The 144,179-nt window shown below is 38.1% G+C and overlaps 1 pseudogene; it reads right to left on the reverse strand.

Annotated features, from left to right (window-relative positions):
* Positions 1-34,128: 34,128 nt before the first annotated feature.
* Positions 34,129-36,551, reverse strand: LOC101542052 (microphthalmia-associated transcription factor-like; annotated as a pseudogene).
* Between the last annotated feature and the right edge of the window lie 107,628 nt (positions 36,552-144,179).

Genomic DNA, 144,179 nt, shown 5'->3' on the forward strand with positions numbered 1-144,179 from the left:
GGATGTACAGCTGGGGTCTCCAGAGCCATTCCAGTAATATCTGTGGCCTCTAACTGCTATGTCTGATCGCTCAAAAGGGCCACGAGATACAAGGGCTAGGACGAAAGTAGGACATGTGCTTTTGTTCCTCCCTCTGAGCCCTGCCCTGCTAATTTACTACACTGAGCATGAAGACATCACCCATGCTCAGCATAGCACTGTAGCATTATCGTCCCATTGTTCATCGATTTGCTTGAGTGGGCACCAGTAACGTGTCCATTGTGACACTTCTTGTTACTGATTTTGGCATATCGAATACGTCACGGGTAGTTTGCCAGGCTCTGCATTGCGGGCGGGATACTCCCAGTAACTTGCTGGGCATAGTAAACACTTAAAAAGTTTTGAATACCATGATTTTGTTAGAATAGCTCCAGTATGAGTAATTGAAGGGAAATAGATTTAGTTGGTTGACATTACTTTTAAGAAAAACCATTTTGGGGCAGTTCTGAAAAGTTGGACTTAAACATCAGTGGCACAGTTTTGCATCCTAATTTGAAACGGTAGCTTATGACAAGCCATGGAGACAGAACACTGAAAAGTTTGCATAGATGGTGTTTCTGCCTGACCTCCCCAAACCCAATGACCTCAGACATAGTTCTCTATTTTATCCTCTTCAAATTTTCAACAGTGTTTTTTCTATTTATTGTCATATTTGTCTTATTGGTATGTCAGATCCTGGTGGACAACTATTTTTTGTCCCCCTGCCTCTCAGTATCAAGGACAACAACGGGCACATATTAGGTTCCAAATAAATATTTGTCAACAGAGCATGAATCCCCTTGAGTGAACATAAGGAGGTGGCAACTGTGGCATATGGGTCAGCCATGTTGTCACAGGTGGCTATTGTAGCTGACCTCTACCCTCGCTCCTTTCTCGCTGAAAGCCCTCCTGCCTTAGTTAAATTTTAGCTCTGTGGAATCATAAGTGTGATTGTTTCAAGGTCACTAATTTCTGAGTACTTGACATTTCTGATACAATTGCCCTTGCACTTTCCTTAATGAAATGACAACACCACAGATCCTTTCTAAAATGAAGTGGAAAATGAAGGTGAATAAATAAATAACTAATGAAGGAATGGCAGTCCAACTAATTACAATCACACTATCAGAAATTTCATGTTCATAGGAAACGTGTGTCATTGTGTCGGGTATTTATTCAGAAACTGGAAAATGGTGACAGGAAATCCTTGTGTCATCCAAAGGAAAAAAAAGTCTCTCTAATAATCAATGAGACATAACCACTATAAATAATTTAAATTCTATCAAGTGAAAACAAAGATTTAACTGAGTTTTGCCAAGCAGGCTTGGGGCACTCAAACATCCCTGTAGCAGATGGGGACTGTCAAAGCTCATAAACATTCAAAATTGCAAAGCACGACTTTCCTATGACAGAAACCAGAAGACTCCATGCAAATCAACTAGCCCAGTCCACCTTATTTAAAGACAGTGTTTGACACTCCAAAGGGGAGATCTCACTGAAACTGCACCTTTAGATATTGCTCAGATTTATGTCAAATGTCACCATTTCCAAAGTGGAGGTTCTTCAACAGAAATCCATGAAAAGTAGTTTTTCTTCTATAGACCATCATACAAAACCTAGACCAAATTCTTTTTAAGCATTCAATATTTCAATAACATACAAAGATAGGATCACTGTATCACTGTACCACTGTCATCCCGTTGTTCATCGATTGACTTGAGCGGGTGCCAGAAATGTTTCTTTTCGTCCCAGCCCTGAGATTTTAATAACCTCTCTTTACTCGTTTTTCCCCAACGATTGGAGGCTTTTTTCAGGGTCAGAGGAATGAGACCTGTTATTGCTACTGTATTTAGCATATCAAATACGCCACGGGGAGCTTGTCAGTCTCTTCTGACAAAGATAGAATAAGATAACAAAACAAAATCCTCCTAATTGAACTGATCAATGCAATCTTAAGAAAATTTGTTGTTTGGGATAGATTTTAGATGCTTGGCACTTTTACTTGGTTTCTCTAAGAATTTTTCTGCTTAGGATGTCAACCCTTAATATTTCTTGAAAGAGAAGCAGAGACATATTTGGAATTAGTAGCTCAAAGTGTATGATATAGCAAGCATACTGAATTTGTTCAGTTTATTTGGGCTTGCTCTTGACAAACACTGATAGAACCACATGGACAGTAACAGCCCAATTATAAAAAAACATAACTACCACCAAATGTTACTCAGATGACTTCAGCTGAAATATGAACAATAACATTACACTTATATGGCAGTTAACATATACATATCACTTTATCACTAAAAATACTTGCATAGATAAGTTCATTTTAAACCTAGGTGAACTACTGAAAGGGGTATTTTATTTAATGATCCCGTTATTAAACGATGAAACTGAATTCATAAAGATTTAGAAGCTCATTGTAGATCACATTCCCAACAAACATAGGTCCCCAATACTACATTAAATCTCTGGGTATTTTCTACATATTATGCCGAACAAATAATAAACTTTAACTTCTGAAACAGCATGATCTTTGAGGAGAAACTGAATAATATCCCTCATTACATATTCAGTCAGTGTATACCTTCTTTTTTAGTCCTGGAAATGCAATGAAGAATGAGAGACTGGATTCCTATATACTATCTAGACAGTCAATTCTATAACCATTGTGTCAAGTGCTTTGATATGTTCCTGTCAGAGCAAAAAAATTTTGGGCCAAACTTCTAATTTTAAAGTAGATGAAAATGAGAAGCAGGTTATTTAAAAAAATAAACAAGGAAAATACAAGGAACAGGACAAACAGAGGCACACAAGCAATTGAATTGGAATCAAGTCATTGAAATAAATCCAGCCATTGGAAAATCATAACAGATGGGACAGTGCAACAAGCAAGATATTGATCGTGGAGGACCTTATACCCCAAAGTTTAGACTTTAGAATGTATTCAAAAGCAATGGAAATATTTTCGAGATGTTTTTAGCAATCTGTGTGCATTGGTTACATATTTTAAAGTTTGTATGCAATTCTACATTCTTCAAAGAGATCTATTTCGAAGGGTCTTGGTCTTTGGGAATGTGCCAGTAAGTGCAACTAGCTGCAAATGTCCAGATGGATCTTAGAAGGAGTGAGAGTCTATTCCAGACCAATAGAAATTTCAGTCTTGAGGCAATACAAAAGCATATGAACACCACTGACCTGAAGGGAAATATGTAAACCCTTTAGGTCCTTTGATAATGTGTGACCTTTCTGATTTGGGATAAGGTTTTATTTTGTTTTCTTTCCTTTTTGACTCTATTTACAACTACGATGAAATAGACTTGGCCATTTAAAATAACTTTAGTTGCTCAAACCTGAGCAAGATCCCTTGGGCCATTTGAAGATGAGCTATTTGCATGCCAAACTGCAAGGCTCAGCATATGGCTGCGAACATTTGCATAAATAAAATCATAAGAAAGCCTTTTCCATGAAGTGTCTTTTATATTTGTCTTACATACACAACATCCAAATGATGTGTTTATTTCATACATGGATTGCTTTTTACACCTTATCCTAAGAGTAATCTTTAATTTTTTTCCTTTTGCAAACAATGTATGTTTCATTTTGAAGACAGAAAGAGGTTAAAACCTATCATTGGATGAATATTTTCTCTTATAGATTATTTTTAAAATGTTAACTCATATCCCAAACACTGAATTGTGGTGGTTAGTGATACAGTTTGCCATTTAACCATAACACATTACTATGACTATGCATTTACATTTGTTTTTTCTTATAGTCTACCTTATGAATAGAAATCTCTTAACCAAACTCAGATTGCCAGACATATAGTCTGTTTTTATTTTTGAAAAAAATGGAAGCAACACTGATTTGCAGTTTAGGATTATTTGTATCTAGAGGTACGATGAGCGCAAAAATCTACAAGCCACCACATTTTTATCAGCCTCAAACTTATTCTACACTAATATTCTCAGAGAAAAAATCTTCTATTTCTTTAACCATCAGACGTAGAAGAGAGCTTACTATCAAAAACAAAGAAATTCTGTTTGTGCCTACTTTTAGGTCACTGACCACAGGGGCAAATCTCTGTTAGTTTGTGTGAATTTCCATGGCTGACATAAACGATCAGTAAAAGCAAAGTAACCTTTAACACTGCCGAAGGTGCTAAACAAATAGACTGAAGAAATGGAGTCACTTCGTTCCCAGCAGAGAACATCTTGCAGTTCAGAGCAGATAAGAGAATTCTCTAAAATATCACGTGGAAATCACAGGTAGAAGCGTAAACAAGCAGCTTGAGTTTATTGTAACCGGATTCCTGGGTCTTGGCTGGAGTCTGCATGATTCTCCTCCTCTAAAGATAATAGGCCAGTAGTCATAATAACACAATGATCCGGAAATACAGGCTTTGACCGATAGTATTAAAATATCAGCCTTAGGGGGCTGGAGCAATAGCACAGCGGGTTGGAAGTTTGCCTTGCATGCAGCCGACCCAGGCTCGATTCCCAACATCCCATATGGTCCCCCTGAGCACCACCAGGGGTAATTCCTCAGTGCAGAGCCAGGAGTGACCCTGTGCATAGATAAGTGTGATCCAAAAAGAAAAAAAATATCAGCCTTAGGATCAAATGCGGCCACCCAGTATAGAGAATCTGGTCTTTGAGGGGCCAGAGCAATATTACAGCAGGTAAGACTTTTGCCTTGCTTGCAGCTGGCGAGGATTCTACCACTCGTTCCAACAGTATCCATGTCCCTTTTTGAATTTTTTTAATTTTAATTTTTTTTTAATATTCAGACACAAAACAGTGTATTTTAATTGATCAGAGCACAAGTCAAGGATTCTTTTACATTTTATATTTAGCCAACTAGTACATGACATTAGATGAGTCTTTACCACAGTTTTTCCTTTAAAGAATGACTGCTATACAAAACAAGGTAAGGCTATAGTACCAAATTGCTTAGAATAAGTTGAAAGAACAACTAACCATGCAAAAAGATCTTTACACATAGATCGTCAACACATAAAAGATGTCCTAAACATAAGATATTAGCAGGTAACATCCTAAAGTTTCTTGTCCCAGTTCTTTGTCAACATCTTCCTTACCTCCTCACTTCTTCCATCTTCTCCCCACAGCATAGTTTTTTATTTTGATTTAATTTTTTCGTATTATACAATGTTTATTATTGAAAAGCAATATTGATGCTATAATATGCAAATTTTCTTTGAACTCAAATATAGCCTTTGAACAAATGATAATACTATTTTATCTCATTGACTAAAACTGGAGCTATAGCACAGTGGGTAGTGCGTTCACCTTGCACGCAGCCAACCCGGGTTTGATTCCTCTGTTCCTCTCAAAGAGCCCGGCAAGCTACCGAAGTATCCTGCCAGCATGGCAGAGCCTGGCAAGCTACCCGTGGCATATTTGATATGCCAAAAACAGTAACAACAAGTCTCACAATGGGGACATTACTGGTGCCCTTTCAAGCAAATCAATGTACAGTGGGACGACAGTGCTCATTGACTAATGCACTGGCTAAGATCTTTACAATGTCAAATAACAGATATATAGAACACAACAGATTTTTAGACCCGTTTTTCAGGTTTCATTGCCTTTAGGCAATTGTTATTTCCTTGCAATGTCTCTTTATATCCCACATATAAAACACCGCTTTGTTTATATCTTTTTTCTTTGTGCTGACTTCACTCAACATAATTCTCTCCCATTCCACTCAAATGGCAGTAAATAGCACAATTTTGTCTTTTTTTTTAATACCCAAGCACTATTTCTTTGTGTCTATATAACGTACTTTGTTTGTCTAGTCATCCGACAGCTATCTTAATGAAAAGAGAAATTCGGACACAGAAAAATTTGCACTGGGAGAATGCCATGACAACACGAAAATGGACGTTGGGTGAAAGGTCTGCTAGGTCAAGAAGGAGCACCAAAGACTCTTCAAACCAGGAGCTAGGAAAGAAGCACGGAGATGTTTCTTTATAAAGGCTCAGAGGAGGACAAACACTGCAGACACCTCACTCTAGAGATTCTGAGTTTGAATAAATAAATATTTGTTATTTAAGGCTCCTACTACCCTGTAACCTTGGCCGAGTAAATTCTCTAGTGTTCTTCTACACCATTACCTCCATCCACAGTTCATTTCTTTTCATCTCTGGGTTTTAGTCTATTGTGTGAGATGCACCAGGCATTGTTCATTCGTGCTTCATTGGAAGGCATTTGTGTTGCAACTAATTTTCAGCAATTTCAAATAATGTTGCTGTAAATATTTGAGCACATATTTTTAGGTGCACATGATTTTTCATTTCACTGAAATAACAAGGAGAGATTTTCTGGACCATATGATAAATGTGTTTAAGAATGTAATAAATTACTAAATTCTGGACTGTAGAAACTGTTCAATTTTTAAAACCTGCCAGCAATGTATGGATATTTGGCCGGTGCTGCACGTTAAGCAAAGTTTTGGCATTTTCAGGTTATTTCATTTTATTATTGTTGATTTTTACTGTCAATATAGATGTGGAGGGGCGTTCTTTGTAGCTTAGGTTTGCTTCATTATGAACATGAGCGATCTTGAACATATTTTCATGTGCCTCTTTCAATTCCTATAATTCTCTTGAAGGATTTGTTTAAATTTCATGCTTATGTATTTTATGAGTTACTTAAAGAAAGGATGTTACCCTCTCAACTACCTGTAAAGCCTAACTTTTCTTCTTCTAAAGGAGTTACTTTAATATTCCTCATTACTGATTAATTTGTACTTAGTTTTTTCAGCTTTTGTAACCTATAAGAATGTTTTGTTTTGCCTTTGTTTCTGCAAGCTTTTATATTTGATATAAGCATCCGCACTGAAAATGAAATTTTATTATCTATCAGAACTTTACATATAAGTTTTCCATTTTGTTCTGGCTTGCACTGTTTCCTAAGAGAAATTGCTAGTAGACCTGACCTTTGTTATTATTATATGTAATAAGTCTATTTCTGTTTCTTTGAAGATCTGTTTCTCTTGTGTTAAGCAGGTTTTGTATGTTTTGTTACAATTGCCACAATGTTCCTGTGTTTTGTTTATTGGGATTCTTATTGATTTCTAAAAATATCTCTAATTATTTATCCAGTTGTTTGCTGGGTCTGACAAGTCATATGAAAGTTATGTATTCTTTGTTTAAACTCTTTCTTTGAGCTTCTGGATTTTGTCAGGTAAGAACAGAAAAGTTTTTAGTCCACAATCATCCTTCTCATGATGATAACCTGTCATTTTATAACATGCAATTCAATAGTCTAGGTTTTAAAGCAAGTTTTTCACCCTGAATGTTGAGAATATCAACTCTTACATGCTAAGCATAGAATCTGCATTTTGCCTTGTTTTTTTTGCAGGAGATTCTTTCTATGACCTTAGTTGTTGGCCCTCATGAATGAATACAATGATGTTTAGAGATCCCTGAACCGATCTCTGTACTTCATTCACTGCCTGCAAGATTTTCCTTGCCTTTATTCTGTCCTTGGAAATCTAATTCCTTGGTCTCCAGGACATTTCAATCATCTTTTTTTTTCAATACAGAGTACTCACTTGGTTTTGCCTGCACTATTCCCTGTCCTGTTACCTGGAAACTTTGAAGGCACTAAGAAAGACAATCTTACAAGTTAGCAAAACTTTCTTATTGTTCTCTTCAATATCAATAAACTTCACTAACAGCTGTCTGCTATGTGGCAAAGATTCTTTTCATACGCCATTTCCCTAGGCTCCAATTTTGTTTGCAACTGGAGGATAAATCCAGCCTCTTTCTCCTTAGAAGTAGACAACCTGATGCTCATAAATACTTTGCAGTGTCCTCAAGACTGAAGTACGGAAACTAAGATGCTTTAACAATAAATAGTATTCACAATTTCTGTGAAATGAAGCCACACACAAAACTGGGTTTCTTTTTCTAATTTTTTTTATTTTATAAAGTAATTCACAATATTTCATTAGAGTTGGGTTCCTTTTCTTAAAAAAACTTTTGTTACTGTCAAGGAAATTTCGTGAGCAAAAATATTTTATTCAGTAGGTCTATAAAAACATTCTTCCTGTCAAACATCTGTTTGGATTTTAGGAGAATCTTTAGGTCCCCAGGCTGAAAATTAAAATTGAGATTATGTGGTCATTTGCAATTCAAATACAATTAATATTACATAAAGGGACAAACTTTGAAATAATTTAAATAGAATGAATTAAATGCATTTTATGAGGGAAGACCACCAAAACTATAGAAAAAAAGTAGCTCCAATGGAACACAAACATTGTGTTGCCTGTAAAGCACTAAAGTGTGTGTCAAATTTCTTTTATGAGGACTTCCAAACAATTTAGTTTGTAGGATCAAAAGATTTCATTTATGAGTTGTTAGAAAAGAATTAGAACCACAAAACTTTTTCTGGTACTTTATTTCCACTTTTGATCAATAGTTTTCATATAAGATGCTAAATTAAATTTGTTTTGTAGATGATTATGGAGTGTACAACTTTTTCTTAGGAATTTGACTCATTTGTTTAAAAAAAAATTCAAGACAGATAAGTAAAGCAAAGATCTGGAGGGTTATGGGGAAAGATAGTGTGATCTAAATAAAAAACATTCCTAAGGTATCTTGCTCTTTTATTAAAAGGACCCGTGTCCAGGTCTGAAACATAATAGAGCATCATGTCAACTTTTTTCTTCTTAGACATCACCTCTTTGATCGCCTTTAAAAAGTCAAGATATACCAAATTCCTCATTGCTATTAACATAGTTTTGTAAGAACTAAAAGTGAAACTAACTCTTAGTTGAGTGAGTTTTGAGTTGACCTAGATGCAGTGATGTAAATTGGGTGGATAATTCAAAAATAGGCAACAGAACACAGTCATACTCAGTATCAAGTCAGTTTATCTGAATCTAGTTGAGTGCTCTAATGAAAATCTAGCAAGTATAGTGAATATAAAGTATATGGCATATATGAATTTATATAATATCTGTAAGTGTGTTGCTATACCTTTTATAGTGAAGAACTTTGTTAATTTAAATATGTGTAATTATCTACAAAGCCAGAAATCAGTTTAAAAGTTATAATGTTGTACCTTATAACCTATAATTGAGAATCCACCTGAATTTAAGAATTATAGAATCGCAAAAGCTATATAAGAAACTTTCTGATAGTTAGTCTTAATAATGCTATTTATGATAGCCTAGATTGACAAATGGAATGTTTGTCCTCAAAGGTATTTAATAGTATCTTTAAAGGAATTTAATAGAAATACCTCAAAGGCATTTCATGTCAACCGATAAACTGTATTAATAGTGTGCCACTTACACAGACATACAAAAAAGGCAGACCTAGGAATATTTATTCCCTTCCTCAGAAACATAGAAAACACATATTGCTAGCATGTCTGTGCAATGCGGTGACCAAATTATGCATTTATGTCTTACATTTTTTGCTTCAACATAGCACCGTAGCACTGTCGTTGTTCATTGATTTGCCCGAGTGGGCACCAGTAACGTCTCCATTATGAGACTTGTTACTGTTTTTGTTTTGGCATGTAGAATATGCCACGGGTAGCTTGCGAGGCTCTGCTGTGTGGGCTGGATACTTCGGTAGCTTGCCGGGCTCTCCAAAAGAGACTGAGAATCTAACCTGGGTTGGCCACGTGGCAAGGCAAACGCCCTACCTGCTGTGCTATTACTCCATCCGGTTCAACAGAGATTACTTAATTTAATCATGCCCAATCCAAGAAAATTTAGGTTATTTTAAAATATGTATACCATCTTTCTAAGTGTAGCTTTATTTACTCATCTAAACATATATTCGAGGTCAGAATTGCCAACCTTTCAAGATCTTGAATACACCTCACACAGAGCTTAAATTTCTCTGTGTTTGTGTAGTGTGTGTATTACATATACATAAGGTATATATGTTAAAAATTTTAAATCTAATGAATATATAACTTTTAAGGAAAAATTATATAGTATGACCCCAAGACAAAAAGCTGTTTAGTTCAAATGACTTAAGATCTTTTATGGCTATAAATTACAATCGCGGTAAATTGGCAGTTCTTAAACCAGGGCCTACCATGAGTTGGTATACATAATTACATGTTTATATAGTACAGTTTAACAAGGATATTCTGGCAAAGTTATGTAAAACATAAACAAAATAAATAAGTAAAACTCTAAGTAACCGGAGTAATTAATTCAGTATTTAAACCCATGTTGACCACAAATGATGCAGAAATATTCATAAAGAGTAACCCAGCTTAATAATGGCATGTCTGTGCCTTTTAGTCCTATATGGATAATAGTATTTGAAACTGAGTGCAAGTTTATTAATCCATTCCACTCATTAAATTTATGAGGTTGCATGGCAGCATTGACTATCATTAAATAGCAATAGTATGTGCTCTTTTATATAAACTATATGGCAAATATAAATTTATATAATACATGTCACTGTGTTGCTGTACATTTTATAGTGCTAGAGAATTCACAAAACAGCATTGCATAAATTTTCTCATTCAGCTGCTTTAACAAGACCATAAGCATCGAGTCAATTATTATTAGGCCCATTTTTGATTTGAGAGGTTGTGTCTGGTTCAGATTGCTGGGCTCCTGAGTGGCAGAAGTAGTTAGAAGCTGATCCTCTGAGCTTACAATTAATTTAAAAAATTGAGATTTAACTAATGAAATGGATGCTTTTGTTACAGGGTTGGTACTAGCCATACTTAATGACAATAAAAAAAGAAGAGAGTGCTTTTCCAGGGGGCTCAATAAAGACCCTGTAACAAAGAAATTGTTTGTACATTGATGTGTCATGATGTGCATCCTGATGCAATTTGGAAACTAGCATAAATTAAAAAATAAAGAAGTTTCTCTTGGTTGTAATTTGTAAGAAAATGTTTTTCTTTTTACAACAGAATTTATTGTACCTCTGCCCACCAAGGTGCCATAAAATCTCTAGCACTATCCTTTTCCTTCTAATCCATCATCTCTTACCCCCCACCTCAATCTTAGTAAGTTAAATTGTTCAGTCAATATCTAAGGGTTTGTTATAATTCACTACTGTTCCTAATCTTGTCTTGTGTTTTTTTTAAATAAACCACCGATAAATGAGATCACCAGCATTTGTCCACCTGACTCTGATTTATTTTTATAAATACTCTCTAGCTTCATGCTAGTGAAAGCAAAATTCAAAGACTTCACCTGAGAAACACATGTTTTTCCTGTGGAACTCAAACATTGCTTTTAATTTTTGGTGTAAAAAAGCAAAACTATCAATGAACAGGTTTGGAAAACATCAACATTTTTTAAATGATGTCACTGTATAATTTTATACTGTGATGCTTTGGTGGCTGAAAGGGCAAAAATAATTTGGTTTAAACAATTAGTTATATGGGCCTTGTTCCCTTTGCTTACTTTTGCCATTTGAAGTTGTCTGTTTTATGAACAGAGAGCCCCAGACACCTGCTAAGACACAACCTTCAGCACTAGCTCTTTGCCAAAAACATGCAAATGGAAGGGGAGAAATCTAATATGCAATTCATCAAAAATGCAGGTGTCAAGAGATTTCACTCAAGGAGCACATAAGGAGACACTGTCACTTCTCAATATGTAAAAGGAAAATGTCATGAAGACGCCTGGACCAAACCGCCATGGAGAATCTGTCCTCTCGCTTCCTGGGGGAAAATGTAGACTTTGAGCTGGGGACGAAAGGAGGAGACACCCAATTTTTAATTATGAGTCTTGAGAAAAGAATAAAGACCACTTTCTCAGAAGTTGTCCACACAGGTAAGTAGGAGAGACTTTGGAATATTTAAAATTAAAACTTGAAGTTCCGTTATGTGTCCTTGAGAGGTTTGAATAAGGGCATTCAATGCAGAGATTTAGTAAACCCTGTAAATATGCTACTTCTGGGAGGGGATGGGGGTGACGGGAAGAAAGAGAGACAAAAACGAAACCCAGAAGAAAGATCAGATCAGAAGCCAAAGAAATTAAGAAAGGGGGGATTTTCAAAGAGGTTATGAGAATAAAGCAATGTTTCCCAAAGGACGAGGCAGGTGTGCCACCGATTGAAGATGATTTTAAGTGGCATTAAGAATGATTCTACTGCTGTTACATTATGGTATTTGCTAAAATATGATTAGACATCTACTAAATATGCATTAAAACATAGCAAGCCCATTTAAACTTGCAGGTTTGAGGATTAGTAGGTCAAATCAAAATGTGCTTAAGTTGAATAAAATTCATTTGAGAAACATGGTAAGAAAAGAATGATCTTGATGTTCTGTGTCTTCACGCAAGATAATAGTACTCCAAGGTGTCAGATTTTGGCAAATCTGGATCAGAGGATAATACCTTTAATAAGGTATTGAATCTTCATATACTTGGAAGCTCTCCCTGAGGGCTTATAGGACACCCTCTTGTGACTTAATTTACCATTCTGAGTCATGCTTTTAACTTACTGACAGTACCGGTACAACTCTTTCCTATAGTCTAGATTTTGTACTCTATTCTGACCCCTCACCAAATATTCAGCTTCACAATGGGAACTCCCAGAGGGCAGCTCTTCCATCCTTGCCTGAAGTCGTTCCTCTTAGAAGACACCTAAGAAGCAAAAGAACAGATAACTCCCTTACCCCTGTGAATCTCTAAACTTTATATCAACATAAACCCTGCTCATGTGGTGAATGTACTCTCCTTAAAGACACATTTGCTTTGCATTAAAAGAATAGTAGATTTGAGTTCCAGTAGACTTAAAATCTGATACAGGAAAGTCTAACGGGAGATTAAGAAACAATTTGTAATTATTTACAAACTTCTTCTGAAGTTTCCCTTTCTGTATTGAATACTCATGTGATTTAAGAATTTTTTTACAAGACAAAATTTTTTCCGTGAGTATTTTTCAGCAAGCATTATTATCCCACTACATTTTGCTTGGTGAGCGGAGATAGGCAGGACTCAAGCCACTGGGAATAAGTCATTTATCTTATCGAAAGGCAGGTCAGAAAGAAACAGGGGACTCAATTGTCAAAGAAAAGGAGGGAAAGTGTCTGTTGGTATCTTCCAGAAAGAAAATAATTTCCGCTTCTTAGAAGTCTGTTGGGCTGGATTGATAGCACAGTGGGTAAGACGTTTTCCTTGCATGCGTCTGACCCGAGTTTGATTCCTCTGCCCCTCTCAGAGAGCCTGGCAAGCTACTGAGAGTATCCTGCCTTCACGGCAGAGCCTGGCAAGCTACCCGTGGCATATTTGATATGCTAAAAACAGTAACAATAAGTCTCACAAAGGAGACATTACTAGTGCCTGCACGAGCAAATCGATGAACAACGGAACAACCGTGCTACAGTGCTACAGAAGTCTCTTGGAAGCCATCACCTATTTATCACTAAATTTGTTTGAACTCAGATATGTGAGCTGGCACTGATGTGACACTTTGGCTTCCAACCTGAGGATTAGTTGGCCCATAGAACAGAATAAAACTAGACTCAAGGCAAACAATCTCTGAAGCTCTTGACTGAACTGACCAAGACTGGATCTAAAGACTTTTGGTGACACATGAATTCTATTTATGTGACAAATATAGTTCTGATATTTATCTATCTATAACACATATTTTTGCATATAATACATATATAATGTATTGAGAGAATAAGTTATATTGGGTATAACTGTTAAAATATAACCATTTACTTTATTTATGAAAATGAAATAATTGAAATAGTATTAAAGTTTATGGTATTTACTTATAGCAACCTTCCATCATGAAAGTTTATGGTACTTTCTTATAGCAACCTACGACCATGAAAATTAAATGATTATCCATTATTTTTATTATGTTATCTCTATTCCCATCTTTATTTACATACACCCCTGGTCTGACTGGTTTGTAAATGGGTTTGTCAGCTATGGCCAAGGGTTTGTCATTGTTTAATGCTATTTTGCTCTGCTATCTCTATAATCCACAGAGGAGTAAAATCATTTTGTATCTGTCTTTCTATCTCTCACTCATTTTTCTCACAATAATATCCTCCAATTCTATGCATTTTGAAGCAAACTCTGTGCTTTCAAATTTTCACAAAGGCATATATTTCATTGTACATATATGCCATGGTTTCTTTATCCATTTGCCTATATATCTGGGTTGTTTCCTTAGTCTAATTATTGTACTGTAAATTATAATGAACTTAGGCATGTATTTATCTTTTTGAATTAGCATTTTTGTGTTCAAGGATAGATATCAAGAACTGGTATCACTGGATTTTATGGGAGTTTTATTTTCAATTTTGGGGGACACGATCATAGTGTTTTCTACACAGGATTAACTAAGATGACATCTTGTCAAACTGGAGATAGAAATTGCTTTTGACCCTATCCCTTCCAACACTGGTTGTTTACAGTCTATTTAATACATGCCGTTATCACTGGTGTGGGATGATTTCTCAATAAATAATATCTCATCCAACCAACAAACTACTAAAATTTAGTTGAAATCATAAAACTCCTTGATAGCTAAAGTAATTCCAAAGGAAAAAATATGGGATGTGTTGTTTTTCCTGAATTTAAGTTAGATCATAAAGCTAGAGCAATTAGAGCCAATGAGATAGTACAGTGGATAAGTTGCTTGCCTTGAACTGAGTTTGATACTTGATCCCATGTGTATGCCATGTATATTCCCACTTACTCACCATTAGTGATCCCCGAGCACAGATTCAACAATAAATTCTGAGCACCACTGGGCATACAAAAAAAAGTCAATAGCATGAAAAATTTCATGGTACTAGAATAAAGGTAGACTATCACACCAAAGGAACATATTTGAGACTCCAGAAATAAGCTCTCAAACTTTATGGACAGTTGATTGATGACAAAGGAGTTGAGTGCATCCAGTGGAAAAAAATCTATTCAGCAGATGGTGCTGTGAAACATGAATAGATATGTGCAGAAAGAGAGAGAGAGATAGAAAGAAAGAAGAAAGCAAGCAAGAAAGCAAGCAAGAAAGCAAACAAGAAGGAAGGAAGGAAGGAAGGAAGGAAGGAAGGAAGGAAGGAAGGAAGGAAGGAAGGAAGGAAGGAAGGAAGGAAGGAAGGAAGGAAGGAAGGAAGGAAGGAAGGAAGGAAGGAAGGAAGGAAGGAAGGAAGGAAGGAAGAGAAAAAAAGACATTCAAATCATGTCTAGCTTCTCCCACAAAAGATAATTCAAACTGGATTAAAGACCTCAGGACCAGACCAGAACCCATTGAATACATAGAGAAAAACAGGAAAAACTCTCTATAATACGGCAAACCATTTTCTTTGTTGAGATCATTGATAAAATTTTAGAAAGAAGAAAATTGATAGTATAATTTACATGGGATAGCGCAACAGGTAGGGTGTTTGCCTTGCATGCAGCCAACCAGGGTTTGATTCCTTTATCCCTCTCAGAGAGCCCAGTAAGCTACCAAAGTATCCTGCCCACATGGCAGAGCCTGGCAAGCTACCCATGGTGTATTCGATATGCCAAAAACAGTCACAACAAGTCTCACAATGGAGATGTTACTGGTGCTATTTGAACAAATCGATAAACAACAGGAAGACAATGCTATAGTGCAGTACTACCATTGTTTTTATAGTATTTAAAAAAATTCTTTTCTATATCAAAAGCCAATACTGCTAAGATCTATAATACTGCTGCTACTACTTCTACTATTACTACTGCTACTACTGTTACTATGACTACTATTGGCATTTGCTGCAGACCTGAAAATCTACTGATTAACGTTTTACAGGCATCACATTTAATCTTTCAAACAACCTTTTGAAGTACATCTATTAAATTTATTCTCATTTTATACATGAGAAAACTGAGGATCCATTTGTTTGAACCAATGTTTGATTTCAGATGCAACATCATAGAGTAATCGGACATCTGTATATTCTGCCTGCTTTGCTAACAGAAGTTATGTGATTGTCATCTATTTGAGAGTATGTGTCTATCCTTCCAACATGAATCATTATCTACTTTTATTTTTTTGCGGCTGCCTTTCTACTATAATCATCATCAGAATTTCAGGACAAAAATATTTGTCAATCCGGTTTGCTTTTTCCACTCTGCCTAGACAAGCATCTAGCATCACAAAAGCCTAGTAGATATTGATAAAATAATTGCAAAATAAACATGTAGGAAATTGAGGAAATGTGTCTATCTTTTTGTATTGCTCCGATGGTTAATACAGATGGGAGGGATTAAATTCTAGTTGATTGGAAGTAAAAGAGCAGAGTGATAGCCCGGTCAGATTCTGGTGTGAACCATTTCTGGTTCACAGAGGCTATTTTGTAGTCTTTGCTAACATAGTGGAGAGCAGACAGAAAGAGTAAAGTCCAATCTCTTGAGTTAAGGGTGTTATTTCCATCATAAGTGTTTTGCCTCATGACCAAAGATTACATATGTATCTCCAAAACCCATCATGTCGGGGATCTGTTTCACTGATCTTAGAATTTAAGAGTACAAGCCAGTGACACTCACTGGGCACCTTTGGGCGATGTGAAGAACTGCATTTTGTGCCTGTCACCCTCACTCAAACTCATATGCTGAAATTTGTCAAAATGTATTGACTTACATTTAATTCTTTTTTAAAATATTTTTTTGAATTTTATTGAGTCACCATGAGATAGAGCATTACAAAGCTGTTCATGATGGGGTTTCAGTCATACCCAATTCATGTCCCAACACACATTCCTCCACCAGTAGAATTTCCTAGCTCCAATGTCCCCAGCTTCTTTTCCCCCCACCCCAAACCACGCCCCACCCCAGCTGGTTGCCATGGCAGGCACCTCTCTTCTCTCTCTATCTCTTTCTTTCTCATTTAAGGCATTTGGGTTTGCAATACAGACGCTGAAAGGCCATCACATATATCCCATAACCTACTTTCAACACTCAGTTCTTGTCCAGAGTGATCACTTCCAACTAATGTTGTCATAATGGACCCTCCTTTATCTGAACTGTCCTCCATGCCCCCCCCATATCTTTGTGGTAATTTCCAACCATTGACCAGTCTTCCTGTTCCATTTTTTCTGGCCTTGGATATTAATTTCATACATTTTTTTATCCCACAAATAAATGCAGTCATTTTATGTGTGTCCCTCTCCTTTTGACTCATTTCACTCAGCATGATACTTTCCAAGTCCATCCATTTACAGGCAGATTTCATGACCTCATGAAATCAAAAAAATGTGGTTAGGCAAGGGCATTTTCATTTATATTCAGTGCCTCACTTAGGTAATTCCTATGTTTAATAAACATACATAGTCATAGAGTGAATTTTGAAAATAAATATAATATCTCCTGAGAGTAGTATGTTCAAGTGGTTTAGTACATTCTCTGTAAATTTATAATCAGCTCTTTCTCTGCTGAGTCTTCCAGGTCAATGCTATCAAATTATTAGTTCTTTTTTTATTAAAATTTTTATTTTTTTATTAATGGGTCACTGTGAGGGTGCAGTTACAGAGTTTCATGCCTGTGTTACAGTCATACAATACTTGAGTACCCATCCCTCCACCAGTGCCCATTCTCCTCCATTGATGGGTCCCTCCCTCCCCCCCATACTATCCACCCACCCGCTGCCACCCCCCCTTACAGGGAATTCCTTAGTGTTCTCTCTCCTTTTGGGTGTTATGGTTTTAATGGAGATAATGGGTAGCTATCCTATTCAATCTATAGTCTGCTTTCAACCCGCCTCTCCTATCCTGAGTGGATCCTCCACTGCACTTTTGTTGGTGTTCCCTTCTCTGTCTGATATGCCCTCTCCCCCAGCATGTGAAGTCAGCTTCCAACCTGTGGAGCAGGCCTCCTGGTACTATTGCTACTATTCTATATTATATTCCACAAATGAGTGCGATTTTTCTGTGTCTGTCTCTTTCTTTCTGACTCATTTCACTTAGCATGATACTTTCCATGTTGATTCACTTATATGCAAAGTTCATGACTTCATCATTTCTGACAGCTGCATAGTATTCCATTGGGTAAATGTACCAAAGTTTCTTTAACCAGTCATCTGTTCTTGGGCATTCGGTTTTTTTCCAGATTCTGGCTATTGTAAACAGTGCTGCAATGAACATACAGGTTCAGATGTCATTTTGACTATACTTTTTTGCATCTCCGGGATATATTCCCAAAAGTGGTATTACTGGGTCAAATGGGAGCTCTATTTCTAATTTTTTGAGAAGCAACCATATTGTTTTCCAAAAGGGCTGAACCAGTCGGCATTCCCACCAGCAGTGTAGGAGGGTTCCTTTCTCCCCACATCCTGGCCAACAGCAGTTGTTTTTGTTCTTTTGGATGTGAGCCATATCTGTGGTGTGAGGTGATATCTCATAGTTGTTTTGATCTGCATTTCCCTGATTAGTGATAAGGAGCATTTTTTCATGTGCCTTTTAGCCATTCGTATTTCTTCTTTGGGAAAGTCTCTGTTAATTTCTTTGCCCTATTTTTTTATGGGGTTGGGTGTTTTCTTTTTGTAGAGGTCGACCAGTGCCTTGTATACCCTTGATATCAACCCTTTATCAGATGGGTATTGGGTAAATATCCTTTCCCATTCTGTAGATTGCCTTTGTATTCTGGTTACTGTATCTTTTTACAATTGTGCCCCAGAAGATACCTAGGAATCTTCTGGTAAGATTCCTAAGAAGTACCTAGGAATCAGCCAAACTAAGGAAGTAAAGGATCTCTACAAGGAAAAATACAAAACGCTACTCAAGAAAATAAAAGATGACACATAAAATATTCCCTGCTCATGGATAGGAAGACTTAACATTGTCAAAATGGCAATACTCCCCAAAACACTATACAGATTCAATGCGATCCCTATAAGGATACCCATGAAATTCTTCAAAGAAATTGATCATACACTCCTGAAATTCATAATGGAGCAATAAATGACCACGAATAGCTAAAGCAATTCTTGGGAAAAAGGACGGTGGGAGGCATCACCCTCCCCAACTTCCAACTTTACTACAAAGCGGTAACAATTAAAACAGCATGGTACTGGAACAAAAGCAGAGCTGCCGATCAATGGAACAGGGTGGAATATCCCTACATTCAACCCTAAATATATGATCATCTAATCTTTGATAAGGGAGCAAGAAATGTGAAGTGGAGCAAGGAAAGCCTCTTCAACAAATGGTGCTGGCATAACTGGACAACCACATGCAAAAAAATGGGCTTAGACAATGACCTAACACCATGCACAAAAGTCAGATCAAAATGGATTAAAGACCTCAACATCAGACCACAATCTGTAAGGTACATTGAAGACAATGTCAGAAATACACTCCACGATATTGAAGCCAAAGGTATCTTCAAAGATGACATGGAACTAAGCAATCAAGTAGAAACAGAAATAAACAAATGGGACTATATTAAATTATTAGTTCTTAACATGATTATAACTCTACACTTGCCTGTTTAAATGCCAAAAGAATCCTCTCTCTAAGATGAAGGACAGAGTGTATATGTCTATGTCCACTTCCCAGAAGCCAGATACAGATATATACGAAACAATAGAAAGAATCAAGAACATGATGTGACTTACTAACTGCCATATAGACAGTAGTTGGTCAGTGGTCCCAAGAGGCTGGTATCATTGTTTTACTTCGGGCAGCTTCTCCAGTCCCATCAAGAGTTGACAAAAATTACCCTGTGAACCAAATACAAGAAGGCCTGTCATAAGCAAAGGTAGAGCCGTTATCTGAGAATCAAACCTGAGCAGTAGTAGCAAGTAATAGAGTCAAAATTTTCCCCAGATTCATATCAAACTGTAACTTCAGGCCCAATGCTTTCACCTAACATCCTCCAGCAAAATGAAAAAAAAAATTTAATCGAGGTGATGGAAGGAAACACCCATCTCCATTTCTGCAGCCTGGGAGGGTGCTGCTGCTGCCCTGTCTCATCCTTAGTGTGCTAGGAACTCAGTGTTACACCTCTCTTCCCTGGTCAGCTAAATGAAAGAGAAACTTCCCAACATGTGCGCCTGCACTGCCTGTGTGTATTTTTATTGATTTTAAGTAACATTAGATTTGTTTTCCTTTCTCCTTTATCTTTGTTCTTGTTATTTTCCTTCCTCCCATTACTGATTTACTTCTTTCTGCCTTTTGTTAGTTATAATAATGAAGCATCCAGGAGCTGGGGCAATAGCACAGCAGGGAGGGCATTTGCCTTGCATGCGGCTGACCTGGGTTTGATTCTCAGCATTTCGAGAAACACCAGGAATAATTCTTGAGTGCAGAGCCAGGAATAACCCCTGAGTATCGCTGGGTGAGACTGAAAAGGCAAAAAAAGAAAAATGAAGCATCCATTATAATCATATTGATTTATTATTGGTTTATAATACTATGTAAACTTAGAAAGTACAGTTTGACAGCTCTACATGTACAATAGCTTTTCTGAATCCACACTAAAATGTCATTCCATCCATGCTAAGATTGACATTGTCCAACCTTTTCTTCCAACCTTCCCCTCTACTAAGCATAATAATTTTCATCTGTCACTGTCACTATCATCCCATTGCTCATCGATTTGGTCGAGCGGGCACCAGTAATGTCTCTCATTGTGAGACTTACTGTTACTGTTTTTGGCATATCCAATACGCCACGGTAGCTTGCCAGGCTCTCCGAGAGGGGCAGAGGAATCGAACATGGGTCGGCCACGTGAAAGGTGAATGCCCTACTGCTGTGCTATTGCTCCAGCCCAATTTTCATCTAAAAATATTTTTTTCTGCTATTTGTGCATTGTTTTCTTTCTCTATCCTTCCTTCCCACCATCATTCCTTCCTCCCTTCTTTCCTTTCTCCCTTTATTCCCTTTGCCTCCCCTCCTTTCTTCTTTTCAACCTTCTTCTTTCCTTCTTGCCCTTCTGCCCTCCTTCCTTCTTTCCTTCTTTCCTTCCTTCCTTCCTTTCTTCCTTCCTTCCTTCCTTCCTTCCTTCCTAATCATTACTATATTTTCTTTTTTAGAACAATAATATGCACTTAGTGAAACAAAGTTTTGATATATATTAATATTCAGCACATTGGTTATAAAAGCTATATCCACCTTGATCTCTCATTTATAGATCCAGAAACATGATTCCAAGTCCGTACCAGACAAATATTTGTATTCTTGATTTCTGATGCTTATTAATTTTCCCAAATATTTTGGGAAGCAGGAAGTATCACACCTGGTTGGGGCTCAGGACTTAATATAGTATGTTTGGGGGACTCTATGTGTTGCCTGAGATTGAACCTGAATTAGCTGCAAGCAAGACAAATGCTTTGGACCCTGTCTTATCTCTCCAGTCCCACCCTTGCCTTTTAATAAAATAGAAAAATGCTTATTTTATAAGCTATTTTTAGATAATATACTTATCACATAAATGTAAACATTTATTTAAAAGCCAATTATTTGTCTCACAACCCTAAATGAAACATATTTCTAGATGTCATTTCTAGATGTCATTTCTAGATGTCTCCCCCAAAAAATACAATTTCTCCAATGGAAACATGTTCTTGTTAAAAATAGGTGGTACACATGTTTCTGCTAAATTTTTAGCACATCAAAATCGTTCTTTGTTTCTGATGACAAAGAAGTAGAGGTTCTTAGGGACTGTATGTTTGAAAAAATGCTGCCAAAGCCTGTTCTCATTAACACTCACTCTAGCTCCTGCTAAATTCTATAGGAGTTAAAATGTGAAAATTGAATAAAAGGATATTTCTGTAGTGCATTCTTATAAATAGTAAAAGTGCCAAAGAATAAATAGTAGCTGTGCTATTTTTGATTTCTTTAAATATATTGGAGAAATTTGTTATTCCCTCATCACCATGGCATCTGGCTGCATTCAAAGTGCTTAATGAAAAATAGGAGTCCATGTGTTATATTAACAGAAGAATTCTGTACAAGCATGTACTGTGCAAGAGATAAACCAATTACTTTCAGAACGTGCTATGTCAAAGAGATTAATTCTGGCACAGGCATACTTGTTGGCAATGGCTATAATACAAGGATTGTATATTTTCCTCAAAATTGCTAGCATTATACTACATGAATTAATAGCATTTTGTAAAGGCCAACTACTTTGAGGAAATTAATAAACATCAGAAATCAAGAATGCAAATATTTATCTGGTCTATTTTAAGACTCATGGAATTAACATGCATTTATCTATTAGATGACATCTCTGTTTTATTGTTGTAATTGATTAGAAATTGTAAGCAGTTCATATGGTTCCCCCTAAATGAATGTTTATGTTTTTGTTTCTTTTAGGCCCACACTCAGTATTCCTGGCAGTGCAAGGGGGATCATAAGGGGGTGCCAAGGATTAAGCCTGGGTCAGCCATGTGCAAGGCAATTGCTCTAATTGCTATAGTACAAATCATTCCCTAAATGAATACTTAGCATTGAATAATATAATTTTGGATCAATTGTCTGAATCAATGTTTCTCGACCTTTCCCCAACCATACCTCTCTCCTACCGTGTTCCATTCCCACAGTTACCCTGTACTAACAGTTGGTTCTTCCACTTACATGATTTTTTAACTTGTGGTTCCCCTAAGTTTTCTGTGTATTTTTTTGTTTATAACAAACTAAGCTAGAAGCACTTATAAAAGATATTTTAAAATATCCCTCCATATCTAGTAAATAACTAATGTGAATTGCAAATAAGGCATATGGAATTCTCACTCGTGGAGCATATCATCTTTCTGGTAATAGAGTCCTAAACAATGATACACGAAATAAATACACGTTGTATTGTTGAAAGGCTAATAATGAGAAATACCATATTAGTGGAAACATTGTTCTAAGAAAATGACCCATAAATTGAGAAGTACAAAATGAGTTCTCCAGATGAAGGGGCAGGTCAAATGCTACTCCAATAGGACGAGGCAGATGCCCATGAAAGACCCACAATATAAAGGAACACAAGGTAGTTGAAGAATCAAAAGGTGGAACACTAGCTATACTACAGAGACTAAGGTGGAGAATGAAACCTACAGTGCTGAGAGACCAATTTCAGTTATACAATTTAAAGAGCTATTCAAAGAGCAAAGAGAAATCATTGGTAGATATCAGAAGAGATATGCTACAAAGACAACTTGTGTTTTTAGAAACTTTGGCTATTTGGAAGATAAAAAGGAAAAAATGCAGGATGTGAATGGACTCAGAGGAACCTAGTTAGAAGAGACCTTGTTGATTTAGGCCTTTATGTTAAGTTTGTGAAAACATAATAAAGATGGAAAGAAAGTCAATTGGGCCATAGAGAGAGTACAAGTTATTAGGACTTGATTTGCCCCTGGCTGACCAGATCACTAGCACTGCATGCACCACCAGGAGTGATCCCTGAGTGCAATGCCAGGATTAAACTGCAAGCATGACTGGATGTGGCTCAAAAAAACAAAAGAAAGAGAAGGAAGGAAGGGAGGAAGGAAGGAAGGAAGGAAGGAAGGAAGGAAGGAAGGAAGGAAGGAAGGAAGGAAGGAAGGAAGGAAGGAAGGAAGGAAGGAAGGAAGGAAGGAAGGGAGGGAGGGAGGGAGGGAGGGAGGGAGGGAGGGAGGGAGGGAGGGAGGAAGGAAGGAAGGAAGGAAAAAACAAAAGAGAAAAGAAAATATAAAAGATAGAAAGAAGATAAAGATGGTTAATAATGATTGGTGTATAGGTAAACATCAAAGTTAAACAGCTTTCATATTAACAAGAATTCTAATAGATGGTATAATTAGGTGGATATCCCTGGGTAAAAATTAAGTTTGCATTGAAAAGTGACAGATTTTATTTTGAAGATGTTTGAGTCTCTTTTGAAATGCTTAAGACATAAACTGTTAGATTTCAAAGATGATGGAAAAGACATTACCTAGAGAGAGGGCAAAACTAAAAGAGATTAAAGTTAAATTGGAATTCCCACCTTTGAAGAAGAGTACTAGAGATGGAGACAACAATGGCAATGTACAAGGAGTTATCAGAGATGTAAATGAAAATCAGAAATTTGGTTGTCCAGAGAGACAAAGCAAGAAATTGTTTTAAAGAACAACAAATGCATTTTAATGTGTTTGAGATTGTATTTTGAGTACTTAAGAGTACAATGAAAGGATACCTTTTAGATTGATGTTATTGGTGACAATATGATGGTGCATTTTTAAGTGGAAAAGTCAACAGAAAAGTTATTGGAGTAGAATTAGTGAACATCAAAAAGAAATAACTCCTAAGAGTTTAAATCTCTACCCAGTCTCACTCAGTATGTAAAGAACAGTGCAGAGTGGGACTCGGTAGAGATTTAACATGAAATTAAAGGATGTGTTTGCTTTCTTGCTGGTTAAGATGACAGAAGGAAAATTAACAGACACAGGAAAGCTCAAGATGTCACAGAAACGAAGACTCAGAAGATATAATGTAACACTAAGTGCAGGACTTCTAAGATGACTTCTGAGATGACAGAGATGACATAGACAAGAGCTTGAACAAAACGAAGGAACTGAACTGAAATAGAAGGTATAGCACTTCCTTTCTAGCAGGTTTATTGGAACTGGACACTTTCTCCTGTCTTGTTTATACTTTATGAAACTACAGCAATCAGTTCAGTTACTAAAAATAAATAAGGAAGGGATGGCTAGGGTCTTTACTGTACAGTAGAAAATTGAAAAAAAACATGATAAATGAAATTTAAAGTCAAATTAGGAAAAAATTAGAGGGACTTGAATAATACTGAAGTTATTTTATGTTTTTTTTTTCTTTTTGCGTCACACCCGGAGATGCTCAGGGCTTACTCCTGGCTTTGCACTCAGGAATTACTCCTGGTGGTGCTCAGGGGACCATATGGGATGCTGGGAATTGAACCTAGGTCAGCTGCTTGCAAGTCAAATGCCCTACCCACTATGCTACTGCTCCAGCCCCCTGAAGTTATTTTAAATAATATCAGTGAATATAAACCTAGAGATACTATTTTCATAGGATTTGAATGCTTTTACTACTAAGTATTGTGCATCCCAACAGAGAGCATTGCTTCATGGATGACAAATAATCTCTCTTATCGTCTATATCCCTGAACAGCCAACTTTGTGCACTAAAATCTATAAACTTAGACACTATCCAATTATAACCCCACACTTTATTAAACCTACGGTATGGCAAAATGCTTAAGGTAGTGATGGAGAGATTGGGTGGCTTGAACATAAAGTTTCAAACATGGTTTGAAAATTATTCACCTCTACGGAGACAGTAGAGGGTATTGTATTTCTTTCTAATTAATTCTTCTCCCTTTATTCTTCAACCAGACACAGCATGTGCCTTATGCATATTCTGAAAGACATGCTCTTCGTGTTGCAGGATGAACTGGATAAGCATCCACTGAGGCTGCTGCAAAATGGAGTTAAACATTAAGACTATGAATTGAAGACTGTTAATCACCTTTCCAAGTAGACTTTTAGATGTTCTCTACACCTGTGCATTTCTAAACTTCCACAAATTCTAAGTTTTCAAAATGTCATTTCCTATTGCATACATAATTTAAGTTCAGAATTAAACCCTCCTGGCACAAATAACGGTATTTTATTTATTTGGATGGCAGCGCGTATTAAAAATGTTGGACAGGCTTAGGAAATCTGTGAGGTGAAGACTGTTTGATTTTTTTCCTTTCTTGCAGATAAAACATAAAGTTTCTTTTAAAGTAACGCCAACCAAAAGGAGGCACCATCTGTAAAACTTTAAAATCAGGTCTTCATCAGGTATTCATCTTCACAGTTTTAAAAGTGTAAAGGCAATGCAGATGGGGGATTCTGTGGGACAGGTTCACTGAAGGCAATCTGGCCTGATAAATCGTGGAAAGGCAAGTGAATAGGCAAGAAGTGGGTGGACTTCTCTCCCAAGATTATCCAGAAATGCAAACATTTTGAAACTCTTTTTTTACCATATGAATTGATGTGTCCATACTGGACCTAACCAAAAAAATCAACCTAGCTACAATAATTCAGTGTAAAGGAGTGACTCAACAAAACAGGTTAACGCAGGTCTAAAATAGTTTTGCCCTTGATCACTGAAAGACTTAACTTACTAACCATCAGTGGAATCAATTGTTTATGTCTACAAACATAGCCTTTGCTTAAAATTCTAAAATATAATTCAATTTACTTGAAAAAAGGGTGAGCAGCCCATATTAGACATAATTAAGAAGTGACTTTCAAAATGAGCAAAGTGAGTAAAATTATTAGGAGTAGGAGGTGGAAAAGAGAAATAAGAAATTAATTTTAATTGGAAATCCAATATGTAATTTTAATTTTACTCCCCTTTCCTCTCCTCTCCTCTTACCATTTCTCATATCTTTTTTCCCCACTTATCATTTGTCATACCATATTTTTCTTTCCCGAATACATGGGAATTAAAAGGAATATACAACAGAAGCCAGAAATCAAAGAAAACTAAGTGCTCAGAGAAGGAAAAATATTATAGCCATGTTCTGGATCTCTCTCCCAACATAAGAAGAAAGGCATCGTTATCTTCAGGGTATTTTCTTATTTTTCTTTTGTTTGAGGGGGTGGTTTTGTGTCACACCCAGAGATGCTTATGGGTTTGCACTTAAGAATTGCTCCTGGCGGTGCTCAGGAGCCTATAGGGGATGTTGGGAATAGAAACTGCGTTGGCAGTGTGCAAAGCAAATGCTATCCTTCGGTCTCAGAGCATTTTTTGAGCTTGGTGTTCCCCATTACTGACTGCTTGCCCTTCATCTACCAATTCCACCATCTGGACTGATCCAAACCTTTATCGCTCCCCAGAAACTGCTAAGCTCCCGTGGAACTACAGCATAGTTCATACTCACAACTTCTCATCTCCACATTGGGTATAAATGACTTCAGAATTTTGGAGAGTTATGATAGAACCAGATATGATTTTTGTTCCTGGTGATCCTCTACACAGAAGTTTAACAGCATTTTCATCTTTCCTGCATCAGTTGTTAAAATTCCATACATAATTTTTTTGCTTTTTTTTTTGGTGGGGGGTCCTACCTGGTGACGTACAGGGTTTACTCCTGGCTTTGCCCTCAGGAAATACCCCTAGCGGTGCTCAGAGAACCATATGGGATGCTGGGAATTGAATCCGGGTTGGCTACTTGCAAGGCAAAAGCCCTACCCGCTGTGCTATAACTCCAGCCCCCAAATTCCATGTTCTTGACAGATAATCCCTGTTGGACACAATTAAAACATCAAGCCTGCCAATGTTTTCTTCTTTCCTATTCCACTTTATTTTTTTCTTACTGATGTATACTGGATGGATCATACATATAACTTAATTTCTTTTATTTTATCCACTTTCTCTCTACTCTGACAATTTCAACTGAAACCTAGGAGATGGAATTTTTGTTTATCTCCATACCTGGGTTAATAAGGCTGGAGCATATTGGCATTCGGCATTTATTAATTGAATTATGCATTTACCTTAGTCACAATAACAGAGTCATAATAGAAGTATCCTTTCTTTGTCTTTATTTTTTGGAGAGAAGAGCTAATACAATGATCAGTTTAGAGCGATTGTATGAGAGAGTTAGAATGTGTTTGGAGGCTGCAGACGATGAACTTGAACTTGCTATTATAACTGAGCTTTGGACACTGAGTTTCAGCTTTCTCCCCTATAAAATGGGAATTGAGCTAGTTGGAAATGATCACTCTATCCAAGAACTTAGTATTGAAAGTCAGTAAGGGATATGCATGGTAACCTTTCAACATCTGTATACCAAACTGTGGTGTCTAAAATGAAAGAGAGAAAAGGAAAGAGAGACAGAGACAGAGAGAGAGGCAGAGAAGAGAGAGGTGCCTGCCAACGAAGCAGCTGAGGAGGCAAAGGGTGGCTTGAAGGGGTGAGAGGAAAACTGCAGACACTGGTGCTAGAAAATTACGCTGGTGGGCAGATGGGTGTTGGAACATTGTATGACTGAAACACAATCATGAACAATTTTGTAATGCTCTACCTCATGGTAATTCATAAAAAAATAAAATTTTAAAAATGAGAATTGAGACAATACTATTTATTCAGTGTTATTAAAGACAATAAATAAGTAATCCAAAAGGAGAAGGAGGCTCTCATTCATTGCTGGTGGGAATGCTGACTGGCCTAGCCTTTTTGGAAAAATATACGGACATTCCTCAAAACACTAGAAATTGAGATCCCATTTAACCCATTAATACCACTTCTAGGAGTATACCCTGGGGGCCCAAAACACACAGCAGAAACATCTGCATTTCTATGTTCACTGCAGCACTATTTTGAATAACCAGAACCTGGAAACAATCCAGTGCCTAAGAACAGACAACTGGATAAAGAAGCTGTGGTACATCTACAAAATGGAATACTATGCTACAACTGTCAGGAAAAATGAAATCATAAAAAATGCTTATAAATGGGTGGACATGGAGAGTGTCATGCTAAGTGAAATGAATCAAAAGGAGAGAAACAGATATAGAATGCCTACACTCATTTGTGGAATATGGAAAAAAAACAGTATGAGACTAATATCATGGCTGTGGTTGGACGCCGAAAGTCTTTGGCCATGGGAGCTCTGCACGCCACATGTTCAAAAGAGCCTCATGTATGAAGGAACCGGCAGAGGAACCCAGATGTGTGGGACCCGGGGCTGATATCTCCAAGCCTACTCGTATTGGGACTGGGTCTCTTCCACCCAGATCCCCCATTCTCCTGTAGCTAGGCAGTCACACCCAGAAACTGACCCCCAGTGCTGTGTAATCCCATCAATGGCCAACATCCAGAGACTATAAAACCAAGCTTCTGGAAGTACAACATCTTATAGCCTAGTTCTCCCTCTCAGAGAACCTGGTAAGCTACCAAGAGTTTTCTGCCCTCATGGGAGAGCCTGACAAACTCCTCATGGTGCATTCATATGCAAAAACAAGTAACAATGATGGGTCACATTCCCCTGATCTTGAAAAAGCCTCCAATGTGGCACCATTGGGAAGGACAAGTAAAGAGAGGCTTCTAAAATCTCAGGGTTAGGACGAATGGAGCTGTTACTGAGACCACTCAAGAAAATCTACGATCAACAGGATGATGATGATGATGATGATACTAATATTAAATGTCAGTAAAACAGGGGCCAAGAGAGAGGACTGGTTAATGGCTAGGAGCTTGTCACAAGTGTGTGGGGGGTAAAAGGCAGTTAGGATAGGGAAGGGACCAGTATGACAATAACAGAAATGATCACTCTACACAATAACTGCCTTGAAAGTAGGTAAAGGCATATACATGAAGACCATTCAGTTTCTGTATTGCAAACTGTAAGGCCCAAAAAGAGAAAGAGAGAATAGAGACAGAGACAGAGACAAGTGTCTGCCATAGAGCCACAAAGACAGATAGAGGGAGGAGGGAGAAAAACTAGGGGAATTGATGATAGGAAATGTGCACTGGTTGAAGGGATGGGTATTGGAACATTATAAAACTGAAACACAATCATGAACAACCTGGTAACTGTGTATCTCACTGTGATTTAATACATTTTTTAAATAATAGTGTCATATAAAATAGAAAAATGTATGGAAATAATATTTACTATTGTTTAATAAGAAAATCTGTTTAGTATATCTGAAGTTGAATAGATTAGAGCCTGAAAATTATATTAAGATATATCTACTTCTTGGGCCGCCAATATGTGATCCCGGGGACTGCATGTGTGTGCGTCCTCTCCGCAGCTGCACGGGTGTGACTCCAGACGCCAGCTAAATTTTTCATCATGGGCAGCTCCTCCCAGAATGTCTCCAGACTGAGAACTAAGCCGCGGCCCCGTGCCCGCCCAGGAGGGGAAAGGTATTTCTCTCTCTCTCTCACCTCTTCCTTGCCGGGGGTGAAGGGCGTGGTGACCACCATATTATGACAACCACAGATGGGGTTTACAAGCTTGCAATGATCCAATATCTGGAAGAAATCTCCCTGGACTTAGTTGTTAAAGTACAGAAATCCAAAACCACGCTGCCGCTACTGTGGCTGTGTGACCTTATATCTCTTCACAACAGGTCTGACTCTAGTGGGGTACTCCTAACAATAATAGTGAGGTTTGTGTTGAAATATTGAATGTAACCAAAGTAAATAGAAAGTAAAGTGAAATTTATCAGTTACAAGGTGGGTGGAGGGTGTGGGGGGGGGAGGGATGGGAGGTGTACTGTTTTGTTTTGTTTTTTTGGTGGTGGGATATGGGCACTGGTGAAAGGATGGTTGTTTCAGCATTGTATAACTGAGACTTAAGCCTGAAAGCATTGTAATTTTCCACACGGTGATTCAATAAAATAAAATTATTTAAAAAAGATATATCTAATCCTTGTATAAAATCTATGCTATTAATTTAGTGGACACTTAAAAGAATTAACTTTGGGGCTAGAAAAATAGTACAGAGGATAAGGCACTTAGCTTATATGCTACTATCCCATGTTCAATTTTTAGCATGATATATGGCTCCCAAACCCTGCCAGGAGTAATCACTAAGTGCAGGGCCAGGAGTAAACCCTGAACACAGCTGGGTACCCTTAGCACCCTGTCCCCAAATTTTTACTTACTCTTGCAAGTCAGTATATAGTCTTTGAGTCTGTAGGTTGGAAGACTTAGTCGGTCATTGGAGATGAATTATATAATAGCATCTATCTTTTCTACATAATGTTATGATAAACTAAAATAATTATAACCTTACATGCAGCATGCATTTTTCATATCATATAACCTATTCTTTAGCAAATGCAGTTAACTTTAAATTTTTGAGAAGGAAATCATTCTTTGGTATGTTTATTGTCACTTGAGAAAAATTGGTGTGGTAAGCTTATTGTCTGGAGAGAAAATTGCTATTTGATTTGACAAAATAGCCTACTTTTCATACCATTGGTATAGCACTTCATTTCAGAAATGTGGTATTTTAATATTGTAGGCGCATGAAAAGAAGGCAATTTCAGTCACCACTTAAGTATCCTGAGTTCAAAAGGACATTTAAGAACTCTTTAAGGAACAAAAGACTCGGAAATAAGGGAGGAATGGCTGGAGTTTTTTAACTTTCTATTTGAAGTCTTTCTGACTTCACTTCTCACTTGATTTCAATTCATTGCACCGTATCAATTCTGAAACCAAATTTAAAAAAAATGATGATAGAATAAGCTGCAACAGGCTGAGAAGCTGTTAAGCATCGAAACCTACCTACTACACACAAGGAAAAGTTAAGTGCCTTTTGCTTTCATTAGTATAATTATTCTAAATGCAAGAGTGGCCCTCAAACCTAACAGAAATAAAACATGCCTACTAAAAACCTTTACCTCCTGGGAGTTCAGTATAGCCTTATGTGTTTCTTAGAATTCGTTTCCTTGTTTTTGTTCCTGATATCCTTTCAGAAAGCTGAGAGGGACTTCTGTCTTCTAATATTTTTCTTAATGGATAGGAAAAAAATTTAAAAAGTCATTGCATTAGCATGGTGTGGATAAGTTACCAATCTAATTCAGTCTCCTCATAAAAGAAAATAGGGACATGAAAGATCTTTCATTGCATGCAGCATACCTGGGTAGATTCCCGAGCACCCAAATGGTCCCCTGAGCACACCAGAAGTGATCCTTGAGGTCAAGTACAGGAGTAAACACTCAGCAAAAGTGCACTGCCCCCAAAAACTATAAAAAGGAAAAGAAGGAAAGAAAGGGGGAGAAAAGAAAAGGAAGGAAAGGAAAGGAAGGAGAGGAAGGATGGGAAGGAAGGAAGGAAGGAAGGAAGGAAGGAAGGAAGGAAGGAAGGAAGGAAGGAAGGAAGGAAGGAAGGAAGGAAGGAAGGAAGGAAGGAAGGAAGGAAGAAGAAAATGAGTCATAGACACTTTATTCCTAGAAAAGCAAAGATTAAATTAAAAGTAAATTCTTCTTCAAATCTATGATTTCCCCCCCAAATAATTTTTAGCATATCTATAAAAGAAAGGACAAGTAGCAGAATTAGGGCAACTGACAAAGTTGCTTATTCCTTATTTGGTAACTAGGTATTTTGTTCCTATCCTTTTGAGGGAGAGGCACAGCCAGTGGTTGTCTCAGCACAGTGTCAGGTGTGAATTCCCTGAGGGAGCAAAAGAGCACACAACCTGGAGCTGGAACCATAGGCAAAGGATGGGCTCAAGTTCTACATGCCAACTCGTTACCCCTTTTGTATTATTTGGTGTTGTACAGGAAGCATTTAAATCATTGACTTTACATTCAATGAGTGTTAATTAACACATATTTGTCAAGCACTTAGGCCTGAGTGAGAAGATTGGATGTATTTATGATGTCTATTAGAACAGAACATAAATCGTTTGTATAACTGTGCATTAGCATGTCTGACACTGAATAGTCTAGATAACTCCTGCAACTTTTCTCGCCTATATAAAGGAAACGACAACAATAGCCACTCAGTGTTGTAAGCACAATACCCGGGATTTAACTGATGCTGGTAAGTGGTGGATGTAATGATTAAAATCTTTTGTATCCCATCATGAAGATGGCTAAGTGAGAACAGCAATATTTTTATCCATTTTTAATAAATTGAGTAGGACAGTCACTGATTGCCATTCCATATTCCCTCTGTCCCTTTTTTCCTTTTTGGTCTTTTCTCTTTCTCATATTGCCAGTTTCTTTTCCATATTTTGGAATTAGATCATATGGCACTCATAGAGGAAGCCTCCTTTTCACTACCCCATGAGGTGTGACCTTGTGAATTTCTGTATTTCCAACACATGAGAAGAAGCTGCAACTTTCATTCATAGAGAGAAATACATGAGTCATTATATGGCTTTTCATTTTGCCTGCTCTCTATAGTGTTCATTGATAACTATCATAGCCTATCCAAGAACTACGTTCAGCATCCTGCTGATGACAGATGGACAAAAAAGGAGCAAACACACAAGCTTATATGAGTTCCTGCCACTAAAATTTGTATGACATTTTACTTTTATGCAATACAAAAAGTAAAATCAAAGTTAAATCGTCATGGTAACTGTTTATTCAACGACATCCACTGTCACTGTATCACTGTCACCCGTTGTTCATCGATTTGCTTGAGCAGGTGCCAGTGAGGTCTCCATTCAAAGTGTAGCCCATCGGCGTATTGGGGGATCTTTCAGGATTGGGGAATGAGGACCATCGTTGTTATTGTTTTTGGAAAAAAAGCCAGGGTAGATCCTACATTTATGAACCTCAGTCTGTCTCCTTTCCATATCAATTGTACCTAAGCAAGGGATAATTTTACATTCTCTAACCAGACTATCCTCAAAGAAAGTGTAGTATATTTTTTCTCTGAATGAATATAGTATTTCTTTAAATAGTTTGTAGTACAAAGACTAAATGATGCTAGGTACTCTATCTTTACCAATGAGTGAATACATTTATAAATTAGGAAAGGATAAAATTGCAAGAATTTCTTTTCTTCTCCCTCTCTTTCTCTTTCATCTATTTCCCCTCTCTCTTTCTCTCTCTCTCTCCCTCTCTGCCACCTTCCATTCTTTCAATTAAATTTTACATTTAATTTTCAAGGAAGTTACAGGCATAAAAATCTCAAACCAAGTTTCCCTTTAATAAAAACGGACAGAAAGTGCTCTGATGCAAAAATCCTCTTGCTCAGAAAGCTAAAGTCCAGGGTGAATTCAGTTCACAGATACTGTACACTCTGTACAACTTTTAGGAGGCATATGTAGCTGTAAAATAGAGTACACAGGTCTTGTTTCACAAAATTCTAAAAATAAAATATATATTGGGATATTGATAAAGCATAAAAAATTGTATTAAAGGAAAATTATTAAGGAAAGAAACCCTTCAGGTAAATTAATAAATCCAGGGCTGGAGCGAGTAGGGTGTTTGCACAGCGAGTAGGGCATTTGCCTTGCGTGTGGCGGACCCCAGTTCAATTCCTCTGTCCCTCTCGGAGAGCTTGGCAAGCTACCAAGGATATTTCACCCACACGGCAGAGCCTGGTAAGCTACTCCTGGTGAATTTGCTATGTCAAAAATAGTAACAACAAGTCTCTTTACTGGTCCCTGCTCAAGCAAATCAATAAACAAGGGGATGGCAGTGACAGTGACAGTGACTAGTCAAGAAAGGAAGCATTTCTGACGGTGCAGGAGGGCTTGCTAGCAAGTGTGCTCTGTGTCTTCCGTGCTCATCCTGCTCCTGCGGCTGCTCCTTTTGGAGGCTCTCGGAGACACAGACGACAGACGTGGACCCGTTACTCCTACAGAGGAAAGGGTTTTGTCCATGAAGATGTCTTCCAGTTTGGATCCCATTTTGGGCGGGACACTGTAGACCTGGCTGCTGTGGAAGGAGACGGTGCCGTTGTTGAGATCCAGTGTGGCGGTAAAAGTCAGGTCTGCAGGGTGCTGAAGGTCTTGGGGTGCAGTTCTCCGGGGCCGGTTCTTGATTGATGAATCGATTCACCAGATCCGGAGAACAGTGACCAGTGGAGGGAATGAGGGAAAGGCCACGTGCTCGCGCCTGCATTTCAAATTCCTGGATTCCGAGCAACACATGCCGGTTGGCGTGCTCCAGCTTCTTCTTCTGCCGGTTTTCCAGTTCTTTTGCACGTTGCTGTTCTCGCTGCAACTTTCTGATATAGTCAACGGACGCTTTTAAAATGGTTCCCTTGTTCCAGCACATGTCTGGTTCATTTGACTTGGAAATCAAAGTACCTAGTTCTTTACTTCTTAACTTGTACTTTTCCTACAATATTTTATATCGTTTATTGTGACTCCAATATGAGTCAACGGATTCAAAAATATTTTCTGAGAGCACCTGGGTACATAGCAATCCCATTATCTAATTTCAAAATCAAGTGAGTTTTACATAGTAAGCATTCAATAGATGCTTGTTAAATTGAATTATCAAAGTTGATCATGCCATCATCACTTGTAAAATCAGTGTTACTGTTGTGGCTTTAGTATAATTTTTGCTAGTCTACATTAAGCAGATGTGTGTCAACCAAAATGCCTGAGCACAGTTCCAACTTCAAATAGAAAAGAATCACAAGAGTACCTCAAAATCCACTTCGTAACCCTTGAGTTTTATATGAAGTTGGGCTGAATGAAAAAGAAGACTTAAGAGAGTAAATAAGGAAGCTAAACTTTATGGAAAAGTATTGAATTTATTCGGGGCTCTTCTTAACTTTTCAAATATTATTATTATGCCTTTCCAGCATCTCCCAAACTCTGGAGAGATAGACAACAGATTTAATATGTATATTAGTCCTAGAATTTGATTCCTCACATCATAGGAATCGAATCATGAGAAATCGAAAGAGCTATGCTTGGAATATCACAGTTCACTCAAGCGAGAGAAGGAATCCGGAGTTTGGACCTCCATCCACAGTCAAGAATCAAGGACGTTGTCTCATTGGCCAAGGTGTCAAAAATCAGATGGACTGGACACGTAATGCGATTTAGAGACAACCTCTGGACTAGAGCTGTTAGCGAATGGATTCCATGGGATGTCAAAAGACCGCGTGGCCACCCACCAACAAGATGGTCAGACTTCTTTGTCAAAACCCTAAACAAATGGTTTCAGGCTCTTCCTGTTCCTGGAGCGAGCAGATACCATTGGGCGACACTAGCATGAAATGGGAACGATTGGAGATGTTACTGGTGCCCGCTCGAGCAAATCGAAGACCAACGGGATGACAAATGATGCAAGTGATTAATCTATGACACTACAGTTGTCCTTATTTCTGATCCCAGAACCATGTGCATGTATATCCTCACCAGGATTACCCGGTAAAAGGATTCTACAACCTAGTCTACGTAAATGATTCATAAGGAGTTAATAAGAGTCAAGAACCATCAGTTCTGGGAGTTCTGCTAGAACAAATAGGGTTTAGGCATTCTTTTGGCTGGGACTAACTCAATCTTAAGCTCCTGCTAGCATCTTTTCATAGTGCCTAAGGCAAAAAGCACATGAAAAATGATAAAGAAACAGAGATATATTTGAAATAAAGAAGCTTTGCCCCTTTCTTCTCATTCAATCTTTTCTCCTCTTTCTAATATCACCAATTTCTTTTCCATATTTAGGGATTAGATAGCTTGACAATTTTCTTTGCCTGACAATTGTATTTATTTCCTCTGCATTACTCTTGAGAGGTATGACTATTCCTCTTAATAGCCTGGCAAGCTACCCATGGCAAATTCGATATGCCAAAAACAATAAAAAGTCTCACAATGGAGACGTTACTGGTGCTCACTTGAGCAAATCGATGAACGACAGGATGACAGCGCTACTTACATTGCACAAAGATCTTCAGTTTATGGTCTTCTACACTACCATCCCCAGGACACTTCTCCATGCTCTTCTTCCCTAGTTTAATGACTACATCTTCAATTATGAATTCTTTCCTCCTAAGTTTGATTTTAAAAAGAAAAATAATTAGGAGTGAATCATTATGGATTCCTATTCCCCAAGTTGGATGTATTTTATTGAATCTTTCCTTCTGCTTCAGTGGGGAGGGGGAAAGGTTTTTTTTTCTCCTATTTCGAATTAATTCTCTCAAATGAGTTCTAGATTTTATCATCTCTTTCTCTTTCTTCTCTATCTCATAGTGTGTGTGTGTCTCTCTCATTAACATTTTTACTTAGCTATTAAGCTGTTTTGGTAAATTCAAATACAGAAATCTCCATTAAATTTCATATGAACAACAATAAATTAATAGACATATGCAACATTATCAAATATTGCACATTTTTACACAAAAGTTGTTTTCTTTTTTTCTCATCTGAAATTCAAATTCAGTTGGACATCTGTATTTATTCTGGCAACCCTGCTCATCTACAATGTACCGCAACCCACAAAAGAAAGTAGGGTAAAGCGTATTATTTGTTTTCTCACTATTCATATTAAGTCATTCTGAAAGAATTCTCTTGATCTCAGTCTGGTTTATTCTTACTGTTACAATCACTATAGACCTTTGTCTCACAAATACTGGCTTCTTGGGTCATCAATTAGGCGCTTTTATGCCAAAGAGAATCTTTACTGCCTATGATTTACGACTGATAATAAGAAATACAGAAGCTAAAATAAAAAAGAAAATCTGTTGTATGTTTTTATGTATATGTTTGTATGTATGTGTATGTTCAACACACATACACACTACTCACATATAAACATTCTTGTCATCTCTAGTTCTCATTCTTGCCATTTCCCGACCTTTTGCTTCTACACTGAATTACCTCATATTATCCTATTTTAAGCTGTATGTGATGTGGTTATTCCCATCATGATAATGAATAGGCTGAAAATAATGTTACTGACCAATTTCTTGCAGTGAAATCTAGTAGACACATATAGTTCCAGAATTGTTTTCTTCTTTGTTTGCTATGTATGACTTCTTTCTTTCAAAATCTCTACTATTACTATGGATTATAGTGACCCCTATACAAGAAAGCCAGTATGACTTCCTGTCCCAGTTGTTCCAGGCCATTAAAATATTTCATTTTTAAATCAATGCAGACATAAATCCTGACAATTAAGTGGGGGATAACAAATCATGGAAAGAAAATTATTGAAAGAGATGGATTTTGGTTTCTTCCTAAAAGTCAGAAGCAGTCAATTAGAACACTCACAAAATGTGAGTTCTAATCACGATTATATTATGACCCTACAGAGGCAAAACTTTCTTTATACTACTTATTTCCATTTATACCGTTAGTGTTTTGAGGAGATTTACAGAAAGCATTCAGAATAAAACAAAATGTGATGACCATATAGTCTTACTAAAATTTCTAAGTACACTGTCTTTTCAATGAGGCCATACAAAAAGCAGGGTTTCTATAAGACATAGAAACCTGTAGAGCAGCATAGATTTAAGGAAAAGTAAATTATCTTTCAGAGAAATCAAAGTCTCTTTTATTAGAACTAGATAGGAGCACCCCAAATCTAACTCAAGTTAATTCTTGTGTGTAGCTAGCTTGAATGTCCTGGACTATCTTTTCTTTGAAAGGCAGAGTGAAGCAAACCTAAATCATCTAACTTTTTGAAGAGCTGACAAAGAAAATGCAAGGAGAGGAAGCAATAGCAAGGAAAAAAATCTTTTGTAGACAGAAGTTTTATTCTATTGGAGTTTGTGATGAAAAAGAAGGCCTTCCCAATTCTAACTGAGTCTACTCACTTACCCTTGAGGGTTTTTAAATTTGTTTGTTTAATTTTTAGCTTTTGGGAAAAAAAATAATGTGATGCTTATAACCCTCATTCAAGTATTTAAAATTACTATCAGAGGAGCTGGAGTTCTTAGGATGGGTGAATTCTACCTTAATTATCCCTTCACAATCCTCCCCCTGGCCCCAACCTTACCCCAGCAGACCCAAACATTATGCCTCAGGGGGTATCGTCTTATGTGGAATACCCCTGAGATATTCCTGGTTTTGAGCACAGAACTGACCTGGTATAAACCCAATTCTGAATGCCAAACTGCCCTTCTGCTTCTTTTTTTTTCCCCCAAAATGTCTCCTCTTAGGAAAACATAAAAAGCACACCTTGATCAACAGCAAAGCACATTGTCATAAAGGACCTTTGGCAGCTGAGGAAGAGCCAGCCAAGATCTGTACATATTAGATGTCTGCCAGGACATTCATCCAGCAAAGAGATGCAAATGGGAGTTGGAGGGACACAGAGCAATAAAGTTTTCCACTGGGCTGTACCCCACAGCTCTGCAATTATAGGCACATCTGCAGTAACTCATATTTTTTTCTGGGAATCAAATAGAAAGTCTTTTATTTCATTTTTCTACCTGCTCCGAAAGCCAGCATAGCAATATCTGTTATTTCATACACTTGGCTCTCCTCGCTGTAGGTCTATCTAATCTGGTGACAAGGTGACTTCCTGTTTTGACAGACTGTCCCCTGGCATCGCCCCACCCCTGTCGTGGCAACCCTCGAGTCATCCACTCTCCTTTTACTGATGTTGAGAAAAAGCTGCTAACGGGAGGGTATTCCTCCTGTGGTAAGCAGATGAACAAAACAAAATTGGTAGAAATAATGAAGGACCAGGAAAAGAAATTGGCAACAAGGAACTTTGCCATCCAAGAGGAATTTGCTAGCTAATGAATTGAAGTTGAACATGACAAAGTTCAAATGTAACATTTACAAGTAGAATCCACAGAAATGCCAGCTTCAACCACTGGAAAATACAATGACTCATAACCTCATTGATTTAAGAAAAAAATATGTAAATTCTGGAAGAGAAAAAAATAAGAAATACCTTTTAAAGCTTTTTTTGTAAACTAAAGATAAATATAAAAGTATATATGAGATGCTAAAGTAAGTAAGTAGGGTGGACATATTCTTATACGTTAATGGACTTCCATAAAATGACTTCGAAAGCCTATGCTATTCAAGTGTCTTTTAGAAAACGTAACTGCATTTTTAAATAAATGAAAATGTTCTTAGAGAATAAGTCAATTTATAGAGTATGATTTTCAGTTATAAAGCACTTTTTGTATGGTTTTCCTGTTAATTTTAAATTTGCCACTTTGCAGCTATCTTATCACCATATTAGTGCCTTATATGAAATAGAATAAGAGACCTTCGGTAGTTTCACGGTATTAGTTTTTATTAATTACCCACAACCCCAAACTACATCAACTATTACTTATATTGGTACCAGAGCTATGAAAAAATATTTACTATTCCCTCCAAAAGAAACAGAAACTAAAACCTGGGATTTTTCACTTCACCAAATGAGAACCTGAGACCTAATAAATAAATTGTTCCATACAAAATCTCTAATGTGACCCAGAAATTTTATTTTGCGTATTTAACCCCAAAATAAGCAAACAAAATCACTCAAAAGGATATAAGCACACTGTTATTTATTGATGCATTTAGTACAATAGCTATAATGTGGAAAAAACCTAGGTGTCAAAATATAACTCGACAACCTAGTTGTCAAATCAACCTGAGCGTCAAAAAAACAGACAAACGAATTCATTAAAAAGAATGTATCCACACCATTACTCATTGCTGCACTTAGTACAGTAGCTAAGGAATAAACTTAAGCTCGCTGTCCAATGACAAATGAATGGATTATAATGATGCAGTATATATTCATAATGGAATGCTACACAGTTTCAAGGAGTGATGATGTCATGCAATTTGTCTGCAAACTGACTGGAATTGGAAGATATCATGTGAAATGAAGTAAGTCAGAGGGAAAAAGACAAACACAAGATGGTCTTACTTAACTGTGGTGTATATAATAACTGGATGGAGAGTGTAATGTAGTGAGGGGCAAGTGGTTAGATCACCACTGACCCCAGAATATAGGAAGAAGAAAAATAGGAAAGGAAAGAAATCAAGGAAGAAGGAGAAGCTGAGAAAGGGAAGTAATAGGGAAGTAGCAGTCAGTGGCCTCATGTATGTTGGTGATGTGGAAAAGTGGTATAGCTATATACTCAAAGCACAGGCTAAAAACCATTGAAAACATAAGATCTAGACGACAATCACAGAACTCTGAAATGTGCCTATCGAGGTGATAGACAAGGGGTAGGGTGGGAGGTGGTGGTTGGCATTAGAGAGAGCTTGGAAACACTGTTAAAGGGAAGATGACACTGGTGGTAGGATTGGTGTTGGAATATAGTATGCAGAGGACTGAACTATAAATAGATTTGTAAGTCACAATTCTGAAATTAATAAAAATTTTAAATGAAATGATATTGATACCCAATGCAAACAACTTTAGACTTGGATGAATTTAAACAAAACTTTCTTACCACAGCTCCTTCAGGGGACTTTTACATTCATTTCTGGTTATACATGTTTCATCAAATGATTGACCAGTATAAGAAATTGGTCTCCCCATACTCTCTACTATTCTCCCCACTTTTTCAGGGAGTTCCATCTCTGGAAGGGAGAAATAGAGGTGAAGAAATCAAGAAATCATCGGACTGCGGCTGGAGAGTAAGTACAGTGGACAAGATTGGGTTCGCAGCATCCCAGGTGAGCTCCTGAACACTGCCAGGAATGAATCCTGCATGTAGAACCAGGATAACCCCGACCATCACCTGGTACAGCCTGGTGAAAATTAAAAAAGGAAAAAAAAAGATAAATCATGACTAATTCCTGTGAGAAGTGGTAAAGGTTCAGGCTGCAAGTGGGATCTTCAGCTTTTTTGTTTGTTTGCTTGCTTGCTTTATTTATTTATTTTTGTTGTTTTGCTTTGCTCTTAGCAAAATCAGCAACAAGTAGGTAGGAAAGGCATTTGGGAGTGCGTACCAGGTTTTTCCTGACATCCTAGAAATAACACCATATGGCCAACTTCCTTTGTTGCCTTTAAGTAAGCCAAATTCTAGTTACGCACTGCCTCTTTTTCCCCAGGCACTGTCACACGGCCACACTTATGTAGCGCAACCTTCCTAGGTGTGATGTGTAACCTAAAAGGTACTGTTTTCAGCAACCTTCCAATCATTCATTTTGCCAACATGTGACAGGTGACTGATTAGCACTGAAGGTTCTGTGTGAATATACAATTTAATCCAACTTTGTTCTCATAATATCACAAGGGAATCTAATTAAGGTCAATGCCTCAAGTTCTTATGTAATTCCTTTTCACACAATAATGGCTTTGTAGTTTACATATATTGATAAAATAACGTTCAAGTTCACTGCTTATTATTTTTTAAATATGCAAAAACAGTGACAGAGGAGTATGTTTTGAGAATACTGAGTGTCACAGTCTAGTATCAGCTTTGCAACTGATCTATTTATTCATCCATGTACTCATGCATGCATTCAGCAAAACTGCATGGAGGTCATGCTATATTCTCCCCATAAAACTTACATTCTAGTAGAGGAGAACAAAGACAAATACAAATAAGTAAGACATTTTATGTTGGAAGGTTGTATGAATTATAAGAAATGAATTTCAAAATGCAAGTCAATGTCAACAGACTAAGGAGAGTCCAAATTTTTTATGGTGTCTAGAGAAATTAAACTGAAATCAAGAAGAAAAGGGTACTGTAAAACACATTACTTAAGGGCCAAAGTTAAGATATACTTACAAAGTTGATTAGCTTTATGTACTTTTGGTAATATGGTTCCAATCGTGTGAAAGCTTGTGATATTTACATAAATGTTGTCACCACCAATGTGGCCATAACCTTCTATCATTGTTCTATATCAACAAAGCATTCTTAAAGATAAAATGTAACTTAAATTAAAATGATGAGTATGCATTTTAATTAAAATCTATCCATGGAAAAGTCACTAAAGAATGATAAAAATGCACATTTTCTTCCTTACTACACGTACTCCATACTCCAAATGTTCCTAATTAGATTTATTCAAAATGTGGCAAGTTTTCTAATTAACAGTTTACTGTTTATTTGGGTTTATATTGTATTCAATGAATATATTTATGTTCTTCAAACATACTATAACATACAACTCACATCTTCAAATGTCTCCACCCCTTACCATTGCCTACAGAAGTTCAAAAGTCTAAGCAGTGTATAGGATCTTTGAATTGTGATCAAAAATACTTTGTACAATGTGTCTCCTGGGATATAATTACAACCTACACAATTTGGATCACTTATTTGTATACTTAGTTATGGACGACCTTGACATATAACTTATTTCATATCCCACCTACCACAAACTTCTTAAGTGCCATATCCTCCTAGAATTATTTTCTAACTCCCTTCACTACCAGAAACCTCTTTCCTTTCTGTCAAAGCTAGCCCATTATTATATTCATTCCATTTTGATATATAAAATGTTTATGTGCATCCTTACAGAGAAAAATATATCCATTTACTTCTTTCTGCAGTACATTTTTCCACATTGAAGTTTACAGAGTTTATCAGAGAATAGTCTGGGACCTAGTGAAGAGATAGTGCATAAAAAAAGAAGTTTCTATAGCTAAATATGTTTCAAAAATAAATAATTTAAGTGGATGTAATGAGTTTACATTTGATGGTTTATATGCATTATATACATATTATATAGCCATCATCATCATTATATTATACTGTAAGAGGTAACATTTCTAAACTATTATTTTGTTTTATTTTGTATAATCCTTCATTTATCAAGTCATGAAAACCTTGTTTTGGCTTAAAATTGTGAAAACATTTTAAAGTATTATTTGAAAAATGTGTTCAATAAATCTTAGGTTAAAAATCACAAACACAGGCACTCCCATCTGTCAAGTCTTTGAAATAACATGAAAGTAAATGAAACCTCAATATTAAGTTCTATAGAAACTCTGTTTCATGATAATCATATCAAGTTTTTCAAAAGTTGTGATATGGCCTGGACATTCTATCTTCTAATAATCACAAGTTTATATGACTAAGTAAACCATCTTGCTGATGAAGACATACTCCCAGGAAATAATTGTGGTTGCCTGTTTGAGCTCAACCCTTGACCAAATAGTGAGAATTGAGAATCACTGTATACATGAACAAATAAATGGATTTTCTCTGTTTATAAGCAGACAGAGGTAGATATTCGTCACGAGTGTTTACCACTGACATGAAAAAAATAGAAAGCATAAAAATATCAGGAAGGAGGGATAAAATAAGTTTATTTTCCACCTGTGGTAGCCATGGCTAAGTAAGGGCAATGTTAACCACCAGGATGTAGTTGGATATATCTGGAGAAATTTTGACTTATTATAACAGGGTTAGAATGGGATAAAGGATGCTACTGTCATCTGTCTGTGGCCATCAGGGATAGCACCAAACACCTAACAATGCAAAGGACAGTCTCCACAGAAAGGAAGACTCTATTTCAAAATGCCAATACTGCTGCTAAGTAACCCTGGTCTATACTGAGTTCATTTTTCTTTCTTTTGGACAAACAAGGCAGAAGTCATCAGCTGAGGGTACTATTGTGTTACAGCCAAGCCACAGATAATTGTCTCCTGGGATGTATGAATTTTTCCTATTGGCTTTATTTTAGAATTTCTACACAGCATTTTTCATACACAGAAGCTTCTCCAAAGAAATCATTATAGATGGAACACTATGAAGCAGATGGACAAATAGTGACAGAGCAGTTAATAATGTGAAATGCAATCAAATAACGCCACCAATTTTTCAAGGTGATTATTCACAACTTAAGGGGAAAGTTTTAAATACTCAGTGAGAGATTTCTAATTCTTCCATTAACTTATTGCCACATCTCAGATTGTCTTCTCCAAGACTGAAAAGATAAATTTGTATTAAAAACAAATTACACTTGTTTGCCAAAATGTTTAAGAATAAGATTTGACTTCCTTATTTTTCATACTATGAATGTATAAATGTATGGTATCCTTGAAAGTATACCTATATTCTTCTAAGTTTCTTAAATTATGTTTCACAATTGACATAAAAATGCAATACTCACTTGTAGGATAACATAGCCTCAGGTAGCTTAGGTTTATTTGGGTTACTCCCATCACAGTGTTCCCATTCCTCTGTGTTTATTTGTAACTTCTTTCTTTGTGCTCTGTTGACTTGCAAATATTATGTTTCTCTTCTCCTTGAGTCCTTTGCAGAGTTAATTCAGAGCCATGTCCTTTTGTATGGGCATAGGAAGACTGTAGCAAATGCTATGCTTTTGTAATGTGGGAGTCATTTGACTCTACATGATATTTTCCTCCTGGGCCTTAGGTTCTCTCGACCTAAACTTCAGCTGCCCTTACTTCCTAGCACCCCCAAAGACAGGGATCCACAAGGGACAGGATGAACCCAGGGCAATCGAGATGGGTCTGGACAAAGTGCCTAATTCTTAACTATAAGTTAAGCGCTTGGTCATGAACAAATGCTGTCATGATCTAAAAACTAATAACTAGATTCGGACCCTGCTAGGATTAGGAATGATTTATCTGGCCTGAGCACTGTAGTCTGAGTCTATGGCAAGAAGTTCCCAGGAGAGTTGCCCTACAAGCCTGGATGTATCTCTTACTGTGTCCGTACAAAAATAACTAGTATTAACATGTTGATTGAGTTTTTGGACTGAGGAGAGAAATGCCTTAAGAGGATTTTGCCCACAGTCAGGAAGGGTTTTGGAATACCTCTAGGTGGTGTTTCCTTTGAACCCAGTGGGCCCTCAGGAAGGGCTTTCTTATGTTGATTTTGCTACCAGACTGGGTGTAGCCCAGAGGGCAAGGTGGAGAGAGACAAGTAGGAGGAGAGACTAGTGGGAAAAAAGGAGAATCCGGAGAGCAGGGATCTAGGAATGAGGGGCAGAGTGAGACTAGAATGGGAAGTTCAGAGAGACTGGAACAGGCGTGAGGAGAGAATGGAATTAACGGCATCTGATCAATCAGCTGACTTGGCCCGCATTTCCTCTTTCTTCTGTCCCATGGCCTGGGCCACCCCAGCTGGGTGAGCGACCGAGGACTGACCCCCGAACCCGGGCACTGCTGATGGGGAGAGCTGCTGGGGCTCTCCCCTGGTCGTGCCCTAGCAGATGTAAAGAGTCAAATGTAGGTCCATTGAAATGGTACAGAAGTTAAGACACTTGCTTTGGAAGTAGCCAATTCTGGTTTCACCTCCAGTACACATCTGTATGGTCCCTTAGAACCATTGGGAGTTGTATAAAAATAAAAAGAAAAGGTGCGGGCGAGGGAAGGGATGCCTCATCGCACCGAGACAGGCACAGGGCCTAGGGCAGCAGCTGTCCCTCCCACCACCCGAGTTCGGTAGTCTCCGGCTGATACCCCCACCCCGGGGAGGCTGATGGCAATGATGTGGCAGGTGAAAGAAGGAACGGAGCCAAGATGGTTGGTCTCACTTGCAATTTATTCCAATCTTCCCTCTATACACTCTCGCCCCCTCACCTTCTCTCCGAACCCCTTTTATTCATCATGGTCCTTCCAAAGGGCACAATACATTGACTTCACCAAAGGCACCAAAAGATCTTACAGGAAGAACACTGAGGCAACATAATTCTCTTGTATCTGCAGGCCTTTAATCTAGCCCCCCCTCCCCCCCCCCCCCCCCCCCCCCGCCCCGGAAAGAAGATACAAAACCAAAACCAAAGCCTTCCTTGGGCTGAAAGCACTCTGATTTACATCCCAAAGACCGGGCTGGGCTGCCACAAGAAATCTATGTGTCAATTACAAACTAGACAGCACCTGAAATTTACATCCCAAAGACTAGGCTGGGCCAGAGCCTGGAATCTACAAGGTCAAGTCAAGCCTGGCTAGCACCTAAGATCTGCGTGTCAAAGATCAGCTAGGCTTCTGTGACAAAAGGGAAACTGCCTCTGAAATTATCTCCAGAAGGCAGCTGAAAAAGGGAAATATTCCAACAGGAATGATCCATAATAACAGAGCCAGGAGTAGCCCCACAGGGTGTGAACCTAAAAATAAATTACAGAGAGGTGCAGATTAGAGAGGGGAGTGAAAGAGAATGGAGGAAAGTGGAAGGCATGTGCGAGGAGGGAGAAAAGAAAGGGAAGGTTGGGTAGGGTAGCACTGTAGCACTGTCATCCCATTGTTCATTGATTTGCTCGAGCGGGCACCAGTAACGTCTCCATTGTGAGACTTGTTGTTACTGTTTTTGGCATATCGAATATGCCACGGGTAGCTTGCCAGGCTCTGCCGTGAGGGCGGGATACTCTCAGTAGCTTGTCAGGTCCTTCGAGAGGGACGAAGAAATTGAACCCGGGTTGGCCGTGTGCAAGACAAACGCCCTATCCGCTGTTGACTCAATACAGGAAACCTCATCCTTCCCGGACACGGACAAGATTGACAGATTGATATAGCTCTCTCTCAATTCCGTGGGTGGTGGTGCATCACTGTTCTTAGTTGGTTGGAGCGATTTGTCTGGTTAATTTCGATAAAGAATGAGACTCTGTGTAGGGTATGGAAGGAAAAGGAAGGGGTAGAGAATGCAGGGGAGGGGAGGGAAGAAGGGAGTGAAGAGGAGGGCAGGGAGAAAGAAGAGTAAAGGAGAGGGGAGGGTTCAGGGAGGAGAGGAGAGAGGAGGGAAGGGGAGGAGAATGAAAAAGAGAATTCCATTGTGTTTGTACTGTGTTCTTAAAATACTTGAAAAGGTAGAAAAAAGAGTAACAGAAAGATGGTAGGAAAGTTTTCCAACACAAAGTCAGTTTCCTGGAAAGGAATGGCTGCAGATATGTTCTGATCTTAACCGGAGAATTTCTGATCTACAGAAATGTAAGACCATGGATAGATGTGAAACTATTATGCTTGTCTTTATTTGTCACATATGCAACCAAACTGCTGGCAGTTAGATGTCCCAAATTCAGTATTTAGAATGATTATAAAATACAATAATCATATACTTCAGAGAAATAAAAGCAAGTCTTGGCCTATCCTAGATATTCTTTCTGAAATGGATTTGAGGGCCAACTAATACTCAACTAATAGAAGACCATCATAACTAATACAATACATTATAGGAGCCAGTGCAAAAATGGACAAACTAGTCAAGTCATATTAAATATAGAGTATCAAAAACTGTAGCACTGTAGCACTGTAGTCCGGTATTCATCGATTTGCTCGAGTGGGCACCAGTAACCATTGTGAGACATGTTACTATTTTTGGCATATCGAATACGCCATGGGGAGCTTGCCAGGCTCTGCCCCGTGCCGACGAGATACTCTCGGTAGCTTGCCAGGCCCGCCGAGAGACAGAGGAATTGAACCTGGGTCGGCCGCATGCAAGGCAAAGGCCCTACCCACGGTGCTATATTCTATGCTCAACTCAGTTCTACTTTCATTAGATTTTTGTAAAGACATTTTCCAGTTAAATTGGACTGGATCTCTATTTTCTAAGGGGAGTAAAAAACTGACAAGTAATGCAACCATGTCACCAATATTGTTGATTAGCAGTTTCTTCCCTCAGGAGTACTCGGTTTTCTTTCATGGATCTCTTAAGATAGTCAGACAATTGTGTTTAACACACAATTATGTCATTTCCAGAGACACCAAACAAATGTACATATGACAAAGATATGTTTATCAAAAACACTTAGCATCTGTTATTTTAAAATATTTTTAAGATAATGGCAGGCATTTGAAAATAGAAATGACCTTAGTGATAATCTAGTAACTCAAAACTCTCTTCCAAGGACACATAGCTCTCTCCACAAGAAGGTCAGGTCTAAGACCCCTTTGTTTTGACCCTAAATCAAGTGCTTTTATTACAACTCAGCTCAATGTTTAAGAAATTCCTTGATCCTCACATATTTGTAGATATTTTTCCCTTTCAAAGAAGCCCTAAGGTTTTCACTGTAAAATACATATTTAGTAGTGAAAGTATAGAGGATATATATCAAGTTGTTTTCCACAAAGAAAACCAACTTTATACTCCAGAGATGTTGCATTTTGCATTTTTGATAGATTTTTCATTTTTCTATTTTAGTCTTCTTCCTCATCATTTTGTCAGGGAACTTCATGTCACCACTGTAAACGTATTTTTCCTTTAAATGTATGCCTAGTGATTAACAAATTATAAATCTAATCAATCTTCCCTTATCTTTGACTCCTATAAATTATTTTGCAATTATATAACCCCAATACAATATACACAAATCTATTTCCTACTGTCCCCATTTTTTTCTGCAGAGAGTAACATAAACAAAGATTGAAAATGAGACATGGCTCTTTCTCCCAGAGGGGAGCATAACATGAAGCCTGCCATAGCCATGCCACCAGTCTCTGTGCCAGGCTGTTTCCCTCGGGGGGAGCCTCCAGAGGGGGGCAGGTAAGAGCCCTCCCTGACCCAAGGGACCCAGTCCTGACTACCGAACACCTCCAGAACCCAGCTGACACATCATAAGACACACCCAACACATTCTCTATAAGAACCACACCACAATGATGGAGTTCAAATAGTAGGCAACAAATCATAGAGGGAAATACATATATACATATACATATATTTTCATATATATGTATTTATGAAATCTCACCGCATGGCAGAGCCTGGCAAGCTACCTGTGCGTATTGAATATACCAAAAACAGTAACAATAAGTCTCTCAATGAGAGACGTTACTGATGCCCGCTCGAACAAATTGATGAGCAACGGGATGACAGTGACAGTGACAGTGATGAAAGCTCACATCACTCAACCTTTAACAACATGTTAGTGATATCCTAAAGAATGTCTTAATAGCCACTGCCAAAATAGAACAATCTTCACACTGTTTCCTATATGAATACTTTTTTGTAAGCATTTTCAGCGGTTCTTCATAACAGACAATACAAAATATATTATTTCGGTTGTGCTTTGGGACAGGGATCAGGACTTGAGATGGAAACATCCTAAATTTTGTGGTAGGAAGATGTAATGGTGGTGAGATTTGGTGTTTGATTATCAAATGTCATCAAATATTGTGAACTACTTTATAAAATAAAAAAAGAATTGAAGAGGTTGAAAATGATATATGAAACTGAAGTCAAATCATATGAATTTATGTATATAACACATAAATTTCTCAGAGAGCCCGACAAGCTACCAAGAGTATCGAGCCCGCACGGCAGAGCCTGGCAAGCTACCCATGCGTATTGGATATTCCCAAAACAGTAACAATAAGTCTCTCAATGAGAGACGTTACTGGTGCCCGCTTAAACAAATCGATGAGCAACGGGATGACAGTGACAGTGACATTGACCATATAAATTGTCTTTATCGGGCCATGTGTTGATACTCCAGCTGCCACATGAGTGTTAGTGACAAAACCTTACAACCACATGACTCTCTAAAACACATCCCTTAGCCGAGAGAAACTCCTCAGCTGGATATAGCCAGGATCTGCAGTATAGGCGGTGACCTACCACCACCAAGTTAAGTAATGAACAGCTAGTTTGCTCACTAAAGGGAGAAAATCTCCCTCATAATACTCTCCTCTGATAATGCGTCTGTGGGATGAAGCAAAGGCTGGAGCTGAGACTTTATCTTGATTTAGTATCTCCCTCTGCCCTCTTCTGCTTTCCTCTATTCTTTACAGGATTCTGCTACAAATATCTCCTTCACCGTTTACGGACACCAAAGCGCTTATCTTATTTCTGGATTTCAGATAGACTTCAGGAAGATTTTCAGTCCTTAACTGGATTGCAGACACAGTCATTCCTAGAAATTTGCACCATACAAGCAACAGGGACTTCTTAAAAGTTTTAGAGACATTAAAACCATTTGTGAAGATGATGAAACTGGCAACAAAGAATCTGCAAAAGAATTCAGTGTCATTACCACATGAAGACTTAGTCTTAAAATTATGTGAAAGAAAGAGAAAGACAAGAAGAGGTAAGGAAACTAGAAAAAGGAGAAAGAAGAAGAAAGGGGGAAGGGAATGAAATTGGTAAAAAAGCAACTATTTCTCTTTTGTGACCCTAATTGCTTTTTTTAAAAATTTGTATTCCTTATTTAAAATAGTTTTCAAAAATTCCTGTAGCTATTATTTGCTGAATGTTTGTAATTTTCAACTTTGCATTTGTACCTTGTGGAACTTTTCTTCTTTCTTGTGAAACTGTACATCCATATTCAGTAAGGACTAAATAAAGTGTTTTATAGGCACAATTCAAACTCAAAGGTAAAAGAAAGCTCTTGTACATTTTCTATCCTTGGAACGTCCCACCAACCCATCCAAAGAAAGAACTGTCTTAAAAACCACCTGTGTTTGATGGTTTGGGTTGTAAATTAACCTGAGTTCATGACCATGTCCAGAATTCCCCGGGAAATTCCCTTTACTGCTTGATTCCAGATAATTGAGATGGTTTAACATCACAGAGCCCAATTCTCTATCAAGTCTAGACAGATGAAAAAGGTGCATATGCTGCTCACATACAAAATATTTATAGTTGGCATGTTAAATATTTCTGCATAGTGTATTTGCCAGAAATAAACAAAAGACAGAGTTTTTTGTTCATATCCACAGGGGCTTTAGCCAATTCTTATTACCATAAAATCTAAAATGATAAGTAAATGTATTTTATTTTACCTTTGCCCTCTGAAATAAAAATATGTCATCACTGTATCACTGACCACTGTCATCCCGTTATTCATCGGTTTGCTCAAGCAGGCGCCAGTAACATCTCCATTCATCCCTGTCGCGTGCTAGTGTAGCCAAATGGCACTTAGGAGGCTCTTTCATAAGAGAGATAAGGATTGGGGAAATGAGGACCATCATTGTTATTGTTTTTGGTGTATGGAGTACGATAGTGGTAGCTTGCCAGGCTCTGCTGTGCAAAAAATATGACAGAGCAATAAAAATTAGGTCTGCTCTTTTATTAAGAAAAATTGCAAAAAATTTCCTATGTACTTCTCTGAGCAACAACTTTGAAATACATGCTCCTGAGAACATGTCTGAATAAAAAAAGGGAAACAGTAAGAACTGTATCATTCAGGTATCTTATTAAGTCAGGCATGGAGCATGATATTTACGGTGACAAATCACACAATTTGGTGGCACTCCCTAAGCAGAATTTTACTAAATTTCTAATATGTATGCATAAATTTGTGCCGTGAGCTTATATTTCAGTGATTTACCCTTAGTAGGCTGAGCACTTATTTATTCACTGTCATTAAAACATGATAAATAAACATATGTTTGCCAGGAGCAGGTGTTTCCCCAGCAGTGCTCGGGAACCCAGCACCATTCCCAGTGACAGTCCTGGGATGCGGGTCTGATATCTTGGTAACTGCACTCAGAAATGTGGTGCTGGTCAGGCCCCCGGTGTGCTGGGGGACACCAGGGTTGCCTCAGGAAGTGCTCGGGCAGGTGGTGTGTGATACTGGATTCAAATTCAGGACCTCAGAATGCAAGACATGCACAGCAATGCCTGAAGCTGTCTCCCCGGCCCCAGAATTTTCATTTTTGAAGTTAACAGTAGTAGATTAATAGAATACAAAGCATCAAAATTCGTTGATGATTCTAAGTCTCCTTAAACTCCCCCTGCATTCTCATACATGATGATAAAAATAAATTTGTATCTGCTTATGTACTTGTGGCACAATTTTTTTCTTTACTATCTGAATTTCCTAGGACCTATTCTGGTACTCAAGAGGGAACAATACACAAAGTAGACAAAAATCCCTGACTACTTAAATATTATGTTTTAGTCAAAGTCAAGCTTTAATGTATATCTTATATATAAATTAATATATATACGTATATACAGAGCCTGGCAAGCTCCCCTTGAGAATTTGATATGCCAAAAGTAGTAACAACAATATGCTCTTCATGTTCCTGGAGCGAGCAGATGCCATTGGGCTACACTAGCACATGACAGGGACAAATGTAGATGTTACTGGTGCCTGCTTAAGCAAATCAATGAACAACGGGATGACAGTGATACAGTGGTCAATGATCACAAATTTCATTGGAACAAATGTCATGTAGGAAAGGGGTAGAAGAGATCTCGTTTTGGAAGAGGGAATAATTCCATATTCACATTCACAGTTAGGAATGACTCATTTAGAATATCAGGTCTCTCACATAATTGAAAGAGATGGAATATCCTCAAAAATACCTGGATAAAATACTCAATCAAAGTCAAAAATGTGGGCCTGGAGTAATAGCACAGCGGGTAGAGCATTTGCCTTGAATGCGGCCAACCTGGGTTCGATTCCCAGCATCCCATGTGGTTCCCTGAGCACGACCAGTAATTCCTGAGTGTAGAGGCAGGAATAATCCCTGTGCATCTCCGGTGTGACCCAAAAAGAAAAAAAAGAACCAAAGCCAAAAAATGTAAGTTCAAAGGAGAAATCCTCGATACTCAACCAGTCAACCTTAGCCATGGAATGAAAGCATCAGGTCAATCAGAAGGGTACTAGATGGCTCAATCACTCATGGGCTCTCCAATGTTTTTATTTTCACTGGAGTCGCATGGAATTCATTGTAGGTTTTGTACAGTCATAACATGACCCATCTTATATTTTAATAGCATCAATCTGCTTACTATGATGGGAGAAGGAGAAAGAAAGACAGAAAGAAACAGACTGCATGAACTCCAGATAGGAAAAATAAAGAAAGAAAAATAAATCAGCTCTCTGGTTTTTGCTATAATCAAGTAGAGAGACAACAATCAACAGTGGTTTTGACTAGGGTAGTGATTGTGGAGGCAGGGAGGAATGGGGAGATTTGGCTAACTTTGAAAGAAGAGCTCCAAAAATGTGCCAACTGATTAGATGTCGGGGTGGAGAAAGGTAATCAAGGACAATGACCATGAACGGGTTTACCACTAGAGCTTTAGAAAGACGAAGCTGGAAAGATGAACTAGGTTGGGGAAGCGAGCCAGCGAGCAGGCGCAGAGGGGATATGAGGTCTGTGCTCTCTGTCACAGTCATTTACTGAGGTTCTGTCACAAAAAACCACCAGCAGTCTGGCTTAAACCATGGTTCATGAAGCTAAAACCCTAAGATCAATACAGAAGTTTTTCCTAACAGAAGGAAGGGAGTAGGCATGGATTTTATGGCTCTCTCTCTCTCTCTCTCTCTCTCTCTCTCTCTCTCTCTCTCTCTCTCTCTCTCTCCTTTTAGTTTCCAGACAGCTGTCTTTTCTCCATATCACCTTGCAGCATCTTTCTCCCTGGTGTATCTCTGAGTCCATCCTTTGTCATTTTATAAGGACAACAATCACATTGGATTAAGGGCCGCATTCTAATTTTTATTACTCTATAAAGACCTTCCTTCCAAGTACGATCACATCCCAAGGTACTGGGTGTTCATACTTCTACAAATAAACTGGGGGCAGAACACACGTTTCAACAGACACAGACACTCTAAAATCAAGTTAGCAGCAGGTTCTCTAGCTGCGTCCACTCTTGGTTGAAGGTTCCTCTGAAGACATAATATTTATTCCAGAAACAAACTGTACCAGATAACTGGGTAAAAGACTCTTGTTTAAAACTAGATTTGATTTTGGTTTAGTTAGTTAGCATGTTTGGGTTTTAATTACACATGCATTTTGTCATCATGTCTTGGTGGAAAATATTACCTGGGAAATGTGGAAGTGACAGTGCCCACAAAATCTTGCCAGTAGAAACTTTTCTGGAAGCATATGTATTCTTTCCTAACAGGCTGGCAGTTAGACAATTAAAGAATTCACCTTCCCAGGTTTGCATCTAAGATCTGTGACCATGTCACAATTTTGCTCTCAAGTTCATTTTTTCAACTTGGCCCCTTATGGAGTGTTGCTGAGTGAGGGCATTCACACAGTTGCTATGGACATTTACAGTGTGTTTCTTTGACCCTTGACTGCTCCTTGAGCACTGTAAGGAGGCGGCCACAGCTTCACAAGTTAAATCCTCACTCCCTCATGGCCAAAGAGCAGGAGAGTTAAATCTCAACCATTTCTACATCTATCAGATCTGGCTGCCTCCCTTTCAGGGATTTAAAGATACATCATATGCCCTACATTTAAAACAGAAAAAAAGATTCATTGTGTGGTTCCCTTCTTTAATAAAGGTAAGTACAAGGAGGATGGTAAGAACAATCCTCTATCATAATAAACCCTCAAAGTTATATAAAGCATTATACTTTTTCCCTAAGTACAAGGAGGATGGTAAAAACAATCCTCTATCAGTGGAGGAGAATGGGCACTGGTGAGAGATGGGTACTCGAGTAATGTATGACTGTAACACAAACACAAAACTCTGTAACTGTACCCTCATGATGACTCATTTTATTTTTTAGCTTTTAAATATTTTATTTTATTTTATTTTATTATTGAATCATTTTGTGGAAAGTTACAAAGCTTTCAGGCTTAAGTCTCACTCCCCCAATCTGCCCCCCACCATACCACCCCGCCCCTGTGACAGGGAATTCCTTTTTGTTCTCTCTCTCCTTTTGGGTGTTGTGGTTTGCAATGGAGGTACGGGGTGACTATCGTGTTCAATCTGTAGTCTGCTTTCAACCCGCCTCTCCCTTACGGAGTGGATCCTCCACCACACTTTAGTTGGTGTTCCCTTCTCTTTCTGAGCTGCCTTTTCCCCCAACATGGGAGGCCATCTTCCAAGCCAGGGAGCAAATCTCCTGGTACTTATGCAATGAAAATTCTTTTTCAACTGCTTGGGGAAGGAAATTATCCACAATCCAGAAATGTCTTTTTTTCAAGGTCCTGGGAGATCTTTCATTGAAATGGAATTATTATGAAATACCCCCTATATTTCCCAGTCATTGTGGAAGAATATATAATTGATTTTAATAAAGGTCAATCAGAAAACACACACACACAAAAGAACAATCCTCTATCACAATAAACCCTCAAAGTTATATAATGCATCATAATTACTCCTGTTGATGCAAGTGAAGTATTATCACGGCAATGGGAAGTCAGTAATATTGAATGACTCCTCATTACTTTCTCAAACTCTATATTCCGTATGATATCTTGAACCAAGGGCCTTCTTTATATTCTTTCATTTCTACCGTTTTAATTCTCTTGTTGTTACTGATGGCCAAGTGATATTCTGTGGGACCATGTGTGATTGGCATGGTTTGCTCGAGGCATTCCAGAACGATTTTTGTGTTCAGAATGAAGGAAGACAAGTTGACAGCATAGATACCTTTTTACCTTCCTTCTTCTCATTGTTTTGAATGCTGAAAGGAACAGCATCCTGTGGCATGGGTTAGTAACAGCAGAATTGAGTGATGCAATAGGAGGATGAGCTCTATGTATCTTTGCTGATACCACAGAGGCGTGGCCGCAGCCCTGCATTTCCCAGCCACAGACTTCTTAGCTGAAAAAACAAATTAAACAGAACCAAACCAACCACCCAACTGAAATTCCTTCTGTTAACCTCAACAGACACAATCTTCGATCTGATAGGCAGGCAACGTGAGACTGGAGTTTGAGCCAAAGGGAAAAAGTGGAATTCAAGTTATAAACCACGTGAAGAAATGCAAACCAGGGGCAGAGAGGTAGCTCAATGGACTGGGATATTTTCCAAACTGTGTTTGCTTTCTGGCACTGTGGTTTCCCTAAACTCTGCAGGGAGTGAGTGACCCTCAAGCACAGAGTCAGGAGTCGTAGGCCCTGGGTACTGCTGAGTATGGCCTTAAAACAAACGAAAGGTACTTTGCTAAGTGTCAGTATTGGCACTTGGGGAGAGATAGAACAATGGCTAAAGGGATCCCATTGCATACTGCTGACTCAGGTTTGATCCTAGACACCACATATAGTTTCCCGATTGCCATTCCGAGGACAGAACTAGGAGTAAATTCTGAAAATCACTGGCTATGGCCCCAAAACAAAAAAAGCAAAAATAAAGTAGGTCTTTTGACTCTTGAATTTATTATTGCCCTCTGGGAAGAGAAGGCAAATGTGCTTTGTTTAATTTACTGTGCTTAGATTGTCAATTTAAATTTTCTGGAGGGAAAAGTCATACTCTACAATGAGGCTGTATCACTGTATCACTGTCGCCCCGTTGCTCATCTATTTGCTTGAGTGGGCACCAGTAACATCTCCATTATGAGACTTGTTATTACTGTTTTTGGCCTGCGCAAGGACGACAATGGAGCTACTGGCAGAAATTCAAGAACAAGGCAAGGAATCAGAAAGCAAATAAAAATTAACTGAAACTACTTTCAATTTATCATAATGACCTTAGTGGTTGTGTTATTCAATGGCTAATAATGAAAACAGTTGATGATATCGTATCAGAAAATACTTGTTGATAACATAAGAATAAGCTAGAAGCACTATTAGATATCTTCTAAGCCATTATGGAAGTGCAAATAAAAATATATTATTTCATGCTTTTTGAAATGGTTCCTATAGAGACAAGAAAAAATTCAAGCATATAGATATGAGAAATAGAATTTCTCATACTAGTGGTACTAGAAATTGGTACTGTCACTATGTAAATAAATATGGAGAAGCCTCAGGAAAATGTTATAGAGCTGCAATCTGAGACAGCAATTAAATTTCTAAGAGTATATTCAAACTACTAATATAAAATAAGTATCAGAATTTCCCTGTTCATGGCATCATTTTTTATAATTGTCAAAACATGGATGGAACCGAGGTGTCCGTCAATAAGTAAATGCATAAAGAAATGGGTGTGTGTTATACTTAGCATACTATTCATTCATGAAAATGAACCGCTTCTGACAATATGTATTATAAATTAGTACTGTCATGAAAGCAATGGAATAATTCAGATAAGGACAAATACGCTATGAGCTAACAAGCATGTAGAAAAACGAATGAACACAGTCATAGAAAAAGGTATGACTTGCTTACCTGAGTCAAAGAGTGGAGGGTAGAGGAACACATTTACAGTTCCAAGATACATAAATACTCAGAATATAATGTATGACATCATGACGCTAGCAAAGATTGCTGAATGATGTAAAGGGAAGTTGTTAAGAGAGTAAATCCTAAGTTATCAAGAAGAAAATTTTCTTTGTTCTTATTTTTGCCTTTTCTTTTTATTGTAATAATGAGAAGATGGATATTATCTGAACCTATTACAGTAATTTACTAACAGTTTCTGTAAAATGAGCTATTATATTGCATGTCTTCCCTAAAGTTCTAGGGTGATATATGCCAATTATTTCTCTGTAAAACCAGGAGGCATGGCTAACCTTATTTGTAGCAGTCTATTCTACATTTTAAGATGTCTTGATAGTTCTTGTCCATGATTCGACTAAAAATGAGCATTCTTGAATTTCCTAGTTTTCATTAAGTTTCAAGTCGCCATTCTTAGCAATCGATCCTTTTCCACACATTTCAATCTGCATTATGGTAACTGAACTGATATCCTTCTCATAGAGCAGAATGTGCACTTAAGTCGTAGTTCTCACAATTATTTTTTTCTCCTGTAAGGTTTCTACAAGACTCATTTAGATGCATTTTTCAGTGGGTTTTATGATAGTTAAACTTTTGTTTCATGCCTTGAGACTATAGTTTTACGGTACAATGGAAAGTATATGTCACTGCAATTTATCAAAATCTGAGAGCGGGCAGAACACCAAATGTGAATCTGCATGTAAATCATGGACTTTGTGTGATATTTTTATGTCAATGTAGATTGATAAATTGCATGTAACACACATAGGGTTTCACTAGAAGAGCATTGGTAATAGACTATGAAAATGGGGACAGAGGATATATGATAATTCTCTGTGACTTTTGCTCAATTTATCAGTGAATAGAAAACTTCTTTAAAACTAAATTCTATTCAAAAGTTTACATATTTTTAAACAGGGCTGGAGTGATAGCACAGCGGGTAGGGTGTTTGCCTTGCATGCGGCTGACCCAGGTTTGATTCCTCCGCTCCTCTTGGAGAGCCCAGGAAGCTACTGAGAGTATCCCGCCTGCGTGGCAGAACCTGGCAAACTCCCCATTGCATATTCAATGTACCAAAAATAGTAACAACAAGTCTCACAATGGAGATATTACTGGTGCCCTCGGGAGCAAATCAATGAGCAACGGGATGATAGTGATACAGTGATACAGTGATTTTTAAACAGGGTTCCCTTGTAGAACCAGACTGGTGTGTGAGAGGCAAAAGGTGTGTATAGGGGAGGGGGGATTTGTGAAGGGAAATGGGCACTGGTGAAGGGACTGGTGTTGAAACAATGTATGTCTGGAACCCAGTTGTGAAAAACTTTGTAATTTCACAATGACTAATAGAAAAAGAAAAAAATATTTTAAAATAATGAAAGTGAAAATGAGTGAAAACTCATCTATGTAGATAAAGAAAAAGAAAAATTTTTAACAGATTTCTAAGCAAGAAATTAAATCAATTGGCTTAGCATCTCTTCATAAATTTTTTGCAGTATAGTTTTTTCTTTTCTGCTTATTGAGTTGTCTTATTCTTGGTATTGTTATTAATTTTACCACTTTATATGTGTACGTGTGTGTGTGTGTGTGTGTGTGTGTGTGTGTGTGTGAGGGGGCACATCTGAGTAAGAGCTATACATTGGCTGGGACCAACTTCAGAACTCCCATGCACAAACTTTTGAACCAACCCTTTGTATCATCTCTTTGGTCCATTTGTACCATATGTATTCTCATGCATAGCAAATTCTTTGAAGATGAAGAATATACCATTTGCAGCAGCATCTCAACCATGGAATGATTTTTGTTTCTCAAAAGACGGTAAGAAAAGTCTAAAGACAAATTTTGGCTGTTGTGATGTTTCTGGCTACTAAAGGGAAAGTCCAAGAAGGCTAATACATATCCTTCAACCCATATTGCTCCCTCTACCATAACTACTATCATCAAAAATTATCTAAAACATGAGATCAGAGAAGGCTGAGAAATGGTCATTCTATAAATTCTCAATGTTCATCATTTAGTAGTCTAGGCGTTTGATTTGTGCTAATCATTGCAACTAAAGAGTTAGCTGTGACTAGCCACTAATTTCCCCTTTAACACATAAAATGTGAATGGCTCAGGCTCAATAGATATCTCCATGCATGAAGTTTCAATGCCCCACGTAAAGCGGGAAGCATTCTCTGTACCTCTGTTCTTAGCTGAATGTGAACATACCGGAAATATTTGCTGAACAAAGCTGAAATTAATTTGAAGTACAGACTAATAAAATAATCACCAAGCCCTTGCAAATATCTCTGCCAGTAGTTCAGCACAGTCGAAAGGGCTTGAACTGAATGCAGAATTATGTTAATTTCAACAGAAGGGCTTTAAAAAAAACCTCTTAAATGATGGTTCATGACACATCCATTTCAGTTTCAATGAGAATGTCTGAGAGAGATAACAAAGTGGCTTGGAGCAATTTCCACCAACAATTTGAGGAAATTAGAAAAGATTTGAGAAGACCATAGTGTACCAGCGAAAAATGCACAGCCTTGAGAGAACAGGGAAGGGAAGGTGCTGTGTCCTGGGCAGTCCTAAGGGCACCTCCCCAAATCAGCCCTTTATGCTGCAAGGTCCATGAAAATAACATTCAACATCTCCTTTCTACCAACTACCACCTGGTCTCCTTGAATTGCCAGCAGAGCATGATAAAGATGGATATATGTTGGGTGGGGAGGTGCTCTCTCTTACACTTCCAGGTAAGTAGCTTCATATGTTTGCATTTTTCTTACATTAGCAAAGAAAAGAAAAGGGGAGGGTAACACAAGCAGGGATTTTCTCCATTATGTTCAAGTGTTTGGCCAGAAGCTCCCGTGAGATTCTGTGATAGCTCATTTATAACATGGTGCAATTGGATCATCATTATACTTACATGCCATCTGTTCACTGCTCTCATTCTGCTTTTATACCCACTTGCTTGCATTTCAACTCTTTTCATCCGAACTAATATAAATTTGCAAAGAGAATCCCAAGTATATTTGACTGGAGAAAGACTTCTGGACAAGTGGCTTTCAGAGTGTTGGGAGGGAGAATTCCATTTAACAAACGTGTATCTATTTCGTTTAGAGCTGATTATTTGAAGGGTTATATTTGGGGAGTTTATTAAACTGCACATTTCACACTTTTGCTGTTCTTTTTTCTTTAACGGTGTTATTTGGATTCAGGCGCACATTCAGAAGAATTGGAATGGAGCCAAGACTGTGAAATTTGGTGTCTGAATTTCTAATTATCTTAGATTATGAATTCTGCACCACAAATTTCATTCTACCCCTTGATACATGTAATATGTTGCTGATCCCTGTGCCATAGAGTGATCCTTCTCAACATACTTTCAAGTAAGAAAAATAAGTGATATACAATAACAATCTGGTCATACTTTCTGATGAAAATTTCTTCAATAGACACATAAAAGAATGAATAAATCTGCCTTATTTTTCAAATGAGATGGTGTGTCTATCACATTATATTACAGTGAAGATGGAAAACTCTAAGATTAAGCACTAAATTCATTATGTTCCTTGATAATAAATAATATAGGTGAAAATCATGAGCAATTTTTAGAATTCATTATAGTCTATGTGCTTGTTGTTATGGTAGACACTTCACACAATTTCCTAATTCATGCAAAAAATTAAGCTGTGCTAGTAATACTAGAACATTTAAAATAAAGAGTAACACTGTCTGTCTGTCGCACTGTCATCCTGTTGTTCATTGATTTGCTCAAGCGGGCACCAGTAATGTCTCCATTGTGAGACTTGTTGTTACTGTTTTGGGCATATCGAATACGCCACAGGTAGCTTGCCAGGCTCTGTTGTGCAGGCAGGATATTCTCAGTAGCTTGCCGGCTCTCCGAGAAGGACAGAGGAATCAAACCTGAGTCGACCATGAGCAAGACAAACACTCAACCCAATGTGCTATTGCTCCAGTTCAATATATATATATATATATATGTATATATATATATATACATATATATATCAGTTTTTATGTATGCTGACAATGATAAATATGAAAGAAAAATTTATTTTATTTTTCCATATCATCATAAAGACCTACCACTTAGGAAAAAAAGTCAAGAAAAAATATTGTATATAGAAAACTACAAAATATTGTGATAAATTGAAGAAAACACAAGTCAATAAAAAAATCCTGGTTGTATGGGTTAGAAGTTATTAAAAGTCAATGCTATCTAATGATATCCACAAAGTTAATATCAGGTTCCATCAACATACAAATGGTGTGTTTGGCAGAAGTAGAAAAATTACCCTGAAGCTTCTATGGAATTTCCAAGAAATCCAAATAGTCAAAACAAACTTGAAACAGAATAATGTTGGAAGTCTTATATATGTCCTGGTTTTAAGATGTATTGCAAGGCTAAAGTTATCAAAAACAGTGAAGTACTGGCATTAAAACAAATAGAATGTATGAGTACTGCATAAATCAAAGGAAAGAGAAAGTAAAGTGAAATTTATCAGCTACACAGGCGGGGTGGGGGGACTGGGGGGTTGGAGGGTGGGGAGAGGTTTAGTGTGGTTCTTGGTGGGGGAACATGTGCACTGGTGAAGGTATGGGTGTTTGAGCATTGTATAACTAAGACTTAAGCCTGAAAGCTTTGTAACTTTCCATATGGTGATTCAATTAAAAAAAAAACTCTCATATTATATAGTGAATACCATTTATTGAAAAAAAGGTCAGAGATTTGATTTCAGTTTTTGGTTCTTTTTTAACAAATGGAGCTGGGAAATCATAGATATTCATAGCAAATAAAAAAAGTTGGACCATTACCTTACAGTATATAGAATCATTAGATCAAAATGAATTAAACTGCTAAAGTTAAAGCTAAAAGTATAAAGCACTAGAACAAAAGTTAGGGATGAAGGTTTATAGCATCATATTTAAAAATAATTTGTTGGGTAGAATACCAAAAATGTAAGCAATAAGAAAATTTAATAATTGGGGGGGCTGGAGAGATAGCACAGCGGGTAGGGCGTTTGCCTTGCACGCGGCCGACCAGGGTTCAAATCCCAGCATCCCATATGGTCCCCTGAGCACGGCCAGGGGTAATTCCTGAGTGCAGAGCCAGGAGTAACCCCTGTGCAACGCCAGGTGTGACCCAAAAAAAAGCAAAAAGAAAAAAAAAGAAAATTTAATAATTGGAATACATCAAAGCCAAATGTCACACAATTATAGGGCAAAAGTTTCCTTATGAAATGGGAGAAAATATTTCAAGTGACATATCTTAAACATAGTTGATGTGTATTTTGAAAACTTCTATAAAGGAAGAAAATAATTTTTCTTTAAAATAGCAAAATTGCTTAAGTCAATATTTTTTCCAAAAATATATTTAAATATCCAATAAGTATTAAAAAGATATTTAGCATCACTAGTAGAAAAATGTAAAAGTGCCTTTGTGATATCATCTGATAGCAACTAATATAACTATCATCAATGTACCAAAATAACATTAAAGTGACAAAGACATAAATAAATCAGAATTCTTATATATTGAGTAAAGTAGAAATAGAACAGTGTAGACTGAAAGACAGTATATTTCTTTGAAAAATAATAATATCATGATCAAAAAAGTTTTATTAATAGCACTGTAGCAGTGTCCTCCCGTTGTTTATCGATTTGCTCAAGTGGGCACCAGTAACATCTCCATTGTGAGACTTGTTGTTACTGTTTTTGGCATATCAAATACACCATGGGTAGCTTGCCAGACTCTGCCATATAGGTGGGATACTCTCGGTAGCTTGCTCTCTGAGAGGGACAAAGGAATCGAACCTGGGTCGACCACGTGCAAGGCAAACACCCTACCCCCCCACTGTGCTATCACTCCAATCCCGATTTTTATTAATACTGGGGCATATTAAAAATTGAAAAACTGTCTGGAAGAAACCCTTTTATTTTAATATTCACAACAGAATTATTCAAAATAACTAAAATATAGACTTAATTCAAGTGTTAATTGAGAAACAAATTTTCTAAATTTGGCATGTAATCACAATATATTACTTGGCCTTAAAAAGAAAGGAAATTCTGACACATACAGCAATATACTTCAATGTAGATGAACCTTGAGAATATTATGCTCAGTGAAAGAAATGAATCCCCAAATGATAAATGGGGTATAATGTTATTAATATAAAATATTTAGAGTTATATATATTTTATTTATGTATTTTAAAAATTCATATAAAAATAAATACTAGAATGACTTTCAGGTTCTGCATAGAGGTAAAAGGAAGCTGTTTAATGGGTACATATATAAAGAGTTTCAAATTTTCATATTTAAAACATTATGGATGTTTGTTGCACAACAATGTTATACAACACTACAAAACCATGCAATTAAATGTTTACAAAAGCAAACTTCTATTATGCTTAATTGACACAATGTTTTAAAAGTTTTTAGAATCAAAAGAGTACCCTTTGGGGGACTGGAGCAGCAGTACAGCTGGTAGGGCGTAAGCCTTGCCAGGGTTCGAGTTCCAGCATCCCATAAGTTCCCCTGAGCACCTCCAGGAGTAATTCCTGAGTGTAAAGCCTAAAATAACCTCTATCCATCTCCAGGTATGACCCAGAAAGCAAAAAAAAAAAAAAAAAAAAAAAAAGTACTCTGGGGGATAAAAGCAGCAACACCCCGCATTGATGAGGCTATAGCAAAGGTTTTTAGAATCAAGAGAGCACCCTTTCAGGAGATAAGAGCTAGAACTCAAATTACAACTATTTATATAACAAAATTGATAAAATTAACTGTAATAATGCATTATGAACTAAATATCATGAGTCCATAGAAAGGATAGAATATTTCTACATGAATTATATAAAATTCATCTGTGAGAGAAATTTATGCATTTCCCCTCATTTATTTTGTTATTGATGATCTTGGAAGTTTTGAAGTATTATGGTCAGGTATTTTTAGGTTTTGTACATAAATTTGTCAGATTTTTCTCAAAATTAACCTGAGATAGTTTTGGAAGAGAAATTATAAAAAAGCATAGTCTTAATGTTCCCTTCTTATTATGTAATATCAAGTGTAGGATAACATTTGTTTGTTCCACTTTGCCTCAGGGAGCTTACTTAGGTTTATTGGGTTACTCCCATAACAGTGCTCCCATTCCTCTGTGTTTATTTGCAACCTCTTTCTTTGTGCTCTGTTGACTTGTAAATATTGTTTTTTTTTTCTTTCCCTTCTGTCCTTTGCATAGTGAACTCAGAGCAATGTCCTTTTTGTATGGACACAGACAGACAGTTAATGTTATGCTTTTGTAACTTGGGATATAATTGACTCTGAATGATATTTTCCTCCTGGACATCTGTTCTCTCAACTTAAGCCTCAGTTGCCCTTACTTATTAGCACCCTAAAGCAGGGTCCCAACAAAGAACTGGATGGACCCAGGGCAAGCGGTGAGCTCTATATTACCCTGGAATCTAGATGGGCCTGGTCAAAGTGCCATAATGCTTAACTATAAGTTAAGAGCATGGTCATGGACAAATTCTGTCATGATCCAAAAAGTAATAACTAGATTCAGACCCTTCCAGGGTTAGGAAAGATTAATCCAGCCTGAGCACTGTAGTCAGAGTCTGTGGTGAGATGTTCCCAGGAGAGCCACCCTACAAGCTCAATCTATCTCTTACTGTGTCCGTACAAAATAACTAATATTAAGAAGTAGAATTAAGATGTTAATCAAGGTGTTAATTAAGTTATTGGACTCAGGAGAAAAGGAACACCCTTAGGTGGTATTTCCACACGTTAGTCTGATGGGCAGTCAGGAAGGGCTTTCTTATGTTGATTTTGGCACTGGACTGAGTGTAGCATCTGCCCCCAGTGCCGGGGAGTTGGAGAGATGAGAGAGTTGGAGGGAGAGGAGAGAGATAGGAGGGCATTAAGATGGAGCAGGGAGAGACTAGCAAGAAGGACAGAGGGAGAAGAATGCAGAAGAAGAATACAGGAGCAGGTGCATGGCGAGAGAGAGAGCCCAGGCTGCCAGATGGAGTGTGAGAGATGAGCGGGAGAGACAGGAGGAGACGGGAGTGAGGGGCAGCGTGAGACTAGGATGGGGGCTCAGAGAGACGGGAACAGGAGCATGGGGAGAATGGAATAAACGGCAACTGATCAACCAACCAGCTTGGCTCTCGTTTCCTCTTCCGTCTTCCCATGGCACGGGCCATCCTGGCTGGGGGAGCGGCCCGAGACTACCTAACCTTGGCAGCGAGGGGGAGAGCCGTGGGGCCTTCCCTAGGCATCCAGAGATTATATAATAAACTATACCTATTAGCAACATGACTTATAACTGTTAACTTTGAACTTGATCACCTAAATGGAGGTAGTATTTTCCTCCACTATAAAATTTCTCTTTACATATAGGAACAATCTATTAAAAGTCTGTCTAATATATCTCACAATCCATCAAGTTCATTAAAAAAAAGTTTGAAATGAATTTAAAGAGGTGTGATGACTAAATAGAAAGTATCATGGAAATGCCTGGGAAAGCAGGAGACTATTAAGTAAGAACCAAGTAAATCTGAGTAAACCTGTATTTTTGTTAACAATCATATATTAGTGTTGGTGAATTCAGTGTAACTAATATTTTATGCACTCAACAAAAAGGAAAGTGGTATGAAATATACAGGAACTCTATTACTTGTATTACTTGTCATCGATTTGCTCGAGAGGGCGCCAGTACCATCTCCATTTGTCCCTATCACACGCTACTGTAGCCCAATGGCCTCTGCTCACTCCAGGAACACAAAGAGGCTCAAACCATTCATTCAGGTCTTGACGAAGAAGTCTGACCATCCTGTAGGTGGGCAGCCATGCATTCTTTTGACTTCCCGTGAAATCCAGTCAGTAACAGCTCTAGTCCAGCAGTTATCTCCAAATCTCATTATGTGTCCGGCCAACCTGAGTTTTGACACCTTGGCAAAGGAGATAGAGTCCCCCTGATACTTGAAGGTCAATGGAGGTTGGAACTCTGGATTCCTTCTCTCTCTTGAGTGAAACATGAGACTCCAAGCATAGCTCTTTCAATTCCTCTTTAGGATACCCAAATAGCATTCTCATCCTGTTTGCGTAGGGCCCAGGTCTCTGAGGCATATGTTAGTGCAGGAAGAACGGGGGGTCAAAAAGATGTGCCCAGAGCCAGAGGTTCTTTGTCCTCTCAACCATTTCTTTGACGCTCTTGAAGGCGTTCAACGCTGCTCTCTTCCTCCTGCGTAGTTCTGGTGCCAGGTCGTTTGTCATGTTGAGTTCTCGACCTAGGTACACATAACTACTGCATTAGGAGATGTTCGTTCCATTGAGAGCAAATGGAACGCCAGGAGCTAGTCGGTTTCTCATGAACATTGTCTTCATGAGATTCAGCTGCAGTCTGACCTTTCCACACTCATGGTCGAAGTTGTCCAGCATCTGTGCCGCTTGGCTAATGTTTGGTGTTATTAAAACGATGTCATCAGTGAAGCGGAGGTGGTATAGTTGCCGACCATCTGTCTTCACTCCCATTCCTTCCCATTCCAGTTGTCCCATGACATTCCCGAGGGTAGCCCTGAAGAGTTTCGGTGAAATACTTTCACCTTACCAAACCCCTCTCTTTACGTGAATAGGAATTCTATGCTGTCACAGTATTTTTGTAAATTCAAAACTCCTCCAAAATAATGCTTCTTCCTTTTTTTAAATTGAATCAGCATTGTTAGATACATAGTTACAAAACTAATCATAGTTGGGTTTCAGTCATACAGTGTTCCAATACCTGTCCCTCAATCAGTATATATTTCTTAGTACCAATGTCCCCAGTTTTCCTTCTGCAACTCAACTCCATCCTGTCTCTCCCTCTGTCTCTCTCTCTCTCTCCCTTCTTCTCTCTTTCTATCTTTCTGCCTCTCTCTCTCTTTTGGGGCATTTTGGTTTGCAGTACAGATGTTTGTTCCTTTACCTATCTTATTCAGAGTGACCATTTCCAACTATCTTTGTCATAGTTGTCCTTTCTCTATCCCAACAGCCTTCTCCCCAAGGACTTGAGGCAGTCTTTTAACCATGGACCAATCCTCCTGGGCTTTGTCTCTACTTTCCTTGGGTATTGGTCTCATATTATGTATTTTTTATATCCCACAAATAAATCGAATCATTCTATGTCCCTCTCCTATGACTCATTTCACTAAACATGATACTCTCCATGTCCAACCACTTACAAGTGAATTTTATAGCTTCATATTTCCTAACAGATGTGTAGTATTCCACCATGTAGATGTACCATAAGTTTCCTTAACCAGCCATCTGTTCTCAGGGACTCAGGTTGTTTCCAGATTCTGGCTAATGTGAATAGTGCTACGATAAACACAGAAATGAAGATGGGCATTTCCGCAGTGTTTTTGGGCCCCCGGGGTATATTCCCAGAAGTGGGATTGTGGATTGTATGGAAGCTCAATTGTTAGCTTTTTGAAGAATGTCCATATTGTTTTTCAAAAAGCCTGGACCAGTCAGGATTTCCACCAACAAAGGAGGGTCCCTTTCTCCCCACATCCGTGCCAGCACTGGATGCTCCTGTTATTTTCCATGTGTGCCACTCTCTGTGGTGTGAGATAATTTCTCATTATTGTATTGATTTGCATATCCATGATAATTAGTGATTTAGAGCTTTTTGCCTCATGCATGAACGAACAGGCAGAGGAACTCAGGTTTGCAGGACCCAGGGCTGAGATCTCCAAGCCTGCTCGGATTGGGACTGGGCCTCTTCCACCCAGATCCATCATTTCCAATAGCTAGATGGTTACACCCAGAAACTGCCCCGGGCACCATAGAATCCCAACAATGGCCAACATCCAGAGACTATAAAACCTAGCTCCCATAAGCGACATCTTATAGCCTAGTTCTCCCTCTCAGAAAACCTGGCAAGCTACGGAGAGTTTCCTGCCCACATGGGAGAGCCTGCAAACTCCCTGTGGCGTATTCATATGCCAAAACCAGTAACAATGATGATCTCATTTCCCTGACCCTGAAAGAGCCTCCAATGTGGCACCGTTGGGAAGGACGAGTAAAGAGAGGCTTCCAAAATCTCAGGTCTAGGACGAATGGAGATGTTACTGAGACCGCTTGAGAAAATCGGCAATCAATGTGATCATGATGCTGAGCATTTTTTCAAATATCTTTTGACCATTTGTATTTCTTCTTTGAAGAAGCTTTTGTTAAGTTCTTCTCCTCACTTTTTGATGGGGTTTGGATGTATTTTTCTTGTAAATTTCTACCAATGTTATCTTAGATGTTAACCCTCTATCAGATGGGTATTGGATAAATAAGTTTTTCAAATATGTGGACTGTCTTTGAATCTTTGTCACGGTTTCTTTTGAGGTACAGAAGCTTCTTAGTTTAACATAGTCTCATTTGTTTATTTTTGCTTACACTTGTTTGGTCAGTGGTGTTTTATCCTTTAAGATTCCTTTAGCTTCATTGTCATGGAGGATTCTGCACACCATTTTCTTCCATGTATATTATGGGGTCAGGTCTTTAATTCATTTTGATCTAACTTTTGTGTCTGACATTAAAATGATGTCTGGGTTCATTATTTTGCATGTACTTACCCAGTTTATCCAGACCTATCTGTTGAAGAAGTTTTTCTTTCTCCACTTCATATTTCTTTCTCCTTTATCTACGATTAGGTGATAATATATTTGAGGATTGGATATACAATTTGATATACAATATATGGTCAGGATATACAATTTTGTTTCATTAATCTGTGGGTCTGTCTTTATTACAATGCCATGCTGTTATGACTACTATCATTTTGTAGTACAGTTTGAAGTTGGGGAAGATAATACTTTTCATCTTCTTTTTCCCAAGAATTGCTTTAGATATTTATATATTTAGATATCTATGGTTTATTGTTCCATAATGATTTTAGGAATGTTTGATCTATTTATTTTTTTAAAATATCATAGTTATCCTTATGGGACTGCATTCAATCTGTATAATGCTTTGGGGAGTATACCTTTTTTTCACAATATTAATGCTCCCAATCAGTGAGCAGGGGATGTGCTTCCATTTCCTTGCATTTAAAAAACTGAATCATAAATGAAAAGGGCAACATCACAACAAAAACTATAGAAATTCATAAGCTCATTGGAGGTTACTTTGGGAATCTCGATGCCACAAAACAAGAAAACCTTGAAGAAATGAATAAATACTTGGGTTCCTATAACCTCCCAAGGCAGAACCAAAAAGATTTGGAATGCCTAAATAAGCCTATCACCATCGAAAAAATTGAAGTGGTAATCAAAAGTATTCCCCCCCAAAAAAGCCCAGGCCCAGATGTATTCACTAGTGAATTCTTTCAAATATTGTCTTGTGCCTCATCTTAGGGGAAAAGCCAATACTTTTCAAGCTTCTCTAGGAAATTGAAACAGAAAGACTCCCAAATAGTTTCTATGTGGCAAATATCACCCTGATACCTAAAGCAAAGAAACTCCACAAAAAAAATGGAGAGGAGGAGGAGGAGGAGAAGGAGAAGGAGAAGGAGAAGGAGAAGGAGAAGGAGAAGGAGAAGGAGAAGGAGAAGGAGAAGAAATTTAATACTGGGATCCCAGATGAACAATCACAAACATTCTGAACCAAATATTGGCAAACAGAATCATTAAAAGGATCATACATCATTACCAAATATGAATCAATGCATGGAAGGATGGTTTAACATTTGTGAGATAATTAACATAGTATGCCATATCAATAATATATAAAAACCATAAATCCTGTTAATAGTTGCAGAAAAAACATTTAACAAAATCCATCACCCATTCATGGTAAAAACTCTCAAGAAAATAAGAGTTGAAAGAACTTTCCTTAGTGTATTCAAAGCTACCTACCACAAGCCCATAAGCATTATCCTCAATGGAGAAAAACTAAAGGTTTTCCTTCTATGATCAGTCATAAACCAAGGTTGTCCACTCTCACCACTTATATTCATATAGTACTGGAAGTACATGCCACTGCTGTTAGGCAAGAAAAAGATATCAAGGACATCCAGATAGAAAAGAAGTCAAGCTTTCACTTTTTGCAGATGACATGATACTATACTAGAAATCCTAAAGGATCTACAAAAAAAAGCTCCTGGAAACAACAGAATTGTTTAATAAATGGCAGGTTACAAAATTAGTACTCAAACTCCATGGCCTTCCTATATATAAATAATGAAATAATAAGAAAGATATAATAGAAAATTAATGCCGTCCACAATTGTGCCTCAGAAACTCAAGTACCTCTGAAACATCTTAATTAAGAGGTTAAGGACCAATACAAAGAAAACTACAAAACATTACTTCAAGAAATCAAAAATAATCTTCTCTAAATGAGAAAAAAATTATTTTGGAAGTAAATTTAAGGAAAAAAGGAAACATTATTTCATGCTTAAATAATATTCAGTCTTATCTCAAGAACTTACTACCAAAATTTTTCTTGCTCATACTTCACTAATCTCAAATAGAAGGATCATTTAACTAGAAAAAAGGAAGCAGATTGCCTCAACCACCTTGTAGGTATTTTTGTAGCTAGGCAAGTCTAACACTATGAGAAAAAGGGTAGTCTGGAGCTAGCTGGCGTGTTGCACCTGGTTCATGCCCATTCTTTGTTTGGCATGAACTATACCTGGATGCCACCATAGTTGAAGAAAAAACTCACATGAAAATGTGACCTAATATTTTTTCATTTATTACAATAACATTTATTATTATTGTAACCATATGATTTACAAAGTTGCTCACAATACAGTTGTTTGGGGTATTCAATGTTGCAAAACCAACCCCATGGCCAGTGTGACTTTTCCTTCCCCGATATCCCAGTTTCTCATCTAACTCCAAGCCTGCCCCCTTAGCAGGCACAAGTTTCCCTCATATTTCTTGTGACAACAAAATGCCAAATAAAGTTATCAAATGTAGATCCCATTGTAGTCAATTTGTGATCATTGTTTTATCTCATAATTGTGTTACCAATGTCATAGAGAAGTGACTGAACTGCTTGGTGCCATTTGAGCCTTTTTTGTTGCTGTTTTTGCTCAATGAGCTTAATGGTCTTGTACATGAATTTCCAATAAATTTGCTGTGCTCATACTGGGCTGTCAGTTCTACGGAACTTGGAGGAGTCACACAGTTGCACGCTCTAGGAGCTGTGGAGTTAGAATGATTTGGTGGTTTCATAGCTTGGAGGCTTGATGAGGTTTATTTGTGGTGCTGGATTCTTTCTGTGCTGGAAGATGTCAGATGTGGAGGACCCTGCTGAGCATTCTAGAGTGGTGGACTTGCCGGGCAAAGGGAAAATCTGTCTGCCCCCATTTCAGGAAGGCCCCAGACTTTTAAGCCTGGAGACTATTTCAATTGGGAGAGTTAAGCAGCCTGACTTTCTTTTCAAGATCATTTCTGATTGGCGCATATGCTGCCCGAGCCTGTGTGCTGCTTGTGCCCACGTGGCTGAGCACATGTGGTGCCTGAGCACATGTGTCACCAGAATCTCCCCTCTTGAGATGTGTACCTTTATGCTTTCATGTCTAATGCTGCCATGTGTGTATGGGGCTCTCTCCACCGTTGGAGAAGCCCACGTTCTCTCTTGAGCGCATTACACTCTCTTTCATTCTGTCTCCCTCCACACCTTAAAACCCTCCAAATAAAATCTGTTTTACTTAATATATATACATATATATATTATTTCTGTTTTACTTAATATATATAATATATACATATTAGTTCTGTTATATATATTATTTCTGTTTTGCTTAATATATAATATATAATCTGTTTTACTTAATATATATATAGATATATATTATTTCTGACCTAATTTTTTTGAGGCGAGAGAAACAATAAAAAACTGGAACAATCCCATTTTAAGATTAAGGTGTACTAATGATTGTGAATCATTCTTAACCAGTTATCAAAGTCACTCTGAGCGCTAAGATATACTAAAAGAAAGCCATCCCCAACATACAGTGTTATTGGATGAAAAAATCAGCAGGTTCACAGCTTTTTCTCATAATTTCCTCTCAGCAAGAAATCAAAGCAAGAGTCAGATTGAAAGTTTGCAGCTCAGGACTATCTGCACACAGTCAGAAGTCCATTAGAAATGGAATAAGGCAAGTTTGTTTCCTTCAGCCAGAGAACTTCTAGATCTACCCACAACACACCGGCTCTCTACAAATGCTTAAGAGTGTTAAGGGTTTATAGTGGTGCATTAACAACTTCCTCTAGTATCTAGTTGTCAATCTTTAGTAATTCAAAGGGATGTAAAACACACCAACCACCACCCAAACAATTTCAAGGTCAGATAATGGACTGTCAACTTGCAAAAGCATCAAGGACTGTATCAATTGGTATTTATCTTCTCCTCAACTGAGAAACAGCTGCTTTCGCATTTGCTTGGCGGTTTGCCAAAGAGACAAGACAGTTAACACAGAGCTGTCAATAATCCATAGTAGTTGGATTTGATAAAGTAATCAGGAGGGGATATCATTTAATCAAGGTCTTCAAAACAGGGAGAAGCAATTGGGACTGCTAATCAGGTAATTGCAGGGGGAATTGCTCAGAAATAATTTGTATTGAACTGATGGAATAGCAAGTCCAGCCTACAATGGAGAGGAAGGATTTTTCATGCTGGTCCCATCCGTACTATGACGGCTAATCTTTGTGCAGTATGCAAATGAGCTGGGGATTAATTCTTCCAAGGCTCTCGGTTCCCGAAATGTCACAGTTCTAGCTGGTGCAAGTCACAGATATTGACTAGATTGTCTCTGGAGGAAACACACATTGCTGCACCTTTGAAGAAAAATACAAACACACTGGATCCCATTCAAGAATCATATATTGACCTAATCCAATCCAAATATATGATTATGAATAACATGAGTTCTTATTCCACCAGGGAGTTTAACATCTGTGGATTTTCTTCAGAAATTCTAAGGAAGTATCTTAAATGGATTTGTCTTGATTCACTTTAGTTATAAGAAACTGTACTTTACAAGGATTCATTAAAAAATAAAAAATAATAATTTTAAATAAATAAATAAGAAGTCAGTAAAGGTTCCCAGAGAATACAGAAATTAGAAAAAAACGTAATAATGAACATCTCTGAATCATGCTTGCTAAATTATTTCACATGCTTTGTCAGGGCTTTATGGGACTAGAGATAGCACAGTGGGTAGGGCCTTGCACACAGCAGACCCGGGCTCGATTCCTCTGTCCCTCTCGGAGATCCCAATAAGCTACTGAGAAAATCTCGCTGCACGGCAGAGCAGGCATGCTACCCGTGGCGTATTCGATATGCCAAAAACAGTAACAACAAGTCTCACTGTGGGGACGTTACTGGTGCCCGCTCCAGCAAATCAATGAGCAATGGGATGACAGTGACAGTGACAGCTTTGTCAGGATACCTGCAATTATTTAAAACCCCTTTATTACCATAAAGAGGATTTAATATACCTTTTAAATTTTTAAAAATATAATAAATTTATTAAAAATCAATTGGAAATAGTAAAATATAAATGATGAACATCAACAGTTATGATAAAGAAAAATTTCTACTTTATTTCACTGAAAAATACTAAACAATTCTCTGTACCAGAAATTGAACATGCTATTGTTTGTCACAATATTTGTGGATAGTTTACAAGGCCTACTTTTGCTCTTTCATTTCCTTAATGTGACTTTATATAGCATATCATTGATACAGGAATTAATATAAATGTGAAGTAAGAGACCATATAATAAAAGATGAGTTTGCCACTCTCTAGTCCTTCAAATTAGATACTTTGGGGAAAAAATCAATGAAAATTTTGATTCTATGCTCCTTGAAAAATTGAGTTATAGGTTTAGAGTGATAGTACATCTAAGAAGGTGCTTGCCTTGCATAGTACTGACCCTGGTTTGATCCCCAGCACCCCATATGGGTCCCTGAATTCTCCAGGAGTGATTCCTCAGTACAAAGCCAGGAGTAAGTCCTGAGCACCACCAGGTCTGGTCCCAAAATGGAGAAAAAAAGGAAATTGGGTTATTAACAAATACTGAGAGAAAGCTCTGTGTTTGGGAATACCAAGTGCTTAACATACCAACCCACTGTCAAGTACAGTAATCAACAAATAATGATTGTTAGCATTCAGCCCTATCACACATCTTTCTTTTCAAATTGTGCTTTAGGAAACTCATAAAATCCTTTACATAAGGATGGAAAAAGTTAAGATGGTTTTGTTCTTGATGAAGCCAGTCTTAGTTTTACAACTTGAGATGACTGAGGGTTTGTTTTTTTTTAATGCAGATTTAAGCGAATCAGTAACTAACATGGGGACTGGAGAACTCCACTAATTCTTTTAATTATTGTAAAGAAATTTATACAAATGTTTCATTGTTTACAAAACCCAAATTTTACATTACACTTGGATCACAGTGAGGACCAGGAGAAGGAAGTTGGTGGGAAGATAGATAGAGACAGACAGACAGACAGACAGACCGACAGACAAGACAGAGAGAGACAGAGAGACAGAGAAACAGAGACAGAGACAGAGAGACAGAGAGAGAGGCAGAGACAGAGAGAGATAGAGAGACAAAGAGATTGAGAATTGACCAGGGTTTTCTTCATTGTGGCCCAAGCTAACTAAAGAATCTAGGTTTTTGACAGTAAATTCTTTATTTTGGCAAATTTAACACATGAGCTGGGAATTGAAGGACAGGAAGAGAGAGTGAAAAAAAAAAGGAAAATGGAAAATATGCAAGTTAGGTACTCACTGTCTGGTTAGTTAAATCAATCAGGATCTCTAAACCAAAGGAGCCTGAATGGGAGAAGGAAGCAGGAAGCGTCTCGTTAAGTGACTGGCCACTTAAGAGAGTTCCAGTTAACCCTCTTTAAAGCAAACACTTGGGCATCAAAGTTGAAGTTGGGTGCATGTATCTAAGAAGAAAAGGTAATTGTTAAAGTCCACAATACACCATGACAGGATTTATTAATCTGAATGAATGTGATAGAGACAAATGATTTGGTATGCAAGGAACCTCGACCTTGAACCACATTCATCCTGCCTGTGTCACTAAAGAGAATCTTTATTTTCTCATCACATCCCTTGTCCCCCTCCCACCAATCCTCATTATTTAAAAAAAAGACTTGGAGTTGATTTAATTTGTTAAATCACCTGATACTAACTTGGAACCACTGAAAGGACCAGAAATGAAACGTGAAAATGAAAGGTAAGAAAAAGAGAAGACAGATGTGCGTGCAAGATTATCAGTAAAAACTGTTGAAGAATAAGAACTCTAGCTAGAAAGATGCTGGAGAAGCCTCTGGGCTTTGGAAAATAGAATATTAAAAAATGTATTTTGAATTCTATTATAAAAATTTATGGATTATTTAAATTTAACACTCAACACTCTCTGATGTCAGTCCTACTGATATTTGACCAACACTCTTGATTCTATTTTTAAATTATTTAAAAATCAAAGTTGGAATACATTTGTGATAACACTGATTATTAAACAATAATTCAGATCAACACACCATTTCAACTGAGTTATGAGTTACTCTGGATTTCATTTTAGTTGCAAGAAACACCTTACTCATTTTTCTCTTTTTTTACTTAAGCTGGTTGTCTTCAGAAAGAGCTACTAAATTTTTTAAAAGTAAACAGAGTTGTAAGAATAGTTCTCAAGTGGTACTCTGACTATAAACGAAAATAAGAAGAAAGAACTGTTGTCATAGTTTAGTTTGAGTGTTAATAATAGTATGTCTTACTCTGGAATATATAGAATAAAGTTTTTACAATCAGATCTTTTTGTTATGTTGGATTTCATGTGCTATTCCCTTAGGATTCTGACTGCCATCGATTCAAAGAAGAACTGGTTTTAAGTGTCTCTTTAAAAGTCTATCTCTTTGCTAGTAGCAAAACAGAGCTATCTCTTCGGTTAAACAAGACATACAAATTAGTAAATTTATGATGATGATAGTGAAACTTTAGTAGATACATAAATATAAAACATCAATTTTTTTCATAAAAGTCTCCAAACATAGCAACTAAATAATGACTTGTCCTTCACTTCTCTCCCAACTACATATATGCAATTATACGGACAATTGCTTATTTGATATTTCATCTATTTGGAGTGGGGGAGTCTCCATAGCAGTACTTCCAAGCTCTCTGATGTCAGTCCTACTGATATTTGACCAACCAAGATACAGTACCAGAGATGACCAGGCCTCCTCTTCCAGTGCTGAGGACCACCAGTGACTTAGAATTGGGGGTCTGGGAACAGTTATGAATTTTTCACCACATGTGAGTTACATACCACTAACTCCTCCTGAGCTATCTCCCTTCCCCTCTGTATTTCATCTAAAAAATTAATTTTAAAATAGCCAAAAACAATTAGATAAAATTAACCCAATAAGACATTTTTCAACGATTTATGATTAGCACAAGCATCTTTCAAAGTACGTTAAGAATCCAAATGATTTTATTTATTTATGCAGCAGCCATATCCAACTGTGACTTACTCCTGACATGATGCTCAGGGATTGCTCCTGGCTGGACTCCGGGGTCCAAATGGGGATCGAGGATTAAACCCAGTCAGCCAGATGCAAGGCAAGAACCCTGTCCACTGTACTGTCTCCCCAGCCCCAAATCCACAATAATGGTAAAGGTGTAACAAGTAGTACAGAAATAGATGAAATAAGAATATAAGCAAAACCTATTGAACAAGTGTGACATTTGAAAATAGTGGAAGGAGAGTGGATAAATTGTGCTAAAATACATGAGAAAATATTGAGTAAGAGGTTAACATCTTTATTATCACAAGAAATTCTAGGGGGAAAATATGCACTCATGAAATTGGTAGAAGAAAATCATTTCTTTAGCAATTAAAAGGAGAAAGGAAGGCTATCTGTTGATCAGTCTATAGAAAAATGAACTTTATTTTGAAAGATACTTTAAATGAATAGGAAATAATGAGTTAATTAGTAAGTAGCAATGGCAAAAATTGGCTAGATGTGAGGGATAAGTGAAGCAGTCCATCTTCTCACTTTTCCATTATTTACATTTTAAGTAATTCCAAATGGATATAAAATAATAAAGATCATAGAGTAACTGGAAGAAACGTAGCACTGCACTGCATTGTTGTCCAGTTGTTCATCAATTTGCTCAAGCGGGCACCAGTAATGTCTCCATAAGAGACTGTTTTTCACTGTTTATGGCATATTGAATATGCCACAGGTAGCTTGCCAGGCTCTGCTGTGTCAGCGGCATACTCTCATAGATGTAAAAATGTAATAGTATGTGTAGATTTACATTTTACATTTATGTTTTAAAAATCTTGGCCTTAGATGCATTCTCTATGAAATATACTATAAATAAAGTTTCTATTGCTAAAAATGTATTCTACTGTAAATTTGTGTGTGACATAAATATAAATAAAAAATTTGGAAAATTACTTGTGTTCATAAAAAGCCAATAATAACATTAATATATAGTTATAATCAATAATAACATTAACACATACGGCACATTATAATTAGAGGAAAAGAAGAGCACCTCAGATGAAAACTAGAAATAAATCTGCTGCTGAAAAAACATGAATAAAAATTTACATCAGATGTTAAAGAGTCATACTGATAGATTATCATCAGATAGGTACGGTAAGTTGATTTTAACATTTGGAAAAGGTAAATTGAAAAATTTTTTAAATACCCTGTGTTAAGAACAATAAAAACCTTTTTTGTGTATTATTTGTGGAAACAAAATTGATGCAATATTTTCTAGTGAGAAATCAAACAAATATAAAAACTTAGTGTTCACATGCCTTCTTTGAATTCTTTTAGAAATTTCTTGCAAAGGATAGCAGACATGCATTTGAATACAAATATACTTAAGCATATCACTCTATCACTGTCATCCCCTTACTCATCAATTGCTTAAGTGGGCGCCAGTAAAGTCTACATTCATCCCTGTCACATGCTAGTGTAGCCCAATGGTTTCTGCTCACTCCAGGAAAATGAAGAGCATGTTGTTGTTACAGTTTTTGGCATATCAAATACGTCACAGGTATTGTGCCAGCCTCTGCCGTGCGGAGCATTTAATACAAATGCTTATACTTAAGCATATAATGTAAATATTTAATAATAGCATCCATAAATTAATCCATAGGAGACTGAAAAATATATGATACCATACTGCTATATTTCATTTAGCTAATAAAATTTACTTAATAAATCCATATCTGTTGATACAAAATGCTCAGTTTTATTTTTAGAGCAAAAATGTGATTTCAAACATTGTACACTATGAGTCCATTCCAGTAAAATTCTTTAAAAAGCTTATCAATTGAATATTATAAAATGCACTTATAAATAGGTGCAGTAAAATCTGATTTATGACAAAATATTACTTGCATTTTTATAGGAATACAGGTGATTTTCATCTTCTTCACACTTTCTGTTAGCTATTTAAAAAAAAACAAGAACATACTTTTGTAATCAGAGAACGATTCTGTGCCTATTAATTCGTCAATCTGGAAATCGTTGTGATTTGTTTGCATTTCATACTATGATTTGGTTTGGACTTGAAATTTACAATCTATGGATCATTCAGTTTGTTAGTCATAGGGCCACGCATCCTTAACCCATTCCCTTCCACATAGAGTTAAGTTTACAATGTTCTACGGTAATCAGCCCTTTTTATTTTGTAAGAGGCAAAGCTAAAGCCCATGAGAAGAACCACAAGTGAATTTAGCTTTAATTTACTATTTATTAGCAGAGATGAGAAAAGAAATCTCATTCTTTCCTCAGCAGACTCAAAGAAAACTTGTAAAAAAGTAAGAAAATGGCTCAATATGGTGCAATGAATGCAAAACTCATCCTCTGAAACACTGATTCCCATTTCAGAGCCTACAACTGTAGCACTGTCATCCCGTTGTTCATCATCGATTTGCTCTAGCGGGCACCAGTAACATCTCCATCGTGGGACTTAGTTGTTACTGTTTTTAGCATATTGAATTCGCCCTGGGGAGCTTGCCAGGCTCTGCCATGTGGGCAGGATGCTTTTGGTAGCTTGCCGGGTTCTCCGAGAGGGACGAAGGAATCAAACCCGGTCAGCCGCGTACAAGGCAAACACCCTACCCGCTGTGCTATCGCTCCAGCCCTCTGATTCCCATAAAGAAAAAAAAAAGTTTTAAATCTCTGGAAATTAGGTGTCGTCATTTGGGAGACTTAACAGTCTTTCTCAGTGAATTGAATCAAGTCTGAGTCTTCCCTCTCCCCTCCCTAATCCTCCCCTCTCCCCCCTCCCCGGCTCTTCTCTCTTCTCTCCTTTCCCCTTTTTTCCTATTATCCTTTCCTTCTTGTTCTTTCCTGTCCCTCTCTCCATCAGACATTAAAAACTACCTGATATCCCACAAGTAAAAAGGTTCTACTACTTAAATACAATTGTAACCATATTATCTAAACTATAATTTCAAAATATAAAGTGTGTTAATCTAAATTGAAACCTGAAAGATGAATGAGTTGCCTATGTACTGTATATGCACAGGATAAAAGTATACATCAATATATGTCTGAGGAAAAATTGTCAAAATAAGTCATGCTGCACACATCTTCCAGACTAAAGTTTTTCACTAGTATTTCAAATTCATTTAATTATCAAGAATCAGCCCTGCTAAATATTACATACTGGGCAAGATTGCCAGCCTTCAGTTCAGCATGCCTTCAGTGCCTGTATTTCATACTACAGAGTCTTTGGAGCTAAAATATAGGATAGTGGCTTTTGAAAATGAAGATCCAAGAAAGTGTCCCAGTTGAACTGGCAGCATTTGGCCACAGACAGTTTTTAAGCTATGTCAACTTCTTGTTATATTTAAATATGTTCTCTCAAAATACAGAACCTATACCCCACATTCCATTGTGATTGTACTGGAAGCAACAAGTAGAACTTCTCCAAGATGATTAGATTTAAATACATTCATGAGGGAAGATCCCATGGAAATAGTGTCTTTCCAAGAAGTAAAATAAACCTAAGTATTGTGTCCATCTTGGATGTACAGTGAGTATAAGTGACCGTTGCAAGCAAGGACGAGCTCTGGCTATAGCAGTGTGCTGATCTTGAGCTCTCCATTCTCTAGACCTGTCAGAGATAATCTCTACTTGTCTCTGTCTTGCAGTCCAAACTATCCTATTAGCAGCCTAAATTGATTGAAGGCATACCTTTTTCTTTTCCTTTCCTTTTTCAATGACAGGAGTGAGTAGAAAAGCCCTAGATGATCTAGCCTTTATTTACTCTTATGACCATTTTCCCCCTAATTTTCTCCATGAGTTGACTACATTGGACTGCTATTGATTGCCATTTGACAGAAGTTCTTCAAAAAAATCGAGCCATACAAGTTACCCAAAGATTTTGCTAAAAGATTTAAGTCCATAGATCTTAGTTTGGGTGCCCAAACAGGGCATGTGTAGTAATTGCCCATTTTGCTTAAGTTACTGGTTTACGTATTTTGAGAAATAAGGTCAAATCCAAACACACCATCTCCAATCACTAGGTTCTTATATCTGTTGTCTTTGTCATTATTGCTGCTTTGTTTGTTTTAATAGTCAGTACTGAATAAAAATTATTATGATGATTAAGAGAAAGTTTGTGCTAAGAATATGTCATGCCCTGAATTCAAATCATTGTCTTGCTTAATCATCACTAAAATTTTATAATACAAATATTATTGAAGGTAGGATTTTAAGTCACATTCAACAGTATTCATATCCTCCTGGGTTTTGTGCTCAGAATAACCTCCTGGCACTGCGTGGGGACCATTTATAGTACTGGAGATTGAACCAGGTCATCAATGAACAAGAAAAGTGACTGAAACTTGTACTACCTCTTTGGCACTCATGTGACTATTATTATGGTATTATGGTATCTTGTACTCAGATCACTAAGACTTAAATAAATCAAACTACATATTATAAAGTTTATAAAAAGATGCTAATTTGTTGTAACATTGCATATAAAACAAGCTATTTTAAAAATTAACAATCAATTCAATGAAATCCACCTAGATTCTATAATGATAAAAAACTCCGTTATACTCCAGTCCCTTTATATATCAGATTATCATGGGTGATTTTTCTATTACTCTGCCTAATCAAAAAGCTTTATCTCTCTTGCCCCGGAGCAACTAACTGCGAACATAAAAGACCTTAGAAAATGCCAGGTGGCTGGAGAAAACAATAATGTTTGCTGATAAAAGTACTTTCCCTGACTTCTGAATGTCTGTGATTCTGTGTTCTGTGCATGTAAGTCAGGAGGGTCAAATGATTCTCTTTCTGTTGAGCTTGTCATTATCACAGAAATTATAGTCATCTATAGGTAACATATTTATGATCCTTCTTTTAAGAACTACTGTTTTTCTCTTTTTCCAGGAAGGGAGCATAACATGAAGTCGGCCATAGCCATGCCACCCAACTCTATGCCAGACTGTTTCACTCGGGGCATCTCTGAGGGGGATGGGTGAGAGCCCTCCCACCCCAAGGGACCCTGCCCTGGCAGCCGAAAAACTCCAGAACTCAACCGCTGCCTCGCTCAAGCCCGCTCCTCACATGCTCGCACCAAGCCTCACGCATGAGTGAACATATTCTTGGACACATCATAAGACACTCCCAACCCATTCTTGTACCACACCACATTTGATGGGATTCAGATAGTAGGCAACAAATCATAGAGGGAAATACATAGGCATGTATACATATTTTCATATATATACATATATATGAGAAAGCTCATATCACTCAACGTCTAACAACATGGTAGTGAGATCCTAAAGAAGGTCTTAATGGCCCATGACAAAATAGAATAATCTTCACACTGTTTCCTATACAAATATCTTTTTGTAAGCATTTTCAGCAGTTCTTCATAATAGACAATACAAAATGTATTATTCCGGTTGTGCTTTGAGACAAGGATCGGGGCTTGAGATGGAAACATCCCAAATTTGGTGGTGGGAAGGTGTAATGGTGGAGGGGTTGGTGTTTGAATATTAAATGTAATCAAATATTGTGAATTACTTTATCACGAATCACGAAATCCCGTTGATCGTCAATTTCTCGAGCAGGCTCAGTAACCTCTCCATCGTCCCATCCCTGAGATTTTAGAAGCTTCTCTCCACTCAGCCTTCCCAACGATGCCACATTGGAGGCTCTTTCAGGGTCAGGGGAATGAGACCCAGCTTGTTACTGGCTTTGGCATATGAATACACCATGGAAAGCTTGCAAGGCTGTCCCATGTGGGCAGGAAACTCTCAGTAGTTTGCTAGTTTCTCCCAGAGGGAGAAGTAGTTTATAAGATATCGCTTCTGAGAGCTTGCTTTTAAGTCTCTGGATATTGGCAGTTGATGGGATTACACAGACCTGGGTTCCTCTGCCAGTACCATCATGCATGAGGCTTGTCCGAACATGTGGAGAGGGGCCTTGAGCATGGCTGTGGCTAGGTTCCGGTGGTCTTGGGCTGCTAGGAGCACTGCTCGGGGTGGGGAGGGAAGCTGGAGCCCATCCTCTCCGAGGGGCCCTGGGGAAGACAGCTAGGCGTGTGGGCAAGAGAATTACTTTACAAAATAAAAAATATTAAAAAAATGAAATAAAAATTAAAAATTTTAAAACCTTGGGGAAAAAAAGAAATACTGTTTTTCTTGACTGTTTGTTCATCATTAAAGTGAGAAGCAATAGAAGCAGTCATTATTGGGAAGAAACATCACCACAGATCTTCATCACCAAAAAGTCTATAGTATTTCCTATTTTTCTATGAAATACGTAAGCCCAGAAATGGGTGGTTAGTTAAACTTGTGTTTAAAAAATTTATAATACATCTTTGCTTCTAAATTTCAGTGAATACTTCCATAAAAATAATGATCAAAACAATTTGTCATTAAAAGTGTAGTCAGCTTAGCTCATATTAATGTTTCATATAAATAATTTTAAAATTTCTTTTAAATAAAATCATCTCTCTAGTTACCCATTACAGATTATCCATTTGCTTAATAGTTACTGAGTTTTTCCTATTTTAAAGCCCTTTATGATGCTATGACCATAAAATATATATTATATAGTTACTATATAACATTAAATATTTATATACATATATATATGCATATATACTCAGCATAACCAACACTTGATGATAAGCCAAATGAATTCCTGGCATTGTAAGAAACGTGCAGTAGAAGTATAGAAGGGCAAACAACTCTTTCTGGTTGAAATGTTGAGTGTTAGCCAGTCTTTTGGGGCATCTTTCAATGATCCTGTCTCTTGAGCACATCTTAATAAGTTTATAATACAGAAAAAGCACTTAAGGATGGAAACACCATGAATGAAAGCAAAAAAGTATTGCCAATTACAACTTAATGCAAGGAATCAAAAGTAGAGATATAGAATTCAAAGTAAGAAGTGCAATGGTACTGTGGTAGCCTACTATAGAGTTGTTGAAAGTGGCATGAATATGTTCCCTAATGGAGTATTTCTCAACCTGCTCATATGTTCTTCCTGTGGGCCTTAAGCATATTTTAGGGTAAGAAAGGTAAAAATCAGGTAACTGGGAAGTCATGATATTAGACTAGGGGGCCACTGGTAGGACAAATTTATAGTTAAAGATGATAAATGCAGTCTTAGATGAGGACTCTCTAAAAATAAAGTTAAGAAGCCTATTAAATGAGCGACAGCACAACAGGTAGGGCATTTGCCTTGCATGCAGCTGACCCAGGTTTGATTCCTCCGTCCTTCTCAGAGAGCCTGGCAAGCTACCGAGAGTATCCCGCACACACCAAAGAGCCTGGCAAGCTACTTGTGGTGTATTCGATATGCCAAAAACAGTAACAACAAGTCTCACAATGGAGACATTACTGGTGCCGACTCGAGCAAATTGATGAACAACGGTACGACAGTGCTACAGAGCTACAGTGCTACTTCTCTAATATTAGTCTATATAGCCCTTTCACAATCAAATATTTAATAATTTAAGAATCATCTTCAACATCTTGTTCAAATATAAATGTAGGTACTTAGCTTGGTGGGGGGTGGGGAGGTGAGGAAAATTCATCGTTCAGAACAACAAAGAAAAGCTTTGGCAGCTCTTGAACATTAATGAAAGATACCAGATACACAGTGTCTCTGGAATATATTCTTTCTGGAAAAAGGAATGCTACCAGATCAGTGATGGCTCCTTACAAAGGGGGTAAACTGATTGCTGCTTGATTCTCGGGATGGTCCTCTGGAGAGGCCAAGTCATATCCAGATGGGGAGTCACAGAGAGCAGAATCTAGAAGTGCTGAGCTGAATCACTACCAGATATTCTCTGTCATCAAGAACCATGTCTGAAGGAGCACTAAGTTGTATATAAGGCAACATTTTTAGTGCTGAGGGGATCATACCAGTTGGTCCTAAAAACCATCTTGAGAAAGGATCTTTCTCATTGGAATACTTCTCTTTAAGAGAAGTCTCAGAACCATGTTATCCCCGTTGGAGATGTGAGCAGAGAGTAAAAATAACAATTGATTATTGTTAGCAAGAGAATGGATTCCCAGTGCACAGGCAATAAGAGAAATGTGGGCACAGATATAGGTTGCAAGTAATAAATTATCCTACAAACCAAAATATTGTGGATTCACGACATACTCCTTATGAGAATCTGGAGGGTGTGAGCTGCTTATTCCCTTAAGGTTTGAAGGAGAGCAGCAATATCACAGTGGGTAGGGTGCTTGCCTTGCATGCAGCCAAACAGGATTCAATTCCCAGCATCCCTTATGGTCCCCTGAGAAACAGCCAAAATGATTCCTGAGTGCAAAGACAGGACTAACACCTGAGCACCCCAATGCATCACAGGGTGTGGCCAAAAAAAAAAAACCAAATAACAACAAAAAAAGAAGATTTAAAGGAGAAAAAAATTGCTGCCTTAAAAAGCTTGTCAAGAAGGAATTCTCACAAAACTAGTTAATTCGTTGATGGAAAATCAGGCCCCTAAACTTTTCCCTCACTAATACAGTCTAGAAAATAAGGCCCATCAGCATTAAGCAAATTATTTTCTGTCCTACAAAAAAAATGTACAGAATGAAGTGCCAACTTATTATATTTTGGAAAAACCGTCATTTGCAGCATATGGGCAAACAATCACAAACTGCAAAACTGATGTTAACTCTATCAGCTGCAGTGCATACATTTGTTAGCATCAACATTGGAATATATTTATTTTAATCTTTCAGCACCACTGTATAAATATAGCCTGTCAATGTTACGACATGCTGAATACCAACTAAAGCCCGACCTTTAGTTTGCTGACTCCATGAACCATGAATGCACCATAGCGTTCCAAAGGACCTAAGGATGTTAAATCTCCCCTACATTTTAAACTTTAGATGGATTTAACTTCCCCTCCAACTTGTATTCATTCCAGCCATACAGATTCTGTGTAGTCCATTGGAATGTGTGAGGAAAGGGTCATGGAGAGTACATCATAGTGGAAAAACAAAAAAGTCACTGAATGCACAGCAATTTTTGAGGACTGGGTTTTACCTTTCTCATTACCTTTGGGTTTAACTCAGGCAGTCACAATGTTTGAGAATTTTTTTACTTGTTTGTAAAGTGCGGATAGGTAAACACAACCACTAGGGTAAAACTCATTTTTTTTTTCTTTCTGAATCACACCTGGCGATGCACAGGGGTTACTTCTAGCTCTGCATTCAGGAACTACTCCTGACATTGCTCAGGGGACCATATGGGATGCTGGGAATCAAACCCAGGTTCGCCAAATGGAAGGCAAACGCCCTACCCATTGTGCTATTGCTCCAGCCCCTACAACTCAAAATTTAAGGGCCCAAATTATCAGGAAAATATAGCACTGTAGCACTGTCATCTTGTTGTTCATCGATTTGCTCGAGCGGACACCACTAATGTCTCCATTGTGAGACTTGTTGTTACTATTTTTAGCATATCTCATACACCATGAGCAGCTTGCCAGGCTCTGCTGTGCTGGCGGGATACTCTGGGTAGCTTGCCAGACTCTCCGAGAGTAATGGAGGAATCGAACCCAGGTCAGCTGTGTGCAAGGCAAACGCCCTACCGCTGTGCTATCGCTCCAGTCCTTAAGGACAGGAAAGTACAAGACACAAAAAAGTAAGAGAGGAAAGAGCTGAATTCAATTTTTTATGCTGCAATTAAGCCAAGTTAATCATAAGGAATCAAATAAGTGCTTCACTTGTATTAAAAATCACATTCATTTAGATGATCCCAAAGTGTTCTCCTTATCAAAATTCAAGTTCGGAATATCTAAGTCACTGGGACATGGATAATTCTAATAGCATAGAAACAGATTTTATTTGGAAATCATTGTGCAGCTTATTTTGTTGCTGTTGTTTATAAATCTATACATTAGTGCCTAAAATAACATCCAAATTTTCAAAGTAGTTTTATACGACTTTCTAAACTGGATCTATTTTTCATTTACTTATATTTAGAGGCCTTGAAATCCAGCCCATGGTAGCTAGCTTGTAGATATCATTCAGATTGTCTCTGTTAGTGGTTCATATTTAAATCAAGAGTTCTAATTTTAGTACAGCAATATGCATGGAGTTTCATCTTCAGTTAAAACTCATACACGTGTTCTAAGTCAAGACTCTCCTATATAGTTTGAATATTACCAAGTTGCAGATGAGCCTACCAATTTTTTTGTGTCAATTTTGCTATTCTATGTTCTGGGACAGGGGACTGTCCTTCATTTGCCCCTAAATTCAACATTTATTTATTGATTCTTTTGACATCTGTTAATTAAGCACAAACTATATGTCAGGCACTAAACTCTATACTCTTTCACAAAAACATATGTTTTTCATCTAAAACCATACAACAGAAAATGACATGAAGAACACTTACCTAACTTCTCTTACTATATTCCAATTGATATAATTCCTAACATGATAATCAAAAGGCAAATGAACATTAAATAAACTCAGGATAAATGAAATTTTTCCAACATAACACAACCCTAAGCCCCAAGCTGAGATAATATGCTATATTAAAATATATAAGTACAATTTGAAAGAAGCAAGAGTTGGAGTTCAAGGAGGAAAGGAATTAATATGATAGATAGAATCAAATTAATCAAAAGACCATGAGATACAACTTGATATAATTAATTATACATTTGAAATATTCCACAAGGGTTTTATTAGACTATCCATCATCAGTACTAGAAAAACTATTCAATGTCAGAAATGTATTTCCATAATAATTCTGAGTAACACACTACACCAAGCATCAGTGTCTAAACACAATGAGTATATATTTGGCTCCTGACTCTTCATGTAGAATATTGAACGGTGCCTCACATGCTTTTGGTCACAACTGGATCCATTGATTCATCTTGGGGTCACCATTAATTAGCTAACCTCGGATGGATTTGGCCGGGGCCACATGAGCAACTGAGCTCTACTGAAGAAGTTTCGACTTTGTCCAGACATGTCTCATGGGAAGGTAGAGGAAAAAGACGAAGCAGAAATGTGTAAGAGCTGTTCAAGCCTCTACAAGAACAACATTCTTTTCTTCAGAGCAAGACACTTGGCCAACTGAGAATAGAAGAAGTAAGGAAAAGAGACTCCACTTAATTCATGAAAAGCACAAGTCACATGACAAAGAGAATTCAGAGATGGCAGGAAAAATCATGGCTGCTAATGTCATCAATCAATCAAATATACAATCCCTGCTTGGCAAGGGATTCTATGCTTCCCAAGACAACAACTCATCTAAATAATGACAATGATTTCATTAAATGAGATCATTTCTTAAATGGATCGTTCATTCACAAGCATGCTAGCACACCCATGCCCTCTGAACCTATCTGCTTTGTCTTCAACTTTTCTCGGGGTCCTGCCTTTTCTAAAAGGAGTCAACGACTTCATTTGATAGCAAATTAGTAGAGGAAAAAGAATAAGCTACACGTGGAAGGAATATGTGTCCACACAATATGATTTGTTTTAGCAAGCACTAAAAAAGGATTTTGCATAATTAAATCTAAATTAAACTGTGTTAATTGAGAATAAAAAATGTACCAAGCACTGTGCTAAGTACTTTCACTTAGATTATTTCTGTTTTCCATCTCTCTCCCTCTCTCCCACCACAACTTGTATCGATGTATTCTCTAAAATTGCCCTTGAGGAAACTGATGTTCACTAACCATGGTTGTATATGCCACCACCAAATTTGAAACCGAATATATTAATTCCAGGACTGATTTTAAAAAACAATTTATGTTAGATCATATGTCCCCCAAAGTTACAAGTCCTTGCAAAATAGTTTGAAAGACATTTACAAAGACTATTTATTATGCACTTGTCTTAAAAGTAAATGCTAAGGCCCTAGAACACTTTCTACAAATGAATAATGCAGTGAAAGCTCAGAAATGTATAGATTGGTGTCGTGGAAAGTCACTTTCCTAACAAGTTTATCTTTGATCAGTAATTCATTTACATAGATTCTGTCTGTGTGTCAATCCTCATGATTTGTGGCGCTGCATATTTTAGAACATGACATATGCATTCTTTTCACAAGCCACAGTTCACAGCAGACTCCATTGTCTATGATAACGAAGAAAATAAAACTATTGGTAATATAGAAAGTCCATCTCCTTTCCAAACTACACTTGTGATGACTGCAGCTGTGATTACCTCTCTACAATCCTGTGTGTTCACTAACCTACCATGCAATTTTTGCTTTACCTGTACGTAAAAATATCCATTTACACAAAGGCATATACATTACACATCTGTTCTATCATGCATTGTGCTAATAGATACAATGGAACAGAGGCATAAATATAGCCAGGTGGGGATAGAATACAAATGAAAAAATGATTAAGCAAAAATTTATATTTAAAAATGATACCTATAGTGATCCAGCTGTACTCCCTAATGTTACCTGTGTCTATAATCTCCTTACCTTTATTAGAGTGGTCGTGAACATTCTTTTCTAAAATAATAACATTAAATTTCACTCTGACGAGCTGTAAAGAAAGAGAAGGCAAATGTGCAAAGAGTTGTTTATAATAAAAAATCTCAGAGTAGTCTGAATCCAAGTTACTCAAGTGTTCTGAAACTTTCAAGGTAGCTAAGAAGCCACTCTTATTTCTACCTTATTTTCTGAATCATAACAACCTATATTCTTGTCTTTGATTACTTGTACTTCATCAAGAATTGGGTTCTGAATAGCAGTAACCCTAATGCCCAGTGTGACTCTATTCCTCATTGGTTTCAACTTTTTCATATCTTTTGTTTTAAAGGAAGGACCAAATTAATACATCCTTCCTTTCTCCCGACACTGAAGTCTACCACAGACTCATAATAGAAATGAGATGCAGAAGAGCAGGGGTTCATCTTGGCCAATGGCATGGAAATTGTCAAGGTCTCCAAAAAGATTATATTTGTTTCCTGAAAGCAACTGACTTGAAAAAAGAAGAAGTAACCTACTTTAAGGCGAGAGGTCCTGGGTTCAATTCCCAAGATTGGGGTGTGGGGAGGGGAGTACAAACTCTGTTTATGCAAAATAGAAATCAGAAATCTGCAAACTGTGACACGAGGGGAAAACTTTATTTGCAAAAAAAAAAAAATATTTATTGGAACACGGTCATGCACTCATTTGCTTGTCCATGGCAGTTTTTGCTGTCCTTTAAAGTAGTTAAGATTAAGATCGTGTGACTTGCAAAGTCTAAGGAGTATACTATCCTGCCCTTTATAGAGTAAGTTTGCAGGTTCTGCCCTAGACAATCAGAAACTCTAAAATAGTTTCTCCATTTCCTGGCTGTTATGTTCAAACTAAAGATTCAACATTGTCCCAAAGCACATTTTGAATATTCAGCCATCAATGTCTCATTGTTATTAATAGAAACGTAAATGGAAATCTCTGAATGGTATCTTGAATTACTCCAAATCAACCCTGATATTAAGTTAATCATAATATGCCATTCCATTATTACTCTAGAAAATGGAAGTGTATCTTACCTAGTTCATTATTTCTTTACAAACACACCACACACACACACACTCATGCACACACACACACACACACACATTTTCACATATATGTTTGAACTGGAGCCCAAATGTACATTTAAATAAAGTTCTAAAAATAAATGGAATCCAAAGAGATGCTAGACACTGCAGCACTTTATTTATTTTCCTGTAGCACTGTCATTCTGTTGTTCATTGATTTGCTCGAGAGGGCACCAATAACGTCTCCACTGTGAGACTTGTTACTGTTTTTGACATATCGAATAAGCCACGGGTAGCTTGCCAGGCTCAGACTTGCAATACTGGGATACTCTCGGTAGCTTGCCAGGCTCTTCGAGAGGGACAAAGGAATTGAACCCAGGTCGGCCATGTGCAAGCAAACGCCCTACCCGCTGTGCTATCACTCTAGTCCTACTTTCTAAAAATATTACCAAGATATAATATGGGTTGCTGGACCCCCACGCATTAACTTTCTAATTTAAAACTTGATAGATTGGGAGCTCAATGAAAGGCTTTTTGGCAAAAAGCCCATGTCTTACAAAGCAAAAGGAAAAGTGTGGAACTCACCCATCACAGATCACGACCTGCCCCCTCCAGACACTGAACACCAGCCCTGAGCCAAGTGTCTGGTCTCACAGAACCAGTCAGGGGTGTGTGTGTGTGTGTGTGTGTGTGTGTGTGTGTGTGTGTGTGTGTGTGTGTGTGTGTGTGTGTGTGACCCACAACTAAAGTTTACAACCTCTCACCCACCTTCCCACGACACCACCACCAAATGTGACAGTATCACAGCCAGGCAAGTGTATGACTCCCTGTTACTGGTACAATAACAACAATGGGGAGGAAAGGAAAGGAGGTTAAAAACAAATTCAAGAAAAGAACAAAACAACTTTTTTTTTGATGACTTGGAAAGGATGAGTAAAGAGAGGCTTCTAAAATCTCAGGGTTAGGACGAATGGAGACATTCCTGAGATCGCTTGAGAAATTCCACCATCAATGGGATGATGATGATGATGATGATGATGATGATGATGATGATGATGATGATGATGATGATGATTGATGATGATGATGTTGAAAGGCAGTCAGAGAAAGCTGACCTTGATGCATTTTCCAGGAAGATCATTACTGCATATCACCTCAATGATTTCCCCTATAAACACACTTAACACTTGTGGGCGGGGAAACCCTGATTATTGTTACTTACAAATCAACATTATAATCTATCATGCTTTCTTCAAGGTAATGCTATTTTTTTTAATAGATGAAAAGAAGGAACAGAGATTAGAAATTCTCTATGTGTTGTGAGGGTTCTGAAAGCCAGGAATTATAGGACCAGTTTTCCTTCCACCACTACTCCCTTCCCACCCAGCAGAACTGTGAATTATTTGTTCTGATCTCCCCTATTTTGAGGAATATATGGTTCGGTTTCATTGTTCAACTAGAACAATTCCCTGCCTCAACATTAGGAACCAATTAATGGAAGCTAAGAAACAAAAGTTAGAGCAGAAGTAAGCCTTCTCATTCTGGAATTCACCGTTCTGCACAATGCATTAGCATTCTAATTGCATGTTAACACTTTCAGGATAAAATATTAGGATTTTGTTCCTTGTAGCGATAACCTCAAGATTATTATTTCCCACATAATGGGTGTCTATACATAGATATAGTGTATTTTTAAATAAATATTTGTCCCATAACCGGTTTATGTTCTTCCTATAGCTACGGAGTGTCTCTCTTCAGGAAAGTGACCTCTGTTTCTATTTTTGGTTGCGACTAAGTTCTCCTCTCCAATTATAGTGTCCAATTATAGTGAAAGAAAGTTGAAAGCATTGGCTGATTCCGTTCCCAAGAAGAATTCCCCTCCTTCAATATCGTGGCCCACTTATGACCAAAATGTTCCCCAAGCTTAGCGAACACATGAATTCCACTTGGGTGTGTTGTGCAAGAAGAAAAGCCAGCCTGTTCCAGGAATAGCCCCATGCAGAAGAAACAGTAGTAGCCCTGGGTGGATCTCAATGACTTGACTCAGCCTATACAGAAGATGGAGAGGCATAAATTCTGGGGCTGGATTTAGACCCAGTTGTGCTCCTGAAAGAGCTCGTGGATGGAAAAGTCTATGATTTGTTGTTGACCGATAGGAATATGACTTGGGTTCCTTGGAAGCCGGAGCCCTGCTTAATTTACCTGTCAAATAGCCTGATGGATTTGTCCATAGGGTTTTTAAATAGTAGATAGAGCTTTCCACTCTGCAAGGCTTTACTGTGCAGTGGGGAATATATCCATCACTTGCTCCAATCGATGTGGCTAATTTAGGGCTCCTCAACCCCACCCATTGAGAGCTCTATCTCTACTGTGTAAATATAACTATTTGGAGTAGAATTTAAGATGGACTATTGTGCTCAGTTTATTTCCCAATGAACGGTCGAAAGAGTCGAACTGACAGTTGCCTCCTGTTGCTTGTCTGCTAGCTTGCCCAGGGAAGCTGTCCAAACACGTTCCCTATTAACCATGGCTGGACTTAGAGACTCAGACTCAGGAAGCAAAAAACGTTTACCCGATTATAATGCTCAGCCCCTGCCATGATTATTTTGCTGATTCCTAATCTACTTTGGCCCATACTCCTAAGTATCCATAACTTCTCATTTGAAAGTATATTCTGGGGACAGGGAATATTCCCCCCGACCATAAAACATAAAGAAAGAAATTGAATTTTAAAATCTGAGTATTTATTATTTGAAGTATCTGGACTATACTTTACAAAAAATTCTGGAGATTCCAGTGTAAAATGACTTATAAATAATCAATGTACTTGTTTGATTCATGGTTTTAGAGCAACTGTTACTTCTTCTGTAAATTAATTTGGAAAGTTTTTAGTCTTTTATTTGTCAGAAACAGTATATAATTCTGTTTATCCCACCCAGGAAAACTGAACACAAGACATCCATTTTATAGATTATTTACTTTATTTTCTTCTGAAAGCTGCTATAGTTTTCCAACAATGAAAACAAATAATTCAATTCTATTTCTTCTACTAGGAAAAATTGTTGAATGTAAAACCCATTTGTCTGATGGACGAATAATTGTTTTAAGTATTGACATTGATGGGAAAAATGAAAGAATTAGAAATAATTTTTCTGCGATTTAAACAACAAAGGGGTTAAATCTCCTTTCAAATATTGAATTTTAAAATCTTATTTCACCTAAAAGTAAATATATACCTGATTCCAAGATGGAAATTTTAATTAATTTGCTCACACTTTTAGCACTCTTCAAATACTACTGTCACTGTCACTGTCATCCCATTGCTCATCAATTTGTTCGAGGGGGCATCAGTAACATCTTCACTGTGAGACTTTTTGTTACTGTTTTTGGCATATCACATACGCTATGGGTAGCTTGCCAGGCTCTGCCATGCGAGTGAAATACTCCTGGTAGCTTGCTCGGCTCTCCGAGAGGGGCAGAGGAATTGAACCCGGGTCGACTGCATGCAAGGCAAATGCCCTACCCATTGTGCTATCACTCCAGCCCCCCAAATACTACTAATGTACTCAAAAATATAAATATATATTTCCAATACAAGTTTAAATAAGTTTATTTTTCAGCATTTAGCATGATACCAATACTAGAATTCATGTCAGGAAAGACAGATTACATTGAAATTAAAAGATCTATGATAAAAAACTAAAGAGAAATTCAAAGAACAAATGACATACCAGAAAAACATTAGCAACTTGTGGTACCGTGGTAATATTTTAATCACTGTATCACTGTCATCCCATTGTTCATCAATATACTAGAGCAGGCACCAGTAATGTCTTCATTCGTCCTAGCCCTGAGATTTTAGCAGCCTCTCCTTACTCATTTTTCCCAATGATTGGAGGCTCTTTTCAGGGTCAGGGGGTGAAACCTGTTATTGTTACTATATTTGGCATATCGAATATGCCACGGGGAGCTTGCCAGGCTCTTCCGTGCAGACAGGATACTCTCCGTAGCTTGTCGAGCTCTCCCATAGGCATATATATGTGTATATATATATATATATGTACATATATATATATAATTTCTTTTTATGATGATTTGTCACACAGCCGCTCATGTGTGAGGCTTGGTCCGAGCATGTAGAAGCAAAAATTAAATTCTTCAATATTTGAACCAGTGGTCAAGAAGAATTGTATAGTGGGTACAGGAGAAAGTCTCTTTTTCAGACATGTTGAGCTATTGTTCAGCTGTGATTTTTTTTGTTTCTTACAGTAAAATATGATTTAGTTTAGAAGCTTACTTTTTAGTTAGTGGAATTATTTGATGATTGTATACATAATTTCTTGTAACCATTTCACAAGGGCGCCTACCAGTCACACGGTAAAATAGAAACAATGACTTAGGGCCCACAAGAGTGACTTGGTTAATGATCAATAATTGGTTCCTTTGTGTAATCACTTTTTCTCTCTTCTATATCAATGCTTTTTCTCTCTTCTATATCAATCTGTATCTTCTATATCAACTTGTTCTCTCTTCTATATCAATGCTCCATCCCCAACACCCCATATGATCCCTGGTTCCCCACTAAGACTCATGCCCGAGCACTGTTTGGTGTTGCCCCCCCCCACCCCCAATAAATACAAATAAGGAAACAAAAAGAACAAAAAAGCTCACTGATCCTGAGAGTAATGTGCTTGTGCTGAGATGTCTTAACTGACCCCTGTGGTCCATCTCGACATGTCCAGGCCTGCTCAGGGCTGTAGCTTTGCTCCGAGCCTTCCACACAGTCCTGGACAGTGACTTACAAGCCCAGAGAAAAGATCCTCGGTGACTCCCCAGTGAGGAACAGAGGACTCCTGAGAGCCAAATCTAAGAGATTTGGGGGCATCAGTTCAGCTGACACCCAGGACAACTGGGCAAAGGTTTGAACAAAACAAAGGCAAAATATTTTAATATACAACTCTATTTTATGTACCAGGTACAAAAAAAACCAGCAACAACTAGAAATCACAATATTAAAATAGCAGAGAAAGATGCAAAGGCAGTTTATTAAATGAGTGTAAATGCCAACACATTCCTGAAAAGATATTTATATTCACATAATTCACATTAAAGTGAAATTTGAGATGAACAACAATGTAAAAGAATGATATTCCATTATGTGAGTGCACAAGAGAGGTCAGTCACTTTCATGATTGCAGACAGAAGTGTAAATTTGCTATTTCTGGAGAACTCTTGAGAAAACCAAAATAAACTTTTACCTATTCACACTGACATAGAAATTTCACTTGTATAAATCTATCCTTAAAAATAAGTATTTGGGCAAAAATTGTTCAATAATTATAAGAAATAATGTAAGTATTCATTTGTAGTGGTTTGATTAACTGTTATACTATACAATAGTATCCTAATAATAATGATAGAGGTGACACTTAGCCATTTGCAAACTCATAGATTTTAGGTGCTGAAATAGCTATGTCTGTACAATCCTAATATAATGAAGCATTTAAGAAATATGCTTTTAGTTTCCAAAATTAAAACACCTACTAACCTGGTCAACCCCACAAACTTTTAAAGGCCATGAAGAGGAAATACCACCTATGTGAATCTTTGTTACTATTAAACCCCAACCTTACACATATGTGTATCTATGTAACCATAGTCATCTCTTAAACTACATATTGGTATGTTCTCATCAAGGATGTGTTCTTAAGGTTTTATGTGTTACTTGATTGTAAAGTATAGCTTTTATTTCTAAGATCATAGTGATAGTGCTGTGCTATGCTTTTTAGAAACAGGACTGCAGATCTCCACCCAAAACTCTATACCCATAGTAGGGGCATCACAATGATATGCTTCTGCTTATAGATTAAGTTTGATTCATTCAGTCTTTCTTTAAACATGGAAACATAAGAGAAGAGAATAGAATCAGATAATTTATTGTATGTTATATGGGGAAAAAGAGAAAGACCTCAGGAATTAGTAAAAACAATAGTCAAGAAGAGTGCTTAATACTTTCCCTTTCTTTGAAACTGAGGTTTAGAGGTCAATGACATACCAACAGCAAGTATATCCTAAACCCATTTCTTCTAATCTCTGACCTCTCTAACAAAGATCTAGGAATCCGTAAAGAAATGATTGACTCTAGGCTGGGATAGAGTTATACAAAATAATCCTGGATCATCTTATTATTCTAGAGAGTAGGTGAAATACTGAACACACCAACACACACACACACACATACATACATACACAGCCACATACATATGCGTATACATGCAGGCAGAACATATCTCAAAGAAAGACAGAATTAAAGCTAAAGAACTCTCAGTGGGAAAGTCTTACATCATCTCAGCAATGAATAAGTAACATGATACTGAATTATAAACAGAAGTACAAAGTACATCTCTGTAGACCAGAGATAGTACCAGGGTTAAGCTCCATGCCATGCGCACAGATGACACTGGTTTGATGCCTAACACCATACAGTCATCCAAGCACTATCAGGAGTGATCCCTGGGCAAAGAGCCAGAAGTAAGCCCTAAGTAGCACTTGTTGTGGCCCCCAAACAAAACAACAATATTGGTGTATCCATGTTGATACAAAATATGATAAAGAAACAAATAAGTATAAGCAGCCCCCACGTAGAATTCCACAGAGTTTATGTAGACAGCCCGTCCTTAAGAGGAATTTGTCTAACTGCTCACTTGTTAGGTGAGAGCAAGCATTGTGAGCTCACTCAGTGACTCCTTCCAAAGAACACATCTTGGAAAGCAGGGTGGGACGGGAAAGAGTGATTTACAGTGCAGCAAGCTAGTAAACACTACCTCAACCAAGTGATCAAAAGCAACAGGAGAGGTGGTAACTTAGATTGATACTGTGGACCCTTGATACTGTGTGATGAAAATGGAACTTCACCTCTGTTGTTCTTGTCCCCCCCCCAAAAAAAATACTATCCCAGAGATCTAATGATAAAAACAATAAACAAATCTTAAGTGGGAGACATTCTACTAAATAGTGGCCCGTTTATTTCTCTTTTCTCAAAATTTTATTTTATTAAAGCACTATGAGTAACTAAGTTACTCATAGTTGGGTTTTTGACATACAATGTTCCATCACCAATCACACCACATGTCTACTTCCTTCCACCAATATTCCCAGAATCCCTCTCCTACCCCATGCTACTGCAGCCTGCCATTTTGACAGGTACACCTTACATCTGATTATTAAAGTTTAGGCCTTGTGATTTCAGTGTAGTTGACTCTGTGGTTTAGATATTTGCTCTATGTTTTGTACCAACCATATGGTACCAACCAATGCATCTGAATTCCCTTGGCCCCTGCCCCTGTTACCTCCCATTTATCTCTTCTCCTCATCCTTTTCACTCTATTTCTTTCTTTCTTCTCCCTAAACTCTGGGGCCATGGGTGATTTGGACAGAACCCCTTGAAAACATTTAATTTCTTCATCCAGTTACTCTAAATACCACAGATAAGTGATATCATCCTGTATTTGTCCTTCTTTTTCTGGCTTACTGAATTTAACATGATACCTTCGAGTTCTATCCATATTGCAGCAAATTGTATAATTAATCATTCCTTAAAGCTCCAATGTATTCCATTGTGTGTATATTTATCTCTCTATCTGTTTAGATAGATCGATAGATTAGATAGATAAATAATAGATAGATAGATAGATAGATAGATAGATAGATAGATAGATAGATAGATAGATAGATAGATAGATAGATAATAGATAGATAGGTAGGTAGGTAGATAGATATCAAATCTTCATGAGCCACTATCTGTTGTTGGACATCAAGGTTGATTCCCGATCTTAGCTATTGTGTGGAGTGCTGTGATGAATAGTGGTGCGCATATGTCCTTTTGAATGAATGATTTGTCTGTTCTGAGGCTAGATACCCAAAAGTGGAATTGCTGAATCAGATTTTAACTTTATTTTAGGGTAGCTCAATATTAACTCTCCTGAGAACTCTCTGTACTGTTTTCCAAAGAGATTGAACCATTCCCACCAGTAGTGGATGAGAGTTCTTTTTCGCCGCATTCCCACCAACATGGATTATTCCCATTATTTTTGACACGTGCTATTCTCACTGGTATGAGATGGTATCTCATTGTCATCTTTGACTTGGTATGTTTCAAAAACTCTCAAGATTGTCCAGAATAAGATATGAGACTCTGACAGTCAATAGGAACCTAAGGAGATATAACTAAATGTGATCTACTCTCTGGAGGGGAAAATAAAAATCGAGCCATTTATAAAATTTAAGAAATATGAGTGCACTGTGGACATTAATAAATTATGATGCGTCCTTTTGGTTCATTAGTTCTGGGGAAATATCCAGTCAGATAGTCAATGCTAATGTGTTAAAAAGAAGATGTTGGGGCTGGAGCAATAGCATAGCGGGTTGCCTTGCATGCAGCCGACTCAGGTTCGATTCGCAGCACTCCATATGGTCCCCAGAGCACTTCCAGGGGTAATTCCTGAGTGCAGAGCCAGGATTAACCTCCATGCATTGCCAGGTGTGACCCAAAAAGAAAAAAAAAAAGAGATGTTAACTCTGGGCTATATGGGACTCCACATACTTCATAAATATTGTTGTTCATTTGTTTTTCAGGCCACATTCACTGGTGCTCAGAGCTTAGTCCTAGCTCAGGGCTTTGGGATCATTCCTAGGAGTCAAGGGATCAAATAAGGTACCAAGGGCTCAAACCCAGTTTGGCCGCTTTCAAAGCAATCTCTCTGCCCACTCAGTGTACTGTCTCTCTGGCCCCTACCAGGTTACTTAAAAATGATTACTTTGTAAAACAATAGACAAAGAAGACATCTTAAAGCATAGATATTAAACAAAGACAAAGACAACGAGGGAACAGGAAAGTGAACATCTAGGGAACAGACTGTGCGAAGGACATCTACCTAACTTATTCCAGGACAAGCAAAGAAAATAGTGCTACCCACAGAGAGGCAGAAAAAAAAGCAGTAAAGGAAGGGATCACCATTTGCCTTTACCTCTAAGTAAGCTGACAGGATTTTGAGCAGGGGCGCACCATCACTTATCTCTGGAAAGAATTGGTTCTTGCTGATGTGATTCTCAGGAACAAATATGAAAGGCGAGGTTATGTACACAATCCTGTTGAGACATGATGGTACCTGGGCAAACCTAAAAAAAGTGGAAGTGATAAAAACCAACTATGTTTTAAGTATCACTGTATCATTGTCACTGTCATCCTGTTGCTCATTAATTTGCTCAAGCGGGCACCAATAACTTCTCCGTTGTGAGACTTGTTGCTACTATTTTTGGCAGATCCAATATGCCATGGGGAGCTTGCCAGGCTTTGCCGTGCGGGGGAGTTACTCTCGGTAGCTTGCCAGGCTCTCAGACAGGGATGGAGGAATTGAACCTAGACCAGCCACATGCAAAGCCTTACCCACTGTGCCCGTGTTTTTGAGTAGACTTTGAAAATAAAAGCAATATGACTTTCAATGAGAAGAGACTTAACATAAAAGATGAAAAGAGCTAAGAATATGCCGAATATGCCAAGGTATTCATTCTGCTTGGTCCATTTCCTTATCACTCAATTTATTGGGAAGGTTTAGGGGGTTGCCATAGGTTAAGGAAAGGATTGTGGAACTTCTCTTACTATCCCGTTTAATCCCTTTAGGTCCCCTGCATTGAACCCAGGGTGTCCTTTTGGTTGTTCTTCCTGCTGTACCTTTTAGCCCGGAGGCTCCATATCTGCTGTCTCCTCTGTCCTGCAAAACTGCCAGAGCGGGCTGAAGTCAACTTCCCAACAAAGAACAAAGCTTTGGCGTAGAAGGAGATCAAACTACAGAAAACTTCAGTTCCTAGGAGAGGAAAGCCCCAGGCTACACAAAACATGTTTTCTGCTGGCTGGTTTCTGTATAAAGCAATAAATTAATGTTATCATTTAAAATAGAGAAACCTGTGTGTGTAATTTCAATAAACAGACTTTGTCCAGTCTGCACCCTACTGAGATTAATGGTATTCAACCTTGTCTCAATTACCATTCTCGGGAATTCTTTCTTCTTGTTCTAAGAATGGGCCTTTTAGTTTTTCCAATCTCTGTTTTTGAATAAAGAATAAAATGTGAGACAGCATTCTAATTTACACCAGTGAACACTGCTACTTGCACAAAGCAAAGATGTCTCTGAAGTTGAAACATAAACATATATTTTGCAACACCACCTTGAAGTTTCCTTGTGAACTGATAAAATGAAGGCTGAATTGAAGCCTGAAAAGATATCTGAGGCAGAAATGCAAAATGTTTAAAAGCAGATTTGGCCAAAGGAAGATGTGCAGAAGTTGAAGGTTATTTGTATATAGGCAAGCTTCTTAGATAATCCCATGGAGCCTTGGTTCTCTACTAGAGCACATTTACTTTATATTGGGTATACCGAACAAATTATGAATAACAACTTCGTGCTTCCCAGGAGTATTTTAGTATTAATTACTTTACATAAAGAAATTAATTCAAGCTGTTGAGCATAAAAACAGCCTCCATGGTTTAGAAATGTAGCTAATAATACCTAGTTCATAAATGCAAAAATTGATTAAAATATTGCAGTGTTCTATCTGATACATGTTCAACAACTGGTAACTATTATCAATAAGAGTTATTGAAGTTAGAGCAGTTTGAGTACTTCATACAAGTTTTTTTAAGGCATACAACATTGAAAAGAAAATCCCTCCAATTACGAGAATATCCTCAATATAAATTGTTAGCCTCTGTTCAACTGCATAAAGACACAGATTGGCTCCCAGTATCAAGGAAACAGTAACATGCAAGGCAATTATTAAGAAATTGTAAATATGGCCGTTATTGCCAATTCTAGGCATTTTTCTTTGTTTGTTTCCTTATGCCATATTATAGTGTCAAACAGCACCTGCCGGGTTGTCTCTGAGCACAAATTTATATAAAACTTCTTTGCCAGTTTATGTGCTCTGATTTTAGTTGTCTAAGAATCGTTCACCCTAATAACAATGACTATATTCCCAGTCAAGTCACCCAACACACCTGCATTCCGCTTAATACTTCAATGTCTCACAACACAGAAGTATGCTCCAAGCAATCAAAGAAGTCGGCCGACTTAACTGAGCTTCCGGTCCAGAGGCAGGAAGACCTTCTGATGTCAACAGGAAAGACAGCCTATAGCAATCAATGCAAATCTATGCCACAGTTCGAAGGTGTTTTAATTCCAATAATAGACACCCCGTGATTGATGAATCTTTCACAGCTGTTTTCTTTGCAGCTGTGTAATTTAAATTCTCTATAGCTGGCAGAGTGATAGCATGCTTCAGCAAGTTGTCGACCCTGGCGTAGCATGCTCAGCCTGTAGCAGGTTGAAAGGAATGGTTGGACCCTGTGCTGGGGCCCCTGAATGTTGATGAGACCTCAGCGCATAATAAGATGAATCAAGTTGCAGCAGCTTCCTAAAAAAAAAAAAAAAAATTAAAAAAAGAACCCAATCAATTAACCCTGAGAACACCAGGCGGTGACTGAATCTATAGTCATTTTTGTCCTGACTTTGACATGATCTCCTAGAAATGCTTTCCAGTGAGTCCAGATTAGCCCCATGGAAAGACCTTGTCAGGAATTTCAATTGACTTAGCCTTAGATAATATCTGCCTCCCCTGAAAGATCCTATTTTCTTTTAATTGACTATTGTTCGTATGTAAATGTGTTTGGGAACTGTTCTGTGCTGCAAATGAAACAGTGGGTAAAGCCATTCTGAAAATAAATTTCAAAATGCACATGGTCAAGCCTCAGAAACTAATTCTTATTATTTATGTTCCCTAGCAACAATACACCAGGAAACATGAACTCGGTCATTGTTTATGTTGTAAACAAGGAAATAGTAAAAATTTGGAAACAATTTAAAATCTAGTCGACGTAGGAATAAATAGACAAATGAGGAATATAATATATATGCTTGCCAGCTTAGACTGTTGATGAAACTATAAATCTCAATTAAAACCAATGGTAGAGTGAGCAGGGCCTATGCTTGCATGTGACAGAGACCCAGGTTCAATTTTTGGCATCCCATATGGTCTGCCAAGCCCTACTAGGAGTGATTCTTGAAAGCAGAGTCAAGAGTAAGCCCTGAGCATAGCTAGGTATGGCACTAAAAATAAACAAACAAAATAATCCATGTGTAAGTGGCAGTGTTTGGAGCCTCTACCTAATAATCTATTTGTGTAAATTTTATAACTTTCTACGCAACAATATTTATGTGTTGTTGGTAATTTGCATACTTTAAGACATGCTAATAGAAAACAGGACATGACAGGACACTCAAGGGCATGAAATTGATAAAAAGGCCAAAAGTAAACAATAATTAGGGAGTTGTTTGAACAATGCCAAATAACTGTGCTAAAAATAAGGATATAAATAATGGAGCCAATCTGACTCTTTCCAGCTAAAGGTCCTCCTACATGGATACAACATTTTGATGGGTGTCATGTAAAGAACATGGTTTTAAGGCCAAAAAGCACTCAAGCTCTACTTAGATCCATTTCATCTACCTTACCCCCTGCCTGTGGTGTATTCTATATGCCCAAAATAGCAACAACAAGTCTCACAATGGAGACGTTACTGGTGCCTGCTCGAGCAAATCAACAACAGTGCTACAGTGCTACCCCCTGTGCCAGGTTTAATCTGGTCTCAGAAAAGAAAGCTGGAGGCACAAACTACACACAAGTATTGGTTCGCTGTGAACTCCAAGGAGGACTCCAGTTTGGCTATACACTCATCAGAACAATTTACTTACTCCCTAAATAGCCAACACTGAAGTCATCTCTTTGATTCTTGCACCTAAGCATTTCCTAATAATTCAACAAGACATCTTGGGCATTGTATAATGTACCCTATCTCCTCTGTAATGGCATCTTCTCAAATTAAAAAAAGGGGGGGGGTGGAATGAGAATGAAAGAAAACAAAGATGCTTCAACTGACCTCATAGAAGAAATATTTCTTCTAAAAACAACCACAGTGGGTTAGCAGCTGGCTTTCTTCACCTTTTCAGCAATGCAGAGTAAATGCAATTGACATTCATGTTGAGATAATTGGAGTGTAAATTACTTTCAAATACTTCTTTTCTTAACATAGAGAAGGGGCCGTCCTTCATATTTGAAGATGACATTAATTATGGTTATTCATAAAGCAGAGTGATGAAATTACTTTCTAACACTTGTTATACTTTTGTTTAAATGTGTCTTTAACAGTTAGGTTCTTGGGGAAAAAAAAACATAATGTGTTTAACTCTAGGCCCTTTAATGGAAATGCATTTGCCTCCAAAACTAATTTGTAACGTGAAACTGTAGTAGGCTGAAAGCACTCATGGGGGAATCTCTGTAGAAAAGACTGGAAATGTGGAGAAGTAACCGCTGCTGGTAGCTTCTGTGCCTGCTGTTTTGTCTTGTTAAGTTTGGGGAGGTCCCACCATGTTACTTCATGCGCTCGATGAGTCACTCCAGCTTTGATTGCTCAATGATGAAGAGTCTAATACAGAGGCAGCTCCTTATAGCTGGAGGATATCTCTAAAACCCTGTCTAACTTCCAGCTATTCACTGTTCGCCTGCTCTCTTTTATGACTACTAATTTATCAGCTATTTCCTCAAATGGGGCCAAGCAATCCCCAGGGTAACTTGACTGGCAGAAATATTTACCCAAGTGGCTCTCCTTGCTTCAACTATTTGCCCACCTTTGATTCCGATAAAATGTATGTATATTTAAAAATCAGCCTTTATAACACCAGCACTATAAGTTTCCTGAAGAAAATCAAGTGAGATCCTTTATTTTTCAATTGCTCAAGGTTATTGCTGGTAAATTCAAATCTTGATGGTTTTAAATGCTTTACGCAGAGTAGAATTAAGGGAAGGGAAAGGAACGATTAGCCATAGGAGAGGCTCATCACTATTTCTGATAGGAAGAAGACTAGCATTAGGAACCAGAGTAAACTTCCAAAGCAAGACAAATCAGCAAAGTGATAGAAATGAGTTCTGCTTAGTTAAAATAATAAAAGCTAAAATAATATCTGATTTAATCATTAGTTCTGAATGGTGATTGAACTATAAATTCTGAACAATAATTAAAGTAAGAAGACATGAAAGAGAGTACTTAAACATTTTTCTTCTCCGTCATCAAATGCATTATCAGCAAAAAAAAAAAAGGACATGGAGTTTTATAATAGAGGCATGAGAAAAGAAGAGGCAGGTTATTGAAAATAAAAGTAAAGACATTTCCAAATGTGTCTCTTCGGAATCTTACTTAAAAGAGCTTCATAAGGTGTACAATATTCTTTATTCTCCTTGAACAAATGCAGGTATAATCCCATTGACCATTTCCAGTCATGCAAAGATGTCTATATGGAAATGACCTAAAATACTTTTTACTCGCAGTCAGAAACTCCCTGTTCATTTCCCGTTTGACTCATACAACTGAAAGTTTCTTGAGATGGGTCACTACTTGCATTTTCTTTAAACTCATTTATTTTAATCTCCTCCAAACAAAGAACTGGCTGTAATTCTGTGTATATTACAGAAATCACACATCAGCCACCTCTAGGACAGACATATTATCAGATAATGTTAATTTTTGTTAATACATTATTAACAACATCTAATCATTTTAATAAAGGTCCTTTTGAATTATTGAGTGCATATAATCCCCTAATACCTTTTAAGGAGCTTGGATGATGCTAACCAGAGGGCAAACTTTATACATAATAGAGAAGGGAGGGATTTAGAGAGCATGAGAAATATTTCAGAGCAGGAGTTTATATTTAGAAGGAAGGAGCAAGGTGTTTTATTGTGGGGAGAATAAAAAGGACAAGAGAATGCCAATCCACAGACTTTTCTAAATTCTTAATTAAACAATTTAGAACTCAGGCTATGGCCATATGCCCTGATTTTCTCTGTGTACCTTCAGTAGAATTATTTTGATTAGTTTTTGATCAACCTCTTAATAACAAAAGATATTAACAAACAGTTGTAGAGCAGAGATTAAGGGACAATTGACTTCAGGAATTATTTATGGAATATTTCAGTAGTTTTAGTAGTTTGTGAAATTTTGGTAGTTTTATGCAATTTTCAAAAAAATCTGAGTGACTATCTTGTTTTCATTCATTGTCTTTCATGGCTACTACCACTTTTTACGTATTAATTTGAAAATCAGAGAGGTATTTGCCCTTATATGTTCATTGCAACTGCACTGTAGCATTGTCGTCCCATTGTTCATTGATTTGCTCGAGCGGGCACCAGTAACATCTCCATTGTGAGACTTGTTGTTACTGCTTTTGGCATATCAAATACGCCACGGGGAGCTTGCCAGGCTCTGCCATGTGGGCGGGATACTCTCGGTAACTTGCCAGGCTCTCCTAGAGGAATGGAGGAATTGAGCCCCGGTCAGCCTCATGCAAGGCAAATGCCCTACCCTCTGTGCTATTGCTCCAGTCCAATAAATGGACGTTACTGGTGCCCACTCAAGGAAATCAATGAGCACCAGGATGATAGTGATACAGTGATACTGATACAATGAATTTGAAAATATGGATTGAGCAGCAACTGTTTAAGAATCACTGTGCTGGATCTTTAATCAACCCCATATGGAATCAGTTGTCTATCTTTACTTTTAAAAGAACTCAGTTCACGGTCCAGAGAGATAGTTCCAATGGCTGAGTGCCTGCTTTATATGCCAGAGGTCCAGAATCATTCTTGGGCACTGTTTGATTCGCCAGGCATCTCTGGGAGTGATCCACTAAGAACAGAACCTGAAGTGGCCCTGAAAACTGCAGGGTATAGCCTAAAACAAAAAAAAATACAAACAAACATAAAAAGAACTCAATCCAATAAAACTATGATACCAGGGCACTGCCAACTATAATTCAGAGTAGAAATTGGTCAACACATAAGAAAGGTTTTCAAATTGCTTCAGGAAAAGAAAGTAAGAATCTGGGTAAGAAATTAAGCTTAAGCTTAAACTAAGATTTAGTTAAATCTGAGAAAAAATTTGCAATCAACCAAAATAAATGAGTCAGATATTTCCACAAAAACAACATGTAATCCACAGCTTAGAATGTTGTTGTGCTGATGGTTACTATGGTAAAAGATTTCACCACCTTGAAAATCTCATAGTCCAAATAATGAGATTTAGGTAATAGAACAAATGCATGATGCAGTCCATACTTCCTAATAGGAATCAAGTGTGACAAAGTGACACAAAGAAAACCCAAGTACTTGGGTTAAATATAATATGTGGTCTAAGATTATTATTTTTTGCCTTTTATCATTCTTAGGGAATATAGTTAAAAACAAACTATTATTGGACCATTAGGCACTTTAGCCAGGCCCATCTCAGTGCCTAATGCTTAACTATAAGTTAAGAGCTTGATCATAGACAAATGTTGGCATGATCCAAACAGTGATAACTAGATTTGGACCCTGCTAGGGTTAGGAGTGATTAATATGGCCTGAGTGCTATAGTCTGAGCCTGTGGCAAGATGTTGCCAGGAGAGCTGCCTTGCAAGCCTCAATGTATCTCTTGCTATGTCCATACAAAAATAACTAGTATTAATATGTTAATAAGTGTTTGGACTAAGGAAAGGAAAAACACCTTAGGAGTCAGGAAGGGCTTTGGAATGCCCTGCCCTCAGGAAGGGCTTTCTCATGTTGATTTTGCTACCTGGCTGGGTGTAGCCTAGAGGGCAAGGTGGGAGAGACAAGGAGGAGGAGAGGGGAGAAGAGAGAGGCGGCAGTAGATCCAGAGAGAGGCCGGAGCTGGGAGTGCGGGAGATGAGAAAGATGGAAGATTGAATAAATGGTAACTAATCACGAACCAGCTTGGTCCTTGTTCTTCCTTCGCCTGTCCTTGGCCAACGGCTGTCCCGATTCAGCCCATACACAGCGGTTCCAGAGCACAGAACGAGGGCCGTGAGACACAGCCGCCAGGAGAGCCTACGAGTGCACACGCCCCTCGGCGAGCTTTAGGTTTTTACACTCTATCAAATAAGACTTTATTGAATAGAATGAAGAGTTCATTCAACTAATTCCTCTGCATTTCACATATGGCGAGTCAAGCCAAGCCAATGAATATTTGTCACAATCTCTGCTTTCTATTCTTCTCTTTGTCACTACAGTCTTGCTAACACATCTCGTGCTAGTTCTAATGTTGCTTGCTTCAGCACTGCATCCTCAACTACAAGTTAATATATTTAAAGACATTGAGAAGGATCTTCACATTGTACTGTCTGTAGCATTATTGTCCTATTGTTCATCAATTTGCTCGGGCAGGCACCAGTAATGTCTCCATTGTGAGACTTGTTACTGTTTTTGGCATATCAAATACAACACGGGTTGCTTACCAGGCTCTGGTGCGCAAGCGAGATACTCTCAGTATCTTGCTGGGCTCTCCGAGAGGGACAGAGAAATCGAACCCGGGTTTGCTGCGTGCAAGGCAAACCCCTACCCACTGTGCTATCTTTCCAGCCCAGGTCACATTGTACAACTTCACAAATTATTTTGAAGCCATAATGGAGTTCAGTCACAAAAACACAGATGCAGCCACATTCCCATAATAATCAACAATACAATTAGTCATAATAAATAAAATGAACAATCTAGGTCAATAAAAATTTGACTCTTTAGTTCAACTCGATAAGATTTAGGAGTAAGTAGTAAAATGAAGGATAAGTCTGAATAATGAAATCTCTTGTCTTGAGATTTCACGAATTACATAGTAATACCAATCAGGAAATTCTTCCAAGGACACCCTTTAGTTTTACCTTCCCACTATGGCTGAGGACATTTTTATAATATTACACAAAGGTATTTCAGAGAGAAACAATGAGAAATGTTTCTCATTCCAGATTTAAATAATAGCATTGCACATCCAGCAAATCATCAGCGTTACCTTTACAAAAGAAAAGATGAATGTTGGGGCTGGAGCGATAGCACAATGGGTAGGGCGCTTGCCTTGCATGATAGCATAGCGGGTAGGACATTTGCCTTGCATGTGGCCAACCCGGGTTCGATTCCCAGCATCTCATATGGTCCCCCAAGCACTTCCAGGGATAATTCCTGAGTGCAGAGCCAGGAATAACTCCTGTGCATTGCTGGGTGTGACCCAAAAAGCAAAAAAGTTGAAAAAGAAAAGAAAAACAAAAGATGAATGTTGATGGTGCTTTCCTTTTTTCTCATTACCTGCCATAAAACCCGGGGCAGACAAGTCCAGATCCAATATCTTCAAACATATCCTTATAACCAGAGCTATAGTACAGCCCCCAAAGACCACCAGAGCTCAGAGTGAGAGGATTCAAGAACTTGTTCCTCTCCAGCCCTTACTGTCCAGACCCCTGCAGTATTCACTTAGTTCACTTAGGACTATCACGTTTAGTTCACTTTATTCTTCCTTTGTGATTTTTTCCACTTATTTTTATTAGCACTGTAGCACTGTCATCCCGGCGTCCATTGATTTGCTCAAGAGAGCACCAGTAACGTCTCCATTGTGAGACTTGTTGTTTTTGGCATATAGAATACACCACGGGTAGCTTGCCAGGCTCTGCCATGTGGGCGGGATACTCTGGGTAGCTTGCTTGGCTCTCTGAGAGGAACAGAGGAACTGAACCCAGGTTGGCCGCATGCAAGGCAAATGCCCTTACCCACTGTGCTATCACTTAAGCCATTGTAATTTTCAAAGCTATCCTGACTAGAGTTTTAGGTATACAATGCTCTAACATTGGTTCGACCATAGTGTCAACTTCCTTCACCTATGTCCCCAAACTGCTTTTCTGACAGGTACATGTTATATTTGGTTGTTGTAATATGGATCCCTTGCTTACGGTGTTATTGGCTCTGTGATTTAGATCTACACATATACTGCACCACAGTGCTACCAATATTCCTGAGGCCTCTGACCCCTGCCCCATCTACCTTGATTTATTTCCTTCTTCATCCTCCTCATTTCTATAATCAAAGGTCCAGGGTAATTTTGGTATCCCTCATTTAATATCTTGTATCCCTTATCCTATTATTCTATATACCACTGATTAGTGAGGTCATTTAGTATCAACACTTCTTCTGGCATACTTTACTTAACATGATGTTCTCCAGTTTCATCTGATTTCCAGTGCATTTCATGATTTACATACATTTCATGATTTATCTATTTCATGATTCATATACATTTCACTTTGCATCTTTATTTGCCACTCATCTATTGTTGGACACCTGGGTTGATTCCATAGACTAGCTATTGTGCTAAGTGCTACAATGAATAATTGTGTGCATATTATCTTTTGAATAAGTGATTTTTGTGAACTGTGTGTAGCTTAAAAGAAGTGGAATTGCTGTGTCATAAGATAGCGTGATTCTTGTTTCCCTGAGAAATCTCCATACTGTTTTTCATGGAAGTCGAACCATAAAATATTTTAACCTATAGTGGATGAGAAATTATTTTTTTCACCACATACCCACCAACACAGATTCTTTATAGTTTTGGTTTTTATCTGTCCCATTTTCACTAATGTTAGATAACATCTCATTGTCATTCTAATTTTTATTTCCCTAATACTAAATGATAATAAGCACTTCTTTTACATTTACCTATTGGTCATCCATCTGTCTTCAGAGAAGTATCTGTTCATTTCCTTTCCCATTTTTGATAGAGTTTTGGATTTCTTACTGTTGTGGATCTTTGTGGATACTTTTTTAAATATCTATTTTGGATATTAACCTTTTATTTGGTGTATTGATTGAAAATGTCTTCTATTCAGTACAGTGTCACTTATTTTTATCCCATGTTTCCTTGGAAAAAAATTTTAGTTTGATATAATCCCATTTGTTTATTTTATGTTATCTTTGTCATTAAAATCATATTATTTAAAATATCTTTGAAGTATAAATTTTAGAACATTATGTTTCTATTTCCTCAATGTATCTTATAGAAACTGGTCTGATCTTAAGATCTTTGACAAAATTTGAATTTACTTTTGTGTAAAGTTTGATATATAGGTCCAGTTTGATCTTTTATATATGTTTTATCAATACCATTTTTTTTAAAAAGCTATCTATATTTCACACACCTACTTTGTTGAAAACTAGTTGACATAAGTCTGGGCATTTGTCCTTGGAACTTCATCCTAATTCATTGTTGAGAGAATCCATACTTATTTAAGAACCATGCTGTTTTGATCACTATAGCATTATAGTATAATTTTGAGTAAGGTATGACATACTTTTTAATTTCTTATTTCTCAGTATGGCTTTTACTATTTGGGACACTATATAATTTCATACAAACTTTATTACTGACAATTCTAAGTAATTGAGAAATGTTGTAGGAATTTGCATTAGAATTGCAATGAATCTAATAATTTAAGCAGAACTCTTACGTATATTTCAGTCATTAATCTAGTTCTAAAGTACCTATATTTAATCTAAAGATTAGTAGTTACATAGTCTAAAGCTAAGGAAATCTAGTGCTGATCAAAATTGTTGATTAAAATTTAACTCCTATGATATCAGGATATTCAGGGAGATCAGGAGCCTACACTGGTATTTTTACAATGTCACAGACTGTGTATCTTAAGAAGTATTTAGCTGACAAGGAAGGGCAACTGCTCACAGTGACGACTAAATATGTCCCATCTGTAGAATGTCAGTCAGGGTTAAATTTCCAGCTCTCCTAGTTAAGAGGTCTGAGACCAGAGGCAATTGACTTAACCTTTTTTGTGGCTCAGTTTCCTCACATGTAAAGTGAAAATAAAATTAAATTGTTATGAAGAGCAAATAAATTTCAAGAAAGTTAACATATTGGTAAATGCCAACAATATTTGATCCCTAGCTTGTGAATAATATAGAAACATTTTATAATCAAAATGACAACGTGAGGGGCTGGAGCGATAGCACAGTCGATAGGGTGTTTGCCTTGCATGCGACCGACCCTGGTTCGATTCCCAGCATCCCATATGGTCCCCTGAGCACCAGCAGGAGTAATTCCTGAGAGCAAAGCCAGGAGTAACCCTTGTGCATCGCCAGGTGTGACCTACAAAGAAAAAAAAAAGATAAAGTGAGTAGTAGCAAGGGGCTAAATAGAGAGCACATGGGTAAGATACTTGATTTGCATGTACCACTGCTGGGTTGAATTTTCAGCACCACACATGGTCCCCTAAGCACCACTAGCAGTTATTTCTGAGCACAGAGCAGGGCATAAACTCTGAGAACCACTTGGTATGGCTCAAACCACCCCTCTAAAAGTGACTAAGTCTGAATTGCTCCTTGTATTGTATTGCAACATAGTTAAAATATTTAAAAGCTATTGCCTACTGTCTAAGTGTTAAAAATCACTTTGGATATTCCCAAAGGGAATTAAGAAAACAGAATAAAAAGGCATAAGGTTCAAAGGAGAATTAAGATCAATTTTACACAACCCTTTTTAAAAAAAAATAGAAAAATAATTTTTTCTCAAAATTTTTTCTATTTCAAAAAAATGCAAGCCTAAAATTACCCTGATAGGACTAGCATTACCTGACTTCAAGACTTACTGAATTAGAGGACAAAGTATTTAAGTTATACTTCATTTTAATTTGCTACAATATAATGCAGCAATATTTTCATCAAGACATGAAAGATTGTGTTGCAGAGAAAAAAACCACCCAACATAGAAGAACACAATACCCAATCTTCCAGTACCACATATCCAGACATTAATGATTAGAGAGAACTATTCATGAACAGAGATGTATTGAAAAATTATATTCAATATTCATTAATCAATCAGTGTAAACCATCTCATCAACAAGAAGTGTCATTATTACTTATATTCACTAACAAAAGACATGTTAACATCCAAAATTCATCCATTATTTAAACTTCTTAGTAAAACCAAAGTAAATCTATTCCATTTAAAAAATATCTTTACTTTTTTGAAATCCTATTGATCAACATATTGAAGAGTTTTTAAAAACTGACACTTCCTTTGCAAGATGGGAAAATAGGCAGGAATATCTCAATGAATCCTCTGTTTTATGCCATACCAGAAGATATAAGATATATCTAACATCATCATCATCATCATCATCATCATCATCATCATCATCATCATCATCCTGTTGATTGTTGATTTTCTCGAGCGGTCTCAGTAACATCTCCTTTAGTCCAAGCCCTGAGATTTTTAGAAGCCTCTCTTTACTCGTTCTTCCCAATGGTGCCACATTGGAGGCTCTTTCAGGGTCAGGGGAATGAGACCCATCATTGTTACTGGTTTTGGCATATGAATACGCCGCAGGGAGTTTGTCAGGCTCTCCCATGCGGGCAGGAAACTCTTGGTAGCTTGCCAGGTTCTCTGAGAGGGAGAACTAGCCTATAAGCTTCCTTGAGCTTGGTTTTGTAGTCTCTGAATGTTGGCCATTGATGGAATTACACAGCTCGGGGGGGGGGGTTTCTAGGCATGACTGCCAAGCTACTGGAAAATGGGGGATCTGGCAGAAGAGGCCCAGTCTTGACTAGAGCAGGCTTGAAGGTCTCAGCCCCAGGTCCCACATACCTGGGTTCCTCTGCCATTTCTTCATGTGTGAGGCTCGTCCAAACATGTAAAGAGGGGCTTTGAGCATGGCTATGGCTGGGTTCCAGAGGTCTTCTTCTGTGAGGGCTCTGCTTGGGGTGGGGAGGGTAACTCAACCCACCCCCTTGGGGGTCCCACTGAAGACAGCCAGATGTGGGGCAAGAGACTCTCTGTGTCGCTCTCTTCCATGAACTTGGTTTTATAAAACCAAGACTATCTAACATCATAAGGAATAAAATAAAACTTAAAAATAAAGGTTGAAAAGGAAGACATGAATCTTACTTTACTTAGAGATGACATGATTCTCCTTGTATCTTGTATAACTGACAAATTTACCAAACATTTTAAGAACTAATATCAATTCTTTTCAAATTCTTACCAAAAGAGAGAAATTCTTCCCAATTCCTCTTTACAAAACATCATTATCTTGATACCAAAATTAAAAATAAAAAACACAAAAATAAAAATTATGCTAATACTCTGGAATAGATGCAAAGTTATTCAGTATACTATTATAAAACTGCATTCTGCATCATATTTAAGAAGCACACACCATGAGGCAGTGGTATTTTTACAGAATAGGAACATGGTTCGACATTTTAGTGTATCAATAATGGTACATCATGTTTAACACAATGAAAGATAAAAGTCACATAGAAATCTCAATAGATGCTGAAACAGCATTTGACATAATTCAACAGCTTTTTCAGATAAAAAGTCTTAGCAAACTGGTATAGGATTAATGTGTAATAGGACACATTAGAGGCTACATATGACAACTCCCCAACTAACATCATATTCAATGTTGAAAGCTTTCTTTTTAAAATAATGAACAGTATGAGACTACTCAGTGTCACCAGTTCTACTTAATAGAAAACTGTGAATCTTAGACAAGACAGTTTGATAAAAAAGGAAACAAAAGTTATCTAAGTTAGAAAGGAAGAAATAAAATCATCTCTATTTGTAGATGGCATAATGCTATGAAAAAAGAGAAACACAAAAGACTCCAAAAAAATACTGTCAGAACTAATAATTCACTAGGGGTAAAGGACACAGAATTAATATACAAAACTTAATTTCTTTCTATACAAAACTATGAGGAAAAAGATTATTCTTTATATTTTATTTTGAATTGCACTGAAAAAGAATAAAAGTACAAGAAATAAAATTTCAAATGGAATTGAGAGCATCATGAACTTGAAATTATAGAACATTGCTGAAAAAAGTTGAAGACATAAATAATTTGAAGGAAACTCCATGTATATGAGTTAGAATAAAAATATTGTTAAAATGATCATATTCCCTAGAATAACATACAGATTCAAAGGAATATGTCAAAATTCTAATGAATTATTTTACAGAAATAGAAAAAAATACCACGGAACCACAAAAGACCCTAAATAATCAAAACAATCTGAGAAAGAACAAAGCTTGACATATCTTACTTCCCGATTACAAAGCTGTAATACTCAAAGCAGTATAGTGTTACCATGTATAGCAGTAATACTATACTGCTTTGAGTATTACAGATTTGCAATAGGGACTATAAAAATAGATGCATGTATTGAACTGAATTAAAACTCCAACAATGGACCTATGCATTAATTAATGTACAATAGAAGAGCAAGAATATTGAATGAGTGAAAAGTTGCCTTTTAGTACATGAAGCTGGGACATATTGTTAGTAAATTGCAAAAGAATAAATTCTACCTTACATAATAGATAACAAAACAGAATTAAAAATTTGAGTAGAATTTCTGAAAATAAAAATTTCCTAGAAAATAGTTGCTATAGTACTTAGGGAAGTAAAAAATATCAAGGACATCTAGTTAGGAAAGGAAGAAGGCAAGCTCTCACTATTTGCAGATGACATGATACTGTACTTAGAGAACCCTAAAGCCTCTACCAAAAAGCTCCTAGGAACAATATATTTGTATAGTAAAGTGGCAGGTTACAAAATCGATGCCCAAAGGCTGTCCTATTGCAAATAAAGAAAGAAAAGAAAGAGATATTAAAGAAACAATCTTGTTCACAATTGTGCTTCAGAAAATCAGGTACTTCGCATCAGCTTAACTAAAGAGGCAAAGGATTTATACAAAATAAACTACAAAACACTGCTTCAAGAAATTTAAAAGAACATGGGAAAATAGAGATACATTCCCTGCTCATGGACTGGGAATATTAATATTGTTAAGATAGTAATATTCCTCAAAGCATTACATACTTTCAATGCAGTCCCTATAAGAACACCCATTTACTTTCAAAGAATTAAGCACTCCTGAAACTCATATGGAACAATTAAATCCTCATGAATAGTTAAAACAATTCTTGGGAAAAAGAAAATAGGAAGCATTGCCTTCCCCAACTTCAAACTGTATTACAAAGCTGTAATAATTAAAACAGCATGGCATTGGGATAAAGAAAAGGCTGACACACAACCTGAAATATACAGTCACTTAATCTTTGAAAAAGGAGAAAGAACTATTAAATCCAGCAAGGAAAGTCTCTTCAACAAGTGGTGCTAAGAAAATTGGGCAGCTGCATGTAAAACAAATGAAGAACTAAGACCTTTTTGTACCTTCAGACACAAAGCCAGAGCAAAATGGATTAAAGACCTCAATATCAGACCTGAAACCATAAGGCACATGAAGAAAAATATAGGCAGAACCCTCCATGACATTGAAGCTAAAGGCATCTTCAGAGATGAAACGTCACTGACCAAGCAAGTAGAACCAAAGATAAAAAAATGGGACTACATTAAACTAAAAACCTTCTACATCTCAAAAGAAATGATGAACAAGATACAAAGACAGCCCACGGAATGGGAGAGATTATTTACCCATTATCCATCTGATAAGAGGTTACTATCAAAGATATATAAGGCACAGATAGAACTTTACAAAACAAAAACTTCTAACACCATCAAAAAATGGGGAGAGGAAATGAACAGAAACTTCCTCAAAGAAATCCAAATGGCTAAAGGACACATAAAAAAAAATGCTCTACATCACTAATCATCAGTGAGATGCAAATCAAAATAACAATGCGATAGCATTTCACACCACAAAGACTGACATATATCAAAAAGAAAAAGAACAACCAGTACTGATGCAAATGCAGAGGGAAAGGGACTCTCATACATTGTTGATGGGAATGCCAACTGGTCCAGCCTTTCTGGAAAGCAATATGAGCATTCCTCAAAACACTAGAAATTGAGCTCCAATTTGACCCAGCAATACCACTTTTGGGAATATATCCTGGGATTTCAAAAACACACAGCAGAAACACTATCTACACTTCTGTGTCTATTGCTGTGCTATTCGCAAAGCCAGAATATAGAAACAACCCAAGTGCCCAAGAATGGATGACTGGATAAAGAAATATGGTACATCTACACAATGGAATGCTACACAGACACCAAAGAAAATTAAGTCATGAAATTTCCTTATTAATGGATGAATCTGGTGAATATTATGTTGAGTGAAATGATTGAGAAAGAGAGGGACAGATATAGAATGACTGCACTCATTTGTGAGATTAAAAAAAAATCATAGTATGAGACTAATATCCAAGGACAGAAAGCCAGTCCAGGACAACTGGCCCATGATTGGAAGTTTTCCATAAAACTTGGGGTAGAGGACAGTTAGGATAGAAAATGGCTAATATGACAATAGTAATTGTAAATAATCACTCTGGATGAGAACTGAGTGCTTAAAGTAGGTAAAGAGATATACATAATAATATTTCAGTATCTGTATTACAAGCCATATGCCCAAAAATAGAGAATGAGAGAAAAAGAGACAGAGAAAGAAAGAAAGACAAGAAGAAGAATAAAAGTGCCTGCCATCGAGGCATGTGTGTGTGGGAGGAGGATAAATGGAGTCATTGGTGGTGGGAAATGTACACTGGTCAAGGGATGGATGTTGGATCATTGTATGACTGAAACCCAATCATAAACAATGTTGCAACAATGTATCTCAGGGTGATTCAATTAAAAAATAAGTTAAAAAGAAATCTACTATAAAATAATACAGGGTACAAGCTCCTTAACATTTGTCTTGACAGTGATCGTTTTCAATTTGATACTGAAAACAAAAGAAGCAGCAAAAGTAAATATTAAAAAGCAGGACTTCTCCAGTAACTCTGAAAGCTGCTGTACAGCAAAGTAAATTACCATAAAGTAAAAGGAAACCTATGGCATGGGAGGAAACACTTACAAACTACATACTCTACAAAGGCTTATATTAAAAATATGCAAGGAACTAAAAAATTATTAGCCTAAAAATAAGCAACACTCATTTTCAAAATGATGGGAATAGAAATTCACCCAAGAAGTCATAGAAAATAACCAATAGATATATGATAAGGTTCTCACCATAGTTAATCATCAAGGAAATGCAAATCAAAACCAAGATACCACATTACATCTCCTAGGATGTCTATTTAAAATAAAATGAAACAAAAAAAAAGACAAGAAATACAAATGTTACAGAGGATGTGGGCTGGAGTGAGGGCTGCTTTCTGCTATAGCACAGTGGTTGGGCATTCGCCTTTCACGCGGCCGACTGGAGTTCGATTCCTCCGCCCCTCTGGGGGAGCCCCGGCAAGCTACAGAGAGTATCGAGCCCGCGCAACAGAGCCTGACAAGCTACCTGTGCGTTTTTTTTTTATTTTTTTTAATTTTTATTTATTTATTTATTTTTTAAAAAAATTTTTTATTGAGTCACCATGTGGAAAGTTACACAGTTTTCAGGTTTAAATCTCAGTTATACAATGCTCGAATACCCATCCCTTCACCAGTGCTCATATTCCACCACCAAGAATCCCAGTATAGCTCCACCCCGCCCCCCCACACCCCTAACCCCCCCACGCCCGTAGCCCCCCCACCCTAAGACCCCCTGCCTGTGTAACTAATAAATTTCACTTTACTTTCACTTTGATTGCATACAATATTTCAACAAAACTCACTATTATTGTTTGGAGAGTCTCTCCCCTAAAGTCAGACCTGCTGAAAAGGAAGCATTAGATAATTTGTTTTCCATTGCTGAGGATGAAGAGGTATGAGGTCGAGTGACCACACTTAGCGGCCTCTCAGTTTTGGGTTTCTGTAATTTAGTATTTTAGTAACTAAGTTCAGAGAGATATCTGCCAGAAGTTGCATCGTTGCCAACTTGTACTTCTCAGTTACATTATATTTCACATATGAGTGCAATCTTTCTATGTCTGTCTCTTTCTTTCTGACTCATTTCACTCAACATGATACTTTCCATGTTGATCCATTTATATGCAAATTTCATGACTTCATGTTTTCTGACAGCTACATAGTATTCCATTGTGTAGATGTACCAGAGTTTCTTTAACCAGTCATCTGTTTTGGGGCACTCTGGTTTTTTCCAGATTCTGGCTATTGTAAACAGTGCTGCAATGAACATAGAAATACATATGCCATCTCTACTATACCGTTTTGCCTCTCCGGGATATATTCCCAGAAGTGGTATTGCTGGGTCAAATGGAAGCCTGGCAAGCTACCCGTGGCGTATTGGATATGCTCAAAACAGTAACAATAAGTCTCTCAATGAGAGACGTTCCTGGTGCCCGCTCGAACAAATCGATGAGCAACAGGATGACAGTGACAGTGACAGTGACAGAGGATGTAGAGAAAAGAACTGCCTGGCGCACTGCTGGTGGGAATGTAAACTGGCATAACTGCTATGGGAAATAGTGTGGGGGCTGAGTAAGAAATTGAAATTAGATCTACCAGGTGATTCGGCAATCACACTTCTGGGTGTCTCTATACAAAGAAAACAAGCACCTCAAAAAAACAGACTTGCTTCTATGCTTGTTACTGTATTTATTCACCAAGGGAATGTATCAAAACAACTTAATTGCCCAGTAAAGGATGCATGTCTGAAGAGAATGTTGTATACAAATACACCACAGTTTTCAACCTCTAAAAGAAAAAAATCTTGTGACAAATATGAGTAACCTAGAGGACATTATAGTAAATAAAATAAACTAGACAAGTACAGGCTGGAGCAATAACACAGAGGGTAGGGCGTTGCACTCGGGTTCAATTCCTCTGTCCCTCTTGGAGAGCCCGGTAAGCTACCGAGAGTATCCCGCCTGCACGGCAGAGCCTGCAAGCTACCTGTGGCGTATTCCATATGCCAAAAACAGTAACAACAAGTCTCACAATGGAGACATTACAGGTGCCCACTCGAGCAAATCGATGAACAACGAGATGACAGTGCTACAGACAGACAGCTATAAACAAATACTATATGCCTTATCACTTATATGAAATCTTAACAAAAACAGTCAAACTAAAAACACAGAGAATGGGAGGGTGGGAAAAACAGGGGGATATTGGCAAAAGGATACAAATTTTCAGTAAAGCATAAATAAGTGGTGAGGAGCTAATGTATTGGTTCTTTATACCACAATAGATCTGGGGAAAAGAAAACAAAGACAAAAAGAGCAGAACTCATGGCTGAGTGGTAATGCATCCTACCCTAAGCTTATTCTCTCTGTACCTTATAACAGAGAGATTCTGTCATAAGGTATAACTATAATACTCTAGTTATAAATATCAAAATCGCTCTGCCTCCAGTTTCTGAGCATGAAAGACCTAATAGTTTTTTTAAAAAATATATTTTTTATTGCATCGATATCATCTAGGAGAGCTTGGGGCCATGGGGATGAAATGCCAGGGAGCAAGTCACCAGGTCTCACTCCAACCTAAATCACTCTCCCAGCCCAGGTTCAGAATTTTTGATACCAGACAACTTTAAGCTTGTCAGATGAGCAGGGGGGGAAAAAAAACCACAAACACATGAAAAAGGACGTTAATTGACAAGAAACCAGCTATCTTAGAAATCAGTTAAAGTATTTCTCAACTTCACTGTCTCAAGTGGAAGAAGTGATGAGTGATTTGAGGTACAGTTCTAGAGCGTGTTCTATTTATGAATCTGTACCACTGAAAGGTAAGGACTGGAGCAATAGCACAGTGGGTAGAGCTTTAGCCTTGCACTCACCCTACCCGGGTTCGATTCCTCCATCCCTCTCAGAGAGCCTAGCAAGCTACCGAGAGTATCCCACCTGCACGGCAGAGCCTGGCAAGCTCCCTGTGGCGTATTCTATATGCCAAAAACAGTAACAACAAGTCTCACAATGGAGATGTTACTGGTGCCCGCTTGACCAAATTGATGAACAATGGGACTGGCACTATAGCAACAGTGCTGCCACTGAAAGGCTGAGCAGTAATCGCTAAAACCCTGAAAAAATAAATGCCTGTTTCCAAATTTCCAAATGCAGTGAATGCTGTCAGAGCTCCATTAAAATCATCTCTAAAGTCGAATTGATAAAAGCAGAAGATGTACAGCAAGGGATGCTCACATAATAGTGAGCTGCGAGCAAATACTTCAGAACAATCAAAGAGAAGGTAAGAAGCATGGAAAACATGGAAAAGATATCTAGGAACTGTGACAGCAATGTTAGAAGGTAAAAATGGGAGAAAGATAATATACAGTATAGAAAAAAAAACATAAAATAATTTTCCAAAACTGAAGACAGCTTTTTAAAAAAAAATGTTTAGGAGGATGGAGAGGAGCAGATGGTATTTGGAGACAGCCCTAGTGGTGTTCAATCAAGACTTAGTCCCGGCTCTGTGCTCAGGGATCACTCCTGGCAGAACTCAGGGGACTACATGTGGTGTTGAGGGTTGCATCTGACTTGGCCTCACACAAAGGGAGTTTTTCCCAGTGCTGTGCCAGGGATCCAACCCAGGGTCTCATGCATAAAAGGCTGGTGCTCTGCCACTGAGCATCAGTTGAGAGTGGAAGACAGATTTTAGATTTCAAGTAAACCAGAGGCCTTGATTGTCAGGGGAAAAAACATATGAAAAATATAGCTATGCATTTTATAAAATTATCTTACTTCAAAAATAAGAAAAATTCTGCATGTGTAGAAAATCAGGATGAGCTATCTACAAAGGGTAAGTGTTTTGTACTAAAATTTATTTCAGAACACAACGTTGCTGAAGACAATGAAGCCATGCCACTGAACTTTGATAGCAAATGGCTATGTATCATATGTTGCGAGAAGATAAAAATTAAAATGTTATACTTTTGATCATCTTTAACAAAAATAAAAGATGATTATTACTTAGTTCCATAGAACCACTAGCTTAAGCAACAGAAATGGATTTTGTCAAATTCTGATGGCCAGAGCTTCAAAATGAAGCTGTTGTTGGTTTGGTTTCACTCCAGTTTGTGGGAAGATGACCACCTTCTTTCTCTGTTCTCAATTGATATTTCCTCTACATAAACCAAGCTATGGTGAGGGGGCACAGTGCCTATTCTAAGAGTTTACTCTTGGCTCTGCACTCAGGGATTATTCATCTCACACTCAAAAGACCACATGCAATGCCAGGGATCAAAACCAGGTGGGCTGTGTGCAAGGCAAGTGTCCTACCCACTGCACTACAACTCAGACCCTTCTAAATAGCCATGCTATATAAATTCATTGACTGTATTGGAATGAGATTCACCCTAACTACCTGTTCAACTAACTTACTGCTTTAAAGACTCCAAACATAGCCATGTTCTGGGAGCAATGGCCTCATCATTGGAGTCCAAAAGAAGAAAAATTAGGAAGTGAATAAAGAAAAGAGTCGTTCAAGTTGTCAGAAGAATTTGAAAATGGAAAACACTGAACTTTGTTGGTGTTTTTGGTTCTGTAAATGTTCAACTCGGATTATTCTTGAACAACATAAACATAAATCATAGGAGGTTACGGGCTTCATAAGAAAACTACCAACTCCATCTCTCTGAGGGAGAATAAGGCTGATCTCAAACCCCATCCACAACATGTTATTGGAAGACAGAGCATACTGCAGACTCTTTCTCAAGATTGTGATGTGAATTTAAGACCCTCACCCCTCACCCCTGTTCTCGCCCTCCCGGGCTGGTTGTTCAGAGCATAGATCTTACAGCCATGGCCATTGGTAAGAAATTATGAGAAAATCCAGCGGGAGCCAAACAAGTCTCCCACAGAGCTATTTTGCTGTAATTACAAGGGGGAGTCACTCTCCTAAAATCCAAGATTTTACAACAGATTAAGGCCTGGAATGAGCTTTTCCAGAGCCAGGAATGGCTACATCACTGGTAGAGGTCAGTGTAAAAAGGAAACTTATTATAAATGTCAAGTTGGTGAGGGTTCAGGACCTTGTTGATTCGTGTGCCCCCCTGCCTCGTGTCTCCTAGCAGAGTCACTGAGGGTGAAGTCCTAAAGCTCAGTGCCTCCCCAAATGCTGCCCCTGGGAATTACAGTCAATGCAGATAGAACCAAAGTTCAGATGAGGTGATTCGGGAGGACCCTAATTCGGTCTGACTGGTGTCCTTATTAAAAGGGCAAAGTTGGACGCCATGTGAATGTGAAGGCAGAGATCATGGTGATGTGTGTACAAGCCAAGGAACACCAAGCATTGCCAGAAACCCAGCAGCAGCTTAGCGGAGGCATGGAACATATTCTCCCTCACAGCCTCAGGAGGAACCAGCCCTGCTGACAAGTTGATCTTGGACAAGAGAACCCTTCTCGCCTCCAGAACTGTGAGAGAATAAATTTTTGTTGTGTAAGCCACCCAGTTTGTGGGACTTTGTTAAAGCAGTCCTCACAAACAAATGCAGTCACAAAAGATCATTTCAGCAGAACACCCGGGCCTTTCTAAGCAAGGGAAAGGTGTCTTTGCAAAGCTTGCATGCCCAGAGGTTGGTCCTTGCCTGCTTCTGGCCAAGACTGCAGGTGAAGAGCGCTGAAAGGAAGGTCAAAGTCTTGCAGGAGGAAAGTCTATCCACGGAGAAGCAATGGGAGAGGGAGAGATGGGGAGAGGGCGAGAGACCGGAAACTGTAATTTAAGCAGAAGACACATGTGTCCCTTCAGGACCACACAGAGGGACCCGGGATGTGATTAGATGCCAGGTCTGACCTAGGAGAAGTGCCCTGTGAAGGCTGAGTATGGCAGAGAGAGTGTCTGCTAGGCTGACTTTTGAAGTAATGAGCAGAGCACAAACAAGTAGCCGGGAAAAGACTCAGACTGCTGTAGGGTAAAGCCGGGTCAGGCTAAGGAGAAGACTCAGAGTGCAGAAATCAGTGGAATCCCACACTACAGGAAAAGCCCCGCTCTAGGACCACGGTCTGCTCAGACCCTTTCATTGGGAGTGATTGGAAGAGACAATTGCCCCATACGGGAAGCCGGGGGAGCCTAGGGTGTCTGTTGACCACACCAGAACCACTGGATTCTCTGGCTGAGACCTGAGTGCGACAATTTGATGACCACTAGCAAGCCTCCTTGTCATGGAACACGCTCGCTTCATACATAGGGGGAGCAGCATTCTCCCTTTTCACACCTTCTCTGACTACCTTAGAGATGCATCAGTGGGATCGACAAAGACTCCTCCCTGCAACTGAACTGAAGGCCTCTCTTGGATCTCATCATCTCTCATTTCATCTTCATAATGCTTCTCTCGTCTTCATCTATGGCTCCCAGAAGTCCTGAGAGCTTTTCTGATGATTTGCCTCAAACCATTATTCCTTGGGCTTCAGCATAGATGGTTATAATGAACCACTCAGCCAGAGGCTGCTGAACTAATATGTTCTTAGATACAATGGAACAAAAGAAATACCAGGAGGTGCCTAGTGAACCACCAGTGTCCCACGTACCCAGCAGCCTCCTTTTTACATAGTATGGGAATATGATCCCTATACTCTAACACACACTGGAAACTGAAAATAATCCCAAAGTTCTAATATTCTATGCTTTTTTCTACAGACATATTACTATGGTCAAGTATAATTTATAAATTAGACATAATATGGTATGAATAAAGTAGAAAAATATTAAAATAACCTATGATAAAATTGTTACTGGTTTTGGCATATGAATACACCATGGGGAGCTTGCCATGCTCTCCCATGTGAGCAGGAAACTCTCGGTAGCTTACCAGGTTCTCCGACAGGGAAAACTAGGCTATAAGCTTCCGGGAGCTTGGTTTTATAGGCTCTGGATGTTAGCCATTGATGGGATTACACGGCATCGGGGGCAGTTTCTGGCAGTTTCAAAATTAAACATAAAGGAAACAAATTTTCCATATTCTGATTTCCTACCAATAAAGGGTAGTGAATTGGGACTATTGGTCAGTAATTTTTATTTATAAAGTTAAAATATGTAAACTATACACATTGTCAATTAACAAAAAAATGAAGTATTAAAATACTTTGGGAAGGTACTTTGGGCCTCATTCCCCTTACCCTGAAAGATCCTCTAATACTACACCATTGGGAAGGACGAGAAAAGAGAGGCTTCTAAACTTTCAGGGCTTGGACGAAAGGAGACATTACTGAGACCGCTCGAGAAAATCAACGATCAATGGCATGATCATGATGATGATGATGATGATGATGATAAAATTATCTGAATAGGGTCCCTCTCTATCTCAATATTTTACTGTACAAAAAGTTTTGCTGTTCTTAATCAGCAAGTTATGGAGTCACAAACTGCAACTAAGAGTGAAGAACTGAATTTTTCTTATGTGCAGCAGCAGCTATCCGTCCTCTCCCTGATCAAGGTCAATTAGTCCGGAAATTGAGGCAACGCTCCTCAGACACAAGTTTCTGAACAAAAGGATTTCACCAGTCCCGTGTACTGCCATTCATAACTCATAGTTTTAAAATGATAATTTAGGTAAACGTAATTATAATAGTGATAAAACTTTCATGGTTCTATTGCATAAGATTATTCTACCTTCACCATCACCTAAGTGCCCGAGATTCTCTATTACTGTCCTTATGTCATTCTAGTTCACCTCTTCCTTCCCTCACTTACTTGGCAATTTCATGTTTTTCTCAAACAACAAGGGCTTGTCAACCATCAATATTCTCCATTTTTTGAGTGAGATCATCCAATATTTGTTCTTCTTCCTCTAACCTATTTTACTTAACCTACTGCCCTCTGGTTTCGTCCAGATTGAAGCAAATTTCATAATTTCATCTTTTCTGGGATAATGTGTAATAGTTCACTGTGGAGATACACTCCAACTTCTTTATACATCCACTTCTCAGTGGACATAGCTGTCCACATATCTTTTTTGAGTTAATGTTTTCATGTGCTAAGGGTGGAATGTCAAGAAGTGAAATCACTAGGGTATATGGGTCTTATATTTTTGAGAGGCTTTCATATTATTTTTTTCTAGATCCTGAACTATACAACTATGTTTCAGTTAAACACAAACTATCTACTGGTGGGAATATTGGCTGGTTCAGGATATGTCACTGTCACTGTCACAGACCCTGGACCAGCCAACATTCCCACCAACAGATAGTTGTATTTAAATGAAACACTGTTGTGTCTCCTAGCAAGAAACAGTACACTTTGAGGACCAGAATGTCTAAGACCAAATAACCCAGTTATGGCAATGAGAGGTAAAATTAACTGATATTATGTCAATGTCAATAAACATGTTCTAAATTTCAATAATTATAGTTATTATTCTACTATATTATTATACCATAATTTATCTGTTGATCTCCAATCAACAAATCATAAAAAGTGGATCAATGGCAGCAACAGCAAATAATATTTTTGCTCTTTCTATTCTGTCAGCTATGAATCCATGTACTCTACCCATTAAGAACAGAGCGCCATGCAGAAGTCAAAATACTTAATTTAAGTTGTGCATATCATATTATCTGAAATTTAGCACCTAATCTTGCAGCCAGACTGATATTTCAGCTCTGCTTCTAGTAGACAATTTCTATTGGCACTTAAGCTGCCTCTTTGGAGTTGGCATGAGAATGACATATGGTAATATTTTGTTTCCTACACCCCCTTCTCCACACTATGGGGTCCTGGCTAGATACAATGCTATGAGGGTCACATATCAGATCTATCGATTTGGACACCTCAGTAAGAACCTGATTGAAGCAAATCGGTTTTATTTGATTCAGGCAAATCTTTCACAGTAAGATGTGATAGGCAATTCCATACCAAAATAGGCATGTCTGTGAGAATTAACCCCTGACCTTCTGAATGGAAGTTGTCCATGTAGTTAATGTGTCATCAAGTAATTGATTAGATTCTTGGAATAAAGTGCCAGCCTACGTATCAGCTTTAATCTCTGTTGAAAATAGGTTGGACATTAGAGACTAATGGACCTAGGTTGCTTGTGGCAAGACGAAACCAGTGCATAGCCTCATTAGCCACTCTGTGGATACACCCACCTTCCTGTTCAGGTCAGGCCAATAATAGACATTTGGTAACATGATTGGGTAAATAATATAGCGCCTTAATATCTTATTAAATTTTCAGAAGAAGGTATGTTGTGATGGGCATACAGTAATCTCTTTTCTGTTACCTCTCCCCTATGTTCATCTACTTCTTGTCTCCAAATTTTAAATCAATTTTCTTATAATTCAGCCACCTTTAGCTACCCCTTGTCATTAGCAGCTAATTCTTTTTTCACCCAAAAATATTTCTCACAGTTCCATCTTTGGAAGATATTTTTTCCCTCTCCATTATCTCCCAAAATGACCCCTACTTGCAGTTTTAATTTAGTCTTTCTTGATTTTTTGGTCGTTTATTTGTATGTGGGGGGTAGGGGAGGGTTACCATTCTCAGTGGTATTTGGGGCTCAATGAGCACCAGATTCTGAGCTCAAGGATCACTCCTCCAGGATCACAGAACATTTGGGGATCAAACCCAGGTCAGCTGTATGTAAGGTAAGTGTGTCTTTTCAGTTCCAGCTTCTTTTGATTTTTGACCTTTATCCACCCTCCAAGCTGTTGCACATGTAAATCAAGTTTGGTCTTTTGCTTCACTTTCAACTGGTGACAAAGGAACTGGCCCAAGTGGATAGCAATTGGTACAAGCTAGAGGAGAGCTTGTTGGTACAAGTTTGATGAGTCATATAAGGATCTTAGCTACCTAATCATAATGCAAGGTCATACTCTCTGATCCGGTTGACAGACACATGATCCTTGTCATTATATGGTTTACTGCTGTATCATTTGACGGTATGGTATGATTTATGAGGACCTAGACCATAATGTATATTCTAGATACACTATCATATGGTGCCCCAAGGTGTTCTCTCTATACCGAAACCCAATAAAATATTGACTCATTATTTTCGAAGGGCACATAGTTTTGGTTTTAGAAAGGATTTCAGAGTATACCTGATGAGGGTTTGACATATGATTGATCAACTTTGTGACTGTACAGAGAAGTATGCATTCAGTAGACACTATAATAGTATATTCTTGTGATTCTAGGCAGCACCAGTGAGTCACTGTACCAGTCAGCCATACAATTAAAATGGCAAACAACAAATGCTTCACAGTATAATTGGTGACCCTGTCACTTGTATTCTCATCATCCAGCAATTAATGTTAGTTCAATGCTTCAAATATTCTTCATGGCCCAAAGTACTTTCCGCTATGCACATGAATAGGGAAATTCCATATAGTCATTCTTCTTTCCATTTTCAGTATAGCAGTCAATAATTAGATGAGATATTCCACACTACATTTTAAAATTATCATTGTGTCAGATGATTTTACTAACAGTGAGATTATGTAAGTATTCATTCACTTACCTTTAAGGTAAACTATGCATACTAAATGCATTTTCAACCTAAACTATTTTCATTTTAATGAGATTATGCAAATTTTCACTATGTGGAAGAAATCATGACAAGTAAAGTTAGTCAGGAGAGAATGGATGCAGAAAAATTTCCCACCTATGTGAGATATAAATAAAAATAGTGAGGGAATATTAAATGATGGAAAGCAACAGAACATGTGAACTATTCTATAGAACTGGGCTTATCATAGGTGGAACATGTGGGGGGGCTCGAGATAGTTAGGGAGGACCCTGGGACAATGATGGAAGGAAGTGGTCATGCAGGTGGAATGTGTGATTGTACGCATGCAACCCTGTAATTAACAGTATTGTGAATTATAGTGCTTCAAATTGGGTTGGAGCAATAGCACAGTGGGTAGGATATTTGCCTTGCATGAGGCTGACCCGGGTTCAATTCCTCCATCCCTCTTGAAGAGTCTGGCAAGCTACCGAGAGTTTCCCGTCCAAACTGCAGAGCCTGGCAAGCTAGCCATGGCGTATTCGATATGCCAAAAACAGTAACACGTCTCACAATGGAGACGTTACTGGTGACCACTTGAGCAAATCGATGAACAATGGGATGACAGTGCTACAGTGCTTCAAATTAAAGGGGTTTTTTTAGATTATTTTAAACTCTGATGGGTTTATCAGGGTATAACTCCTTCATAAATCAGGGAATGCTACACAATTGATTTATAAGTTTATAGGCTTGTCATTAGCTCCTCGCTTCTTTTTTGATCCTTAACATCTACAGCATAATTTGGGGTGGCTATGAGCTGAATAACATAAGCATAAGCTGACTTTCCTGTGCCACTTAAACTTAGAGGTCTTTCCTATGAGACAGAATTAGATTTTGTGATGAAAGAGGTTGTGTTTGGCCAAGGTCAGTGGTGCTCAGGGCTTACTCCTGCCTCTGTGCTCAGGAATCAGTCCTGGCAAGGCTCAGTGAACCATATGCAGGTCCAGAGATGCAACCTGGCTTGTGCACACGCAATGCAAGCCCTGTCCACTCTACCGTATCTCCTGCCCCCAGGAGAGAAATAAATACCCCTTTTTTTATTGAATCACCATGAGCAACAGTTACAAAACTTTCATGTTTGAGTTACATTCATACAATGATCAAGCACCAATCCCTCCACCAGCATACATTTTCCACCACGAATACCCCTAGTATCCCTACCCACCAATCCCACCGTTCCTCCTATCTCTATGACAGTTCCTCTCTCTCTCTCTCTCTCTCTCTCTCTCTCTCTCTCTCTCTCTCTCTCTATTTATGGGCATCATGGCTGGCAATACAGATACTCAGAGGCCATTGTGTTTGGTCCTTTATCTACTTTCAGCACACATCTCCCATCCCCGGTGATCCCTCCAATCATCATTAACTTAGTGATCCCTTCTCTATCCCAGCTGCCTTCTCCCCCAGCTCATGAGGCAGGCTTACAATCTTCCTGGCCCTGTCTCTACTGTTCTTGGGTGTTAGTCTCATATTATGATGTTTTATATTCCACAAATGAGTGCAGTCATTCTATACCCATATTTCTTAACATATGGGCATATAGGGCTGGAGCGATAGCACAGCAGGTAAGGCATTTGCCTTGCACACGGTCGACCCGGGTTCGATTCCTCCATCCATCTCAGAGAGCCCAGAAAGCTACCGAGAGTATTCTGCCCACACGGCAGAGCCTGGCAAGCTACCCATAGCATATCTGATATGCCAAAAACAGTAACAACAAGTCTCACAATGGAGACTGTTACTGGTGCCTGTTCAAGCAAATCAAAGAGCAACGGAAAGACAGTGATTAAGTGTGATACAGTGATGGGTATATAAAATGATGCTATTAGAAATCTGAAGAGGTTAGCAGTGGTTCCATTTCTCTTTTACTAGGGAATTTCAAGGGTAGTTTGGTTTTCACTTTGGGATTAGGCCCTGCAAATCTTCCAACATCTAGATCACTATTTGTTAAAAAGTAAACATTTTATTCTTATTTTTCACTGAGCTTAACTCCCATCCTGTAAGTTTCATGTATCTTATCGAGCTAGCCAGCATACTAAACACTCCTTGTTCAGCCTGCCATGCCAGTCAAACCTGCCACGGGTATATGTTAGCACGTGCTATTCTTTAGGCTATTCATCTGGTCAAGATCTCTCTGGAGAATCTTATGAAGAAGGGAGAAAGACTTAAAGCCGGAAGGCAAAACTTTATTGTTTTGCAATACTCAGGAATGTAAACTCTTTCTGCCCTTCTTATGGTTGGAAGAGAAAAGAAAGCATTCTTCCAACCAATGGCTGCATGCCATATACCTGGGGCCTATAAATTTACTCTAAGCGTGAGACCACATCCGGAACAGCAGTTGAGATCAGAAGTAACTTGGTAGCTCAGTCATTCTTCAGGATTCATCCAGATTCTCCAGGGACTAGACTGGCATGTTAAATAAAGATATGAAGGGGAACAACTTCTCACTCTGTTTTTATTTTTTTTTTCAGATTTTTATTGATGACATTAGCCCCACCATTTCTCCAGGTTACAATGTTTTTAGGTTAGTCCTCTTGTGTATGATGGGATTAAAATGATTCAACTCAGGGCTGGACCCATAGTCCAGTGGGGATGGCATTTGCCTTTCATGCAGCTGACCTGTGTTCATATTCAATCCCAGACATCTCATATGGTTCCCCAAGCACCTCCAAGAGTAATTCCTGAGTGCAGAGCCAGGAGTAACTCCTGAGCATCGCCGGGTGTGGCCCCCAAAGCTAAAAATAAATAAAGTATTAATATTAAAATAAATAAAGTCTCATTTCCCAGACCCTGAAAGAGCCTCCAATGCGGCACCACTGGGAAGGATGAGTAAAGAGAGGCTTCTAAAATCTCAGGGCTAGGAGGAATGGAGACGTTACTGAGACCGCTCGAGAAAATTGACAATCAACGGGATGATGATGATTAAAGGTTCTAAAAAATAATCATTGTATCACTGTCACTGTCATCCCTTTGTTCATTGATTTACTCAAGTGGGCACCAGCAATACCTCCATTCGTCCCAGCCCTGAGATTTTAGCAGCCTCTTCTTACTCATTTTTCCAGCCATTAGAGGCTCTTTTCAGGGTCAGGGAAATGAGACCTGTTATTGTTACTGTATTTGGCATGTCAAATATGTTACAGGGACCTTGCCAGGCTCTTCCGTGTAGGCAGGATATTCTTGACACCTTGCTGGGCTCTCTAAGAGGCATGTATATATATATATATATATATATGTGTGTGTGTGTGTGTGTGTGTGTGTGTGTGTGTGTGTGTGTGTGTATACACATATGGCATGTGTGTATACATATATATATACACATATATTTTCCTCTGTGTAATCCCATCAACGTGTGTGTAATCCCATCAACGGCCAACATCCAGAGAGACTTAAAAGCAAGCTCTCAGAAGAGAGTGATGCAGATGGTCTCTTGCCCGCATGCCTGGCTGTCTTCCCTGGGACTCCTCGGAGGGGATGGGCTCCAGCTTCCCTCCCCACCCCGAGCAGAGCTCCCGGCTGCCGAAGACCACCGGAACCTAGCTGCAGCCATGCTGGAGGCCCCTTTCCACACGTTCGGACAGGCCTCATGCATGAAGGTACGGGCAGAGGAACCCAGGTGTGTGTAATCCCATCAACGACCAACATCCAGAGAGACTTAAAAGCAAGCTCTCAGAAGAGCGTAGCCGCAAAGCGGCCATGCGGTATCTTTTCCCTACTTCTCCCACTGGGAGAAACTGGGAATCCTCTGACAATTTCCTGCCCACATGGGACAGCCTTGCAAGCTTTCCATGGTGTATTCATATGCAAAATCCAGTAACAAGCTGGATATCATTCCCCTGACCCTGAAGAGCCCCCAGTGCAACATCGTTAGGAGGGCCGAGTCGAGATAGACTTCTAAGATCTCAGGGAAAGAACAAAATGAGATGTTACTGAGCCCACCCGAGAAATCGGTGATTAACAGGATATCCTGATATTTCCCTCTATGATTTTAAGGAAAATGGGTAGGGAGTGTCTTATGATGTGCCGCCACGCAAGCCAGGAATATGTTGACTTATGCATGAGGCTCGGCCTGAGCATGTGGAAAGCGGCCTGGAGCGTGGTGGTGGTGGTGGGGTAGTGGAGGTCGGCTGCAGAGGCTGGGTCTTTTGGGGCGGGGAGGGCTCTCATCCGCCCCCCCTTTTGGGTACCCCTGATGCAGAGTCCAGTGGTATGGTTATGGGGTCCTCATTTTATGTTTCCTTCCAGGAGAAGCAGCAGTGAGTTCTGGAGGGTGGCCGATGAGGAGATTATCTCCTCCTGCTGGAGCCAAATAATCTCCAAATTATCTAAAAAACAATAAATAAATAAAATGGCTCAACTCTACTTCTACAATCTTTGCATACACTATCTTTATAACATACGCAATCTTTGCACAGGACAAAAACAGAGTGTGTCCACATTAAGAATATTATGGTAGATGCCATATGGCAGCAGCTGAGGTTGTCTGTTAAATATCTCTTGCAGCAAATTCTCTCAAAGAGAGAAACAAACTTTATGCTCTGGGGTTACTACAGTTCTATCAGTGCAACTCAACACACAAATCCAAAAATAGCTACTCATATTTGATGATATTTTAGTAAGATTCACCAAATGATACTGTTGGAGGAACACAGAAGCAAATCAAAAGATGGCAATGGCTTCAGGATTTTTGATATTTTTGTATGTTCTAAAATGTTAACACACGATTTTTTCAATTGCATAAAAGCTACGAGTTATTGTGATTGAGGACTAAGAGATTTCTTTAGTGACTTTCAGCTTCCAGAATTAATATTGTACTAATGATATCTGGGTAAGAGCTTTGACAATCAGATGATAGTCTCCATTCTTAGCTGTTCTGCCACGTATGTATCTGCCTCTAAAACACATTCTTCTGTATCACCTCCGTAGTATCCTTGAATTTTAGGGAAATATGAAATAATTTCAATGATTCCAGCATGCTCTCTCTCTGCCTCTGAGCAAGAATGTAAAGAAGAGGGCTAGGATCAAGGACCAGATGTATACTTTGAATAACCATGAACTCTAGAATCCAGAACAATATCACCTTACCCCAGACAACCAGATACTTTATAGGTTTAATCTAATGTTCTGGAATGCAGCAGTTTCCCTTCTGATAAATTTTCTCCAAACATGACAGCACAGGTCACTTTCATAAAGACAAACCAATAGGAAGGAAACATTAAACAAGCTGGGTACACGCAGAACCACAAGGGCAAACTAAGCACATTTAAAAATAACAATAAGGGGAGTAGGGCTAATAGTTTGAGTCTCTCTGCCGGAATAAAAGGTCACTGTGACCATCAGATTAAATGCCAAATATCCTGCCTGGCATGCTGCTCCCTTGGCTCTGATGCATTTGCACACCCAGAGCCAGGCTGCAGGCAGGGACCAGCCCCAGCTTTCACTTGCTTACACTCTAGTGACTGCCAAGAGCTCAGGTTGCAAATGTACTTATATTTAGAGCAACAGGTGTGTGGCTCAGTTCTAAATCAAGTTGGTATCCTGCTGGTGTCACAGTGATGCATTTCCTTTAGCTGGGAGAACTCAAGATGGAAAAAGGCAAAACACCTACCTAACTCCATCCACTTCCTGTCTTCGCACCAACGTCCATATTGTCTGTTCTAGCCACTGGTTTTCTAGGAGCAAGCGTGTCCAGAGCTCTGGGCTCTAAGGCAGGCTTTTACCTGTGTGGGCCGGGGATCAGTGTTACTGCTCATCAGACTTCGGTAGGTCCCTCTTTTACAGCACAAGCTGATTGCCAAGTTCAAGTGGCAACATAGATTGATGTGATTCATAAATATTCCAGCACTCCAAAAATGCAAATCACTCTGTGCAAAGTTATGTGAAAGATCTTTATGAAGCAAAATATTCTCTATGATGGCAAACGGAGAGACTGGAGGGAGAGTATGTCAGCAATTTTATAAAGATCAGACACATCACAGAACCCAGAACCTGGCGGTCCTGAAGACAGAATCATTGTATCTACCGTCTTCAGTCACCATTTCTGAATACTGAAAATTCTGATGGAAAAGGTAATGTATTAAAAAAAAAAAAGGAAAGGCATGTGATAGTGATTTTAGCTCTTGTCTAGATGCTTCCATCTTAACTCTGGTCAGCTTGCCATGAGAAAGGGAGAGAAGGACCATTGTGTGATAGCCCTAAATAAAGCAGTTCCAGAAAGCTTTTCACTTGGAAAGAGATACTTTGCTCCAATTTCAAACCCAGTTATTATCACTGTATCACTGTATCACTGTCATCCTGTTGCTCATCGATTTGCTCAAGCGGGCACCACTAACGTCTCTATTGTGAGACTTGTTGTAACTGTTTTTGGCATATCAAATATGCCATGGGTAAGGAAGCATATGTATTATAAAATATAATGTATATTGTATGACATTTTATGAAAAAATGATTACTTCTCATAAAGCCAATTCATCATACAAACTTCTAAATTAAGTTTCCTGATTACCAAATAAATCTCCCCCATATTATACAGAACCTTCTACTAAGTAAAGAAATAAACATATATAAATATATATATACATTTATAAATATATATGTATATAGTTCAAGAATGAGGGACACTGTCTCATTTGCCAAGACATCAAAAATCAGATGGGCCGGACACATAATGCGATTCAGAGATGACCGCTGGACTAGAGCTGTTACCGACTAGATTCTATGGATGTCAAAGACTGCATGGCCACCCACCAACGAGATGGTCAGACTTCTTAGTCAAAACCCTGAATGAATGGTTTGAGGCTCTTCCTATTCCTGGAGCGAGCAGATATCATTGGGCTACACTAGCATGCGACAAGGACAAATGAAGACATTACTGGCGCCCACTTGAGCAAATCAAAGATCAACGGGAAGACAAGTGATACAAGTGATATATGTATATTTTGCAAAGCATTGGTGCCATGCAGACTTAGTATGTCTTGGAGCTCTTTCTTTTTCATTTAATCCTGTATCATGCTTAAGGTTTCTTTAAGAATTTGCTCTGAAATAAAGGAGAAGTATGAAAAGTGTGCCTACAAATATATCAACCAAAGAGATATGAAAGGTTACTGTCCCAATATCCTAGTAAAATAGCCATGATACAGTCTCTAATCCTTCTCCTAAGACAGGAATTCCCCTGCCATCTACCTGCCCTGGATATAGTCCAACCTGCACTTGGCGAATCCTGCTCAACTATTCAGGCTGCCTGGGGCACTTAGCTGCGTATTCTGTACTTCCCAGGTGTCTTACTGTGTGTGAGTGACAAACTGCAGGTGCTAATCTATTAACAGGTTAGAAGACTCTAACTCTCTCGCTCGCTCTCTCTCTCATTCTCTTTCTCTCTCTTGATTTCTTTAGAGAAAAATAGAAACAGAATGAGATGGAGCAATTTTCAAAAAGGGAGGAAAGTAGAAAGAAAGAGGATGCAAAGAAGAGAAATAAAGAATAGAAGGAAAAGATGATAAAGGAATAAAGGAAGGAGGAAGGAAAGAAGGATGGAAGGAAGGAGCTTGAAGGTTTGAGGTAAGAATACAAATGACAGGTAAAGGACTTGAGAGTCTAGTTTGCCTGTGACCTGTGCCCATAATAGCTGTAATAACTCAGCATCTCTCTGTGAGTCATTTTCTATTATTACACCCACAGTCATTCTCCCCTAGATAGGTAGTATCTACTCTGAAACTGCAAGGCAGGACAGGGGTTCAGTATTCTGCCGTGGCTAGAGTGGGCACCACTGAATCACTTGCAACTCAGCACCTGGAGCTCCACTAGCAAGCTTTACTCTGAGATGCCCATGATCCTTACAAAACTTAAGCAACCCCCATTCTGCATCTAGACCTGTTGTATCCGTTACTATTAGAAAATAGCAAAAGTCCATTTCAAAGTTCAAGTTTATTTGGTTAGATAGCTTTGAAATTTTACTTTTGAAGTCTATAGATGCTTGGAAATTTCTAGATATGTTTCTTTGGCAGCTCCAAGATTTAAGTTGTCTTACTGCTTTTGTGAAAAGGGGTCAGAAATTGCATCATTCCTTATTAACCATGGGTTTAATTAACACTAGCATTTATTTATGCTTCAGTTGAAGTCCTCTTATAATATAGATAAGGGCAATTAAGCAGTTTTCAAATAATTATTCTGTACATATCATACAATATTGTAAGATATTGCAGGAGTAAGAGTTGAAGAAGAAAGTTATTTATAAGCTACAAATACAGCATTTGTATAAGTATAACATGCTGATTGTACATCAATACAGAGGGATAAATTTCTTCGAGCGGGCACCAGTAACATCTCTCATTGTGAGACTTATTGTTACTGTTTTTGGCATATCCAATACGCCACGGGTAGCTTGCCAGGCTCTGCTGTGCGGACTCGATACTCTCGGTAGCTTGCTGGGCTCTCCGAGAGGGGCAGAGGAATTGAACACGGGTCGGCCACATGAAAGGCAAATGCCCTACCACTGTGCTATCGCTCCAGCCCCAAGGGATAAATAAATAAATAAAATCACTGTATTAGTGTATCACTGTCATCCTGTTGTTCGTCAATTTGCTCGAAAGGGCGCCAGTAATGTCTACATTTGTTCCTTACACGTGCTAGTGTAGCCTGATGGCATCTGCTCGCTCCAGGAACATGAAGAGCACATTGTTGTTACTGTTTTTGGCACATAAAATATGAAAGAGCGACGCAATTTTTCCTAGATATGTGGCTGCATTTGCAGCTGCATGACCTCTTTTTTTAATTTTTTATTTATTTTTCCCCCACATGGCAGAGCCTAGTAAGCTACCTGTGACATATTTTATATGCCAAATAAATAAAATAAATAATTATTTATTGATAACAGCTTTTCAATTGTGTTCAGCATACTTGTTGATTTCACCAATGGAAAAATTTTCCAGAGTGCTTTTATCTGATTTAAGAGATACTTTTGCGGGGGGCTGGAGTGATAGCACAGCGGGTAGGGTGTTTGAATTTCATACAGCTGACCCAGGTTCAATTCCCAGCTTCCCATATGGTCTCCTGAGCACCGCCAGGAGTAATTCGTAAGTGCAGAGACAGAGGTAACCCCTGTGCATTGCCAAGTGTGACACATACATGCAAAAAAAAAAGAAATACTTTTTTTGTATGAGTGTGATATCATGAAACTTAGGCTTCATATAGGAAAACTGTAATTACTTGGGCTACTTTAGTAAGTTAGTTTTGGTTTAGGGGCCACACCTGGCAGTGTTCAGGGATTAGTCTTGGCTCTATGGTCAAGGACCACTACCAGAAGTACTCTGAGCACCATATTTACTGCCTGGGATCATTTGGGGTCAGCTGCATTTCAGAACCAGGGCATGTACCATCTCTCTCTCTCCCCTTAGAGGTACTTCAAACAGAGGGGATCGAGGAGTTAAAATTGTTTAAAGAAGTGTTGAGTACATGTGACATGGAGGGAAGGATAAAGGGGCAAGGGAAATGAAGCTGGCACCAGGAAAAAGGAAGCCTCCTAGCCCCTGACTGGGTCTCACAGCCTCCTTCACAGCTGAGCTGTTGGAGATCTGTCAGTACACAGAGAGCAATTATATAAAGCAACTGGGGAACTGAGAAGGCCCCTTTGATCTGCCCTGTATAGAGAGAGCCTAAACAAGCATGTTTCTACAGCAGAAGTAGATACCACTCTTGTCAACTGACCTAAAATCTCTTGGTTTGACCTCATAAGCCATCTGCACAGACCAACTGCTCTAGCAAATGTAAAAGAAGCAAAAGAATTTGATGAGAAGCATTCTATAATCTGAGTATTTAAAAATAAAAATAGGAATCATTGTCTATTGTCCATAGTAGTTTATAAACATCTCGCTGTCCCATTGTGTCTTCTATTTGATTATAACACAGTCTTTATCCTTGCTTGGGGGTGGTTATTTTTTTTGCCCCCTGAAGTATAAATCTTACAAAGCTTTAAAGTTTAAAAAGCCTATCTTCTCAAATTTTGTGATTCACAATTTTTCCTTTGGACCGTAAGGAGAAAAGGATTTAGCTATCCTTTTTAAATGGATTGTGAAAATAATTATTGAGTGATGGATGTTAAGTTGTTAAGAATGCATCAAGGAACAATTCCAATTGTAAAGTGCCACCAAGAGGCGAAGACTATCATCCAAAGTCACTTAAGGAGGACAGACATGATATTCACAAGCTTTATGATAGTCTTACAAATAGCAGTTGTCTCAGGAGACTGCTTTATTCTGATCCTGAAGTCAATTTACAGGTTGTCAGCATTTAATTTTACATATGTATTGAGAGAAAAAAAAAGTAAGGTGGATAGGTGATGACATATAACTCTGGCTTTTCCCCCCTTTTATTGGATTGAAAATGCTGGTATACCAACTTCTGTTACTTGTTTGAAGGGGAAAAAAATAAGTCAATATTGGTCCATGTCATGTTAGGTAAAAGAGAAACATTTAAGCAATTAAGGAATATTATAGGGAGTTGCGGCTGCATTACTTTTGATCAAATGTCAGATGCCATCATCTGCAGCCAAGCTCATTCCACGTAGGGCCAAGGTGATAGTCTTACATTTAGGCAGGACGGGTCCAGTGAATATTAGCCATCAACGCAGTGAGAAATCTGCCAGCCTCATGGATTTAATATCGTCAAAACAACGTCTGCCTCCATAGAGGAGTTCTTGAGTGCTTTGACCTTCTCCAGAACAGTCTTCTTCCTCCAGGGGTCCAGAAAAGGACAGACAATCTCTGCACCCCCTAGTAACAATTTCCACCCCAAGGACTTAAAATAGAATTGGAAGTATATAGGCTGGAAGAGCTGCCTTAAGCCCTGTAAAGTATTGAAGCCTCATCTGAGAAAGGCAAAACTCAGGAACAAATTACCCATGTGGAGAAAACATTGGGAGCCATCACCACATATGCAATGTTTGTGAGATAATATTTAAAACATCTCAACAATCTAAAGTGGATGGGGTTGTCAGCCAGTTCTCAACAGTTTTTTCCATTAGCACACATGATGGCTACCTATGTGGAATCTAGATACAGACTGCCTTTACAGAAACCATGGCTACATCATTTGGTAAGTGCAGAATTTGGAGCTCACTGAAATGTGCTAGGATTCCATTCCCTTCCCTTGGAAAATGAGGAAAAGAACAGTGCCTATTTTATCGGGTTGTTGCAAGGATCAAAGGAGTCACAATTTATCAAGAGCTGAGAATAGAGTTTGGCCTATGCATACTATGCACTGCAGATGTGTTTGTTAAAGAAATAAACTCCTTCCTAGAACCAGAAATGTCCCTCCCGGCTCAGTACACACAACGCATGCCAGTGCCCATGCAGCAGCAATAAATCCTTCCGAGAAGAAAAAGTACCTATTTCCAGAGCCTTATTTTCAGAATCGCTCATGTTGCTTCCTGACATTGGCTATTTAATCCTTCCAGAATAAGTGAGAGAGAATTTACGCACATCAACTTCTCCTTTTACACAAGAGAATGCTGCGGTAGGAGATGATCAGGTGTTTTCCTTGAAACAACCCAAGAAAACTCAACTCCTGTCTCATGGTTTGCTCTCTGGACTCATTTGCGATCCAGAATGATAGGAAATGCAAAGAGTTTGAATGCCAAGCCAATTTAAGAAAGAAAAAAATAACTACGTAGGTAGAAATGAATTTGCCGTATGAAGTTTATGTCACTTTTCAGAAACCGGATCTTTTCTTATTGCTTCACGAAACCTAAGTATTATTGAATAGATTTAATTTTCCATTCAAATTCTTTAAGTGAGAAGAGGACTAAACTATGCAGCTGGCTTTAGAACGCGGGGGGGGGGGAGAAGGGAGGAGTTATGCATATGAATTGCATGTAAATTCATAGGAATATGATTTGACTCTGCCAGAAAAGGAAAGAAAATATATGATGAAGGTGAGTCTTCGAGAGGGGTGTCAGGAAGTCTGTCATTATTATAAATGGCTCATCTGCCTAGGCGATTAATGACGAGAAATGATGGTGAGGTGTTCGCAGGGAAATGATGATGATGTCAACCCCATCTCCTCCTCTACCCCATAGCTCTTGGAGTTTTGTTTGAAAAACTCTAATCTTTGTCCTTGAAAGTTTCTTCATTCCGACTCCTGTTCCTGCAAAATTTCTTGGACATTATCCAGTCCGGAAAAGTGTCAGAAAGCAAAGAGAAAGTGAGGGGAGTCCGTGGTAAAGAGGGGGAGAGAAGAACACCACCAAAGAGAAGCTAAATTAAGTTTTAGGTTTTCAATTATTTCCCTGTTGTAGCCTAGTTCAAAATTAAATAACTTCTAGTATTTATATACGAGTAAGGTGTTTGCTTCGCACCCAGCCGATCTGGGTTTGATTCCTTCGTCCCTCTCAGAGAGCCCGTCAAGCTACCGAGAGTATCCCGTCTGCAGGGCAGAGCCTGGCAAGCTACCCGTGGTGTATTCGATATGCCAAGAACAGTAGCAACAAGTCTCACAATGGAGACATTACTGGTGCTCACTCGAGCAAATCGATGAGCAATGGGATGACAGTGATACAGTGATATATTCCCCTAATAGCAAAGATAAACGAATATGCTCATTGGGAAAATTATATTTTTAATATACTAAATTAAATTGAACTCACTCTACAACTCTTTTGCTCCACTGTGAATATCTGAGTATGTCAGGGTATTATTATACACCCCACATTTACATTATCTATCAATTCATATATATTTTAAAATAAAATTATTGCCTAAGTAAATATTTTAGCTTTGCTTTGCACTTTATAATATTTTGTGTTTTCCTCAACCTGTAAAAAAATCTTAAACTATTTGACTCTATGATGATTTACCTAATGAGTCACATAATTTATCTAGTCACATATTAATAGTTTCTATCATGTATTTTCATTAAAATAATAATATAATATGTAAACTTAAAATTAATGAATAACATATGCATTTATTTCCTCACAAAAATTTTCTAGAAAAGTGCAAATCCTGGATCAAAGTACATGAGTATTTAAAGCAATTAATACACAGTTGTGTTTCTTGTTAAATTTAAATATTTAATTTTTATGCTACATAAAATATCCTGAGTATATCAAATTAATGCTTTTTCCATTTCATTCATAACTTCATAACGTTATCCATTTCATGCATAACATTATATTCAATACTTTTGCTTTGGTCATTTTCTATTATTTTTTAATTTAGGAATATGTGCCTTATTTTTATTCTCTTTATAGAGAGAGTGGTAAACATTTAAAGTATAAACTTTTACTTTCTATTATTTCCATAGCAGAAATGAATAAATGGTTTTAAAAAATTAGACCATTTGAAAGGTTACAGAGCTTGTAGGTAGTAGAATCTGGGCTCGAACTCTCTATCTCATGCAAGAAATGACAAATTGAATTTCCTTACCTGTTAACCCAAACCTGGATATATCCCAAAGAGAGATAGGTGGGCACTGTCCCCTCTACACAATAAATAATCTGTGTTTTTCTGTTTTCTGTTTCATTTGCTTGAAAATATCCACAGAATGACAAGTTTGCATATTAGATGCAGTATTAATCACTATGATTATTGTGAAAGAAAGTTTATTAACAAAATTTTCTTTACATCTTGCATTCTTGCAAGTGATTCTTAGGAATGTTATGGAAGGCTTGAAAAGGGACATTTCTTTTTGTTATTCCCTTTAATCTTTAATAATCTTGCATTTTTTAAGCTTGGATAATTTTTATTGCCTTTTCCGAAATCATTCTCCTCCAGAATGACTACCTGAAATACCTTCTAACCCTTGTACTGTGTTCTTCCTCAGGCTCTGCCAGAATCCCATGGCCATGCCTAAAAATTATAAGTAGGTGAATGTGGGAAAACCTGTTTGTAATTTCAATCTCTCTTTATAGGAGATTTAGCAACTTTCTACGTAGGTTTCATCTTAAACTGGAAACCAGCTGCTGTCATTTAAGCTTACAAAAAGTGATTCAATCAATTCAGACAAGGGGTATGATCATAATAAAAACCATGAATCCAGCATAGCAGTGACAGAAAACCCGGGCTGCGGGGGTGGATGAGGGGGATGCAAAAGAACGGCATCCTCTATTCATTTGGGGAATGACAGTGGAAGGCCCCCCATCTGTTGAAACAATGTAACCAGGTCCACAAAGGCCATGTCCTATACTACCCACAAATAGCGCCACTCCACTTAGTCAACGATCATTCCAACAGTCACCGTGTCAGAGGTGGGCAGAGACAAAAACTACATCCATGCCAACAGCTTGATTCCAGGATAAACAAGCAAGTCCTGAGAAGCCCTCTCTTTAAGACTTTCTTTCCTAGTTCCGCTGCGGTTCCGATCATAGCATTTGTTAGCTTGGCAAATCACATTTCTCAAAGAGAGAGCTCAGGCGTTGGGATAACGCTTGGTCCCCCGGAAAGCCCCGCCTACGACCCAAGCCAGTTCAAGTAGGTACAGTTTGCCACGGAGGGCAGCGACGCGTGTCTTTCTGCATTGACTTTTTTACAGAAAAAAGTCAAATAGACCTTCCCATGCACCACACTCCAAGGGAAACAATTCGAAAAGTCTTGCCAACTTGGCAAGCCCATCTCACAAGGCTGCTGTGATGACAGTTATCACCTCTCTCTGCACGATTCCCAACTTTTCAAAGCAACAGTGAGAAACGTTTGCAACTTTTCAAGGAGTGAGAGCAAATGTCAAAGCGGGAACGGAAAACGTGGGAAGACAGTTGAAGAGGCCATAGCAGAGAACACCAATCAATCAGAGCTAGGAAAGGGGACTTTAAAAAAAGCATCGGAAACACAACCTGTTCTCTGGACTGGAGCAGAAGTCAGGGCTGGTCGCATAGGCTGCAGCAAAATTGGCATCTACGAAAACCACCTTAAGGCTCTGTCCTTATGGGTAGAATTGTCTCCCCATTCCTCCTATTTAGAATTATGACAGAGACTGCCATTCAAACTTTCTCAAAAGAAAAATTGGGGTGGAAGGGGAGGTCTCTGGCGGTGATGAGGAGGTAGAGAAGAGAGAGCAAAGGAAGAGAAAAAAAAGGAGAAAAGAAAGTGTGAAATAGGAAAGGAGTGAGAGAAGAAAAGCTTTGTAAACTGAAAGTCCAAATAAATCATTATGGTCAGTTTTCCTCTCCTTATTTCTCAGTTTTGATTTTCTGTGTTGACTCTATTACTCCTTTTGTATAAAACTCAGATTTCCAAGAGTTCCATTCTACATTATTAGGAATCTCCAGAAGTAAAAGAAAACTTTCCCTTTAATATTTACAAGAAAGAAAGAAAGAAAAATCAAAGCATAGGCATAAAACTCTTATTTGAATTGACCTGCGCTGGAGTTATATATAGCATAGCCGGTAGGGCGTTTGCCTTGTACTCAGGGAACCTGGGTTCGATTCCTCCCTCCCTCTCAGAGAACCCAGAAAGCTACTGAGAGTATCTCGCCCTCATGGCAGAGCCTGGCAAGCTACCCGTGGCGTATTCAATATGCCAAAAACAGTAACAAGAAGTCTCACAATGGAGACGTTACTGGTGCCCGCTCGAGCAAATAGATGAACAATGGGAAGACAGACAGACAGAATTGACCTGGCTATAGTCTCCTCTACGTGACCTGCAGCTCCATTCAACAGATAAATACAGACAGGTCCCTGAGGGATTCACAGACACTGATAAAAGAAGAGGAGATAGGTTCTGGAGAAGCAACTATAGCAGAATTCACCTTTGGTCAAGTTACCATGATTTGTGTGTGAGCTTACCAGCATTTAGAGGAAATTATCCTAGCTGTCTGCCCAATAACTTTCTCTGTCTTCTGGTAAGAATACTATCTCTGTGGAATTTTCTTGCTTCTCATGGTTCAATAGGACTGCTAATCAAGCTAAGTATGTGACTCAAATCACCTAATCAGATCTAGAGGTAGTTTATGATTCAGTTCCCGAATAGAAACAACCCGACAACTTGTTTGCTTGCTGTTGCTGTTCTAAAGGAGAGGATGGGTGATGTCCCCCAAATATTCAAGAAACCATTTTTCTTCAAACCTGTACTTGTGCTGTGTTCTTCTCAGATATTTATTTCATAATTAGGCTTAAAAAGATAACTGATTAAGCAAAGGTTTACCAAAACTCTACCATCTTTCCATTCAATAATTGTACTCTCATAAATAGAATGATATTTTTGTTTATTTACTTGCTTGCTTTTGGATCACTCCTAACTGTGTTCAGGGCTGATGCCTAACTCTGTGTTCAGAGAATACTCCTTCCTGGTTCAAACACCTTATCTGCTATATTGTTTCTCCATTCCTTAGATGACTTTTATATTGAGTACCTTTTCTATGTCAGGTATGGGGAAGTACATAGTAGACATCAGACTGGAAAAAATAATTCTCCCTGGACTCCAGGAGTATAAAAAAACTACTCTCTTTTATATACATTTTATAGTAACTTTCTGATACTGCCATAGAAAAGAAAGAGAATATTGGGGCAAACTTTAAAACAAAGAAATTTATTCTTTCAAAAATTCTGGAAGTCAGAAGTCAAAATGAAAATGCTGACATAGCCTGACTCCCTTTAAATCCTAAAAGAGAAGTTTTCCTTAATTTTTTTCAGCTTCTGACATCCTTG

Source organism: Sorex araneus, chromosome X (assembly GCF_027595985.1).
Source record: "Sorex araneus isolate mSorAra2 chromosome X, mSorAra2.pri, whole genome shotgun sequence".
Lineage (NCBI taxonomy): Eukaryota > Metazoa > Chordata > Mammalia > Eulipotyphla > Soricidae > Sorex > Sorex araneus.